The sequence below is a fragment of the Dama dama genome, chromosome 2 (genome assembly GCF_033118175.1).
Source record: "Dama dama isolate Ldn47 chromosome 2, ASM3311817v1, whole genome shotgun sequence".
Lineage (NCBI taxonomy): Eukaryota > Metazoa > Chordata > Mammalia > Artiodactyla > Cervidae > Dama > Dama dama.
The window spans coordinates 28384003-28528181 of record NC_083682.1 but is presented as its reverse complement, the minus strand read 5'-3'; the positions used below and the strand labels follow the sequence as shown (position 1 = coordinate 28528181).

General features: G+C 39.0%; 1 protein-coding gene across 1 annotated transcript; it reads right to left on the bottom strand.

The window, feature by feature from the left end:
• Positions 1 to 82165: 82165 nt before the first annotated feature.
• On the bottom strand, positions 82166 to 120000 carry SLC17A6 (solute carrier family 17 member 6). Its single transcript, XM_061158445.1, has 12 exons — positions 119915 to 120000; positions 117034 to 117286; positions 115301 to 115419; positions 97205 to 97319; positions 96041 to 96128; positions 95449 to 95535; positions 91955 to 92097; positions 87944 to 88093; positions 84564 to 84696; positions 84054 to 84164; positions 83279 to 83406; positions 82166 to 82501 (listed from the first exon to the last, which is right to left on the bottom strand). Exons 1-12 carry the CDS (start codon positions 119998 to 120000, stop codon positions 82166 to 82168), a joined length of 1749 nt encoding a protein of 582 aa, XP_061014428.1.
• Between the last annotated feature and the right edge of the window lie 24179 nt (positions 120001 to 144179).

Here is a 144179-nt window from a genome sequence, read left to right as displayed (position 1 = left end):
CATTGACCTCCTTCGTCTTTGTGATGGTGGCCCAACACCTAATCAATCTTAGAATGGGAGTATGATGCTTTACACAGAAGAGGCTGGCGCAATCCAGCTGAGTGGGTGGGTTGATGGAAAGTGACTCTGGCATCGCTGAGTTCAAATGGAATTAAGGATTCATGAGAGTGCTGCGCTGGCAGGCAGGCAGAGAGCTCGGGTGAATATAGAATGAGTCACAAGGGAGACCCAGCTGGGCTCCACGTCCCAAATAAGCAAGGAATTGCTTTTTGATGATGCCAAACTATTAATATCCTCACCTCAGAAAACCAGGTTCTCCTTTTACAACATCAGGAATGTGCAAAGAAAACTACAAGGCCAAGTATGTATGTTATAGACAGCCATAACGCTTTCCATAAATAATGTTGCCACTTCGAAGCTATTCTTGAAAAAAATTTGAACGTATTTTTCCTAAGCTGTTATTTTAATGATATTTTAATCATACTAAAAGTCATGGATAGAATTCATACAAACCCCATTTCTGTGGGTCACTTACCAGGTGGTGAAATTAAATGAATTTTCTCTGGTCCTACTCTGAGTTTGGCTATGGGATTTCTGACACTTTAGTCTCACGTGTCATAAAAATGACAGTGTGATTCAGGATTTCCCGTAGTGCTTGTCCCTCTAGCCCCTTACATTCTTGAATTTCATTCTTTCCTCAACTGAGGACAGAAAGCAGGGAGATAGTAATTGTATTTTTGCCAGAATTTTCTTTTTTTTTTTTTTTTTTTTTCAGAATTTTCTTGAAAGCACTGAAAAGAATGTGCTCAGAATCCTAGGGTTTTGAATCTTTGACACTGTTGAGCTGGTCAAGTGTAGCTCTCACAAAATCCTCACTGGAGGACTTCACAAATTCATGCAGATCTTGCTCACAACCTAGGAAGGTGTTAAGTGTAGGATCTTCAAGATCCATCCAATTCTGCTAAGGGCAGATAAGCCCCATTTTCACAAACACAGTGCCCAAATTATTTGCCAAAATAGAGGAATCTGAAATCCTGCTTATAATCCAATCCTGTTCTGCATCCATCATGTGCCAGGAGGAAGTGGCAGGCTTTAACATGAGCGATGTGTGTAAATGCTCTAATTACATACAGGGACACATACACCCATAAATCTGTTGCAATACTGTAGTCTCACCATTGCAGCTTTCAATATAATGTGTCAGACAAAGGGAAATAAACAAGATCTAATTTAGGGGAAATAAATTATGCATGGAGGGGCCTGGATCAACATGGCTGTACTCGAATATTTGGAAGCTGATTAAACCAAAGCAGGTCTGAGCTTTGGACTACGTGACCAGAATTTTATTAAAGTTGACTGTGCATTCTCAGGGCAGAACCCATTTGCTTTCTCGGATCTCTTCCAGTTTCTGACTGTTCTCTCTGTGGTTGTTTGCGGACTCAAGGGAAGGAGGCAGTGCTGCTGGCTACTTCATGTTCCTATCTTTACAAACATCTACTAAAAAAAATTCCAGCACCCTACCAGACAAATGCAAATAAGGTATTATCTATTTGATTAATCACAGCAATATCATGGAACATTCATCTTCTATGAAAAAGAATCATTGGTTTTCCAGAATTTTCTAGGCACTGTCATTGTTTTCCTCATTTTCATGGTAATGCAAAGGAAAACTATGTTTTATGAATCTAATACTTCTCTTTTCCTTAGAAGCAATTTACACCATGTAAACTTAACTCTCCTTCAATACTTTAAAATTGCACTGTAGTCTCCTCACCTGGGATTTTTATTACATAAATAAAACACTCTCAGAGTGTAAATGTAAGTATGTATATTTTCTCTTCTCTGAAAAGAATTACAACTTGGAATGTGTAATAGTATACATTTTTTTTTCAATCTTTTCTCACAATGTGTCTATACATTAGAATTGGGTTTTGGCCTTACTGAAGTCTGTCTGTGAATGTCACATGTATTAATGAAAAAATTGTTAATTTTTTTCCCTTAGAATAAAAGAACCTGAAAATGGCTTGGATCTAGGCATGAAAATAACAGAAATGTTAATTTCTAAGAAAGTGAATCTGGCAGAAAGTGAAGAAGAACTAAAGAGCCTCTTGATGAAAATGGAAGAGGAGAGTGAAAAAGTTGGCTTAACTAAGATCACGACTCCAGTCCCATCACTTCATGGCAAATAGATGGGGAAACAGTGGAAACAGTGGCTGACTTTATTTTTCTGGGCTCCAAAGTCACTGCAGATGGTGATTGCAGCCATGAAATTAAAAGATGCTTACTCCTTGGAAGAAAAGTTATGACCAACCTAGACAGTATATTAAAAAGCAGAGACATTACTTTGTCAACAAAGGTCCATCTATTCAAGGCTATGGTTTTTCCAGTAGTCATGTATGGATGTGAGAGTTGGACTGTGAAGAAAGCTGAGTGCCGAAGAATTGATGCTTTTTAACTGTGGCATTGGAGAAGACTCTTGAGAGTCCCTTGGAGACTGCAAGGAGATCCAACCAGTCCATCCTAAAGGAGATCAGTCCTAGGTGTTCATTGGAAGGACTGATGATGAAGCTGAAACTCCAGTACTTTGGCCACCTTATGCGAAGAACTGACTTGTTTGAAAAGACCCTGATGTTGGGAAAGATTGAGGGCAGGATGAGAGGGGACAACAGAGGATGAGATGGTTGGATGGCATCACCAACTCAATGGACATGGGTCTGGGTAGACTCTAGCAGTTGGTGATGAACAGGGAGGCCTGGCGTGCTGCGGTTCATGGGATTGCAAAGAGGCAGACACGACTGAACTGAATTGAACTGAAGAAAGTGAATGGAATACCAAAGTAGCACTAAAGGCCTTGAGATTTAGCAAAAGGGAAAAAAAGCCTCTCCTTCAGTATGGTTATAGATTCAAGCTTATTTGACCACCGTGTGGCCTCAGTCTGTCTTCTCAGCTCTCCCTCCCCTCTCTGTTCCTTGCACCAACCTACCATTCTATACCTATCCTGCAAGTCTCAGTGTTTTGGAAGTTCTAGACATGGCAACGAGAGAAGAAAAAGAAGCAAAAGGAATCCAAATTGGAAAAGAAGTGTCGCTGTTTGCAAATGACATGATACTCTGCATAAAAATACTAAAGATGCTATCAGAAAACTACTAGAGCTCATCAATGAATTCAGAAAAGTTGCAGGATGCAAAATTATTACACAGAAACCTATTACATTTCTATTAATAGACAGTAGCAATGGAAGACCAGAAAGAGAAATTTAGAAAACAATCCCATGTACCATTGCATCAAAAAGAATAAAATACCTAGGAATAAACCTACCTAAGAAGGCAAAGGACATGTACTCTGAAAACTATAAGACACCAATGAAAGAAATAAAAAATGACACAAATGGAAAGATCATATTCTTGGGTTGGAAGAATCCATATGGTCAAAATGATTATACTACCCAAGGCAATCTACAGAGTCAGTGCTATTTCTACCAAATTACCAAAGGCATTTTTCACATAACTAGGATAATCTTTTTAATTTGTATGGAAACACAAAAAGCCCCAAATAGCCAAAACAATCAAAAGAAAGAAAAACTACAGTACATGGGGTCTCAAAGAGTTGGATATGACTTAGCAACTAAACACCAACAAATATTCATATATATGTATAAGGCTATGTATATGTGTATCTCTATCAAATCAGGCACTGGTAACTGCTGTGGAATGAAGAATTTAAAACAGATTAATGTGTTCCTCTGTTGATGGACATTGAGTTTGCTTCATGGCTATTGTAGATACTGCTGCAATGAAGTCGAAGAGGTTGGAGTAGGAGAAATGAATTACTAGGGCCTTGCTGACTTGACTACTATACGTGCTTGACTTAGAGTGTGATGAGGAGCTGTTGGAGGAACTAAAGAGAAAGAGTGACAAGATCTGATTCAACATTTTGGAATGAGCACTGAAACAGCTTGATTGAGAACACACAGGAGTGGTCGGTGGAATCTGTAGATAGAAGGCTATTACAATAATCTACAAATAAACTGTAGATGACCTGGACTTGGGCAGAAGCAGTGGAGGTGGTGAGAAGTTGTTTGATTCATTTTTATCTTGAAGGTAGAACTGTTAGCATTTCTTCATAGATTAATCATGTGCAGACTGGCACAAAAGGGAGTTATAGACTTGTTCGTAGCCTCAGAAAGGAGAAAGAGTTGGCACTCGGAGAAAATTGTAGCAGGAACAGAAGAAGCAGGTTCAGGCTGGCAGGAATATTCAGAAGTTTAGATTTGGGTTTCCTAGGTGGTGCTAGTGGTAAGGAACCCGCCTGCCAATGCAGGAGATGTAAGAGATGTAGGTTAGATCCCTGGGTCAGGAAGGTCCCCTGGAGGAGGGCATGTCAACACACTCCGGTATTCATGTCTGGAGAATCCCTGGTGGACTACAGTCCACATCGTCACACACAGTCAGACACAACTGAAACAACTTGTCATGATGGCAATTTTGCAAGTGGCTTTTAAACATCCAAGTGGATATATGAAGTGGGCACTTGAGTAAGAACTTGGAATTCATAAATGAGTTCTGGGTTAGATATACATTTTGGAATGATCAGGATAGAGAATGGATTTAATTATATGGGAATGGGTCAGAACATCAAAGAAATGAATGTAAATAGAAAAGTGACCCAAAAACTGAGCCTTGGGGAAGTCTGAGAATCTGACATTAAAATAATGAAGGGGAACCAGGTAGAGATGAAGGAGTGATTAGTGAGAGGGGAAGAAAGCCAAGAGATAACATGTCCCAGAAGTCAAATTGAAACAGTGTTTCAAGAAGCAGTGCATGATAGACTATGCCAAATATAGCTGAGAAACTAAATGTCGTAGAACTTACTCAATTCTCATTGAATGACTGGGAGTCTGTTTCTAACTGTGGTCATTCAAGAGTATCAACCAGGGACACCATATTCTCATCATGGTCAGTGTGAGCTCATGGACCCCGGAGTCATGCAATGCACATGCAGATACATGTGGCAGCCTGAGCCAATTATAAGGGGCCAGCAGAGCCTTTCCGCAAAGCCTCTTAATTCAGCATGGGCAGGTGACTGGACGGTAGTCAGAGGATGTGTTTAAAATGTCTACAAGCACTTCCTCTTTCCTTCACCACACACACACACACAGACGTTTGTCATTCTAAATATAAAGAATGGCATATTCACCTTGCCCATCTTCTGAAAAGCCTGAAATGGGCTTTTTATGGAAAATGGCACTAGTTGTTGATATAACAGTTGTGTCATCATTTATTAACCGCTCATGCATATTGAGTGATGAACAAGTACTAGGTTTTATTTTAATCATTTTACATATACTTTTGCTAAATCCTTATAACATGCCCTGAGGTTGGTATCAGTATCACCATGATTCTCAGAAGAGGTATTAAGCCTTAGAGAGAGAGTGGCTTATCTCTGGTCATACGGCGTTAATGGCAGGCTCTGTTTCCACACCCCCAAATTGAGGGCCTCCCCACTGGCTCTGTAGGTAAAGAATTTGCCTGCAATGCAGGATACACAGGAGATGTGGGTTCAATCCCTGGGTTGAGATCTCCTGGAGGAGGAAATGGCAACCCACTCCAGTATTCTTCCTTGAAAATACCCATGGACAGAGGAGCCTGGCCGGCTACAGTCCAAAGAGTCACAAAGAGTCGGACACAACTGAGCGACTAAGCATACACATGGGCGTCTCAGCCAAGACATAAGACTAGAAATGCTCAGTTCTCCTAAATTCCCTGTTCCTTGGATAATACATGTACTTTGAACTATCTATTACCAACTGTTCCTTTTCATGATTCCCAAAAAGGTTGAGTTATCTGGAACCAACCCCAGTATTTTCCTGATGCTTGAGATCCAGGCAACAGCTGACTTTGACATCTCCTTAGACTGTTACTTATTGCTCAAACAAGCTATCTCATGGTCAGATTGACCAAGGAGTAGCTAAAAGTCACTTGAGCAGTAGTCCTCTATTCCTTCAGGACTGTAAAATTAACCCAAACAAAGTTCTTAGCTTGCATTTCTGGAATCAAATCACCACATGATCACTAGCCTCTGAGTTCCCTTTTTTGTCACATGCTAAAGGTTAGACACCAGACCTCCAATAACTGGACAGCAGTTGGAACTTAATTATCATCTTTATTATAACAACTATCAATTTGCCAAGAAATAATATAATTAGTTTTGTGTAAGTGACCGGTGGCTGAGATGGCTGCTTTATTAAGGAAAAAAATCCATACATTTGAGATCTCAAGTCATTTGCTAGAGAGGGAAAAGAATCATTCAAAGTCCTGAGTAAACAGAAAAAAATTTAAAATGTCTATGATACTGAAAACAACTGGTTTAGAGCCCCTTCCCTTCCTGCAAAACAGACATACATAGAAGTTTAGTTTATATGTTTGCCTCCTTACCCACTGAAGTGATATTTTTTTGGAAAATCTTATTTCATGGAGGATATGGTGAAATGACATTAAATCCATACATTTAATGGATACCAGAATACTTTTCTTGGACACTTTCCCTTATTCTTTACGCTTTTTCATTCCCTGTGACAACCTCTATTACTTCAGGTAAATCTGTGAAGTGTTAGGGAAGAGAAGGAAAAACTGACTCATTCTCAGCAAGGCAGGTTGTAGAATTAGATTTCCTACCTGTCTAACCATCATGATAGTCCATGCTGAGTCACCCATAACCTCATCTGGCCTCTCCTATTCCTCACCCAGAACCTCCCATATCTTTGGAAAGAATTTCACTGGGATCAAGCATGCTGTTTCTAGCTGTAATTTAATATTCGTGTGCATGAGTGTGTGTGTGTGTGTGTGTGTGTGTGTGTGTGTGTGTGTTCTCCACTGGGAACAAGCCTATGTTCCCCACTTCATCAGCAAAATAGTCTCCATCAAAGAGAATCGCGTGATGCAGTTTGAACCTGGGCTCTGATCCCATCTTTGCTTGCTCAAGGACATCAGGTAACAAAACTACTGGGTTTGAAGTCAGGTACAATCAGGGCCAAGTTCATATGCTACGGTCTCATTCCTTAGCCATTTTAGGAAATAATCTACACCCTGAGCTTTGGTTTTCTCACCTGATCTAGGGAAATAAATAGACCTACAACACGTGAGATGTGTTATATATAACAAGTGAACACATGGTCACAACTTTAATTTAGACATCAGTGAGCTTGAACAGTGGTATCTTCAGTCACTTTCTTTAAAATTATCATCCCGTTCTAGAAAATAAAGCTACCAAGCTGCTTTTATATAAAGTGAGATAATTTAACTCATAGCTGGTTCTGAATTTAGAAACCACCTCAGAACCAGGTTAAAGCAGTAACATGAAATGTTTTTTCTACTATTGCCAACTGGGGAGCCTTATGGACTCCAATTCTGAGATGGAAATGCTCAGGTACCTCAAAGGGACTGACTGCCACAACCACTGAAGGTGAATAAATATAACAAGAGCTAACATTTCTTGAGTGCTTATTGTATTAATCTACTGCTGCATAACAAACTACCTCAACACTTAATGCAGCAAGTATTTATTATCTCCCACATTAAAAACATTTATTAGAATATAGCTGATTTACAAGGTTGTGTTAGTTTTCTGATGTACAACAAAGTGGATTAGTTATACATATATCCACTCCTTTTTAGGTTGTTTTCCCATATAGGTCATCACAGGAATTGAGGAGAGTTCCTTGTGCTATACAGTAGGTCCATATTAGTTATATGTGCATTTGTTTGAGGGTCAAAAATCCAGAAGCTGTGATCTGGGTAGTTCTGGCCCAAGGTCTCAGTCAAGAGATGGCCTGGAGGATATGCCTATCAGGTCTTTCCCTTGGTTGCTGACAGAAGAATTCAGGGTCTTGTTTGCTTTTTGCTGAAAGCCTTAGTTACTCACCACATGTACTTCACCATTGGCAGTTTACATGTCCTAGCAACGTGGCAGTTGGCTTCTGCCAGAAGCCAGAGATCCAGGTCAGCAACTGACACAGTGCCAAGTATCAGGGAAACGGCCCATCACTTCCTCTGCAATCTACTCATTGAAAGTAAATCACTAAGTCCAGTCTGCTATTCAAAGGATGGGAATTGAGCTCTACCTGTTGAAAAGAGGAAATCAAAAGATGTGTGGATGTATTTTAACACCATCTTCCTTAATATGCTGAAAATTATTCTGAGTATGCAGTGTAAATTATTCCTATGTAGTTTGTACCATAATCCTCTTCAATTAGGAATTATTATATCTTCCATTTCACAGAGGCTTGGAAAATTTAAGATACTCACTTAGGGATGGGGTAATTCTGGGATTTTAAGCCAGCCAGTGTGAATTGAGAACCAAAACATTTTGAATTATGGGAAAAAAAAAAAAGATGAATTCCCTTTGGTGAAAGTCTTAACAATTTTATTTTAAATTAATACTCTGTATACAGAGTATTTGACAATGCCTTAGTAAATAAAGCATCTTAGATTAAGCAGAATATATCAACCTCTGACAATGTCAAAAAGTTAGTCACGTAGTCATGTCCGACTCATTGCAACCCCATGGACTGTAGACCGCCAGGCTCCTCTGTCCGTGGGAATCTCCAGGCAAGAATACTGCATGGGTAGCCACTCCCTCCTCCAGGGGATCTTCCTGACAAGGGATTAAGCCTTGGTCTCCTGCTTGGCAGGCAGACTCTTTACCGTCTGAGCCACCAGGGAAGCCCTAATTAAGAATTTACTGCTCATGAATTAGAATCCATTGTGACAGGAAAATATAAGTCTACAATATTTTGCTGTATCGGTTGTCGTTCCTTCTCCAACATCAATTCCAGAGGAATAATTTTTAAAATATAAAAATATTTAAGTAATTTGACCATTTGTTCAGTTTATTCAGCCAGGACCATTAAAAGTTCTGAGTCCAAGAGTCTACACAGTCTGGTGTGAAATGATCTTCGTATCTGTTTCACCCTCTCTGTTTTTCATAGTCTCAGATTTATTTCCAATTATCTCATAAATGTGAGCAGTGGGGTGGGGGGACAGCCCCATCGAGAAATGACTTACACTGTCATTTAAGAGCTGCTTTTCTGCCAACTACGGTTTAAGTTTAATTTACTAGGGGATAAAATTGCAGTTGGTGAGCAAGTCAAAGCAGAAGGGGCAAGAGGCAGTGATCCGGATCACAGCTCCAGTAACAGGCGAGGAAAAAATGTCAGCAAGATATTAATCAAATAAATAATAGATGAGAAGGGGCAGGGGAAGGGAGAGGGAAGGAGAGAGGGAAGAAGGAGGGAGGGAGGAAGGGAAAAGGATGACGAAGAAAGGAAAGAATGAATAAATGAATGAGGAAATGTGGGGCTGAACATTAAAGAGGGCAAAGAGTGGTGTGGGCAAAGGTCGCTGCCGCCGAGGCAGAGAGAATAATGGCCTCACAGTTTTGTGCAAAGCCTTTCAGGGCTCTGCACTCTCCGGAGCAAGGATGGGAAAAGGACTGTGTATTGCCCAGCTCCTGCTGCCTGACCCCCCAGACAGCAAACAGCTAAGGCTGACAGCCAGAGCCTCCCAAGCTCAGTAAGTTCCCCATTTCTAAAGAAAGATCTTGGGCACAGGGCACAGAATCCTCTCCCCTCTCTAATCATCCTTTGCTGCTTTGGACAGTACAGATTTTATGCTGCTGCATCAATAAAGGGAGATGTTCTAATTCAAGGATACTGAATCCAAAGCTTATCTGATAGCTAAAAATATGTAGGTTCACCGAAATTATTATAATGAGGATTAAATGAGATAAAGCAAGTAAAGCATTTAGCATAGTATCAGAGTGTCACAGCTGCAAACATTGTTATTAATATTTTTATTGTTAACCACGTTTCAGGCTTTAGACATTCATATTTCCAGCAAATGTTCCAAAGTTAAAAATGAATGTGTAGTTTAAAAGATACAGGGACTTCTCTGATGGTCCAGTGGTTAAGCATCTGCTGTCCAGTGCAGGGGACATGGGCTTCAGTCCCTAGTCGGGAAACTAAGATCCCACATGCCGTGGGGCCACTACTGAGCCCGCACGCCACAACTAGAGAAGCCTGTGTCCTGTAACGAAGATCCAGCACAGCCAAATAAATAAATAAATACAATTTTTAAAAAGATATAAAAGTTCAGGCTACTGAGATTATTAGGTATGCTCAGTAAAATGGCACATCTGTAATCAACCCAGGAGCTGAACAAGCAAACAAAAAAATTAATAAATAAGGCCAAGAACTGGAAGAGGGATGACCAATTATCACATTCTGACAGACAAAAGTTACACCAAGTCAGTTAGCATGTGTACCAGGGAACTAGGCAGATGCCCCCCACCCCCAGTCACAGCCACACCGAATTGGGGTGAGCCTCCCACTCTACCCTTCAAGGGGCAGAACCCACAGCTCATGAGCAGAGCAGAAAGACTCTGTCCAAAAAATAGAAGGCAGTGGCTGAGCAGAGTACCCTTATGTCCCACTCACGCCTCTCAAGTGTATGGATCAGGTGAGTCACTTTCTCCTCTGGGTCAGAGTAAGGAAGAGGCAGGCCAGAGGAGCTCCTGTCACCCAGAAGGAAACAGCTAGACCTGGAGAGAAGTATTTCCCCATTAGAGCGACTTCACAGAGAAATTCTGTTCCAACTCCAGGCGGAAACATAAGGTCTGGAAATAGAGACACAAAAGATCAATTTGAAAGTTCTTAAACTCCCCTAGGTTACAATATGGTATAGACTCCGTAACATGTTCTGTTTTTTTTTTGGTGATGTAGCTTCATTTTTTTACATTTTTACTGGGGAGTTTATCACCTTCTGAAAGCCTAAGAATTACTGTATGAACAAGTAATATCTATATATTTACCAACCAGGGAAATAATTGTGTGATCAATGATCACAATCAGTTTTATACCTGAAGATCTGACTTTCAGTCCAAACTCAACCCTTTTCTAGCTAAATATTCTTGACCAGTCATTTAAACTAAACCTCAGTTATCACATCTTTAGAAGGCAGAAGTTACCAGGTTGCCTAAGGAGGTTCATATGATGCTGGCCAGATCACTAAAGGATATATGTAAACACACTTTGAAGGTACTCTGTGTGTGAGTATGACATCTCTAAGGGCTTCAAATATATTTTAACAGAAAAATAAAAGGATCCTGTACTTCGGAAACAGGCAAAGGGAAAGAAAGTATCATTGTTTTAGCAGTAAGTGACAGAAAAGCAAAGAGAGGAGAAAAGAGAGATTTGTTTTCTTCCACTCATAAATCCATTAATTTTTCATGATGGGCTCAGCCTTGAAGAGATTTCACATATGAGAGGCATTTTTGGGACTCAATGAATCACCAAACAATTGGATATTTCCTATAGATGAAAAGCCACAATGTTTATTCTTTTTTAAAAAGTCGGGCTGAAATCTACCACATGTATCGTCTTGTAAATGATTTTCATTCAAAAATGAAACAAAAGATGTACTACTGCTAAGAGCTTCAAGGTCTAGAATGCCTATGTGCTTCTTATTATAATTCCTTTCTTCAAAATAGGCATTGTGTGTCCCTGAAGGACAAGCCTTGTATTCTCTCGGCTCTAGGAATTGATTAATGTCTCAGGATGTGATGTATATTTAAGCCAGACTTGTGGCCTATTAGTAATTCACAAACCATGACGATGCATAGTTCTGTGCTTAACTCCATTTTGCATTACAAAATGTTTATAAATCTGCCTTCATTCCCAGAATGGTATATAAACACATCAACAAATCGCATGTGTATTGAGGGGAGAGAGGCAGAGGTTATGAATTTAGCACAGCCTCAGGCTGTTCAGTGACAAATTAAATATATCACCCTGGCTGCCGAGGTCCCTACCAGCAGTTGGTCAGAATGAACTGTAGATAGATTGAACCTCTCTTATTGGAGACAAGTCAGCAGCTCACCCAAATATTATAAACTGAATTCACCACGCTAGAAAAAAAAAATTACGCTATGTGAAAGGCAAGCCTCTTATTTCTGTATAACAGCAGTCTTATGATTTCATTAGAAGACAAAGAGGTTTTATGGCAAAAAGAAAATCAGGAGACAGGTAGATGAGAGATGGGGGGAACACTACCTAATTCCTAGCCCTATCATCTTGGAGGTGAGTTTAGATTAATTACATATATATTAATAGATTAATTTAAAAGTAAATATACATATTCTGCTCTGGGGGCATTCCATGATGGCTCAGCAGATAGGGAATCTGCCTGCAATGCAGGAGACACAGGAGATGTGAGTTCAATCCCTGGGTTGGGAAGACCCCTTGGAGAAGGAAATGGCAAACCACTCCAGTGTTCTTGCCTGAAAAACCCCATGGACAGAGGAGTCTGGTGGGCTACAGTCCAAGAGTCAGACGCAACTGAGCTACTAAGCACGCACACAGCAGATGGTGTTCTGGAAGGTGAATTCTTTCCCTTCTCTTTGGTATCTTAACTGGCAGCAAGAAGGAAATAGAAATAGACTCCCCAAGCAAAGGGCTCATAAACTTGCTCTAAACTGGCCCCCTCTCCCAGAAATTAACTGTCCAGATTCTAGTTTTCAACAGGATTTGGTCACAGGCAAATCTCGTTTTCTCTTTTAATTCAAAGTTATACAGTCGGGCTTCCCTGGTGGTTCAGAGTTTAACGTGTCTGCCTGCAATGCGGGAGACCCGGGTTCGATCCCTGGGTAGGGAAGATCCCCTGGAGAAGGAAATGGCAGCCCACTCCAGTACTCTTGCCTGGAGAATCCCATGGACGGAGGAGCCTGGTGGGCTACAGTCCATGGGGTTGCAAAGAGTCGGACATGAGAGCCCTTGCACTTCAAAGAAAAGTGAGAGACTTCGCTTTCTTCCTTCCTTCCTTTCTTTCTTTCTTATACAGTTGGGCTAAAAAATACACGTGGTCTCTTTTGTCCAATGATTGGTGTGAAAATAAACTTTGATATGAACCAGCTACCCTAACAAGAAATCCTACAGCTAATTAGAAGGTTCATTCCTTAAAGTTTTGGCTCATAAAATAAGGTGTTTTCTGTTACATAAGTTTTACCACAATAAACAAAGAAAAAAATTAAAAGGCATTTTCTTTCAGAGAGTCACACATACTAGTCAGAGACAGGGAAAGTTTTCTGAAACTGGATCATAGAATTACAGACCTTCAGAATTGTAAGGACTCTTAGAAAATTCATCCAGAACAGAGTTTCCCAGAATGTAATTCTACTGGGTGAAGCTTTTGCAGTAAGAAAGGGTTCCAATATCAGAGTGGTCATTAGTTCTGCTCAACACCCCATCCAGTTCTCTCCTATATGCAGTTTCCATTGTAGTTGACTAAGGTCATATGACAAGTTTTGGCTAATGAATTGTGTGTGGAAATTGTGTGCATTATATTTGGGCTGTAACATTCAAATGGCTGGTTTGAGACCCTCCTAAATTTCCTCATTTCTTTCTGGCACAACGACCTGCAGTTTTCATGATGATGTCTATTCCATCAGCTGCATCCCTGAGTGATTATAAGAAAAAGCCCCTCTCCACTGCCATTAAACCATATTGGAAATGTAATGAGAGGAAATCAGAAGAGAAAGAGGGAGAGAGAGAGAGAAACAGATGCACGGAGAGATAGTGAACCTTCCTTATTTTAAGCCTATGAGATTTGAATGTGTTTTTTCTCTCAGCATAACCTACTCTGTCCTACCCAACACAATGATCAGTTAAGTTTGAATAAACAGGTCTTTTTACTACTGAACTGTTAAAGGCTTAAATGCTAATAGGAAATACGAATCTTCACAAGAAGAATATATTGGGAGCATTCCTCATACTCATTCTACCACAGTTTTGTTTGTATGTCGTGCAGAAGACTGGTTACCATGTCAAAGATCGTGGTATTCCGTAGGGCAATTAGGGAGAACATCTTTGCTCCATACTCTGCAGTTTATAAAACAGTCAAACAAAGCTCTAAGGAATGAAGTATTCTCCAAGGTCATCCTCAGGGATGTGGTCAGTTAAGTGGCAGACAGAGGAATTGATGCCTGAAGTCCGCCTCCCGGACCTAGCAAACTGGGGTGGTTTCACAGATGAATCTAATTTTCTCACCTTTAACATGAGTCTCTAAAGAACTAGTCCAGTGGAAGCACCCACACCACCATACCATATAAATTAAAATCAACATCAGGTCACCATGGGTCCACAGAGAGGTAAAACAAAGAAGCACTCATCAGGAAAGCTAAAAAAAAAAAAATTCCCAACCAAGATGAAAGTCAAGACATAACATCTTGTGGGAATATAAGGACAAACCCTCTCTGCTGGTTTTCTGAACCAGGATCCTACAGTCCTCTGTGAACACTAAGTTCTCTGGCTGAAAACTTGGCAGTGATGACCTCACGACACACTGCTTTTCCTTAGGGAAAAGGCTTTGGCCAAAAGTGATATTTCAACCTGAAATGAGGGGAAAGACATCTGACTCCCTGAGCTTGTTGTTAAGCCACTGATGATACCTCTCTGCTTTGAAACAATTTATTTTGACTGGTGCTGGAGGTCCTAACAAAACCTCAGTAGTCAGAGTGATAGCTTTGAAATTGTAGGAGTACAGGTCTAATGCAGCACCCTTTGGATTTAATCTGAGCTGGAGGAAAGGAGTAAAAGCTGCTTGAAAGAAATTTGGAAAAACAAACAAACAAAAAAATGTAAGCTACTACATGAATGTTGCCAGAAACTGATTTTAAAAAGCTCAGAGAGCGCAGTCAGATAGAGGAGAAATAGCGTATGACATCCCTAAAAAGAAATGATACAAATGAACTTGCAAAACAGGAAGAGGCTCACAGACTTGGAGAACAATCTTATGGCTGCTGGAGGGGAAGGGATAGTTAGGGAGTTTGGGCTGGTCACGTACATATCACTATATTTAAAATGGATAACCAAGGACCAACTGTATAGCACATGGAACCTTGTTCAATGTTATGTGCCAGCCTGGATGGGAGGGGCGGTTGTGGGAGAGTGGATACTTGTATGTGCATGGCTGAGTCCCTCCACCGTTCACCTAAAACTAGCACAAAATTGTTAATCGGCTATACCCCAATACAAAATGAAAAGTTTAAAGTCTGGAAAAAAATAAATAAAATGTAACTAATTTAGTACAGTCTTAAAAATGCTCACCAATAAAACAACTTTGAATTCTTTAAAAAGAAAAAAAAAGCTCAGTGAATTTCTTAAATAAATATTTATTATTTATTGCTTAATAGCAACTCCAGATTTGATCTCTGAACGTCACTGAAGAACTTTATCCCACAAACTGGCGAAGGTCCCAATGGTGTATCTTTCTTGAAGTATGGCCCCCAAATGCAGATTCTCTGTGGCTGCTTTGAAATCAGCCAAATCATATTAGGTTTGTCACCGGAGTAAAATGAGATCTTTAGTTTAAAAAGTAATGAAGTGTAATTGGAACATAAGTTATTTTCAAACATTTTGGCCTAGGCCTGAACACTGTTAGCATGTGAGTAATTTTGAGTCACGCCCCAGGGAGCATACTGGTAGACACAGGTGGGGAGCACGCATTCCAAATGTTGCCTTGAGGGTTCCAAGCCTAATGATGAGGGCAGACAGACCTCTGCTTTTTCAGTCAAAGGGCCTCTCCAGAAAGCCTTATGCTCTCTTTCTTACCCCCACGGAGAACAGAGGCCCACAGGCTCTCTCTCAGCCACAGAACAGGAGCAGCTCAGCTCATCAAAGTCCTCTCTGCCCCAGCAAACATAAATAATCGTAGAACTCAGCCTGAGAGCCGCTTCCCCACCAAACAGGGGGTGGAACTAGGATAAACAGGACTTGGGAAAATAATGACTTGGAAGCTACTGTATCAGCTTCCTTGGAGGAGTGAAATACAGAGGGAGCCACCAACTCGTACACAGAAGGAAACAGAAAACTGAGCCTGGACGCCACAGGACTCCCTTCACTGCTGACTTTTGGTGTCACCCCGCTCCTCCAGAAACAGGACATCCATACTCACAAAGGTACTATTCGTCAAATAGAAGTGACCGCACAATGAGTGGGCTTCCCTGGTGGCTCAGTGGTAAAGAATCCGCCTGCCAATGCAGAAGACCCGAGTTCGATCCCGGGCTCGGGGAGACCCGCTGGAGAAGGAAATGGCTGCCCACTCCAGTATTCTCGCCTGGGAAACCCTATGGACAGGGGCCTGGTGGGCTCCAGTCCAAGGTGTTGCGAAAGAGTCGGACATGACTTAGCGACTAAACAACAACAACAATGGCTCAACAACTAAGGATCTGCCTACCATATCAAAAATGTGATTTAAGGAAAAATGTGGTTGGAGCCTCTGTCTCGCCTCCTCAGTTGTCTTGTTGTTCAGTAGCTAAGTTCTGTCCAATTCTCTGTGATCCCACGGATTGCAGCACTCCAGACTTCTCTATCTTTCACTGTCTCCTGGAGTTTGCTCAAACTCATGTCCATTGAGTCAGTGATGCCAGGTGACGGATGATGTCAGTTGTCTAAATCTTACAAAGAGGTTCATCCCTAAGTGAAAGACTATATCCTCCTTCCGGCTCCTTTTCCTCCTAGTAGTCCAATTCTTTCATTTCCCCTTGGTCTTTGATTTGATAAATACATTCTCAGGAAAGTGTTTTGGATTTAATGGCTTAAACTTTCCCAAGCTGCAGCTTCTAAAGAGATCATGAGAATCCTGATAATCCAAAATGATGAACCTGGGCTTTCTAGACTCACAGTCATTGATTGATAGAAGGAGTAGGGAGGTCTGCCTGCAAACTATAAACTGAGAGTACCATGTGTTCCCCCAGGTTCATTCATTCATTCACTCGTTCATTCACATAACAAACATGTTATGAACCCCAATAAGCAGACCACTGTGTTCACTATTGACCCCATCTATCCATGTCCATATAACATGGGAGACCAAAAAGGCACAGACCCCGATTTTAAAGAAACTTGGAGTCTGGTAAAACAGATAAGCATGTAAACAAAGCACAAAGATATAAAATATATGATAGCAGTAAAAGCAACATACAGTGTTTAGAAACCAGAGAGCAGGGAATTCTGATAAGGAGATGTGGGATTTATCCAAGTCTTGTGCTAAGAGTATCAGTGGGGCAGTGTCGGGGGCAGACCTACTGCGGTGAATAAACAGCATGAGGGATGCACAAATGGTCTGAACATGGGAGGAGAATCTGGTCAGAGCACAAGAAGTCAGATCCCTGGGTGCCATGCTAAAGAGTTTGGAAAAGTCCGTTAGTAACTGTGTTCAATAAGGCTGCTATAGCAAATTAACATAAATTTATCGACTATAAACAATAGGAATTTATACTCCCACAGTTCTAAAGTCCAAAATTAAGGTGTCAGGATTGCAATCTCTCTGAAGCTCCAGGAAAGAATTCTTCGTTGCCTCTCCCTAGCCAGCAAGTCTGGACATTCCTTTGCTTATAGCTAAAATGCTCAAATTCTGCCTTTCTTTTCATGGCTGTCTGCTGTGAGCCTATCTCTGTTTTCTCTTCTTATAAGGACACCAGTCATCGGATTAAGGCCCACTGCGATCCAGGAGGACTTCATCTTGACTAGTTATATCTGGAAAACAGTATTTCCAAATAAAATCACATTTTGAGGTTCCAGGTTTACATGAATTTGAGGGGAACACTGTTCAACTCAGTACAGAGATTGATGTCATGTACCACTTTTGAGGTTCATATCCAAAGGGTCAGATAATCTATCACAGCTTCAAGGAGGCAAGATCTGTGTCCAATTAAAATCTTCCTAGTAAAGACAAGTTCACTAACTACTTCAAAAGTAGCGTAGACTAAGCAACCAGTCAAACACAGAAGGATGGAGGAAGAGGGAGGGATCAAAGACAACTCAGATTTCCAACGGAGGTGATAAGAATATGGTAACGAGTGAAGTAAGCCAGAAAGATAAAGACCAATACAGTATACTAACGCATATATATGGAATTTAGAAAGATGGTAACGATAACCTTATATGCAAAACAGAAAAAGAGACACAGATGTATAGAACAGACTTTTGGACTCTGTGGGAGAAGGCGAGGGTGGGATGTTTCGAGAGAACAGCATCGAAACATGTATATTATCTAGGGTGAAACAGATCACCAGCCCAGGCTGGATGCATGAGACAAGTGCTCAGGCCTGGTGCACTGGGAAGACCCAGAGGAATCGGGTGGAGAGGGAGGTGGGAGGGGGGATCGGGACGGGGAATACATGTAAATCCATGGCTGGTTCATGTCAATCTATGACCAAAAACCACTACAATATTGTAAAGTAATTAGCCTCCAACTAATAAGAATAAATGGGGGGAAAAATAAATAAGGTACTGAAAACAAAGCAAAACAAAAAGAATATGGTAACGAGACGACAGCACCCAGCGTTTGATAAGTGCTTCTGTTATGCTAGGCACTTCTCTAACTTCCAGGCAGCAATGGTGGTTCAGACAGTAAAGGATCCACCTGCAAGGCAGGAGACCCAGATTTGATCAGTGGGTTGGGAAGATCCCCTGGAGAAGGGAATGGTTGGTTACCCACTCCAGTGTTCTTGCCAGGAGAATTCCATGGACAGAGGAGCCTGGAATGCTACAGTCCATGGGATCGCAAAGAATTGGACACAACTGAGCAACTAACCCTTCCACTTTCTAACTTCTAGTACTTCATTCATGCTTATAATAAGCCTAGTGACAAGAAATAGTCTACCATTTTACAGGTGATAAGCTGTTCACCCTTTTGCAAAGCAATAAAAGAGGCACAGAGAGGTTAAACACTTTGCCTAACGGGCAATGATCACACAGCTAATCAATGGGCAAGCTAGAGAGGGAAGCTAGACAGTCTAGCTCCAGAGCCTGTGACATTAACCACTACACTAGAACTACTTGGTGGTACTATTTTTAACTAAGAAAATCCAGGCATGTGTGCTTAGTCACTAAGTGGTATTTTACTCCTTGCCTCACCATGGACAGTAGCCTACCAGGTCCCTCTGTCCCTGGAAGAATACTGGGTGGGTTGCCATTTCCTCCCCCATCCTATACAATAGGGTCTTTTTTTAAGTCTCCTCTTCTCACTTCTTGAATTTATTCCTCTATCCACAGTAATCTGTCTCCCACCCCCAAAAATGTACTGCATTTGCCCCTCCTTGATGATCAAGCTAAATCAGAGGTTGGCTTCTAGTGTTGTGTTTGATGATGACCTTCTTGATACTCACTGTCTTGATGGTTTGGAGAACATCACCCCTTTTTGGTTTCCTTTTTACCTCCATAGTTTCTTGTGTCCCAGTTTCTTTTTTGAGTACTGTTTTCTCTGTTTATAATTTAAGTCAGTGACTATCAAATGGAACATTATGAATCCCTAATGAGAGGATGCCACGGGGATAAGGATTTTGATAGGCAGCCTCGAAAATGGCCCTCAGGGATCTCTGCCTAAGAGTAATCATATTCCTTGTGATTTTCCATATACAGATTTTACTTGAACAACTATTTCTACAACTAAACAATAGTTTGAAAGCCACCAAATGCTCTAAATGTTGATGTTACTCAAGGTTCCAACTTTGGCCAGTTTCTCTTTTCACCATACCCATTCTCCTTGGGAAATCATGTCTACATTCATATTGGTAATCACCTTCCCCTACTCTAATAGTTTTTAAATGCACATCCTAGACTTACCACAAAATGTAAATACCCCATGGTATTCATCTTCCTCATATGATCCCTTTCTCTTGAGGCTGGACTGGTGGACTGGACTTACTGACTTACTTCTAAGGAACAGAAGACTGCAGACCTCAGGGCTGAGTAGGCTATAGTCTCAGAGGACTGCGGCTTCCATATTGAAATGGTTCTCTCTTGCCCTCTCTTGGAAGGTTCAACATGGATAAGCCAGTTGTTATAAGGATAGGGCTGTGTGAAGAGGGATAGAGACCTCAAAACCCAGGTGAGTGAACTTGAAAGAAGATACTTGGCCAGACAGACTTTCAGATGAGACCAGGCACGGCCAACCAAACTGGACTGCAACCTGAAAGACTCTGAGCTAGAGGCACCCAGCCAACGCCTCACCCAGATTCCTGACCTACAGCAACTGTGAGATAATAAATGCTTGAAATTGGTGTTTCTCAATGTTCCATCCTTGGCTTGTTTCTCTTTTCACTGTCCCCTTTCTCCCTGGGGAGTGTGCCTATGTCCATACTGATAATTACCTCCACCTATTCTTATAGTTCCAAGGGCACATTCCTAGACTTATCTCAAAATTTAACTGACCATCAGCCATCCCACTTGAATGTCCCATGAGCACCTGAAAGTGACAATGACCCAAGACTAACCTTATAGACATTCTTGCAAAATATATTTTCTGCTTTATTTTCCACTTTAATAAATGGTGCTCCCACGACCCAGTTCATCCTTAATTTCTCCCTCTCACTCCTCACTGTTCTTTCAATAATCTCTTAAAATCCCATAAAATCCGCTTCTTTGCTATGCCATGATCTATTTCCTAAACCTTCACTATCACTCTTAGTTCAGACCACTGCAATTTCTGCCTTGAGTATTTCAATACCCTCATAAACAATCCACATAATACGGAGGTGGAGAGGTCAGGTTCTTATTTCAGACTTAATTCTAAACCTCAGAGCATTTGAATCCCACCTCTGTTACTTACTTGCTGGGTTATATTTGACAAATCATTTAATCTGTCTCCTTATAATTATATCATCTTTAAAATAAGGGTAATAGTAAGTAGAGTGGTAAGTGCATGAATTCTTACTTTGTCATTCAGTATCTGAGTGAAACTGGACAAGTTACTTTGTTGATCTCTTCTTCCATTTCTTTTTGTGTCTTATGGGAATAATAATAGGAATCAATACATAAAACTATTGTAATGATGGAACATACTGACTGCTGGCCAAATGTTTTCTGTTGTTATTCATTGTGCCACTTTTAAATCCATTCATTACCTTGCAAAGTGATATCTCTAAATCTTATGACATTCCCCTGCTTAAAGCTCTTTGATGGTCCACTTATTACCCCTTAGCACAGCATCCTGCAACCTTCACAATTTGGCAAACCTCTCACATTTTATCTCTCCATTCTTCCCCACTGAACCTTAAACGCCAATCTGACTAAGCTACTTGACCTTCTTCAAGGGCCAATACCTTTCTGTCATTGCCAATGTTTTCCCTTCTACCTTAAATACTCTTTCTATCCTACTTACCTGGCTCACCCATCCTTTCTTTGTTTAGCTGATGCCATCAAATTTTTTAGGCAATTTCCCCAACCAGCATACACATACACACACATATACACTAACACATCCATGTACACAAGTAGATCCTCCTATAAGCATCCATGGGTCTCTTTGCACACCTCTATACCTATATCTAACATCTAAGGAATTGTAACTAACTGTGTACATCACTGTCTTTCCCCGCTAGACATGAGCAATGTACTCCAGCAATGGGCGGGAACATATGGAACATTGCAGGCGCTCAATAAATATTTAATCAAGAAATAAATGGCGGTCTAATCTGACATTTCTTTTTTTCTTTGAGAGAGTGTATGAACTTCCTGTATGTTGTTGCTACAGTTGACTTTTATAGTACGGGCTTGTTATGGTACGCCAACAACTAGAGACATTCTTGGTAAAGATCAAACAACGGCATGGTTTCTGGACAATGAAGAACCCTGGGAAGTTCCACAAACTTTGGGCCCACCTATTCCAACCCAAACCAGGTGAATGAAATCACAACGACCTCTGCAAGCCTGCCTATTCCATAGCTTCAGAGAGGTGCACACTTGGCTAGAGTCTCCTATGTTTAACTCTCCACTCCCACAAAATTCCACAATTATCATGAAATAAGCTTCAGATCAACAATGCCAGGGAGGTAGGTTTTTTGTCTCATCTTTCAATGACTCTCTAAGTAGTCAGGTGCCTTAGATTGGCCACTCGCCAGTGCACTGATTTCCAATTGGTGGGAGGAGCAAGGTCTGTATCAAGGTCTGTAAGTGTCAAAGAGACAAGAGACCAAAGAGTTTCCTGCCTTTTTAGATATAATCAACCAGCTGGTAAGTCCCTGGTTCTTAAAAACATGTAAGAATGGAGGAAGTTATGCTTTTTTCCTTCCTATATAATTTTCAGTTTTAATATAACCTGAAGAAGTAAAATGACTGTTGAGAAATGTCATGTACTTCTGGTAGAAATGGGAGAGACTTCTCAAGGTCTCAACAACAACAAGATGAGCATGCCTGTATCCCTAATGAGACCTTTTACTGAACCCACACATTTCATAAAGGTTCTCAATCTTTGAGACCAGCAAAGACAGTTTCTCAAAATAAAAACTTTTTCTGTACCTAGGAAAGAGAAATTAAGGGAAAAGTATACCTGTAAAGCTGATCAATAAAGAAAGATAAAGAAAGAATTCTCTTTATATTTCTAGCATAGAGAACTGGAATTATTTTTCAAGAATATATTTTCATCACTAGAGTAAGGCAACAATAATCAGAGTAAGGCTGAATGAGGTCAGAGTAAGTCTGTAGTGCTTACATATTAGGATCTTTGTCATTTTCTTTGGCACAAATAATTTTTCCAGAGATGCTGGCTGGAAGTTTCTATGCTGCTGCAGAAATAGGAAATAGAAGCAATAAACAGGTGACTGGAATATTTCATGTAAGAAAATACAACTCAGAAAAAGTGAGGGCAAATAACAGGCTGAAGTGTTGACCCCACTGAGAAAAGAGATGTCAATTTCAGTTACTAACTGTGAAATTATGTGTTCTCTGATTGTGGCCCAATAAAGTATATACAGGGTTACACATTGTAATTCAACTCACCTTACACCATAAAACCACTCTAGAATTCAGAGAAAAAGGACATAATGTTTTCAAAAAATGCTTTGCAATCTTATCTTTGAATCTCTGATCTCTCCTTCTTAGAAAGCTCCTTGTAGAAGAGAGTGACTTAATCAGCAACCAAATAATATACTAATGAAAGTTTGTCTTGCCTGAGAGAGGATATTCTCAAGGTACAGGTATGGCAAGGCGCTGATATCAAGGAAGATGCAAAGAACAATGGAGGAGTGGACAGGTGCTTTGAACAGATACATCACAAGGAAGGATATATGAATGGACAATAGGCACAAGAAGGAATTGTTCACTGGGGAATGTAATCTAACCCACAATGTGATACCATTCCCCTCACCCTCAAGAATGGCCAAAATCTACAGGACTGACTACACTAAGTGTTGGTGAGAATGTGAAGCAACTAGGACCCTCATACATTGTGATGGGAACATAAAATGATTTGATAACTTTGGGAAAAATTCTGATCACTTCTTATAAAACTTAACACACATATATTCTATGACCCCTCAATTCTACCCCAAGAATTACCCAAGATAAATAGAAACATATGTTCACAAAATACCTTGCCATAGATCGTTTACAGCAGCTTTATTCATAATTGGCTGAATCCCAGAATCAGTCCAGGAGTCCATCAACAGGAAAAAGAATAAGCCATGATATATTCATACAATAGAATACCACTCAACAATATACATGCAACAATATAAATGAGTCTCAAAAATATTATGGTGAGTGAAAAAAATCTATCAGGCAAGTATCTCCAGAGAAACAGAACAGGACCAATATGTACACACACACATAAAGAGGTTATAAGAACTGGCTTATGTATTTGTTGAGGGAGGCAAGAGCTGGCTGGCAAGCTGGAAGCATAGACTGCAGCCTTCAGGCAGAATTTCTTCTTCTTCAATATACCTCAGTTTTTGCTCCTCAGGCTTGCAACTGATTGGACAAGGCCTTCTGACATTATCAAGGGAAATTTGCTTTACTGAAGGATAATTGTGAATGTTAACCACATTTCCAAAATGCCTTCATAGCAACACACAGATTGGTGTTTCATCACATAACTGGGTACAATAGCCTAGCCAATTTGACACAAAAAATTAACCATCACAGAAGCCTTACCAAACAAAACTGCACTCTCTGATTTTATTTATGTGCAATTCCAGAATAGGGAAAACCAATATAAACAGGTATAAAATCAGAAAGGAGTTTGTCTTTTGGGGTTGGTAGTGAAGAGGCATGAGAGAAATTTCCAGGGTGATGATAATATTCCATGTACTGACAGGGGTTTGAATTACACAGGTGTGTACATTTGCCAACAGTCAGGGAATATATATTTGGGATTTGTGCATTTTACATATGGAAACTATTTGAAAGGAAAAAAAAAATCTGTAAGCAAATAGTGATCTCTATTTAGTAATACGTATGCTGAATATTGAAGGAAGTACATTGATGTACTTTTAAGTGCTTTGAAAAGTAATTGATAGATGGCTAGAAGGGCAGATAGTGATAGATATGTGATAAGGTGAGTTGGGGAGTGTTTATGGCAGAGGGAAGATGTTTTTGTTGCTTAATGGCAAAGTCATATCCAACTTAGTCACGTCGCCCACCAGTCTCCTCAGTCCATGGGATTTCCCAGGCAAGAATATTCAAGTGGGTTGCCATTTCCTTCTCCAGGGGATCTTCCAGACCCAGGAATCAAACCCAGATCTCCTGCATTGGCAGGCGGATTCTTTACCACTGAGCCACCTAGGAAGCCCTAGAATGAAGATGAAGTATACACAGAAGTTCACTGTATAATGCTTTTGACATTGCTGTAGTTTTGAAAATTGTCATAACAAAATGTTGGGGGAAGAAAATCAGTCTCTCAAAATAAATTAACATGTTTGTATCTTTCTTCCATCAACCAGCTGGAGTTAAGTGTCAACTCCAGTGCTATATCAAAGTACTCTCACTAAGACCATCAACCTCCATATTGCTAAATCTCATGGCACTGTTCTAGACCTAGCATATTTTAAATTTCAGAGAAAGTGGCCCTGAGCTTAAGAGTTCATTAAATATGCTCGAAAAAGGAGTGTTGTCTCAGCTTTAACTATTGGCTTGCTTTTCTTCACAGCCACTGATTCCTCTGCCTTTCCCTAAGCAGAAAACTACCAACATAAATCTTTTTGAATTTTCTGTGTCCTAGAACCTTGCTACTCAAAGTGTGAGTCAGCAGCACTGGTATTAGCTGGGAACTTGTTAGAAATGCACTTCCCAACTCTGAGCTACTGAATGAGAACTTGCATTTAAACCAGAAGGTGACTCAGAAACATATTAAAGGATGGGAAGCACTGGCTTCTAGCTTAGCTGTCCAGTTTGTTGGTCTAAGACATCGCCGTTTCCTGATTGGCCATCTGCTGCTCTGGATCCTCCTTCACAGGCTCCTTTCCTTCTCTCCACCCAGTGTAAATTAGAGTTCCATCCAGATATTCTGATGCTCTTCTTCCTTTATCCCAGTTTTGGCCATCTGCCCACCTAAATGTTGAAGACTCCCAAACATCTATCTTTATCCACTTCCTTGAGGTCTGGGCATGTATATCCAATCTGCCTTTTGACAATTTCTCTTTGAATGTCCCACAGAAACTTGAGACTCATTGTATCAGCAACTGAGTTCAACTTTTCTTCTACTACACACACTTCTCCCCCTCCCCAAACTGCAAGGCTCTGTTAATGGCGCCACTGTCTAAGGGGAGTCACGGTCACGCCAGATGTCTTTCTTCTCTACTTTGTACCATAACCAGGTGCCATTCACTCAACTTTCTAAATATCTCTGAGATTTGTCCCCATCGCTCTCTCTCTTCCTAGGCTTTTTTCCCCTCCATACCTAGGCTATTAAAAACCTTCATAATAGATTCCCTGCCTCTGGTGAAGCACTCCTCCATTCAACTGCTTCCAGAATGGTTTACCTAAAACTAAATTTTCATCATTTCTCTATCTTGCTTTTAAAATCTTTCAACAATGGGCCTCACTTTCAGTATAAATTTCAAACACCTTGGGCTATATTTTACATCTCCTACAGTAAGCAAATCCCTTTCCACTATCTCACCCTGGAACTTAAAAACTCTGCTGCTTTTTATTTCAGTGGGGTTGAGTTCAGACTGAATTCTTGCCTCTCTCTTTAATTGTAAAAGCCTTGAGTAAAGTCATCCATGCCTGTTTAACGTTGGTACAATTTTTGCTTCATCATTTGGTAATTGTCATTTATCCTTTGAAGACAGCTTAAACACCACCTTTTTTAGGAAGACTTCCTTAATTATCTCCAGGCTTCCTTCCTCCAGTCCGCAACAAAGACTTGGTTGTCTTTCTTCTAAACTTCCACAGTTGGTAGACACTTAATAAAAAACCGTGTTTCTTTTTATTTATCTGCCTCGTCTACCAGAATGGGAGTTCCTTAATATACAAGTTATGTCTTGCATCTCTATATCTCCCACTTACACAACAACTTTGAGTCTATGATGAACTTCAATTAATGGTGGTTGAATGAATTGATAATCAAATGAACAAAGACATCGGGTCTTGTCACAACATGATACTGAGCAAAGCATGACCAGCAGGCTGCATTCTGCTTATTTAATGTCTGAAAGATCTGAGGCAATCATGAAAAACAAGTTATCTGATAAATGTAACACACACAAAATCTGGGTTGAGCAAGAAAGAGAATGAATATCCCTCATCCTTCAGGAATATATCTCATTTTATGTCCTCTACTAGTTTCTAGCATCTGAGGATCTCAAATGTCTCTATACTTACAAAGCTAAACATTTAGTTTAAGAAACATATATATGTTAAAATTGTTTAAAACTTTGGATAAGAAAAATAGTATTCCTTAGCTCGATTGTTTGGGCTATAGATTTGGTAACTAAATGTTAGAATATTGTGAGTTTCATGTGAGCCTTGACAATGTTTTCCTTAAAAGGAAGACAGTAACCTCAAGTTTATGCCTCAAGACTTGTACAGGTCAGAGAAAACAGACTTAAAGGTTTATAGAGCACATCAACTTTACCACATTCATGAGGAACGCAGCCTACCATATAATGGGTGCTAATTAGAGGAGAGACATTGAGCAAAGCACTTTATAAGCACTAATTCATTTAAATACCAATTCTGTGATTTAGATACTGTAATTATTTTAATTCATCAAGCTCATCTTATTGAAATCTTCCTTTGCTTACTTTGTCCCAGTCATATGACTGTTCCAGTCCTTGAATTTCCCACCTCAGAGCTTCTGGGATGAGCTGTTTCCTCCATCTGCACTCTATTCCTTAAGAGTCTTTCTTTGGCTGATTCCTTCTCATCCTTCAGGCATCAGCTTAAATTTCACCTTCTCAAAGATGCTTTTCCTGATTATCCAAGTTGAAGTGGTTGCCTACTCTTCCAAGCTACTCTCTACCACTTCCTCCGGATGTAACTTCCTTATAGCAGAGGTTCTCAAAATGTCCTCTGCAGTCCAATGGGGAACCTCTGAGACCCCTTTAGGGAGTCCATGAGGAGAACAATATTTGCATAATAACACTAAGATGCTATTTGCCTTTTTCACTATATTGACATTTGTACTAACAGTGCAAAAGCAGCGGCAGATACAATTCTTAGTGCCTTAGTATGAATCAAGTCACTGGCACTAACTACACCATTGGTCATTGTATTCCTTAGTGCCATGCAACCACAGGACACAGAGACAATAATAAATACAAAAAAAATAAGCTTAAGGATATCCTTGATAAAGTAATAAAATGTATTAATTTTATGAAGCCTCTACTCTTGAGTATACACTTTCTCAATGGAATGGGTAGTACGCATAAAACACTTTTGTTGCATACAAAGTGTGATTTTTCTCAAAGAAAAGCACTAGGATGACTGAACTGAGCACAGAATTAGCTTTTTTTTTTCATGGAACAGCATTTCTATTCAAAAGCACAACCTAGAAACTTGGGTATTTGGCAGACATTTTCTAAAAGTAAACCAAATGAATCTGTCACTGCAATAAAAACAACTGACAATATTTGTTGCCAGTACTAAAATTTGAGTTTTCCAGAAAAACTCAGAATTTTAAAAATTTGTATGTGCCACCATGAGCTTGAAAGCTTCCAGATACTTGAAGACCTTTCTCATAATAACTGTGGTGATATTAACAAATGTGATTTTTTATGTTGTCTGTACACATAACTCAGTGAACCAATGTTTTCCAAATGACCAATGCATAATGTTATAAAATCATGTGTAGATAAAAAAAATCCATTGAAAGTAAAAGACAGACCAAGGTTATTGTTGTAACAGAATATGAAAAGTTTATTGATATGACTTTGGATTCTACATCACAATCAACATTTAAGAAGCTGCCACTTGACAATTTTTATGCCTTGTTTACATTCTACTCCATATTTGTAGTTATTGCTATTGTCTGTCTGTCTCCAACCATCAATTATTAACCATAAGAATATGGTCTCCATCCATCTTATTCATTGGTATCTCCTGTGCTTAAGAGAATGCCTGGCACATACTAGGTGGATGATAGATATTTAGTTGCATGAATAAATTCCCATTTTAAAGTTGAGGGAATTTAGTCTTAAAGACATAGTGTTATGTACCCAAGGTCACAGATCTACTAAGTGACTGAGGAGGAATTCATTTCTATCCAACTGCAAAGCTCATGTTCTTAATTAAGTTCCTCCACCAAACTGCCTCTCCAATGAAGATGTGGAGAGGTCTTGTCAGACAGATACTTAGCTTTAATGTCAACAGACTCTGAGCTTTTGTGAACTTTTATAGCCTCTCACACTTGATATGAACTTATTTTAGAACTACAGGAAAACAGTATTTGAATCCAACTTCTCATAGACTGACCCAGAGTTAGTTATTCTGAAAAACAGCCCTGGGCTTCCATCCAGTTCCATGGGTAGGTGTGGAACTGAGGTCATGGAAGTTGCATGAAACAGTTTTCACTTCTCCAGCTTAATCCTTGGCTCTTTCTTTTCTAGAATCCCAGATGATGAGGAAAGGCACAAAAGAAAGGGGGCCTGGAATGCTAAACTGAGGACTTTAACTTTCTAACCACAGTAGATACTTTTCCATAGCTGATAACTAACTCACACATCTTTCACAGGTATGTTTTGATAAATGGTGACCAGCTACACCAACCAAGGCCACTGTTGAGAGGTTGAAGCCACTAAAATAGAAGCACATTCTGGCAATTCCAGTGCTTGGCAGAAGCACAGAGCCCAAGTTTTTAGAGAACAAGGACCTTTAGAAAGGTTCTTGCCAGGTCTCTCTTGCAATGTAATTACTTTCCATTTCTAGATGACACTTAAACCAACAACAAAATATTTTATTGCTAAATTATTTCAGATGCTGCATGGCAGCAACCAAATGAAATGCAACTCAAGTTGTCCCTAAAAAGGATGTGTGTCTTCTCAGGTAACGCAGCTGGGAAGCTGGAGAATAGAATGAAAAACAGCCCCATGCACTCCTACTCTCTGCTCACATGGTGATCAGGGCAGTATCATCAGACACCAATTCTAGTGCTCAGAGAATGCTAGAGTGCTTCATCAATGTTGACCTTAAGCTGTGAATGGCTACTTAGTGTGGTAAGATCACCAGCTCCTAGCCCAGAGCAGATGATCAATAAATGATCATTAAATGACTAATTTTCTACACTGCCAGTATATATTTCACACATTCACCATGAGTAGGCATCCTTTAATCTGGAAACACTATGGTTGTACTGAACACCAAACAATTCCTATTGTCTGTTGCAAAGAAGGTTAAATTCATAAAATCATGGCGGTTCATATACTTCTGCCCGTAAAGATGATAATATTTTACCTTTAGAGAGATCTGATATCCAGATCACGGCTGTCAGATGAAAATATTGACTTAGCCTATAGTCCTACTACAAAATATAAAATAGTAGCATCTACCTCTTCTAGAGGAAATGCAAACATATTATCATTTGGGGTAGGAGTAAGGGAGAATAATAAAGAAACCAGATACATGACTCAGATTAATTGAGGCTTAAAATGATTCCAATTAATATGTTTGCTAATTATTTTCTCTAACTTTGATATTACTTGTTTTATTTCTAGATTTCAATCTATGTTACATCCAGACACAAGCACAAAATAAATGTTTCATAAATGTTTGTTGAATTAATTTGATACCATGGTTCTCTGAGTATGGTCTGAGGACCCCTTGAGATCATGGTGTGCTGGAGAAACTTCTGTCATCTCACAAGCAACAACTATCACATTTGTGAGAATTTTATGAGCCAGCTGTTAAATATGACAGTTATTAAAAATTAAATTGTAAAAATTTGCAATTAACTTATATAAAAATAAAGGTAATAAGTACTCAGAAACCATAATTTCCTAAATATCTTACTGTTTCATTATTTCTAACTTCTTGAGGTTATTAAACCTATTGTATTTCTATGTAGAAACATCTAACAGTGTGCTACTATGCATTTCTTCCCAACTTTTCATTATCATTCATTCTGGGAAGATTTACAGCAGAAATATTGGCAAATGTTACCAATGGGGCTTTTCATTCCTCCCTGATGAGCTGGTTATCATAATATTTACTATCACACTACTTCCTGAGAGTTCATAATACTCTTTCAGGTGGTCTACCAAATCCTCCTCCTTGATGTGAGAGAACAGATTTTCTACATAAATGTTAACCAAAACAAATATTTGAACAGACTGAATGCAGAAACAGATATGCAATTCCAACTATAAGCTAGATATTAAAGCAATTTTTTAAATGTAAAATTACACCTTCTTCTCACTAGATGTTTTTTTCATAAAAAAGTGTTGTCTTATGCTGAAGACAAAATAATAAGCCCAAAATGGAGTTGCTTATGCTAAACTCCACTTCCCCAAGTGAAGACCTAATTACAGTTTCAGTTCCCACAAAAATAAAATCTTAAACCAGTCAATCAGGAACCTCCTGATCAGCATTAATGAGGCAATTTGCCTGATAAACCCCTACAATAATAAAGTAACTTTGCAATAATCAACCTGCTTTTTTGCCCAGTGCAATCCCCTTATTCTTGCTCACTTCGACCTAAAAAAAATCTTTACCTTGTATACCTGGTCAGAATGCCTTTCTATCTGCTAGGTTGAATGTTGGCTGATTCACAAATCGATCACTAAATAAAGCCAGTAAAGATCTTTATAATTTTCTCAGTTGACTTTTTTGTTTTTAATAGTTAATGTAATAATGTATTTTTTCATTTATATACTAAATGGATTCATTTATACTTATTCTAATATGATAAACGAAGGAAATGGCAACCCACTCCAGTATTCTTGCCTGGAAAGTCCTTTGGACAGAGGAGCCTGGTGGGCTACTGTCCATAGGGGTGCAAGAGTCGGACACGACTGAAGAACTAAACCACCAATAAGATAAACATTGACAGATATATCAGAAAAGTAAAAGCTCTTTGGGATCTTCAAGAATATTTTAAGAGTGTGAAGGGACCTGAGACCAAAAGTTTGAGAATCACTGATTTAATAATGCAGTAAATCCCATATAGTGCTATTTGACCTAGTGTAGTCAAACTAGATAAGCAGGTCTATATTCTCAGGCCATTGTGACCTTGGGAAATTAATGATTGACCTTTTCAAATCTGTATTTCTCCATTTGCAAAACGACAGGGCAAGATAGGATGACCTCACTGAACCTTTTTTTAGCTCTCAGATTCTGTAACTAGGAGAATTATAAACGAGCTTTGCCTCTAGTTTGAAGGCAGTGGAAATCTTTTTGCTTTGTCATCTTTTTTATTCCTCCAATCCACATCATCACCGTCTTTTAACAATCTTTATCCGCCTAAGCTTCTGCCTCCCAAAGGATTTAACATTAGATTACATCACCATAATTACAGAAGTCACTGCTTCCAGTGTCAAAAACTCAGACCACTCTTGGACTAAACTATGTCATGTAGCAGACATAAAAACGCTGTGCAGACCAACAAAATGCCACGGTTTACTGTCACTCCATCCATCAGGTGGAAAATGAAATTCCTAAAGCAGGCACTGTGACCGAATTTAATAAAGCAAACTTTCACCCAGGACCTGCTTTGCATCTCCCACAGCGGCGGAATGACACGAGTGTTTTCTCCTTTCTGTGCAAATTAGTATCTGCTTGCCACCCTTTAAAGTGTGTGAATTATCCCTCTTAATTCTAGGCAGGTCCGCGGAGGCTTGCCTTCCGAATTCACTGCAGCAAAATGCAAATGATGTATGTAATAAAAAAGCCCTCGCCAAGTGAAACTGCAGCCTTCACTTTCATATCACATCTGCGTCTCCTTTCCTCTAGCGTACCCACAGCCACAGCGAGATGTGAAATCGCATCCAGTCTGCCGGGAATTCAATTTCCAGATCCCCTCCCGGCACCAAACCAACCAGCAAAAAAGCAAGCCCGCGGGGAGCGAAGCTGCGCGGGAGATGAGAAGGGTCAAGGGCGCGCGGGGGTGAGCCGGCTCTGCGGGGCGCCCGCCTCCCACCGCGGGGCTCGGACGACCTGGGTACCACTGAGCCCTGGCCCGTTAGGGGCCCAGGAATCAGGGCTGCGCTAAAATGGCTGCCGGCGTCGCGGCTGCCGGAGGAGGGATGCTCAAAGCCAAGGACAGGCTGCCCTCCCAGGCTGCCCTGCCGCCAGGGAGCGTCCGCCTCCCAGCGGCAGGTGAGACGCGGCCAAGGCGCCCCGCATTTGGGGCACCTCCCAAGGCCAAGGCGAGGCCACTCGCGCCTTCATTTCCCTCTGCGGAAGGTCACCCCAGCACCGCCCGCCTCCGCGCGGCACGTGCGGCTAGGCATCGCCATGGCAACCTCCTTTTCCGCCCGCCTCTCTCCTTACTGAACCGCTGAGACACAGGGCGTCTCTGAACTTGTTACTTCGCAAGTTAAAGCAGCCCCCCGAGGGCTTAGTTTCCTAACTATTGTTCTTTGCACAACTGATTGCTTCTTGCAGTTAGAAAAACCTACCCGTGCTTTTCAAACGTTCTCCCCTCCACTCCTGGGTCAGACGTGTCGGTGCATCTGACCATTCTCCTCCAAGGAAGTGCAACAGAATTACTGGGGGCAGGAGTCACCTTCAACCCCAGTTTCCTGACACTAGTCTTGGAACCATGTTACTGTTTGGAGGCCTCAGTTTTAAAAGACATAGATCATTAATAATTTAGATATAGTTATTATAATTAGATTATATATTGATAATTATATATTGATAATTATAGAAATATAGAAACCTCTCCCTCTTGCACCTATAAATGTTTGAAGATAACAATATTCTGTCTAGCTTCAGCCTATCAGAATGCCCAGTGAAATGGCATTCTGGAAATTAAATTGATAAGCGAGTATTTCTTTTAATTGTGAGTAATTGAAAATAATGACCCTTTAGGACAAAACTGATCAAAGAAATGCAAATTATAACTATTTAGTAAAATGTGCTATTTAGTAAGGATTCATTTTGGTTTGTCTGTTTTTAATAATAGCCAGTGTTGACAAGGGGTGGCAAAACGCATATACAGGCTTAGTGAATGGTGTAAACTGATACAATCTTCCTGGAGGCAGTTTTTTTCAAGAAATAATTAGAGCTGTGAACAAAATATAGCTACAAGTTGCTCATAGCAAAAATGTTTATGATGTATTTTTTTTAATCCAGCTAAACCTACACCGAGGATTGGATAAAGAAATCAATACAATGCGATATTGTGTATGTTTTAAAAATGAAATAAAAGAATACCTAGTTCCTTGAAAGGTTTTTTTTAATGATTTATTGCTAAATGAAAAGTATATATTAAACAGCAATTAATTTGGTCTAACTTTGTTTTATTTAAATGTATTTAATAAGGAAAATGTTAACAATTGTTATCTCTGGGTGGTGAAATTACAGATGACTTTATCTTGTTCCTTACTCTCTGACAGTGGTGGGCATTTTTTAAACTTTTATATATTTTATATATTTTCATATTATTTTATATTTTTATATATAACAATTTAAAAAACCAAACATGTTTTGTCTGATGTTTTATAAGTAAATAAATATAAATATTTATAATAATATAATTATAACCTACTTACACCTAGGCTATAGTTAAATATATTTTCCTCAAAGGAAAGTAGATTTTAATAGAGAAAAGAGATCTGGATTACTCCAGTCATTTGTTCCCTGCCCCCGCCCCCTCAGATATCTGAGCACTTGCATCTGATTTGGAAAGGAAATATTTCTTCAATTCTTTAGGTTCTACCAAAGGAAGCAAAAATGAGTTTCCACTGAGAGCATAATGACATTAAGGAATACTCAAAAACATTTTAGTGTCATACATCTTCATTAAGGATTAAGACTTTCATTTTGTTCTTGTTCTCTGGCTATAGAATTGCAAATTGAAAAGCAGTTGTGGGTTTAAAGTGGAAATTCATGAGTGATGATGTGAGGCCTGTCTCCAGTGCCAGATTGTACACAAAGCAGAATCTTTCAAAATAGCCTTCTCTGTGGTCGCTGCACCCAGGCTGCAGAACAGCAGGGAACCGCCCATCATCTCATTCACACATGACTACATGATCTTCCAGGGAAACTGCTCTCTTCTTACCCTGGGGAGAGTGCATCTGATGTGAGCAGCCCTGCAGAAGTGCACTCAAACCACCTTGTTTCTAAGGAAGAACCCAGGCCTGACCAGTGGTTGCAATGAAACCAGTTAAAGCTTGTGAACTGTTCCTTGTGAATAATCCTGAGGAAAATAAATCATGGACATGGGCAAAGATATAGCCACAAGAATGTTTGTTGTTATACTAGTTTATAACAGTAAAATCTTAGAATCCACATAAATGTCCAAGAGTTAAAGAAATCACATTGCAGCTGAATGATAAAGCTGTATGTTGCCATTAAGCCTGAAGACAGGAAAGAATATTCAGTGAAGCAGGAACAGCTCAGGGCAGTGTTAAGTGGAAAGAGGCATGTTAAATATAGAATGTACAATGTGACTTCATTTTTATAAAATATTTCATATCACACACTATATTTAATGTTATATACATAATTGGGAGTAGAAGCTCAAATACAAAATTAGGTATTAGCAGTTATTTTTATTTTAACATCTTTAATAAGTCCATTAAAAATATGCTTTTCATGGTTAAGGAATTATTAAGAAGGTATTAATGGGAAAAATGTGATTTTATTAGAGGGAAGGGAAAGGTACTATAGGCTCTGATGTCTTTTAAACATGCATTTGCAGGCACCTGGAAACACTTTCAAAGCATACATTTTATTAGTTCAGCAGGATGATACACTGCCTTCCTCACATTACCCACCTCATGTATCCATTCCTCTGGACTAAAGTACTTGGACCATGACTTTCTCTGCAACCTAATTGTTAGAGCAGATAAGACCCCAGTCAACTGAGCACATCTGTTTACAACATTGAAAAGATGAAGTCAAGTTAAAGGTTGCCTAATAAGCACATTCTATGCATTCTCAGAGTGTACACATACTCTGGATTCTGGTCTGATTTTCCTTAAACCTCTCATTTATAAACGGAGAAACGGTCGACCATATGACTCTCTAATTGGCAGTCCATGAATGTTAGCCCATCAGTCCATAAATGTTAGCCAAGCTTTTCAGACTTGAAAAATCTTTATTGCCTGGTCGCTGCCAACCAGCGGATCACCCGCTCCCAACTCTGCCTTTTCCACCTTCTGAGCTCGGAGGTAGTGAGACAACAGCAGCTAACACAACTTAACAAACTGACTTATTACATTCTTGACTTTGTTCTAGTTCTCTCAGCAAACCTATGGAGGAAGCATGACTCTAAGAGGATTCTTCCCATTTTACAAATGAATAAACTAAGGCACTGAGAAGGTAGCCCATCCAGAGTTAATAAGCATTAGGATATAAACGCAGGAAGCTTGGCTCTGCCTCTTAACTGTTATACCATCACCCAAATAATGTATACTGTTTGCCAAATCAGGGACTAGCTTCACTGACTCTCTGCCTTAGTCTCAGTTCTTCCCTCTCTATAGGAGTCCCTTCCCCTTAGCCAAACTCAAATTCTTCTTTCAAAATACAGATGTAATGTATTGCTTCTGAAAACTCTTCCTCAATCAGACTTGAGGAATTTCCTCTCTGTTCCTATATGTACCTTAGTTATGGTTATTAGTTATGGATTAGTTATAGATTAGTTATGGTTATTATTTATTAGTTAATATGCTATAAGGCATATTTATTTACTACTTCCACCACTGATGTGAGTCCTTCAAAGCCAGGATTCAAATATCTGTTACTCTTTAAATTGCCAATGCCTCCCATAGTATCTGACATACAGAAAGTTCTTAATAATTGATCTATGAATGAATGATTACAAAGAATACCATAGAGTTCTGCTGGCCCGAATATGTGGTCTTCAGTTGGTTTCCCATCATGACAGCCACTCTCTCTCCTTTAGAGTAGGCGTTGTATAGATGAACACCGGACTAGCAGCCAAAAACCAGTGTCATGTCAACTTTGCTCCCAAAGTACAATCTTTGCCTTGCTGGGCTCTTAAGTGTTCAATGTTGGGACTTCCCTGGTGGTCCAGTGGCTAAGACTCCATGCTCCCAGTGCAGAGGGCCCAGGTTCAATCCCTGGTCAAGGAACTGGATCCCACATGCTGCTCTAAGAGTTCTGCTGCTGCAATGAAGATGGATGATCCCACATGCTGCGACTAAGACCCAGAGCAGCCAAATAAATAATAATTTCTCTTTTATGTCCAATGTGGACCTATCCTTAGGGATGGAAGGAAAACTGTTAGGCGAACCTATTAAGATATCATTGGATATTTATTTTGACAATTTTGAGCTATTCCTTTTGGATAAAGGGCCCCAAAAAGGTGGAACAAGAGGATAACTGAGTCATAAAGGGTTTACGGCTCAGCATGTAACCAAAAAGGAGTTTCACTTTGATGAGGCTCTATAGCCAGCAGTCTGAAAATGTCACCAGATATTTCTGCTCCAGGTAGTTCACACTTCTTTTCCTCACAATCTGAGCCAAGATAAGCAGGAAACTCATGGTCTGTTGGTATCAGTGTTCTTCAACAGGCAAAGATTATTTGTTCTGGTTTTAGTGAGGTCACAGGTAGGACTGTGAAGCACTGATACTAACAGACCATGAGTTTCATGAAATTAAAAGATGCTTACTCCTTGAAAGGAAAGTTATGACCAACCTAGACAGCATATTAAAAAGCAGAGACATTACTTTGCCAACAAAGGTCTGTCTGGTCAAGGCTATGGTTTTTCCAGTGGTCATGTATGGATGTGAGAGCTGGACTGTGAAGAAAGCTGAGCGCCAAAAAATTGGTGATTTTTAACTGTGGTGTTGGAGAAGACTCTTGAGAGTCCCTTGGACTGCAAGGAGATCCAACCAGTCCATCCTAAAGGAGATCAGTCCTGGGTGTTCATTGGAAGGACTGATGCTGAAGCTGAAACTCCAATACTTTGGCCCCCTGATGTGAAGAGTTGACTCATTGGAAAAGACCCTGATGCTGGGAGGGATTGGGGGCAGGAGGAGAAGGGGATGACAGAGGATGAGATGGCTGGATGGCATCACCAACTCGACGGACATGAGTTTGTGTAAACTCCGGTAGTTGGTGATGGACAGGGAGGCCTGGCACGCTGCAATTCATGGGGTCACAAAGAGTTGGACATGATTGAGCGACTGAACTGAACTGAATGCTTATACATTAAAATTGAAACATAATGAATGTTTAACACAATGTTTCTGTTTGATCACTACCATTTGCATTATCTTATGGTCCTCCTGCAATGCAGGAAACCTGGGTTCAATCTCTGGGTTGGGAAGATCTCCTGGAGGAGGGCATGGCCCTCCAGTATTCTTGCCTTGAGAATACCCCATGGACAGAGGAGCCTGGTTGGCTGCAGTCCACTGGATCGCAAAGAGTTGGGCACAACTGAATGACTAAGCACAGCACAGCACGGATATTCTTGCATTTTTATTAAGCTATCCCAGTTTGGGGATGAATCTAAAAATAAATAAATACATAAGATGAAAATAAATATACCTTTGATTCACTTTGAGGGTCTGGTTTGAACTTTGTTTTGGACTTCTGGGTTTATTTGTGACCACGTTTCTCAGAGAATGTAGTGTGTCCTCATGGAATGCCAAAAAATGCCTTTAAGAAAGTATCAAAAACCCAGGAGTGAAATAAAATTAATGTCACCTCCAAATATTTCCTACCTTCTGATTATACACATTGAGGCTTGGCTATTTCTAGGCTCATTTGACCACCAAGGAAAACTCTAGCTTTTGTTATAGTGCTATTGCATTTTTAACTAAAGGCTCTTTTCTGAAGTTTTGCAAAGATGTCTAGTGACTCCTTGTGGAGTTTTCTTTCTATCTGTAAAAATTCACTAAAAAGTTGGGAAATTTAAAAAAAAAAAGTTGAAAAATCCTGAGATCTCAAAATTGAAGGGGCCATAAAGTATTTAATGTCACTCACCCAATTGGGAATCTATTTTGCAATAACTGTGAAAGGAGGTTGAAAATATCTGGTGACAGTTAACATCTTGTGGATTACTACCCCTTCTCTTTTTCTCTCATGGTGTAATAGACTCATATGCACAAAAGTAACAATTTCAGCAGGATACAAATTAAAGAAAAAACAAGGAAGAGAAGGAAATTTCACATTTTCAAGATCTATGACAGCCATTGTGATTCTATCAGGGAACTAGATCCTCAAGATATTTTTATCTTAGTTGGTAGCCAAATACTCAATAATCAATGTTCCCAGTACAATGAGCTGTCTCTAAAATCCACTATCCCTAAATCCCCCTAAATTGTCCTTTTACTCCGAAACATCATCTTTAAGATATGCTTTCAGTTTTTTATTAATATCTAACAATCTTGGTTGTAGGCATTTGTCATTTGGGTCCCCGCACCTAGGCCTCTTCCCTAGCGATTTATTTGTCTATTGTGGAACAACTTCCTCTCACATTGGGTATAGGCAATGTGGATGGTAAAATTAGTTGCCACTTCCTACTCTGGTATTCTTGCCTAGAAAATCCCAGGGGTAACAGAGCCTTGTGGGCTACAGTCCATGGGTTGCAGAATGGACACTACTGAGCAACTAACGCACGCAAAACCACACACACGCACTCTTGAAGACTCAGTACAATCAGATGGTTATCATAGCCAATTAGATAGTTTCTCCAGGACACTGAACTTTAGCTAGGTATTTAAGAACCCAAGAAGCCCATTTGAGATTGTCATTGCTGCAGTGGTACCCTACTAGACTCTTCTAGTTATGAAACCATGTCCACACCACACAGAGCTATCTTGAATCTAGACTAATTCCAAGCCTGATCTCATCATTTTGTGGCATTCTCAATATTTTTCTAATATGGTTTCCTTTTTATTTACTTTTATTTATTTTTTCCATTTATTTTTATTAGTTGGAGGCTAATTACTTTACAATATTGTAGTGGTTTTTGCCATACATTGACATGAATCAGCCATGGATTTACATGTGTTCCCCATCCCGATCCCCCCTCCCACCTCCCTCTCCATCCCATCCCTCTGGGTCTTCCCAGTGCACCAGCGCTGAGCACTTGTCTCATGCATCCAACCTGGGCTGGTGATCTGTTTCACCCTTGATAGTATACTTGTTTCAATGCTGTTCTCTCAAAACATCCCACCCTCACCTTCTCCCACAGAGTCCAAAAGTCTGTTCTGTACATCTGTGTCTCTTTTTTTATTTTGCATACAGGGTTATCGTTACCATCTTTCTAAATTCTATATATATACGTTAGTATACTGTATTGGTCTTTATCTTTCTGGCTTACTTCACTCTGTATAATGGGCTCCAGTTTCATCAATCTCATTAGAACTGATTCAGATTAATTTCTTTTTAATGGCTGAGTAATATTCCACAGTGTATATGTACCACAGCTTCCTTATCTATTGTCTGCTGATGGGCATCTAGGTTGCTTCCATGTCCTGGCTATTATAAACAGTGCTGTGATGAACATTGGGGTGCACGTGTCTCTTTCAGATCTGGTTTCCTCGGTGTGTATGCCCAGGAGCGGGATTGCTGGGTCATATGGCAGTTCTATTTCAAGCAAGCCAAATTCTAAAATTGATTATGGTGATGGTTTGGTTGAACAAATCTGTGAATATATCAAAAACATTTAACCATGCACTGTGAATTGGTAGGTTATTTTGTACATGACTTGCATTCCAATAAAGGCCCTTCTCTAAAAAAAGAAAGAAAGAAAGAAAAGTCAGCCAAAGTTGGTTTCTACTGCTTGATCCATAACAAGATCTAATTGATATTTTCCTGTCAGGATGAAAATATTTAAGCTGTGAAGGACTGCACATTCTCAAGTTTCTTTAACAGTGAGTTCACCAAGAAAAATTAATGGGGTACTAGCTCTTAATGAGGGTTGAATAATCCTGGAAAATACAGTCTTATTCTGAGGGGGCAGGAAACCAGGAGGTATCACATAGGAGAGATTTTAGATGTCCAGATTTGCCCAAGGACACTGAATGATGGAGACGATGAAGTCAGAGGGTATGGATATATGTTGGGGTAGTCTGTGAGGGGAGGTAAGTTTTATTGTCATTGGACCTAAATCCATTTTTATTTGAAGTTAGATACTGAGTGCCAAGTTGATTACTCCTCTCCTATTTTAATCCACATTATTATTTCTAATAAGTGTAGTAAGGAAGATAAAGAGCACACCTGTGGAAAACACATAATTAACTATTGTTGCATATTGCAAACCCTAGGATAAAATCCTTCTGTGTTTTATTTTATTCAAAATTCACAGCAACCTTGCATCTCTACTGACAACTTAGTGGCTTTTCTCAAGGTTACAGAGTCAAGAGGTTAAAAAAGTCAAAATTCAAACTCAGATCCATCTGATTCCAAACATCAAGGTTTTTCTTCTTTTTTTTCACCCTATAATGCTCTGTCAGCTTTCTGAAATGAAATCTTTCAGTCTTAACTGGGGGCAAGAAGTAGGTAATTATATATATACATAAATTCTGACTAATAAATATTATTTTTCAATTAAATGAACATGGTGAGGGGTATTCTGAACTTTTTCACAAACATAAACACACACACAAACACACCCTAAAATTCCCATTTTTCTAAGGATACAAGATTCATCCAGTCTACCCCCGCTTACTTCTTAGCCTCCTTTTTTTCTTCCCTGCACCTTGTTCCTTCAATACACCATGAATTATTTATATGTTATGTTTACTGAAGTTTACAAAGATTTTTTTTCTCTGCTCAAAATACTCTTCCTCACAGCTTCTATTTTTGCTTAATCATTTCAAGGAAAATGACTAGTTAAATCTTTCCTTAGCTAGCCCTTCACCATGGATCAACTAAACACTCCCTACCTTCTGCAGATTTCCAAAGTATTCTGTGTCTGCCTCTAACACAGGACATTTCAGTATGTATTATGTTGGTGGCTCAGTTCTTCCTGCCACTAAAGGGCAGATTCTTGAGTCTAGACACTGAATTTATTTGTCTTTAAATTTCAGTCCCTGGCCAGTGCCTGGAATACATTAAGTACCCAATAAATGCCTGATGATGAATTAAACAATCAATCACTTGGTAGTCTGGAAAACTAAAACTTATTTTCTTAAGTGTAATAAAAGTTTACTGTATGATAGAATGTTCTGTTTAAGCAATCTGTTTAAGAGATTATCTACACCATAAATGTTAGCAAAGAACTATCATATCACAAATGCAGGAAAATTCACTAAACATAGCGTAATTTTTCTTGATGAAATAGTTTTGGATATTATGATGGTTGGGGATATAGTGGGTCCCCATTGGTTGTCATCAGTAGGATGCTTCAACATCTTTTAATACTTTACTTCAACATCTTTTAATGTGTTTCAAATACTAGGGAACTTATTACATAGTGTTGTCACTGTTGTGATCCCAAGTACTGATCTGACCTAGGGGAGGGCAATGCTTATTTTAGAAGAAATTATAGAGATTATACTCAATGATTTTCTAGTTATCTTAATCTTTGATACTGTCACCCTGATGCATTGAATTTAACAAGTATGTCAGCAATAGGTTTCTCTTGCTCAGCTGGTAAAGAATCGGCCTGCAATGTGGGAGACCTGGGTTGGATCTCTGGGTTGGGAAGATCCCCTGGAGAAGGGAAAAGCTACCCACTCCAGTATTCTGGCCTGGAGAATTCCACGGACGATATAGTCCATGGGGTCGCAAAGAGTCGGACATGACTGAGCCACTTTCACGTTCAGCAATATTTAGGTTGACTTAGGCCAAAGATCATGTTTGAAGGCTAAGCCAATGATCTCATGCTTATATTTTCCCAATTCACTTCTACTATTTTTATCAACCAAATCCCAACTCTTGTTTTGAGATCCTGACTTGATATCATATTTTGTCCCCTCCCATTTTACAACCTTTCAGACTCTTGTCCCTGACATTGAGGACTTCAGTAATCAGGAAGGGTTTTGGCTGAAGTCCCTCCTTAACTTTAACATCCCCTGTTGCCTATGGAGGAGACTCTACTTCAATTGGGAGAGTCTTTCTTTGCCTGAAACAACCCCTCCCACACAGACACAAAAACACATACCAGCTTCTTCCAGGGAGAATGGAAGCACAGAGAGATTAGACAGGCAAAATTTTGACAAGTTTGTTATTCCTTTTTACCTTCATAAATATGGGATCAGTCTTTTATCATAGGATCCCAGTTGACTCTTAGCTAACATTGAATGACAGGCAATTAACAGTGAACTTTTCATGGGGAAAATTTGTGTTCTCAGCATTTCCTGAATTCTAATCCTTACATTGAATACTTGCCTATGTGCAAAAGCAAGATGGTTATCTTTTGTGTCTTCATGTCACTATCTATAAAACTGATTATAAGAACAGCTATCTCCTAAAAGAGAAAAAGAAGAAAAATCCCTAGATTAACTTGTTCACGGAACATTAAAACAGAATTTAAAAGAACTCTATATACTAAAATGATGGCTCACTCCTATTTCATTTGGGGGAACACCAAGGAGTCTTGCTGGGACTTTAGTAAGTCATGCACATATGTGCGTAATGCTATGAAATATTTATATAGTAAGTTATGTCATATGAGCTAGACATAATTTTTAGCAAAAATTATGACTCTATTATGTGTGTGCCATATAGTCACAACCATGGGTGTCCTAGGGTGGGGAGGGGGGAAGACAAGAAGTCATAGCAATGAATTTCCATTTCTCAGTTTCTCTTCATGCTTGTTCCTCAATCACTCCTGTTTTTAAAGACAAACTAAAGAAAATATAAAATATTTAGAAATATATATGGGAGAATTTTAACAACTTGAGCCAATCCTTGTCTCAGAAAATCATTGCTCATTTTGGAAGCAGAATGTTCCAGTTTAGTTCACTGAGCTCCCAAGGGCCAGACCAGCATAATTTCAGAACCAACTGTGCTCACAGCCCAAAACCAGCCTCTACAGCAACCGTTCTTCCTACTTTTTTCCTTTAAATGATCTGCAAGTTAAAATAAGATGGTTTTACCCAGGTGGGGATTGAGATGCTAATGTTTCCAAAGAGAATAAATCCAGAGTTTAACATAAATACATACAATGTACATTTCTCATTTTTGATAGTCTTTTAAATGTTGACATAGAACATTCAAACTGCACTCATTCATGGAATCGGTGCCTAATTTGAACCATATTTTCCATTGGGGAGATGATTTTATATGGAAAAGGAAATAACTCTCTCGGTCCCTGTGTGTATATTGAAAGAGAAATCTGGGGCCTTTATACAGTCTATGCTCAGGTTTTGATTAAAAGATACCATGGAAATCCCACGAGAGCTCAGCCCAAGGTAGAGGATTTGATTTGAGCATATTGAGAAAAGATTGGGTGCCCAAATACCAGTCTTAAGTATCTTTTCTTACCGAAATATATAATAAACAATCCACATAAATGTAAAAACCAGCAACTTCCTGAATAATAGTCACATCTGTTTTCCAGTCAAACTTAAATCCCCTATCTGTAAATTTGGGGAATAATTCATTTTAGAGCTAGAAGAGAATTCAGTCCAATTCCTTCATATCACAGATGAGGAAATTGAGGCACAGAGAGACTTCGTAATAACATTACTAATCCTTCCAGTCTCAACTAAGAGTAGTAACTCCCTGGGGAAACCTCTGATTCCTGCCACCCCAAAAAACTTAGGTCCCCTATTTTATTTATACTCACAAATTACTCTGCATTTTTCTTCATAGCTCTTAATGTAACTTGTAATTACGCAAATTTTTGGCATTATATTTTGGTTTAGGGTTACAATTTTCACTTGCCACAAGTGAAAATTCCATGAGGCTCCATGACTGTTCACTTACTGACATATGCCAGGACCATAGAGGGTGCCCAATAAATGTTTAATAAATCAACATTCAAGGAACATGAAATGACATAAATATATATACTACTTCATTTATAAATGAAAGAGTATACTAGAACATCTCTAAAATTTGTACCAACTAAGAAAACTTTATGAACGCTCAGTTAATTCAGCTATTCCCAGAAAAAATGGAGAAATGAAGGAATGTACAAATTCATCTACCTCTCAAGCCCCGTAAGCTCAATGTATAGTAAACACATCCCATTCAAAGAGTGGAAAGTACATTGAGAGGTTGAGGGGGCAAGTTTGCCTTAGTTTCAGTCTCTAGTGAGACTTCACACACCAGAGTCCTTGGGGTGAGCCAGTGTCTGATCTGTGTAAATTACAAGTTCCATACACAAATCACTCACAAAATGGGGGCAGATGTAATTGGTATCTTGTCTGATAACACTGAGGGAACAAATGTAATTGGCATTTTGATAAAAATACATATGTTCTCAGGAAGAACCATTTTGAAGCATGCTACTGAGTAGAGATTTAAACTGAGATGCAAATAAACACCTCTTTCACCTTTGACCTCCAGGGAAGCCTGATTTATTAAGGGTGTAGGGAAATGGAATGATTTGATTCCTGATGTTCGCATGGGTGTTGAAGTAGAATCACAGGACAGGAAAGTGGATTGGTTTTAATCCATTAACCTCATCTCTCTATGGCAAGCCTACAGGCTTCCCCAGCACAAGAGAGAAGTGTTTACTGAATTTTAGAACATAATTCTTCTGCTGCCTCCCCTTCTGTGACTCTCTTTTGAAGAAAGAACACCTTTTGAATTAAGAAACAGGCAAGAGTGAGAAAGAGGTGAAAACTGGACTGACATTTTGAACATGGAAAAAAGAAAGAATAATATAAGGATTATGACTGAATGCTGCCTTGTATTATGGATAGTTCAGATTAGAAGGAAAATATTTATGATCTTTAAATCCAGCTGTAATCCAGGGAATAGTAATTAAGAAGGCATAGATGTTGGATATGTTAAGTCTATTTTTGGCCTGAGTAAGTAAAATAGTTATACAAAAATTCTAATATTTAGCATAACCATGTGTTCGGACCCGAGCCTGTGAACTAGGACAAAAATACAGGATATATACCAGCCTCCATTTGTCATTATTTGTTGTGCCATCCAGCCAAATTTTTTGGACCTGACTATGCTGGCCATTTTGAAGGGTCTGTATATCAGCTGTTTGCTCTCAATGACCTTTTTATTCCTTCATTACTTCTTGCATTTCTTGACATACTCATCTCCTCAAAAAGTTTTTTGAGAACATTTCAAATTCCAGGTACTGTTCTAGAAAACTAGACTATCAGAAGGCAAAGAAGAAGGAGGAGAAAAAAGAAGAAAGAGAAGAAGAAAAAGAAGGAGGAGAAGCAGAAAAGAGGAAGAGGAGGGGAAGGAGAAAGCAAAGAAGAGGAGGAAAAATTAATTAGAACCTTTTGGACACTTTGATTCGTTGAACACTCACTCTGTGTAGTAGTTAAATTTATGCGTTAACTTGATGAATGTATGGTGCCTGGTCACTTGGCCAAACACTAGTCTGGATGTTGCTAGGAAGGTTTGCGGTAGCTATAATTTAATATTTAAAATTAGTTGACTTTAAGATTACCCTTGATTATGCAAGTGGGCCTCATTCAGTTAGCTGGAGGCCTTAAAAGCAAAAACTGGGGTTCGCCAGGAGAGAAGGAATTCTGCATCCAGACCATAACATGGAATCCCTGCCTGAATTTCCTGCGTACCAGTCAGATTTCAGACTGAAGATTATAGCATCAATTTGTCCTCGAATTTCTAGTTTGCTGTTCTACCCTGCAAATCTTGGATTGGACAGCTTCCAGTCATGTAAGCTAGTTCTTTAAAGCCTCTGTCTCTCTCTTTCATAGAAGATACATTCCTATAATGTTTTCTATTTACTTAAATATTTCTTTTGGCAATACAAAATTACAAATACGAAATCAGGTACTCAATTTGGAGAAAATCTGCACAAATGATGACGTGAAACTTATCTTTTACTTGTGTCATGGTAAAGCCAGTTCTTCTTATAACAAACTATGAGAATAGTACTATTATTTTTTTCCCAACTAATATATGAAGGAAATGACATTTAGGAGAATGACTTGCCTCATGTCTTGGAGCTTAGGATGGAGCATTGCAAAAATCTTGGCTAAATTATACCTCATGTTTAATGCTCTTTATGCTAAGTACACCAGGAAACATTTCAAATAGGAAGTTTCTATTTTGGGTTGAAGAAAGGCATTTCTGAGAGGTCTGTACCATCCTCACCATCCTCATAAAAAGTTTGATGTGCCTTTTTAATTTGTAATGCCAAATTGTACCATCACGACTCTTGACCAAACACAGAACACAAAGAAGCAATGTACTGTGTGATGTACCTGAAGGCTTGAAACTCACATGGTGCTGGCACATTAGTATTTATGGGCATGAAGTGATAATTGAACACTAAAAAAAAATTGAAGCAAAGTGGAGTGATTTCAGTACTTATGGGAACGAAAACACATTTCTTTTTCTCTTAGTCCTCATTCCCAACCAAATATTATATGTTAAAATTAAGATACTTGGCTTTAAAACAAATGTGCATGTACCTACAACAAGCTTTGAACAAATTTTAATATTTTGCCAATTTTTTTCAATTTTTTAAAATAAAATACTACTAGATAAAAGTTAAGCCACCATGGTATACCCTTCTCAGGCACATTTCTTTTCACCTCAATAAATATTTGTTGAATAAATGAACAGATACAATTCCAATAATATCTTCGCCCCCTTTCCTTCTCAGTCGCTCAGTCGTGTCCAACTCTTTGTGACTCCATGGACTGTAGCCCTCCAGGCTCCTCTGTCTTCATGGGATTTTCTCAGCAAGAATACCAGAGTGGGTTGCCATTCCCTTTTCCAGGGAATCTTCCCGACCCAGGGATCAAACCTGGGTCTCCTGAATTGCAGGTGGATTCTTTACCATTTGAGCCAACAGGGAAGGTGTGTAATACAAAAAATTATAGCCCAAAGGTCAAGCAAAGCAGAATTTAAGGAATATTGAGAAGAATCAAACAGTTAATAATAGAAAATTCTAGCTAGCATCTACTTTTGTGTAAGTATAAGATTATCATACAGAAAACTTATTCTATTAAAAGTATCTCCTAGAGAGAGAAGAAAATATAAAGAAACAGACTATGTTAGAGATCTAGTTAAGGGCCCTCTTTTTACAAATTAGAGACTGAGACTCAGTCTTAATGAGTAATGTGTCCAAGACACATCTCAACGGTAGAATCAGGACTGATTCCTAAACCTGACTTCTATTCTGGGCTCTTGTTTACCTTATCTGTGTCCTTGCATTTTATGACCTAATCATATTATTTATTCACTATCATTTTACTTTAAATTTGGAAAATTAACAAGTAATGAAATGTCATCTACCCAACAACTCTCTAGTTTCCATCCTCTGCTTTACTAAAACACCAATAAATGAACACACCCTGCAGATTTAAGTGAAGAAACTTAAGGCGGATGTTCGGATCTATCAAGAATGTCAAAGAACTTTATTGGGGTATACATTCGGTTATTTTAAAACCCTACCGGGAAACCTTGAATCAACTCAAGCTTGGTCTGCTCCTTAATCTATGACCAGCTTGCAGGTGCTGAATGCCTCTGTCTTTTTAAAACTGTAATCAGTTGAATCTCCCCACATCCATTTTTAGAATCATAGAATCACATCTCTTTAATTTCTAGTGAGATCTATAGGTTTAGCTGATGACTAAACCACCAAAGTTTATGAAAAGTCAGCATCCATGTGTGAAAGTCACTTTTAGCATGAAAGGTGTGATATTTTATACTCTGTTGGAAAGAAGAAGATGATATAGACCTTGGTAACAAAATCACATCAAAGCTGTGTGACCTACAACATCTAAAGAACTCTGGTCTTTGAGTTCTGCTCTGGTTTTCATGTTCATGGAAGAATTGCTTGCAACCTCTGGCTGGCCTTGAACACTGAAGAGATAGAGAAATGAGCTGTTTCCCACCTCACCAGAGTTCAGAATTCTTCAGTGAAGGGAAGTAGAAGTCTGGTCTGTAACTGAAAAGAGACTTTTATTAAATTAAATCTCCATAATAGGCAGTGGCTCAAACCCTGAGCTGGGAATTCTTGGTTTGGAATCCTGACTTTCATATACCTTGCTAACTGTATGAAGCCTGGGCAAGTTGCCCCTTCAGTGTAACTTAATTTCTCCCTCTATGAAGATAATAATACTAACTACCTCATTAGGTTAAGAGTTAATTAGATATTTCATCTAAAGTTTGTTGCATTGTGCACGTCTCCTAGTCAATGTGCACCAAAGGTGGTTTATTATTGAGTACTCTATAATTAGTATTTTTAAGAATCAGTAACTTAATGGCCTCTCTAACTCCCATTCCTTTCTGGAAACTTTTCCACCATCAGAGTCACTTCAGAAGCCATCATGTGAATACATTATGACCTCACTCCCTGGCCACTGTTGACGATATAGGGGTGGGCAACTGATCAGTACTTTTCTGAGAATTTTGGAACTAAAACTGAGAGAAGCTAACTCTCTTTGAGTCACATCTGCCAAAGATAAAAAAAAACTCAGAAGCTGGCTTCTTAGAAAGTCATGATCATCTCTATGCTGAATAAAAAGCTGGTGTTCAGCTGTAGGGGGATATAAAATCCACTTCCAAATGGAAATAGATATGAGAAGCAATAACGTCCTAATGGCATTTGAATTTCTGACTGTGGTTGGTTCTGAGATGCATCATATCCATGTACTTCATAAGGTCTTCATGGTCAATGGCATATCCCAATAATGTGCCCTTTCTACTTAAACTGGCTAAAGCTGAGTTTCTATCTTTGCTAATAATGGCAGCACTTTATATATGTATTATCTTGTTTTTCAGTAACGCTGAGATAAGTGCTATTATCCACATTTTACAGATAAGAAAACTGAGGCTCAGAGAAGATAAGTGGTTGTCCAAGGTCAAACCACTAATAAATGGTGGAACCAGAATGGGATGTGCCTCCAGACTTTTTATTCCTGCTTCTCCCTTCCATCCGTCACGTTCCTGCCTATTCATTTTGTTCACCTCTTTTCCTTCATCTAACTTCTCTTGGTCCATCAGGTGCCAGTCATTTTTTCAGGAAAGCCCTTGATTCCAAGGACTGAGTGAATGTTTCCACTTGATGCTCCAGAGCCTCTGTTCTTCCCATGATCATGATATATATCTCCTTGTATTCTGAATGTCTATCTTCCTCTCTGTATGTTCCTCTATATTATAAGCTATCTAAAAGTAGGAGAGGTCTCTTTTCCATCTTTGTATCTCATACCAGGAACAGCCCCTGACAAAAAGTATACATGCCTTTTTTAAAATTAATTAAGTAATTGATGGAGGAGAGCATGGCAATCCACAACAGTATTCTTGCCTGGAGAATCCCATGGACAGAGGAGCTGGGACTCCTCTGGTGGGTTACAGTCCAGGGGGTTTCAAAGAGTCGGACATGACTGAAATGACTGAGCAATGCAGTATTTATTTTTTTATGGTTGAGCTAGGTCTTCATTGCTGAGCACAGGATTCTCTTTGCGGTAGCTTCTCTTGTTGCAGAGCAGGGGCTCTAGGTGAGTGAGTCTCAGTAGCTGGGGCACACTGGCTTAGTTACATGAAGCACGTGGGATCTTCGTGAACTGCGGATCAAACCTGTGTCCCCTGCATTGGCAGATGGACTCTTAACCACTAGACCACCAGGGAAGCTCCTGTATTTTTAATTGAATGAATACAATATATACATAGAGGAGGAAGAAGGGGAGACTTCCATGTCACCAAAGTGATGCAACTGGGGGAGTCAATCACTTTCTCGTAGAAGATCAGCCCAATGGTCAGAACCTTGTTTTCTTGGTCTGGATGCTCCCAGCTAATGAGGAACACTTAGCTCCTAGCTAAGTGTTATGTGCTCAAGCGTGTCCCACTCTTTGTGATCCCAGGGACTGTAGCCTACCAGGCTCCTCTGTCCATGGAATTTTCCAGGCACAAATACTGGATTGGGTTGCCATTTCCTATTCCAGGGGATCTTCCCAACCCAGGAATCGAATCCGAGTCTCTTGTGTTTCCTGCAGTGGCAGGTGGATTCTTTACCACTGCACCACCTGGGAAGACCTCCTAGCTAATAAAATAATACAGATCATCTTGCTTACATCCCCCTCTCCCACTCCCCGCCCAATTCCCTGAAGCTTTGCAGTTCTGCTCTCATTGGAAGGTGAGCATGAAAGGGACAAATAAAGATAATTTGAAACATTCTGAGTCACCTCACAGCAGTTCTGCAGCATGGAAAAATGTATTTGGGGCTAATGATTGTCACATAATTTCTGGCTTTAAATTCAGTCCTGTTGTCCTTGTAATTTTCAAGGATAGAGCTATTGTTTTTCATTTTTATTTTAGAATATCAAAAATACCTGGTTTGAATATCTTTCTTAACATCCAAGGAAATGTATGCATAAACATAGCATGCACATACACACGTACACACACACACACTGAAAAAGAATGTATATTTTAAATAAAATAACTAAAACCTAAAATATTTACAATATTATCAAAGGTTTCTCAAAATTAAATCAAGCACTATATGGAAAGGTTAAAGAATAATACTCAAGAAGATACATGTTTAAGGAGCATGGTCTGCACCTAATTAAACTTTTCTCCTCAGAAATGTTCTCAAGCAAAAAAAGAAAAGAAAAAAAAACATTGAAATGGAAGCTAAAATGAGCTTTCAGATATGAAGCTTTTTAATTTTTTTTGTATTCAACTTGGCAAGTCTCACACGTCAGCTTGATGAGAAGAGAGTACCTTTTTGTAAGAGACCATACTGAAAATGGTGTTTGAATCATTAGAACTTCTGCTGAAATTGCCTATTTTGGATAGGTGAACCGTTCAGAAGCTCTGAGTCTGCCAGGATCCTCATTAAATAAAATCCTGAAAGATCAAACCCTCATGCAAGCTGGGACCAGTAGCTTTCAAACAGCTGCTGAGCGGTGAGGAGCAGACTTTGTGGCCAATCGCCATCCAAATTGTGCTTTGAAAGCATTGTCTCCCCAGCAAAATAGAAAGAAGGGGACAAGAGCTCTTGAGCACTCCAGAGGCCGGAGCAAACAAAGAGACAGGTAGGTGAGTGCTCTCAGGGTGGGGTAGCTTAGCTCCACACCGCGTGGGATGCTGTCTTTCTTCCTGCGGAATCGGGGGATGCGGGAAAGAAAGAAGTCAAAGACGCACAGAGGGTTTACGTAATTAGACCAAAGCTCTTATAACCTGGAGACTCGAGTTTTAGTCAAGAAACATATTCACCAATCGCTGTCAAAACTCTTTTACACAGGAAGCTTTTTGTTTCTCAAGTCCAGAAGACTTACTGTGTTTAAAAACTTCCACTAGCTGTTTACCCTCCATTCATCCTTCTTTTCACTGAAAGGTACCATTTCTAAGTTTTGGTGTGAAGGACAAATCTGTTAAATGTAGCTCTTCGTTTGATGATTATAATAAGGAAAGGGTGAGTTGGTTTACAAATACAATTTATCATGAAAGGTGCTAACTCCAAGAGATAAATGGAATGGATGTTTGTATTTATCGCCATGAAGATGAAAAGTTACTTGGAAATGAGCGGCAGAACTGCTCCAATCAGAATGCAAGTGAAAATCAATAATTCATTCTCATACATCTTCCCGCACTTTGCTGGCAATTGCAGACAAAATTAACGGCAACCCTGACAGCCAGAAGGAATGACTCTCCCATGTTTCCCCAGGAGGGCTGCACCGTTTCAGTCTCAGTGACATAGTCTCTACATTTTTCACACTCTTGGTTCCAGGAACTTATGAGTCAGATATTTCCTGTGACTTAGCTTTATCTATAGTCTGGGCAATTATTATTTTTACCTAGCCAAAAATAATACGTTTCTGTCTGCAAAAAAAAAAAACCAAAAACTAGTCATTCCTTGAGTTTACCAGAAGCCAAATTCAGTAAAAATCAAATCAGTCAAGACCACTTAGGAGCTGTAGGAAGGGGCATCAATATTTTACAAGGTTTGTGGGTTATGGTGAAGGAGGGGTCATCAGGTGTCATAAGCAGAGATCACTTGCTTGCCAAGAACAGAAACCCATTAAAGCAAATCTAGGTAGAACAGAGTTCAGAACAAAGAAAGAAGAAGCAGTCTCATGAGCACCTAAGGATAAGAAAATGTCCTAGAGTAACTAAAATGTTGTCAGAAACTGCTTTTTCTTTTGAGGTCATTTCATGGAAGGAGAGTGGACCCACATTTACAATTAAGTTTTAATGCTGAGAATGATAATACTGCACACACACACATCAAGAGACTATGAAAAGATTTGTTTTTCACATAATAATGCTATCTGGGGAGAGCAGGGCAGAGTTTCAGGAAGTTCCAAAAATGACTTGAGAAAGCAGGGTGAGCAAAGAACTGTGGAGTTTATTATAGCAGGAGGGTGGGACTGGAGCCAGGGTTCTCAAACTGGACCTTGCATGTTTTGGACTTCCTACCAATGCTAAAGGAGGGGGTACCTGGTCTTCCTTACCAGCTTGCTTAGGTGTACAGCAGAATAAAAAGGAGGCGGATGCTTAAAAACATTAAAAACGATGCATATACGTGGAATCTAGAAGAATGGTACAGATGATCTTATTTGCAAAGCAGAGACAGAGACATAGATATAGAAATCCAATATACAGATACCAAGGGGGAAAGAAAGGGGGTGGGATGAATTGGGCAATTGGAGTTGACGTGCATATACTATTGATACTGTGTGTAAAATAGATAGGTCTTCCCAGGTGGCTCTAGGGGTAAAGAACCTACCTGCCAATGCAGGTGATGTAAGAGACAAGGGTTCAATCCCTGAGTCAAGAAGATCCCCTGGAGGAAAATGTGAAAACCCACTCCAGTATCCTGGCCTGGAGAACCCCACAGACAGAGGAGCCTGGTGGGCTACAGTCCATGGGGTCACAAAGAGTCGGACATGGCTGAAGCGACTTAGCACACACACATGCATAAAATAGACAATTAATGAGAACCTACATATAGGTCAAGGAACTCTGCTCATTTCTCTGGGTGACCCCAATGGGAGGAAAACCCAAAAAGAGAGGAGATATGTGTGCACATAAAGCTGAATCATTTTGCTCAAAGTGGAAACTAACAGAATGTAAAGCAACTATACTCCAATAAAAATTAATTAAAAAAAATTAAAAGCAAAACTGTGGGCCCAGTCTTGATTATGCTGTCCCTCTCCCATTGAGAGGCTGGGACCTCAGCTTCTCTCTGAACATCTGTTCCTTTATCTTCTTTGAGGATCTGCTCCTCCTGTAAGTCTCTTGTTTTCCATGTCTCTGGAGGCTGTTGTTAGCGATGGAAAAACTAGTCCTACCTCTCAATGACCTGTTAATGTTAGTGCCTATCACATGGTAAGTGGCTAAACCTCTGTTTCTAAATTCAGGAATGACAGAAAGAATGGGAGACAGGAAAATAAAGAGACAGAGGTATAGAGAATGAATCCCATGTTTGGATTTCCCCTGGGTAAGGTTTCCACCCTGACACATTCAATTCTGTCCAAAGAGGTCAAGTCATGTAGTCCAACTATGGCCACTCAAATGCCCTCTTTGTAAAGGTCTTATAGTTCAAGTCAATTTTAATAAAAGGATTGCTGACAAGGAAAATATTATGGTATCTTGGATTCATTAAGTCAACACCACAAATTGCATTGCAAGATAAAAGTGGGAGGCCATAGTTTTAACATTGATTGCAAAAGATAAGAGAGGACAAAAAGAGATATGGTCGACTAAGGACATTATAATTCAGTACACAGTGTGGCATGCTATACAAATTAGGCATGGAAGTAACCGATTGATTACTGACTGAAAGAGGTCAGAAATAAATAAAAGGTCAGTCATATTAGTAAAGAGAGACAGACAGATCCATCATTCAATAAATGCTTAATGAGAAATCTAAGTATTGTTTTAAGCACTAGGGATGTATCAGTAAACTAAACAGAACATGAAACTTTGGTCAGAAAAGGGAGATAGTTAAATAAATAATTCGTAATATAATGTGATACATATATAGTGAAAATAATATTTTTATGAGATATAAACAGTAGAGTTCTATGTAAGTGAATTGGTTGGCTTAAGTCAGTAACCTTCAAAGCCAAATGGTATAATCCCACCTGGGAACCAAACTGTATCACTCAGAGCTCCTTTTTTTTTTTTTCATTCTTTCTTGAGGGAGACCCTTAAAATTATTCAACCTGTGTAAATGATTTGTGGTTAAATTTGGAAAAGATGAACTCTTTGGAGTTTCCCAGATTTCTTTGGGATTTGGGAGAACTGATTTATAAACATATGACTTCTTATATAGGACTCTAAACAAATTTGTAGGGTTGACCATCATCACATGGATGCCCTCAACAAACACACACACACTAACATCCAGAACTTCACTGTCTGCTCCATAGAAATTGTCCTGTCCCATAATTTATCTTTACAGACTAACTCCTCTCCTGATGAGCTGCCAATGTTTAGAGGAAAAGACAGAGAGTATTTCCATTTCTGTCTTTTTTTCCTACACAGACCAATTAAATAAAATACAAAAACGCCTTTGACTGAAGGCAAGAGTTGAGCTGCTGGGGCAGCTAGAACTTGAAGTACCAAAGTCTTGGAAAGATTTGAACTTCACTGAGGTGAGTCTAATATCATTTCTCCAGTTAAAATATGATCTGCAGTTCTTTCTAAATTCAGGTCTGTGGCTCACATTAAGGAAGATGAAGTATTATTAAGATTAAATGCAAGTGGGTATTGATGTGTACCCTTGGGTATCTCAGCATCTGGTGATGTTTGTTTTCTTTCCTGAGCCCTCCATAAGCTGTGATATCCAGGCCCAAGAAAGTCATTTGAGGTCCTAATTTGTACTTGGAGTTTTGGGATGCTTCAGCCCCAGGGATACAGCTGTGTTTTGGGTATACTCCATAATACCTACCTAAAATACATGAAGTTTCAAAGAGCAAGTGTCAAAGAGATTTTTTTAAATCCCCCTGCTGTGTATTTATGGCAATCTAATTAAACAGGAGACTAAAGCAAGGAAGACAAGATATCAGAGGACAGCACTTATCTTCCCATCAAATCAGCTATTCTGCAGGGTTCCCATCTCAGTTAATGAACCCTCTATCTGACTTATGCCAGAAACTTGAAAGTAATCTTTGATATCTCCCCAACACTTAGCTCTATTGTTATTAACCCTTGGCAACTCTACAACAAAAACATCCAATTTTAATAAAATCCAGTTAACAATGTTTTCTCTTATAATGGAGCTTCCCTGCTGACTCAGATGGTAAAGAATCCACCTGCAATGCAGGAGACCTGGGTTTGATCCCTGGGTTGGGAAGATCTCCTAGAGAAGGGGAAGGCTACTCAATACAGTATTCTAACCTGGAGAATTCCATGGACAGAGGAGCCTTGTGGGCTATAGTCCATAGGATCCCAAAGAGTCAGACACAACTGAGTGACTTTCACTTTCATTTTCTTTTATAGAGTGTTTTTTGTATCCCTTTTAGAAGCATTTGCTTAATTCTCCTGTACTTTTTCTAGAAACTTAAATATTTAAACTTTGGCATTTTCCATTCCAATAGTCAATTTGCCCATTTTGTTTATTGAAAAAAAAATCCTTTCTCTATTAATTTGAAAGTGGTAAATTTGTATATGTGTGCCTAGGTTTCTAGGCAATATGCCCTATTTCACTCATCAATTTGTCTATTTGGATCTGGCTTATTTATGAGATATTTATTTATCCACATTAGTGAATATAGTAATATTTATTCTTTTGTTGCTGTACATTATCCCATTATATGGATATACTTTATTTATTTAACTTATTCAGTCTACTATTTGCACTCTTTCATTGCTTCCACTTTTAGCTATTATGACTGATACTGCTATGCATGTTCTTGTACATATCTTTAGGTACACATGAACACTCTTTTCTGTTGGATATATACTCTGGAGTAGAATTGATAGGTCTTACAATATCTTTGATTAACTTTAGCAGGTATTATTAACTGATTTTCTAAAGTGATTATACAGATTCATATTCAAATCATCAAAGATATAGGTCCAGTTGCCTCACATACTCACCAGTATTTGGCATTATTATGCATTTTACTTTTAGCTGTCCTGGTGCAAAGCAGTGATATCTCACTGTAGTTTCAATTTGCATTTCCCTGATGACTAATGATGACCATAAGCTGACATCCTCTCAGGAACACACCAAAGTCATGACTATCGCCAGAAAAGCTAGCAATGAAAATGGATGAAACCTTGCAGGAAAGATCTACAACTAAAGACATAAAGATGTAACCACAATAAGACTCACAACATACTCAAATTCCATACCTCCTGGGTAGGTGACCCATAGACTGGAGAATAATTATATCACAGAGACTCTCGCACGGGAGTGGGAGTTCTGAGCCTGACATCAAGCTCCCAACCCCGGTCCAGTACCAGATCCTCCAGAGCATTTGGCTTTGAAGGCCAGTGGGAGGAGCCCCACAGAACTGGGAGAAATACAGCCTTCATTCTTAAAGGGCACACACAAAAACTCACACACACCCAGACTAACAGCAAAAGGAGTTATCTGATAGGAGCCTGGGCCAGACCTACCTGCTGGACTTGCAGAGTCTCCCGGAGAGGCAAAAGGGTAGCTGTGGCTCAGCCTGGCCATGTAGTCATGAGTAATAGACACACTGGGGCATATTCAGCCGTGTGAAGACAGCGGCTGCCATCTTGGCTCATTAGTACGGAAACTTGGCCCCACCCAACAGCCTGTAGACTCCCCACTGGGACACCTCAGGACTAACTGGTTGGGGACATAGCTTTACCCATCAGCAGACCAGCTGCCTAAAGACTAAAGAGCCCGCAGTTGCCTCTAGATACAACCCTGGACATGGCCCAGCCCACCAGAAGGCCAAGACATGGCTCCACCCGCGAGTAGCAAGGTACCAGCCTCTCGCACCAGGAAGCCTGCACAAGCCTCTAGACCAGCCTCACCCACCAGGGGTCAGACACCAGTAGTAAGAAAACCTCAATCTCTCGTCATAGATCAGACCTGACCCTGGAACCAGGTGGGCCCTGGCCCTGCCCTCTAGCAAGCCAACAGAACCTTCAGGGTATCCTGGACCCCACACCTAATACCCAACTGTGTCAAGAATGAGTGTCCACCCACCAACAACCCGAAATAAGTTCTGGGATCCCCGGGCCCAGAAACCAGATTCCAAGAGCCAGCTCTGCCTGCCAGTAGTCCAGTGCTAACACCAAGGCCTGGCTTCACCTGCTAGGGAGTAAGCAACAGCCTGAGAGTCTCTTCGACCCTGACTCAGTCCTCTAGTGAGCAAGCGCTAGCCTTGGGGTCCCCTAGGATTCTGCAGCCACCTCGTGACAGGTGCCACTAAACAGCCAGCAGCATCCACACAAGTCAGGGCCTGGCAACCAACCCAACTAGGAGCCAGCCAAGCCTACCAGACCACACACATAGCCAGCCCATCACAACAGAAGGACCTAAGCAACCCTCTTAGGGAGAACCCTAGAGCAGGTAGCTTAGGCAATGAAAGGGGAGTGCCCTGCTGGGACATAGATGACACCTCCTACATAGGGCCACTTCTCCAAGATCCAGAAATGTAACTAACCTACAAAAATACAAATAGCAAAGTGATCCGGTTATACATATACATGTATCTATTTTTTTTCCAGCACTTTGCTGTCCACCTGAAACTAACAGGACATTGTTAATCAACTACACTGCAATATAAAATAAAAAGTTTAAAAAATGCGAATAGCAGCTTAGACCAAATAAGGCAATGGAGGAAGATGTTCCAGATGAAGGAAGAAGACAAAGCCCCAAAAGAAGAACTAAGTGAAGTGGAAATGGGCAGTCTACCTGAGAAAGAGTTCAGAGATGAACAGAGTTCATCTCTTTGTAAAGATTATCAAAGAATTTTCAGGAGAAAAATGGATGCACAGAGGGAGAAGTTAGATGTTTCTAACAAAAAGTTAGAAAATATAAAGGATGTCCAAACAGAGAAGAAGAACACAGTAACTGAAGTGAAAAGCACATTAGAAGAAACCAATAGTGGACTAAATGATCCAGAAAAAGATATTCAAACAATTGTAACCTCCACTATGGAACATCCATAAAGTCATTTCAACACTGCAGCTACTCTATAATAATTCATTCCTGTCCCTCCCTACCTCCAATGCAGTTCAGTTCAGTTCAGTTCAGTCACTCAGTCATGTCCAACTCTTTGCGACCCCATGGACTGCAGCACGCCAGGCCTCCCGGTCCATCACCAACTCCCGGAGTTTACTCAAACTCATGTCCATTGAGTCAGTGATGCCATCCAACCATCTCATCCTCTCCTTCTCTTCATTTCCCTTCTCCTCCTGCATTCAATCTTTCCCAGCATCAGAGTCTTTTCAAATGAGTCAATTCTTCACATCACGTGGCCAAAGGATTGGAGTTTCAGCTTCAGTATCAGTCCTTCCAATGAATATTCAGGACTGATTTCCTTTAGGATGGACTGATTGTATCTCCTTGAAGTCCACAGGACTCTCAAGAGTCTTCTCCAACACCACAGTTCAAAAGCATCAATTCTTCTACTCTCAGCTTTCTTTATAGTCCAACTCTCACATCCACACATGACTACTGGAAAAACCATAGCTTTGACTAGACAGATCTTTGTTGGCAAAGTAATGTCTCTGGTTTTTAATATTTTTTCTAGGTTGCTCATAACTTTTCTTCCAAAGAGCAAGTATCTTTTGATTTCATGGCTGCAGTCACCATATGCAGTGATTTTGGAGCCCAAGACAAAAAAGTCAGTCACTGTTTCCATTGTTTCCCCATCTATTTGCCATGAAATGATGGGACCAGATGCCATGATCTTAAGTTTTCTGAATGTTGAGTTTTAAGCCAACTTTTTCACTCTCCTCTTTCACTTTCATCGAGAGGCTCTTTAGTCCTTCTTTGCTTTCTGCCATAAGGGTGGTGTCATCTGCATATCTGAGGTTATTGATATTTCTCCAGGCAATCCTGGCTCCAGCTTGTGCTTCATCCAGCCCAGCATTTCTCATGATGTACTCTGCATATAAGTTAAATAAGCAGGGTGACAATATACAGCCTTGACGTACTCCTTTTCCTATTTGGAACGAGTCTGTTGTTCCATGTCCAGTTCTAACTGTTGCTTCCTGACCTGCATACAGATTTCTCAAGAGGCAGGTCAGGTGGTCTGGTATTCCCATCTCCTTCAGAATTTTCCACAGCTTGTGGTGATCCACACAGTCAAAGGCTTTGGCATAGTCAATAAAGCAGAAATAGATGTTTTTCTGGAACTCTCTTGCTTTTTCAATGGTCCAGCAGATGTTGGCAGTTTGATCTCTGATTCCTCCGCCTTTTCTAAATCCAGCTTGAATATCTGGAAGTTCACAGTTCACATACTATTGAAGCCTGACTTGAAGAATGTTGGGCATTACTTTGCTACTGTGTGAGATGAGTGCAATTGTGTGGTAGTTTGAACATTCTTTGGCATTGCCTTTCTTTGGGATTGGAATAAAAACTGACCTTTTCCAGTCCTGTGGCCACTGCTGGGTTTTCAAAATTTGCTGGCAGTTTGAGTGCAGCACTTTCTTTTTTTTATTTTATTTTATTTTATTTATTTATTTATTTATTTTTTATTATTAGTTGGAGGTCAATCACTTCACAACATTTCAGTGGGTTTTGTCATACATTGATATGAATCAGCCATGGATTTACACGTATTCCCCATCCCGATCCCCGCTCCCACCTCCCTCTCCACCCGATTCCTCTGGGTCTTCCCAGTGCACCAGGCCCGAGCACTTGTCTCATGCATCCCACCTGGGCTGGTGATCTGTTTCACCATAGATAGTATACATGCTGTTCTTTTGAAACATCCCACCCTCACATTCTCCCACAGAGTCCAAAAGTCTGTTCTGTATTTCTGTGTCTCTTTTTCTGTTTTGCATATAGGGTTATCGTTACCATCTTTCTAAATTCCATATATATGTGTTAGAATGCTGTAATGTTCTTTATCTTTCTGGCTTACTTCAGTCTGTATAAGGGGCTCGAGCTTCATCCATCTCATTAGGACTGGTTCAAATGAATTCTTTTTAATGGCTGAGTAATATTCCATGGTGTATATGTACCACAGCTTCCTTATCCATTCATCTGCTGATGGGCATCTAGGTTGCTTCCATGTCCTGGCTATTATAAACAGTGCTGCGATGAACATTGGGGTGCACGTGTCTCTTTCAGATCTGGTTTCCTCAGTGTGTATGCCCAGAAGTGGGATTGCTGGGTCATATGGCAGTTCTATTTCCAGTTTTTTTAAGAAATCTCCACACTGTTTTCCATAGTGGCTGTACTAGTTTGCATTCCCACCAACAGTGTAAGAGGGTTCCCTTTTCTCCACACCCTCTCCAGCATTTATTGCTTGTAGACTTTTGGATAGCAGCCATCCTGACTGGCGTGTAATGGTACCTCATTGTGGTTTTGATTTGCATTTCTCTAATAACGAGTGATGTTGAGCATCTTTTCATGTGTTTGTTAGCCATCTGTATGTCTTCTTTGGAGAAATGTCTGCTTAGTTCTTTGGCCCATTTTTTGATTGGGTCATTTATTTTTCTGGAATTGAGCTGCAGGAGTTGCTTGTATATTTTTGAGATTAGTCCTTTGTCTGTTTCTTCATTTGCTATTATTTTCTCCCAATCTGAGGGCTGTCTTTTCACCTTACTTATAGTTTCCTTTGTAGTGCAAAAGCTTTTAAGTTTCATTAGGTCCCATTTGTTTAGTTTTGCTTTTATTTCCAATATTCTGGGAGGTGGGTCATAGAGGATCCTGCTGTGATTTATGTCGGAGAGTGTTTTGCCTATGTTCTCCTCTAGGAGTTTTATAGTTTCTGGTCTTACATTTAGATCTTTAATCCATTTTGAGCTTATTTTTGTGTATGGTGTTAGAAAGTGTTCTAGTTTCATTCTTTTACAAGTGGTTGACAAGCTTTCCCAGCACCACTTGTTAAAGAGGTTGTCTTTTTTCCATTGTATATCCTTGCCTCCTTTGTCAAAGATAAGGTGTCCATAGGTTCGTGGATTTATCTCTGGGCTTTCTATTCTGTTCCATTGATCTATATTTCTGTCTTTGTGCCAGTACCATACTGTCTTGATGACTGTGGCTTTGTAGTAGAGTCTGAAGTCAGGCAGGTTGATTCCTCCAGTTCCATTCTTGTTTCTCAAGATTACTTTGGCTATTCGAGGTTTTTTGTATTTCCATACAAATTGTGAAATTCTTTGGTCTAGTTCTGTGAAAAATACCGTTGGTAGCTTGATAGGGATTGCATTGAATCTATAGACTGCTTTGGGTAGAATAGCCATTTTGACAATATTGATTCTTCCAATCCATGAACACGGTATGTTTCTCCATCTGTTTGTGTCCTCTTTGATTTCTTTCATCAGTGTTTTATAGTTTTCTATGTATAGGTCTTTTGTTTCTTTAGGTAGATATACTCCTAAGTATTTTATTCTTTTTGTTGCAATGGTGAATGGTATTGTTTCCTTAATTTCTCTTTCTGTTTTTTCATTGTTAGTATATAGGAATGCAAGGGATTTCTGTGTGTTAATTTTATATCCTGCAACTTTACTATATTCATTGATTAGCTCTAGTAATTTTCTGGTAGAGTCTTTAGGGTTTTCTATGTAGAGGATCATGTCATCTGCAAACAGCGAGAGTTTCACTTCTTCTTTTCCTATCTGGATTCCTTTTACTTCTTTTTCTGCTCTGATTGCTGTGGCCAAAACTTCCAACACTATGTTGAATAGTAGTGGTGAGAGTGGGCACCCTTGTCTTGTTTCCGATTTCAGGGGAAATGCTTTCAATTTTTCACCATTGAGGATAATGTTTGCTGTGGGTTTGTCATATATAGCTTTTATTATGTTGAGGTATGTTCCTTCTATTCCTGCTTTTTGGAGAGTTTTAATCATAAATGAGTGTTGAATTTTGTCAAAGGCTTTCTCTGCATCTATTGAGATAATCATATGGTTTTTATCTTTCAATTTGTTAATGTGGTGTATTACATTGATTGATTTGCGGATATTAAAGAATCCTTGCATTCCTGGGATAAAGCCCACTTGGTCATGGTGTATGATTTTTTTAATATGTTGTTGGATTCTGTTTGCTAGAATTTTGTTAAGGATTTTTGCATCTATGTTCATCAGTGATACTGGCCTGTAGTTTTCTTTTTTTGTGGCATCTTTGTCTGGTTTTGGAATTAGGGTGATGGTGGCCTCATAGAATGAGTTTGGAAGCTTACCTTCATCTGCAATTTTCTGGAAGAGTTTGAGTAAGATAGGTGTTAGCTCTTCTCTAAATTTTTGGTAGAATTCAGCTGTGAAGCCATCTGGTCCTGGGCTTTTGTTTGCTGGAAGATTTTTGATTACAGTTTCGATTTCCTTGCTTGTGATGCGTCTGTTAAGATCTTCTATTTCTTCCTGGCCTTTTGCCTTTTTGCATTTCTTTTTCTTGGGGATGGTCTTGATCACTGCCTCCTGTACAATGTCACGAACCTCCATCCATGGTTCATCAGGCACTCTGTCTATCATATCTAATCCTTTGAATCTATTTGTCACTTCCACTGTATAATCATAAGAGATTTGATTTAGGTCACACCTGAATGGTCTAGTGGTTTCCTCTACTTTCTTCAATTTAATACTGAATTTGGTAATAGGAGTTAATGATCTGAGCCACTTTCAGCTCCCAGTCTTATTTTTGCTGACTATATAGAGCTTCTCCATTTTTCTGTAAAGAATATAATCAATCTGTATTGATCGTTCAATCAGTATTGATCATCTGGTGATGTTCATGTGTAGAGTCTTCTCTTGTGTTGGAAGAGGGTGTTTGCTATGACCAGTGCGTTCTCTTAACAAAACTCTGTTAGCCTTTGCCCTGCTTCATTTTGTACTCCAAGGCCAAATTTACCTGTTACTCCAGGTATTTCTTGACTTCCTACTTTTGCATTCCAGTCCCCTATAATGAAAAGGACATATTTTTTGGATGTTAGTTCTTTTCAACTCCAGAAAGAATGAAGATATGGAACCAAAGCAAAAATACCGCCCAGTTGTCGATGTGACTGGTGATGGAGGTAGAGTCTGATGCTGTAAAGAGCAATATTACAGAGGAACCTGGAATGTTAGGTCCATGAATCAAGGCAAATTGGAAGTGGTCAGATAGTAGACAGCAACAGTGAACATCGATATTTTAGGAATCAGCGAAATAAAATGAATTGGAATGGTTGAATTTAACTCAGATGACCATTATATCTACTACTATGGGCAAGAATCCTTTAGAAGAAATGGAGTAGCCATCATAGTCAAAAAAAGAGTCTGAAATGCAGTACTTGGGTGCAATCTCAAAAACGACAGAATGATCTCTCTTCATTTCCAGGCAAACCATTCAATATCACAGTAACCCAAGTCTATGCCCTGACCAATAATGCTGAAGAAGCTGAAGTTGAATAGTTCTATGAAGACCTACAAGACCTTCTAGAACTAAGACTGAAACAAATGTCCAATGCAGCAGCCACATTGATCATTTCAAAACATGAATCTTACTTAAAATCCTTCAATGGTTCCTGTTGAATTCAGCATAAAATCCAACATTTTAACTTGAACCATAGAGTTTACCTAATTTTTCACCTGGCCCATAGTAACTCAAAATTCTATGTAAAATGGGCTTTCATGTAAGGTTCACAATTTGTTTTGATCTGCTTATATAAGATTTACATAGATTTGGTAAAATGTCAAGAAAAAAATATTACTGATGAAGATTGTAAAATGTAGTAGATTGACTTATTGGCTGTCGTTCTTCCCCTTGTCCTGTATTTGTCTTTTGCTATGTAACTTTGGAGTTCCTCCCACAAATGTTGAAGTAACCATCCTCCTTATCTTTGGCAACAGCTAAAGATTCATTTTAGCCTATGAACTGTTAGCAGATCTGATAGGGTTTAAATGGGCAGCCTGGCTTGCCCTCTGGCACTTTTTACCAGCACTGTGAGCTTGCTGTTTCCAGAGGAAGCATAAAAGACACCAGGAGAAGGTCAGCCTCAGTTCATTTATAGACTTGTGAAAGTGAAGTCATGACTGACTCTTTGCGACCCCATGGACTGTAGCCTACCAGGCTCTTTCATCCATGGGATATTTCCAGGCAAAAGTACAGAAGTGAGTTGCCATTTCCTTCTCCAGGGCATCTTCAGTGAGCCAGATATAAGTGTCTATTGTTGTATCGCACTGAGAATATATAGTTGTTTGTTAAGCAGAACTACTGTTGTGAAATTGACTTGACTTTGTTTTATTATTCTCAGCAGATTTTTTTTTTTTTTTTTTTTTTACAAATTGAAGGTCCGCGGCAACCCTACATCAAGCGAGCATATCAGCACCATTTCCCCAACAGCATTTGCTCACTGTGCGTCTCTGTTCCTAGTTCTTGTCATGTTTCACACCCCCATCAGCAAAAAGATAACAACTCACTGAAGGCTCAGATGATGGCCAGCAATTTTTAGCAATGAAGTATTCTTAATTAAGATATGAACTTTTTTTTTAGACAATGCTATTGCACACTTAACAGACTACAGAATATTGTAAACACAACTTTCATATGCACTGGGAAACCAAAAAAAAAAAAAAAAATGTTACTCCATTGTGATAGTCACTTTGTTGCTGTGGTGTGGAACCAAACTGAAAATATATCTGAGGTATACACATGTGGGACGTGAGAGGGGGACTTCCCAGGTGGCTCAGTGGTAAAGAATCTGCCTGCCAAGCAGGAGATGCAGGTTCCTTGGGCCAGGAAGATCTCCTGGAGAAGGAAATGGCAACCCACTCCAGTATTCTTGCCTGGGAAATCCCGTGGACGGAGAAGCCTAGTGGGCTACAGTTGATGGGGTTGCAGAGTCGGACATGACTTAGCAACTAAACTATAGCAACATGCATGTATATATATATTTAAAGCAATAAATAGAATCATCTAGAAATTATTGCTTAAATAAATGCAGATATTAGTTTGACTTTCCACATTGTAAGGGATAAGCTCAAAATTTTAAACTGATTATTCAACTATCAAGAAATACTTTCCATCTGTAATGAAGTCAAATAGTAAGCCAATCTGTAGTTAGTCCTGACATATTAAGAGATTAAGCATTAGGTTATAATGTATACATCATCTTGTTAATCAGAAGGACTGTTCAGAAGAGTAAAACTTCTCACATGCTTAAATATTTTATCTAACTATATTGCTATGTATAGAATATCTGATTTATAAAACCACTGTTTTTGTAAATTAAGTATTTTCCCCATAAATTATGGGGAAAGAGAGAGAGAGAGAGTTGAATTTCATTATTTCTGCCACTACACACCTAGAATTTTAAAGAACAGGGAAAGGAAAAGACAAGAAAATCTGTTGTATTCAAGCTAGGTATGTCCCTCAGAAACACTGTGAGTTTGTTCTCAACTCAAACTTAACCACCTTTCCATCACATGCCTAACATCCTGCTTTCTTCTCAAAATCTTCTCTCAGTTCTTTGCTTCTCATTCACATTTCATTAACTGATAAAACTTGAAATTCCATCTTGAACAATTTATTTCAATGGCGTGCTACATCACTTCAGTCGTGTCTGAATCTTTGCGACCCTACAGACTGTAACCCACCAGGCTCCTCTGTTCATGGGATTCTCCAAGCAGGAATACTGGAGTGGGTTGCCATGCCCTCCTCCAGGGGATCTTCCCAACCCAGGGATCAACAAGTCGCTCACATCTCCTGCACTGGCAGATAGGTTCTTTACCACTAGCGCCACCTGGGAAGCCCTGTTTATTTCAATATTCTTCCCTATCTCTTTGAATCCTCTTAACAGTGGCCCATCAAAGACTCCCGAAGCCAAGAATCTTGACACTTATCATTAAATTGCCAATCTTAGCACCATTTTATACCAATAACCTTCATTTATTGAGTACCTACTGTATGTCAGGATCTGCCCTAAATTTTTTATGCATTCTCTCACATTTAATCTTCACAACTGCTATCATGTAGATACTATCATTAGTATGTAGATACTATCTCTACTTCTGTGACTATCTCTGCTTCATAGATAAGGTTTGAAAGTGTGTTAGTCACTCTGTCATGCCCATCTCTTTGCAACCTCATGGACTGTGTAACCTGCCAGGCTCCTCTGTCCATGGGGTTCTCCAGGCTAGAATACTGGAGTGGGCAACCCTTCCCTTCTCCAAAGGATCTTCCTGACCCAGGGATCAAACCTAAGTCTCCTCTATTGCAGGTGGATTCTTTACCACCCGAGCCCCCACGGAAGCCCAATATAAGGTCTAGGAGGCAACAAACAGGTTTTCTTCTCAAGCTCACAACTTTTAAGCCACCGCCTCTAGAAAATATTAGTCACAAGCCATACATAGTTATTTTATTTGGCGGGAATGCTAAGGACTATGAGCCCGGGAGGCAGTATCTCAGTAGCTCTGAGAAAATTGCTCCAAGTAGGCAAGAGATGGGCTCAGGCTATACACAAGTTTGTATCAAAGGGGACAGACAGTCTGAACATCAAAGACTATTGTTAAGTAGTAAAGAAAAACCAGATATCAGGCTAAGGAGTTTAGTGTTCTTCTGTGTATGGGAAGATGCAAGCCTCTGGGCTCACTGAATTTGTTCCTTTCATAAGCACCTCAGCTACCTGGGGCCGAAGCCTGTTTCTTGATTGCTCACATCCTTAATTCCTTGTTCATCATGAGGGATGACAGGTGTAGTGAATGACTGCTTCTTCCATCCCCCTTCCCAGCTCCTCAGCAATCACCATTGGGGATGGGGTGGCATTTGCTAGAATGTAGGCATTGTGTTCCCTTTTGGAAGCCCGCATTCACACTTGGAGGCCAGAAATCCCTGATAGTTGTGACATTTCTTGCCAACCAATATGGCAGGAAATATTTCATTTCACACTACTGAGCTAGTAAAGGAGATCTGTTTACTGTAAGAGATAATGCACTTAAATTCTGTGTTGTTTTGTGGTCTTAAAAAGGTGTCCAACACATGTTTGTTTAATACATCTATTCTAATATCAATTCAGTTCATCCTAATGAGAAATCTGTGGAAACTCTTGGCTTGAAAAGAGTCTCTGTTCCATCAGGACCTGTATTTCTCTTCTTTATTCCAGTTGTTTTTGCAAAGAAGAGACAATGTACCGTGTAAGCCAAAGGACTAATTGTGAAATTTCTCTTGATCATGATTTTATAGGCAGTATCATTCTTATCAAGTGGATTTGAAATATGGCTGTACTTTAAACTGTCCGTCTTAATCAAATCTTTCTTTTAAATATATGCTCTTCTCTAGTATTTAAAGAGCACATATTGCTGTGGTTCTTAAGCTTATCAAAAGGTCACACCGAGATAAATTCAAGTAGACGGGTGAAATGGCAAGGGGAAGGAGTGGGGATTTGTTTCAGAAGGAAACAGCAGACCCAGTGGGAAGACATCTGACTCAGTGGGGGAGAGTCAGGGTTGATAAATGTACAGAAGAACGGAATCTAATTCTCATCAATGTCCATATTTGAAGGATGGAAAAGGGCAGGTCCAAAGCACAGGCCCTCCAAAGAAGGTTTTCTTAGGGTCCAGGAAAATATCCTGCCTGAAAAGGGTCTGAATCCTTTGAGTATTATCTGTCACTTACTAGATGAGATCTTGCCTTGAGGGAAAGTATACTTCCAATAAATCACCCAAGAATCCCCATTGCAGGCTTTACTTTAAAAAAAAAACAAAAACAAAAACTGTATTTAAGATTCCTCCTCAGAAGCTTTGGGCTTCCCTGGTGCCTCAGATGGTAAAGAACCTGCCTACAATGCGGGAGACCTGGGTTCCATCCCTGGGTCGGGAAGATCCCCTGGAGAAGGAAATGGCTATCCACTCCAGTATTCTTGCCTGGAGATACAGGAGAGCCTGGCAGACTAGAGTCCAGAGGGTCGCAAAGAGTCGGACACGACTGAACGTCTTTCACTCACACACTCAGATTTTCTTGACAGCCAGACACCTTCCCACCATTCTCCATCTCCTTACCCTCCTTAATTTTTGCCCTAACACATACCATTCTTAAAGTATCTTTTTTTATTCACTTACTTAGAAAAATCTGGTCACCTAGACATGTAATAAACTCCATGACATACCTACCTATGTTTGGAGCAATACCTGCTAGTGTGTGGCCACATAGTCAATATTTGTTGGATAAATGGAATTCAGGCTTTTAGACTTAGATGAGGAGGGAAATGCTTTCTCTTTCTGGACTTTGATCTCTCAAACCTGGATTCTGAGATGGGTAGATGCTTTTAAGTAGTTGAAGGAAAAAGGTAATCTTTGCACAGGGACATCAGCTAAGAGGAAGCCAGGGAGTTATTCTTAGCTATTGCCAGCAAATCAGGTTTATAATGAGTGTGGGGCACCCTAGAAGACGCCTGAGGAATTTCTGAGCCTTGTAGCCTCTAATAAAACTATGAGCCCAGAAATTTCCAACTGGGAGCCTGAGGGCCAAATTGATCTGGAGACATTTTGCTGAGCTAACATTGATTGTTAAGCTGCCATTATGATTGCCAACATTAGAAAAAATTATGAGATTTCTGAGAAATGGAACATTTCCAGCCACAGCAGTAAACAAAAGATGGTCACAGTCATCAACAATCACAGCCACCATGGAAGGTGATCTGATGAGCCCCGAGGGAACTCAGGAAGGAAAAGAATACCTGTCCTCTAGGAGCTATCAGACTGCAACTACTCCCCAAGGTCGAACCCTGAGGAAACTCAGAACGTGAAAACACAGGATACTGGCCCCAGAGAGCTGAGGTACATATGAAAGGAATGAATTCAGTTATCCCAGACTCTTGAATCTTCTCATACAGAAAAAAAAGCCCTAAATTCCTTTACTTGATATTTGGCTTAATTTACAGTAACCGTTTAACATTCAGACCACCTGCTCTTTGTTGCAAATCTTCTGCGTATTCTGGCTCCCTCCCTTGCCTCCTAGGAGCAGTTCTGTCAGGTTTATTTGAGGTACCTGCCTTCTGGACTTATGTCCTCCAAGTTTCTGCCAAATAAAACATAACTCTCAACATTTAGGTTGCACTTTTTTGTTTTTCAATTGACATGTCACAAAAATATCTGGATTTTTAGTCTCTTGGAAAAAAAATGGCATCATTCCCATGTGACCACTGTCTATTGCAACTAAGGATCTTCTGCCCACTTTCGTCTGGTCATGAGTCTTCCCTGTCACCATATCCACACCATATCCACACTCGGCTCCCTCTTTCTTTTGCATAATATGCTTGGTCCCTATTTAGTTTCTAATCCCAGTAGTGAGCAGTTGGAAATCTCTGTACTGAAAACTTCATCTATAATCTTGGATCCTTTCTTGGATGAATCTTTGTATAATAAAATCTTTAGTTTGTCTCGTGCTGTGCTGTGAATGACTATATGGAGGATTAGAGTGATAAATAGGAGCTTGTAGAACCATCTCATAACTTTGTACAAGGTGTAGTCTGCACAAAGGCTAGACTCCTGTGTGCCAAGCAATCTACCCTGACATCAATCCACCTAAGATGGTAGGAACAATGTCCCTTTCAAGTCTCATCAGCCTTTTTGTAATCCACTCGCCACGGGCAAGCCATAGACAGAAGCTGTGTGTGAGCCATACTCACTCTGGCCAGCGTGAGGGTAGCACGCTGAACTTCTTCTGCTGAAACTTCCAGAAGAAGCACTGGCAGTGACCCATGGGTGGATCAGCTCCCTGGTACCAAAAACAGTTGAGGTCCTTTCAGTGACTCAGATACATTTAGGGGCCAAAGGGAAGCTCCCCTCAAAAAAGTTGGATGCTGAGTCAGAAGGGAGCTTCAGGTTTAATGGTTATGTGACCTCATTCGACCCCAGAAAGAGAACGACCTATAGTATTCCGGTTTTATTGATTTTAAGGTTCATATATCCTGGATGTCTCACACTGAGATATACACAGATGTTGATTCTTAAATAAATACTTGCACCAAATAATTAGTCTACTTCTGCAGTGACTGCTGTTGCCATTGAGTAGCTTTACTGAATTTTCCGAGCGAGGTTAAGCATAGAGTAAGACACGTACTGCCAAATGGAAGAAATCAGCGTCTCATGATTTGAAACACCAGTCACACAGCCAAGTACACTTGTTTCATGCCCTTGTCTTCAGCGCTCATTTTATTTCTTGCCCTTTCATCTAGGACGTCTGCCATCTGATCCTTGACGGGATCGACAACATGTCTTGTCAGACAGATTCCTTGTCAGCAGAATGGCCATGCTGTGTCTCTGTGATGTTTTCCTCGCTGTCCAGGATGCGTGCTCCCTCTCCCATTTCTGGCCATTTTAGCGGTGGGATCAAATGGTCATAGTCCTGCATGTCTTGGAGAAAATGCTGGGAAATCAATGACCACAAGAAGCCAACGGCAACAATATTTTGCAAGAGACATGTTACCCATAGGAAAGAGAGGATTAAAAATAACTGCTTTGTGATCACTAATTGAACAAGCTCTGAAAAACAGAGAGCCTGGTAGACTCTCTTAAGACCAGACAGAGGTTGTTATAGATTGAATTCATAGGCAAAAGTCCTAACCTCTGGTACTTCAGAATGTGAGTTTGTTGGGAAATAGGACCATTGCTGATGTAACTAGTTGAATAAAGATGACATCATACTGGACTAGGGGGGTCTCCAATCCGATGTGACTGGTATCTTTAGAAAAGGAATTCCCATGAAGAGACAGACAGACACACAGGGAGAAGAATGCCATGTGAAGACTGGAGTTATGCTGCCAATAAGCACAGGAAATACGCCAGACTAGGACAAAAGCCTGGAACAGATCATCCCCTAGCACCTTCGGGAAGCACATGGTCCTGTTGACTTCAAAAACACCTTGATTTCAGATTTCTGATCTCGAAAATTGTGAGCCAATAAACTGCTGCTGTTCTAAGCCACCCAGCTTGTGGTACTTCATTACAAGAGCCCAAAGAAACTAGTGCAGAGGTGTTCTGAGCTCCCTGCATCTCAATTCTGTATCTTAGGTGGGAGGCATAGTTTTGCATAATGTGGGAATATATGAAAAGAAATAAAACATGATTCCTACCCTCAGTGAGTTCACTGAGGAGCACTAATTTAGGCACAGACAATGAGACAATGATAAATAAGGGCTACATGGAAATAAAAGTAACTTGCCGTCAGTGGGCAGAGGAAAGAGTGATGTACCAGCCCACTTCCCTTCCTTCTCAGCGCCCCTTTTCTCCTCGCTCCACATGGGGATCCCATGCAGTCACTTGGCTCCTCCTGTCCACCCCCACTCAAGGGTCTCCCTACTGAATCTGCTTTTCCCGGAAAGCAGCTCTTCCCAATGACCAGCCCTCCTGGAACTTATTTCCCTTGAATCTGTCCTGTCTAAGAATGAGTACTGTGGTGTATCTGAATTAGTACTAGTCCAGGGTTCTAATCCCAGATGGACAAATCAAATACTCTCTGAATCCTAATTTCTCTTTTGAAATTTGGAAAGAAAGTGGGGAAGGGGGATAACGATCCTTCTCCATTCTACCTTACATCACTGGAGTGAGGATCAATAAGAGAGAATGTCTGGAGACACTTTGAACACCAGTAATATACCAAAAAATATTCATAGTTACTAGTGGTCTGATATATTTGCATCCAGTTAAGACTTTCCTTTTACTGGGAGCCTCTGGGTGTTATCATTCAAATGGAGAAACCTTGAAATTCCTGCCTTTGCTTGACACCTTGTAAAAATTTATAAAACATGCAAATCAAACCACCTCACATAACGTTTATTAGAGTTCAGTGAAATATGCACTGTGATCCCCATTTTGCAAATGAGGATACTGAGTTCAGAGAAATGAAGTGGTTTGCTTATATGTGATTAAAGGTGTGATGTGGAGGCAAGTCCAATACTTAACTTGTTGTACTTGGCAACCCCTAGTCGGGGGGTATTTTGGATCACCGAGCCCTTCCTATGCCTTTTTTTTTTTTTAAGTAAATCCCAATACAGGCAATAATAATGTCCACTGTTACTGATGAAGAAATGTGATTTTGACCTTGAAAGCTCTCTAGTGATACATCAAGTTTTCATTTATGTTTCTAGACACATCATAAATAACTGTGCTCTATCAAGAGAAAAAGGAAGAAATACAACAGGGGAAAAAGCACAACAAAATGATGGGGATACTGCCAAAGCTTAAGGTGAACCTACCCTTAAAGCGAGTGAGTCTATCATTCCCTTGGTTGAATGCATCAATTTCCTTGAGGAAAGAGACTAACTTGAGAAACTTCTGGAATAAATATGCCCCTTGACATGAGAGAGAATGTGTATGAACCTTTAGTTTCATACAGAATTCTGAAAAAGAACAAGAGAGTATTTTCTCATAAATATTGTTCATGCTTCTTTCTATCAAAAGTTATGGAAGCCAGGGACAAGTGGATCACCCTGGCCTGGAAACATCATTCAAGGTGCAGAAAGTGTGAATTGCATATTTGTTAATATATTTTCATTATCCACATCTTGCTCTGTGGTTTGAGTTGTGAGTGGATAGATATGGAAATGAATATACCAAGTTTTTGTCTTGATATCTGTAAATACGCCACAGTCCCCAGGTCATGCCATCTCTCCACACCACCTCCCTCCCTCCCATATCTTCTTTGGCACTCTTGTAGGGAACCTGCTTCCAGTCTCTCCCCTCTCCTCTGCAACATCTTACCAGATGGAATCATCACTAATCACTCAGGCCCCACTTAAAATTCCCTCAACTATAAGATAGCATCTGAACACCATATCCCAGCACCTATGGCACTGCAGAGCCAGCTTAATGCCCTATCTATCTTCATATCTCCCACACTTGATAGTCCAATCATACTCATTCCTCCAGATACATGCCATGGTAGATACACCCCCAGCATCTGCTAATGTTGGGGCCTCTGTCTCTATGCCTGTTCTCCATTTATAAGGCTATGTGTGTGTGTGTGTTCAGTCAGTCATGTCCAACTCTTTGTGATGCCACAAACTGTAGCCTGCTAGGCTCCTCTGTCCAAATTACTTACCTGGAATTTCCCAGGCAAGAATACTGGAGTGGGTAGCCATTTCTTACTCCAGGGCATTTTCCTGAATCAGGGATCAAACCCACGTCTCTTGCATCTCCTGCATTGGTGGGCAAATTCTTTACAACTGAACCACCTGGGAAGCCCTTTATAAGGTGGGCAAATAACTATTGTACTTTCAAAGTCTAGTTCTATGTCTTCTCTCTCCAACTTCCTTTCTGGAAAGGAGAATTAATTTAATGAGCACAATATTCTGCCTACCTGTATAATTTTCTGTGCATATCAAATATGATCATTCACTTTTCCATTCATTATTAGTTGAAGTCTTTATTTATGTTAGACCTTGGATATAGTATAGAGAACAAAAGATATGCTTCATAACATTAATGGCTTAGTAGACATACATACTAAAGTTATAAACAAACACACTTCTAAGGGCACATTTTGATAAATCATACATAAAAGTGTTCTGAAAACTTTAAATGATATAAGGAATAATTGTGAATATCTTTTGATATGCAGGATTTGCTGCCCAAATGAAAGATTATATATACATAAGTTCTCTTTCATTAGCTCTGAAGACATTCTATACCTATTTCTATGTGCATCATTCTTTACCTCTAAACCATGAATTTCTCAAGACCAGAGACCATGTTTAATTTATTCTTGAATTCTCACAGTGTAATATAGACCTGCACATAGCTTAATAGATGTTGCATGAGGTAATGAATAGGTAAACACTCTAGCTCTTGAAAAAAACATGTTTTAGCATGCTAGATTTAACTTTTAGTTGATTAGCATTTCTACATATTAGTTAAATTCCAGGTACACTCATTAACTTTTGAGGAGTACTAACACTAAATATTAAAATACTTACCAAGATCTTTCCTTCTTGGAGTCTTTGCACGTACCATTTCCTCTTTTTGAATCTCTCTTCCAATACTGCTCTGCCAGGCTAACTTCATCTCACCTCTGAGGTCTCACATTGTATGCCACATCACTGAAGAAATTTTCCTCAACACATTGACTAGATAGATCAAGTCCCTCATTTGAAATCCTCAGAGCACCTATACTTCTATTTCATAACATCTATCACAATTGTAATAGATTTTTCTGTTCGTTATTTTTACCATCTGCCACCCCATTGTATTAGGGTCTATGAAGGCAGGATTCATTTAGTCATTTCCTCCCCCTATATTCCTAGGACCAGCCATGTAATGCATTATCAATAAATATTTATTACTTGAAATGCTAACTTAATGAAAGAGTGATTTTTTAATCTCAAGAGCCCAGTTGTGAATCCCAAGATATGAGTCCAAGTTACCCTTCTACCACTAACTCGTTAGACAGTTAGAGCCTGTCTCTTCACTTTTCTACTCCCAACTTCCCTAACTATAGAAAGAAGGGATTTGAGCATGCATTTCCATCTTTTCCAGTGCCAGGACTCTATAACATATTCCATTAAACCAGTAAAAGGTGAGTATGACCTGTTATGGGAACTTAAACTCATGTTTTTCATACAAATACTTCAACTCACTGCAGGGCTTTTAGATAATGAGTGGTTTCATGAAACTCTCAAATCTCAGATCAGGATGAAAAGAGAACCACAGAATCAAGGCCACCAGGATGAAGCAAACTTTCAATAGTGTCCCTCCTTTTGGCTATTGAGATGGGTGGCTAATTTTTTTAAAAGTCACTAGAAAGGTAAGCAGAAAATAAACATTTAGTCTTCTATTTAGCAGAATTTTCAGAACAATTATAATATTTCACCAAGTTAACTTGAGGAACTCAGCTATTTGTCAGTAAGAATGAAGTCAGAAAATTTCAGAGCTTCAGAGCTGGGAGGAACTTCAAAAACCATACAAGATAACCTATCCCTTTATCCTCCAGATGAGAAAGCCCAAGCCCGTTGAAGCAACATGACTTGCCTTGGGTTATATAAAGGGGTCAGTTGTAAAGAGTTTGAATCCAAACAATTTTTTTTTTTTTTTGCTGCGATCCCATTGCAACTGGAATTGAAAGGGTCAATGAACCTTTTGAATGGTGATGTACTAATTTCCACCCTGAATTCATGGAGCGAGACATGCTCCTCCACCCACCCACCACACTCCTTTTTTTAATCTTTGAGAAGCAGTCCGGTAGAATATGATGAGATCTGTCAGAATGATGGCTTTCATCTGTGACATTTATTCTCATGCACATTTTTGTTGGCTTTGTGCAAAAGAACTTCATTTGGATTCATAAATCTATTCATAAATGTGTATAATTCTACCTTTACCTTGACTTTATAGAATAAAAACATTCTCCCAAAGCTATTGTATTAAATCCTGTGGCTTCAAAAAATTGTCAAATGCTCTTGAAGATCATGACAATATCTTCATTGGCAGCCCAGATATAGGGAAAAAAAAAATGAAAAACTGGAGAGAAATAAGACTAGTGTTCTCTGGAAATTATATATTATCTGGTTTTCTTGCTTTAGTACTTCAAAATAAAGAAAATTACCATGAAAAATATAACAAAAAGCCACACATGAATTCTGAAAATAGATACTGATATTTTCTCATACATGATTCAGATCTTCTTTGAAATTAAAAAATGACAATTACAAATTTCTTTTATGCTTTTCCCAGATCCATTTTCTTTCTGGCTCTCCAGATACAACCTTAATGAAGACTTTTATATCTTTCCAACCTATGCATTTAACCTTTTACTATACACAGTATATAGTTTCTTAAATTTGCATAAGTATACATTATATTTTACATAATTAGCAATGGAGTTTAGTTTTCTGCACTTGTTTTGTGTCACATAATTGATAAATACAATACAAAAAAATAATTTAGGGAACAAATCTGAGTAATTTAGTTATGGTAAAAAAAAATTTCTCTAGTTTCCAAAATGGTCCATTTTGATGAAGCTTGCATTGAAGTTACAGTTGAAGAGTTAATGTCTAGTATTTATTTAGTATAATGAGAAAGGGGAAAGGATATTTGTTAAACTCTTTATATGTGCAGCTTGCTCTGCTAATAAGCTCTGTTATTTGTTTAGATTGCAAAACAAGCTACTAATAAGGTATTAAATTGTCATTTTACAAATGAAAAAATTGAGCCTCAGAGGAGTCAAGTAACTTCCCAAAGTCACACAACTGTTCAGAGGCAATGAACAGTAGTGATGAAGAGCACAAATCTAGAGCCATATGCCTTGAGTTCACCTCCGACTTCTCTCCATTAGTTGCATGACCACAGATAAGTTACTTAACTTCTCTGTGCCAAAGTTCCCTTGTTTATAAATGGAGCTGATAGTAATATCTACCACAAAAGGGTATTGTGAACATTATGTCATAATGTTCACAGGGTTTTAATACATAAACCCTGAGATTAGTGTCTGGTATTTCATGAACTATAAATAATTCCTATTACAATTATTGGGCTTCCCAGGGGGCCCAGGGGTTAAGAGTCCATCTGCCAATGCAGGAGATGCAAGAGACAGAGTTCAATCCCTGAGTTAGGAAGATCCCCTTGAGTAGGAAATGGCACCCTGCTCTAGTATTCTTGCCTGGAAAATTCCAGGCACAAAAGAGTCGGGCTAACTCTAGTCCGTGGGGTTGCAAAGCTGAGCAGACAGGCATGCATATCATAATTGTTATATCTGACCACTCATTCACCTCCTCCTTCAAAATAAAATCAAAGGTAGTAACACCAAAACAAACCAACAAACAGTAAAAGATGAAAACCAAATGAAAATGGGGAAAGGAGATATAAGCAGCAATTGAGCCAACAAATACGTCTTTAAGTTCCTTGAGAAGCAGACAGAGGCGCCATGGGGGGTGGGGAGAGGGGTCCCAGGTTCTTTCCTAAGTGTTGACAGCGCTCTAATGCATCAGAAAAGGAATCCCTCAAACCCTTAGAAATGCAAGGATCTTTATCTAAAGCATGCTAAGCAGGGTATTAAAACGTGCTCGCAAAAGTGATTTAACAAAACTGGAGAGGTTTCTTCATTTTGTTTGCTAGTGGTGAAAGCCGAGGGTTTCATTCAATAAAAAGCTGCTGAATTTGGCCAAGGGTCAGGGTGACAGTCCAGATGAGGTGGCTTTCAGCTGCCTGCTGCCCTCAGGGGAAAGCTTGAAGAAGCTGGAGCATTTTAAGGGACTGTATAGCATAGACCAACCTTCACAAGGAAAATGCTTTTGACAGCTGCTGAACGAAAATTGAGGTTTGAGGTCTTGCATGAGGATGGAGAAAAAAGCAGGAAAAATGCTAATTATGACACTACAGCAGAATTAAATGTCAATAGCCACTGTGTTCAGTTAGAAATTAGAGAAGCACTATGTTAACGAAGAAGAAAAAAAATGAAAAACGAAAATATATAGGTCCTTAGAAACCCAGGGGAGAAGCACAAACCAAAAGAAATTTGGAGAATAAAAAGGATGAGAAAAATATTTCTTACCAGAAACTTGAAAAAAAAAAAAAAAAAAGACACAGGGAACACATTGAAAGCAGCCCACAGTTTAGGTCTTTGGGAGTTTAAGAAAAAAACCTTTCTGAGGGAGGTTAGTGAGTTTCTAGTATCCAGGAGCTTCTGTGTGGTCAGACTGGGCAACTGGGGTACCACTAATACCTCCAGAAGGGGAACTGGATTTTAGGGTCCAAGAGAGAGGACCAGTTTTCTTCCCATTGTATCCTACCCTGACTGCACAGTGCAGTTGCTTAATAGATACTTGTTGAGTAAATAAGTGAACTAGTAAAGGAACCCCAGAAAAGCTAATTGCCAGAAACAATATCTATCACAGAAAATCACAATATCTATCACAGACACAGAAACAATATCTATCACACTTATAGAAGTTAAAGGTATTAATATAGGTGTATAGTATTTCATGTTTCCCCAAAACACCACCGGAGCAGGGGGACAAAGGGAAAGGGGTGCAAAAATGAAACATTCATAATGAAGAATGTATTGCATAAATAAATAGAGTAAATATAGCCCATGTTACATAATAGAATATTAACTATAGAACTCTAGCATTCAAATAGGAAAATATGCATGCCATACTATTAAATGAAATAAATAGTTGGCAATAGTAGATCAAGTATGACTTCAAATTTGCAAATCACAAAGTATATGGGCATTTTCTATGTATTTTTTACTGAAAATAGCCTAAAATGTTAACAGTGCTTATCTCTGGATAGTAGGACTTTTGATTACTATTTTCACTGTTTTTAATACTGCTCTTTCTTTAATGAAGATACCTTCCCCTTATCTTATATTCATAATCAGAAGAGTAATAAAGTGACTTAAGAGCAAAAAGTAAATTACTCTCCTGCTATAGTCAGATAGTATGTATTCTTGTTCCAATTCTGCCTGGGGACTCTTTAGGAAATTATACTGCTTAGACCCAGTTACTTTACTTAGAGATTAGAAATACTAATACTGATATGTGGCCTTTCAATTTTACAAAGCACATGTGTGGATGGAATGAGTGAATGCATGGAAAACCATTCTGCAAACTGCAAAATACTAGGTGCATAGAACAGTATAGATGGGGAAGGGCATTGGGATGATGTGGAAAATGAAAGGGAAGATGACTTCACACCTTTGAGATCAGAGTAAATGAGTGTAGCCCATGGTAACATTTATAGACATCATTAGAACAATTTTCTTATGGGAACTGAAAAAATTATATAGAGTGTTAGATTATGATATTTTCATTCCTGCCATCAAGTTGTATAAAGATGGCATGTGGGCCTCCTTAAAAATTAAACTAGGTCTCTGCCTGTTGTTTCATTATGCACATGATTACAGGAAGAGAAAATATACTCCCTCACCTCCCACTCAGAGCTTATGGGAGTAGTGAATATAAGGTAGTGGGTGAATCAATAAATATTCTTATTTAATTCCTTAAGTAAAAACCTGCCTAAAAAATAAAAGCAAAAGCATAACTAATCATAACAACTTCTTTCCAAATTCATAATATCCTCTGTGTCCTCTTGATCAAGTCCACTTCCCTTGTTGACCTTCAGGGTCCTCATTTGTTAAATAAGAGGTGCCAGCTAAGGCATCCCATAAGTCCCTTTAAATAGTAAGTTCTATGAGTCTCAGTTACCAGTCTTTTGTAATGATGATCATCCCTTCCTACATATCTGTAAAAATGATGGTCATCCCTTCATATATATCTGTAAAATAGGGAATCGGAGCAAATTATCACCTTTTCAGTGACACAGACATTGCTCTGGCTTTGCTGAGAAATCTTGCTCAATGTTTGCTGATTTGGCTGACACATTATGCTAACATGTCATGACTCAATTTAACTTTGGGAAAGTTATTTAACCTTTTAGAGCTTTGGTTCCTTCATTTGTAATCCGGGAATAAAAAGAGTACCCAATTTGGGGGGGAGTGGTCTTTGTGGCGTTGCATAAAATACTCGACACAAAATGATTAAAGCAGTTCCAGCACCAGGTACGTGTACAATGAAAATTCAGTAGCGTCACTGACCTGACAAGTTTCAAGTTTTTTCCCTAATTTTCAGAACATAGCACTAGTTGTGAGAAACCAGGCATTGAAAGATAGAATTTGACTTAGAGACCTATTTCTTGATATAAAACTCTCTGCAGAATCACATCCCACACAATCTAAAGAATGCCATATTCTTCCATTAAATCTCAAGTGGCTGAAAAGGCTAATCTTCTTGAGCCTACATTTGACTTCACTGGGGTGTACACAAGCTAAACTATACAAAGTTAAGCTACAACAATAAAAAAAATGACCCCAAATTAACGTATTGTTTTTGTGCAAAAGGATAAATAGAGCATTTTATTAACACTTTTGTTTTTGCAGCAACAAAATGATAGTCCATATCTTTTCATTCAACACAGTAAAAGCGATGATCACATTACATCACTTTGAGACACAAAGCAAAAGATATTTTTATTATCTTAAGGTCAAGAATGGTTTGCGTTTTTAAAACAAACTTTATGTTTTATATTTGCAGTAGCAGGGCCTCCAGTCACTAGCACAATACAATGAACAGATCAAATATCCAGAATAGACAATTAAACACATCAATAATATTTTAAGTTGAATTGGGAAATGTATTATTGTCATTTTCAAACATTATAAAGAGGTCTGATGTTAACTTTTTAAAGGAAGAAAATCATTCCAACCACCCAAACAGCTACCGCAAGCAAAATGAAGAAAATATACAGACAGGAAATTTTATGCATTGCACTTATTGCTCGGTACACAAATGTTGCAATTTCTGTTGAGTTATATTAAGAAATGACAAGCAAAATGCCTCTGCCCCATCTAAAATTCTATGACTCTATGAAAGTAGAAATTGCAGTTCCCTAACCCAACATTAGGTGTATGCTATTTTTGGTTTTTTGTGAAGATCGTTTATTATGTATATGTGTATGGATATGCATAAGATATACAGATATATATAGATATAATTTTATATAATTTATTGTCCTATATATTTAAGACAAATATTTTAGTGGGAATTTAAATAATAAAATCATCTACTTATAATATCTCTATTAATTTACCTTTTCATATTATATATAGCTCTGTGGCACAAGTTTCATATATATTTAATCAGTAAGGAAGAAAGAGATCTCTATCACGTCTATTTCTTTTGCGGTTAATATTGCATTTTAAGGGCTATATCTCCATAGTAAATTTCTTATTAGATTCTTTATGGTGTATGCATCTTTTTTTTTTCCTAATGCAAGTTACAACCAGTACAAAGTTGTAATAAAAAATACATTGAAGTCTATTTAACATTTTTGCAAAAAAGTTACGTGATATGCTACATGAAAAGTCAGATTTTATTGAAGTGTGAAGTGTTTTATACTGTTAGGTAAATGAATGGAAGAACATGAAGCATACCCCTCACTCTACAACTTCTTTTTCACAGATAAAAGTGTTTGTGCCCAAGCGTTTCATATAAAACACTGCAAGATATTCCTCTTGAGAATCAACAAAATAGTCTACATTGTGTAATAACAATAATTATTTAGTACACCTTGCTAGTTGCTAGCCCACAACATTCTTCTCTACATGAGAGATAGCTCAAACTCTATGATTTATACTCAATAAATGTTGCCAACACCTGATGCAACCAACATGACAACTTCACCTTTTTTTAACAGGACTTCTGCACAATATCTTGCAATACAGTGTAACAAATATGTAAGTGCATTTTGCATGATCAAGTAGCTTTGGCTTCCTAACCTTTGTAGGATGGGATGTGCCAACTGTTTTAGTTGTGCTTTATTAAATGGTGATGAGTTTTAACTCATATGAATCTAATGAGTAACTACTTGCTTCTACAATTTTGACCAGCCAACCTTTAAATCACAAATGCAAGAATGGATGACTTGAATGGAAATGATGGAATCTCACAACTTCTATAGATTGCACTTGATGGTAACTTCATGAGTTTGTTTTGATTTCATTTTTACAGCAAGACTTGCCTGGTTGATATGTGTACATGTTTACACCACATCTTGTAAAATTTTTGTGCAATCACAATTAATTTAATCACAAACACTAAAAATAAATCCAGCAATTAGCTTTGTTATGAATAATCATCTCTGTCCTTATAGTTGTATGACTCTTGTACGTCTTCTTGTACAAATTCCTCTTTCTTTTCCCAACCATTAGGCCAACCTCCATTGGCCTGTGTTGTGGCCCCGTAAGACTTGGTGGTACCGTAATTTATATAATTTTGAGTAATGTCCCCTGTTTCTTCATCGAGCTCATCTTCATGGATAAATCCACATTTTTCTTCACTTGTTTCCTCAGGGTCTGCCCAGGGTTGCTTCTCTCCTGAGGCGAATATTGCATAAAATATAACGCCACCATAGTGGACTAGGGCAGCGATCAGGAAGACATACTGCCACTCTTCACGTGACTGCAGTGACAAAAAGTGGCACTGTGAGAACAAACTCCCTGGGTTTGAAAAGCCTAACATCTTCTCTGAATGTTCCACCGTTAAGCGTTTCCTAAAATGCTATCTTCAGGGGAAACCCTTGTTCTGATTATATTAAACAAACACCGTGAGAGAAATGTTCTGTAATACTGTGACTTTCATTATTCAAAACTTTTTAATTTAAAGTTCTGAAATAGAACTTCAAAGATATCTATGGTCAGCTAATTTTGTAAATAGTCATAATCTCTCTTTCAATTCTATTGAGTTACTTAGTTTTTTTTCTCCCACTTCTTTTTATTTCCTTTTGGCAAACCATAATTTAAAAGGTCTACCTACAAAGACAAATACTGATAACAATAGTCTTGCCATCAGAGAAGCCCTAATTTAGAAACTCTACCTATTAAGACAAATACTGATAGCAATATTCGTCCATCAATTACTATAGATAAGTTTAAATTGATGTTGACAAATAAAGCTGAGAAGATTTCCATTTGTCTATTCAAATGAGCTAGGATGTTGTTGTTTCGCCACACCAGGGATACCAGAAATATTAGAAGGTGTTGAAAGTATAACCTTTATTGGTTGGAGAAGCAGGCTTCCTCAGAGTTCAGAAAGAGATTCTCTTCTGAGCCTGTTATCTCCTCTACTCAGAGATGTGGTGACTGGACCACAGGCAGAATGCCAAAGAACACATACAGATGCTTTTCCTAATCATGAGAGAGAATATTCTACAAATAAACATTTCTTGCTCTGTCTTACCTTATTCTTTGTCATTGCACCAACAATAATAGGGCAAACCATTCCTGACAATGTGCCAACACCATTCGAAATGCCCATTAAGATACTGGCATATCTTGGAGCAATATCCAAGTGGTTGACATTGAAACCTGAAATACACACAGAAGATGTGACTCAGAGAATCCCAAACCTTGCAGAAGTAGGTGACTACAGAATATCCTCCACCACCCTCACCAACCTCCTTAAAAGACACCAGGTTCATAGCATGTGCTTAATAACTATTTTTGATAATTTAGCTCAGGGATATAATGAGAATAGAAAGAGGTATGATTTGTTATCCAATACTTAACACGTGATATTTACTCCATAGAGAAGAGAAGATGCTCATTAAAAAAAAAAAAAAAAAAAAGATAAGCAGGGAGTAAGTAAGTAGTGAATAGTAACAAATCCCAGTGTGTTAGTTGCTCTGTCATGTCTGACCCTTTGCGACACTATAGACGATAGCACACTAGGCTCCTCTGTCCATGGAATTCTCCAGGCAAGAATACTGAAGTGGGCTGCCATTTCCTTCTCCAGGGGATCTTCCCGACCCAGGGATCGAACCCAGGTCTCCTGCATTGCAGGCAGATGCTTTACTGTCTGAGCTACTTTCATTGTTGTTATTTTCCAGTGGAAATATATTGAGTAAACTTTCTCAACCATCAAAATGTTAAAGAGGAAAGTAGAATATAAATTTCTTTTTATCACTAGCAAAAATTGGAATGTTACAAGCATATTTTTTTAAAAAGTATCTTACCAGAAATAGCAAATCCACTGAATCCCACTGCAAGTACCAAGAATGAGATTGCTACCCCTCTAGTGTGAGAATAACCAACAACCAGAAGCAGCGTTGCCTCCATGCCAAAGCCTTCAGAAACAGACATATGAAAATACTTCAGAAATTTATGTAAAAGTTTCCACTGAGTCAAAACTATTAAAAATGAACACGCTTATTTGACCTAGCAAAACACTGCAGGGATTCTATCTTCAAAATAATAATAACAGTAATTTATTCACAGAAGTTACTGAAGCCTTCTTTGTGTTTTAAGAAAAACAACAAAAACAACCTTCAGTTTCAATAGTGGGAAGGATCAAGTTAGTTATGCAATTATCTAAAACTAGAAGTTATGAATATTTGAAGATGGGAGACTGATTCTGAATGAACATTGAAGGTTCAAATTTAATAGCATAGGTGATATGCATAGAAAAAGTTGATTCATGTCGATTCGAACTTTGTGAAGTAAAAACATGTCCTTAACATACTTACCACCACAATTCATGATCTTCCTTACTGTAGTAGTTGAAAGAATTTGCTTGCTTCTTAGAAAATCTGCAATCTGCCCTCCAATAGGTACAATAATTGTCATTACTAAGTGTGGAACAGCAGATAGCATGCCAACCTTGATGAAAAACAAGAAGGAGAGAAATACCAAAGTAGAAAAACAAAAAGGAGAGAAATAAGTAATGTGGGCGATTTAATGGTCTTGTAAGCTCTTTATGGACAAAGGAAGGAAAAACTACTGTCTGTAAATGACCACTTACTCATTCTCAGAGTAAGCAATAACTTCCACAGAATAAATGAGAAAAGCTAAGTAAATTTACTTTGATTCTTTTTTCTCTTCTAGAAGATAACACTTCTCTTCTGCTATGAGTCAGTAAATCTTGAGTTTCTGAGTAAACTATCCTGAATTTTATCACAGAATGATTCACATTTATGTGTTTATTTTATAGTCTTAAATATGTTTGTAGAAATTCATCATTAGCAACAGAGGAAAAGAGAGAGAGAGACAGAATCAGAGAGAAGATAAATACATTTGACAAACCTTGAAGAGACTATTTTAAAATTTGTTTTTAATTCATAATAAAGATAAAACCTTATTTGCATGTTAAATATATATTTCTTATGAGTTTTATATTTAGTTTCTATAGATTAAGAGCTCAAAAGATACAGATCAATTCTCAGTTTTAGGCATTTTCCATGTCAAATACCAATATTTGGTTACACTGTCACATAGCATACTTAGTTTCTGAACTAATTTCATACTAAATGGCCCAATCTAAAACCTAACCTGCCAGCATCAATTCAACAAACATTTTTTTGATCAACAATTATGTGTAAAACACTGTCCTCTGGGCATCATGGGGGCAGAAATTGTGAATAAAATGTATTTTTATTGTGTATTACCACACATATGGACTTAGTAAATTTCATATACATCAATATATAAGGAAGATTTTTACTAAGCATACTTTGAAGAACAATTCCTAGAAGATAGTAAATACTAGATAAATGTTCATTATTTGTATAAATGTGTCCTTTCAAACTAGATTACTGAAGGATTAAGAAAAGATTCTGTTTTATTTTACAATGCTGTATACTGTGGTGTCACGATCATGGACTTGGGATGATTAATAACTAACTGAGATATTAAATAACTCTAAATAGCTTAAATATCCAAGCAATTTTATTCTTTCTTTCACTCCAAACAGAAACTTTTAATATTATTATCTTCATTGCAGTGATGAAGAAACTATGACTTAAAAGGATTATGCCATTCTCAAGAGGTTGAGAAGTTTCATATATGAGTATAGGCTGAGACTCTATATGTGTGTGTCTGTGTGTATATCTATACACACATATGAAAAAGTCATTGCATTTGTGATTTTACCTGTAGGATACTCAGTTTAATTAAGGTTTATTAAAACAATCCTCTGTATAAATAGTATACTTTAGTTGACTTAAAATTCCCTGCGTTTCTGAAGCATGGTCTTTTTTTAAAATTAATTTTTATTGGGGTATAGTTGCTTTACAATATTGTGTTACTATATAGCACAGAGAACTCTACTTAATGCACTGTGGTGAAAGACAGTCTTAACACTTATTTACAGGTCAGAAAACTGAGGAGACAATTATTCAAGAACAGAACCAAGGTTATGTATCAATACTCTCTTGTGGAGCTTGGATTTAGGACCATGTCAGCCTGGATCCAAACCTCATGTTTTATTGCCTCCATCATCTCCTTTTCACATACTTTAGATAAGTCAGTCATTTTTTTAAACCAGTATAATCAAAATCTTCAGGCCAATGTGTATGTGTAGAATTTATCAAAATTGTAATTAAAATATAATAAGTGAATTAGATCAACATAGATGGTGATTATATTTAGGTTTTGCAAAATATCATTTACTTGGGCATTTTCTGTTAATTGGAGCTAGGGGCCAGAATGATCACACGGTTTCATTAACATCAGTTGGCTCCCTCACTCTCCCCGATGAGACCTGACTTTATTAATAGCCTCTCAGTGTCATACTTGTCCTAGATTGTGAAAATGGACTCACACCTCCAGCAGCCTTTGTTGAGACATATAACACCTCTCAGAGCTCCCAAAGGCTACCCTGCAATGTTTGATCAGCTCCAGAGAGAAGAGCCCTGTCTAAAGCAGTCATTCTTCTCAGGCATGGAGGAAGCAGTTGCTTAGAAACAGGGATTATAAAAGAGCTCTCAGAATAGCTACTCCTAAACTCGGGTATTCTTCAGTTTCAGGCCTCAGATAGTCATTCAAAGAGGCATAGTATGAATAGCGAGCCCAGCTGGACTTATGTAATGACATGAAGAGAAATGGCAAGTCCATGACCAATGCAGACAAATGTATTCAGCAAAGCCCTTGGCACAGAGGTGGCATTGAGCAAATACTTGCTTCATGTTGAAACGAATTATGGTTTTCCTGAATTTGAATGGCATAGTAAAGGGAATTGAAACATAAATCGAAGGATATGGGCTTAAACTTAATTCTGTCGCTTATTGTTAGCTTGGCCTTTGATAATTTAAATACTTTCCCTAGCTTCTGTTTCTCCCTCATTTCAATAGAAATGATGATAGTTATTCAGTTGGTTGACCATACAGGTTATTCATGAATATAAGAAGACCTTGTAAAGTTCAATATATTGTAGTATTTTATGTTCATTTAAGCCTTACAAGAATCTTCAAATGATTATATTTTCATACCTACAAATAAATGCCTGTAGCATTGAGCATGCTGTGCTGTAGTTGGAAATGTTTTATTTTTGTCTACACCACCAAGCTGTGAACACTTGAGGAACCACATTTTTATTTCTCAATATAACACATAAATCTTCACATATCATGTTCAACAAATGCTTGCCAAATGATTAAACTGGATAAATAAGATACAAGAATGTTTTCAGATATTTTTGCTATCCTCAAATCTTTTAGCCAGACAGATTTCTGAGGGTGTTGAAGCAGAGTTAGATTGATAATTATGTAAATACAATTCCATTTAAATGAAATTTTCTTTTGTTCACTGATGTATTGCCTTTGACCTGAAACTTAAAGGGAATTATGCTTGTTTACAAGAAAAAGGCTATGTTGTTGCCCGTCCCGACCAAGAGGTAAATTCTGTGAGGGCAAAGACTAGGTCTGTTTTGTTTATATCCCAGCAGCAGTTTTAGCAGGTATTTAAATGTAGTAGGCACTCAGATGCCTACCTTAGTCTTTGTTTACTAGAATTCATTTGTAATTCTAACTTTCAAGATAAAATTTAGGAGATAAAATATTGGCAAAGGAACTTAATAGTCACTAAAGTACAAAAGTAATGTTCTATTTAAAGAAGAATAACTTTTACATACCTTGCTGATTTCAAATCCAAAAACTTCCTCAAAATATGCTGGCTGACTAATAAGCAATAAATAAAAAGTCCAGCTTCTGCAGAAGTTTGCAACAATTATTGCATAGACTGGCATAGATGTAAAAAATTTTCTCCATGGAGTCTTGAATTTCTGAAATTCCAAAAAAAGAGCCATTGTGATCACTTTAAATATTTCCTAACTTAAATGAGAATCATAGATACTTTTGCATTTTTAGGATGTGTGTGCATAAGCATGAGTAGGAGATAGGCAAGAGGTGGTGAGTTGTTCATTGCCAACAGTCCAGTTAACCTTAGCTGCATAAATAATTGTTGGAAGAAGAAAAGAAGATATGGCTCTCCTTCTGATTAAGTTGTTTCAGTTTTAGAAATATATAAGATTCTATTTTTCTCAAAAAGTAATTCCAAATGCATAGACACTAGTTTCCAAGATTTTTGTTTTATTTTGTTTTGGCAGTGATAGATCAGGCCTCCGCTAAAACTCGCTGCCAAATCAATGACCTCATTGGTATCTGACATATTTTATTTAAAATGCTGAAAATTCAATGCAGTTAGGAGAAGAAAATAAGAAGAATGTGCAGTATTCTAGACCCCATCAAAAGTTAATAATAACATTACCTAACTACAAATTCTCTTGTTAGCCAATGGATATCAGTATAAATTCTGTGACACAAAAGTGCAAGACTCTTTAAAATTCACATCGTATACATCTGGGTTAAGCATTTGGCCATCCAGCACACCATAACTAGCTATTTATGATATGCAAGACATTCAAATTAACTTAAATATGATTGGCTTTGCTTATGACACTCATTAAAAAATTACACCCAGTATATTTAAGGATGCTGTGTATGCCCAAATACAAAGCAATTATCTTCCCTCAAGACTACTATTTCTACACCTTAAAAAATTTCTCATAGTTTCAAACACTTTCTCAATTCTTTATTTTGAACACAGAAATACTCTTTGGTGAAGGAACAATCGTCTAATATAAATGTTTATCACTAGTTTTGGATTTTTTTTTAGTATTATCTATTTATTTTGGCTTTGTTTATTTTAAGGTTATTTGTTTATTTAGGCTGTTCTGGGTCTTCGTTGTTGCGCAGGCTTTCTCTAGTTGTGATGAGTAGGGCCTTCTCTAGCTGTAGTGGACGGGCTTCTCATTGAGACGGCTTCTCTGGGTGAGGACTGTGAGCTTAGCTGCTCCTCAGCACGCAGGATCTTCCCGGATCAGGGATCGAATCCGTGTCTCCTGTATTGGCAGGTGAATTCTTTCCCTCTGAGCCACCAGGGAAGCCCTGTCTTGGATTCTCAACCTGATAAGTTAGTAAAAGAGGTGGCAAACAGTTTTTTTTACAAGATTTAGTCATTATTGCTGGGTGTAGAGCCTCATAATTACTAGCAGTGGTTGTGAATCTAATGAAACTTTTTACAGATCACTTTAAAGCGATATAATGGGAAATACATTGTGGTGATCACAGGGAACAAATTAAAAAACAAAAACCTGTCTTAATAATAAATAGTGAGTATTTTGGCTTTAGCTAAAAGTTTCTAGTGACACCATCATAGAGGGATTCAAAAAGTGCAAGCTCAAAAGAATTTTTTCCTGATAAGTTCTAGAAAAATGGTGCCAAATGAATATAATTATTTCAAAGATAATAAAAATGACCAAATACAGGAACATCTATTATAGCACTGTATTTTAATAAGTAATAACTTCAGAAAATTTTAAGAAGAAAAATAACTTTTTCTTGCTGAGAAGGTGTTGTTTTTAATTTATACAAGGATCATCTTCATTAAGTACTTTTTCTTCAGGCCACAAAGCACTTCTTCAAATGTAAGAGAAAGTGTCTAGTCATCTCTCTTAAAAAATTGTTGATGGCTGGTAGTGGGGCTTATAGTATTTTGATAAAATTCTATTTACTGAACTGGTTGTTTGCTTCATAGGTGTATTTAGTTTGTAAAAATTCAGCAAGTTATTTGCTTATGATTTTTGCACTTTTCTGTTTGCATATTTAATTATTTTGTAGAGAAAAATAATAGATTTAAAAGACATAAGAATCAACTACAATATGTGATCCTTAATCTGATCCAAACTCCACAAACAATGGCTACAAAAGACGTGAATATTGATTAGATATTAGGATTGAACTGGGCATCTGAAATTTCAATATGATCTAGAATTGGATAGAGAATTACTTTTAGTTGAGTTAGGTATGATGAAAGTACTTAGATTATAAAGGAGAATATTATTTTTCTAGAAAAGCATATATTTGTGGGTAAAATATTATGATATCTCATTTACTTTAAAATTGTTCAACAAAAAGAAAAGTGAAATAAATAAGGCAAGATGTTAAAAACTTTTGTTTCTATGCAGTGGATATATGGATATTCCTGTTACTTATTCTTTCTGTTATATGTTGAACTTGATCACAATAAAAGTTAAAAATAACTAAAATACAAGGTCTATTCCCACTTGATCTCATTTTTAAATTTTCTTCAGGAAAGTAAACAGAAAAAACCAGTAAGAAGTAAAACATTGTGTTTAGAAAAACAATAAGATCTAAGAAATGGGGAGTTTGAGCTTGCCTATACTGTTTTCTCAATCTACTGATTACTCTCTTTTGAGTCATTTCCAGAAATTGGTTTTTACTTAGACTAAATTTCTTGCTGTTTTAAAAAAAATATACACCTCACCTCAATACACAATCTCTCAAGAACTGGTAAATAAAAGAAGCATATTTTATCAATGATGATATGGGCTAATCAGAATATTTTGGACTAGAACTTGAAGCTAAGTATGAATCCACCCCCACATCATCACTTGTTTCTTGAGTAGCTACCATCAGAAAAAAAATTGTCAGTCTATTTACAGAAGAAAACAGGAAGGGGAGCATTCTAATGCCAGCATATTTAGCTAATGGAACAACTACAATGTAAGATTTTTTTTTTTTAAGTACTGGCTTAATTTCGAATGTTACCCAATATGGCATTTTCTTATTCATTAAAGGCCAAGATGCCCTCAGCAACAATGGGTGACAGACCTTTTTTCCTAGAATGAGATGTCAGGGACAGGCCTTTCCTAACAAATGCAGTAGAGAATCAGAGCTAAAATCAAATACAACTGAAGTTGGGGGAAGCATAATGCATAAGAGATACTGGTTCCTCAACCAATGCACCATAACTTTCAACTCTTAGCATAAAGAAATTGAGTTGATTAGGTCCTGAATTACCGAAACTGTCTACAATATTTTTGCTTAAGGGTTATATTTTATTTTTATAGCATCAGATGAGTATTCATTGGTTGCTATTTATGATGTATTAATATGTGTACTAAAATATTTGTATTACTCTTATAGAACTGCATTTCTTTCTGTCAGCAAATCCTGCCCAAGAAACTAAATTATAATCAGAAAAAGGCTTTACATTATAACACTTTATCTTCATATGATAATCCTAAAAATGGTAATATTTTATCAATAAAAGGGTTATTATTAAGAATATTTTTCAGATTAGCTACCTATGGTTGGCATGCTAATGTTTTAGTATTTACTAAATTGTGTAGAAATACACATGTATAAAACCTAGATTTAGAATATTCAATGAGTAAAAATATCTCCTTTCATGACTGTGTTAGGTGATTTGACATTTCCTGTAATCTAAATTTAACAAATATTGGTTGAATTTTGTTTCAATTAGCTATGTTGAGCTATTTTTAAAAATTTACTGAGGTTTACAGCTACAGTATTATAGCTATGGTCCAGTTAAAATTTGAAGGTGCTTAAGAAAAGTTAAAGAAAAAAAGAAATCATAGATGGAAGAAGGCGCAATCATTTCTAAGTCAGGGAATATGCATGGAGTTAAAAAAAAAAATCAATCATGACTGATACCAAATTAGTTTTGCTGAATAGGGACACATAAAACAATCTGCTTGGTCGAAGAGAGGTGAGATGGAGAACAAGAATAGGAATATACACCATAATAAAGTTCTTACTTCCATTGCACCTAAAAGATTTGCACTCTCTCCAATGCTTTCTTCTATGTACCTACGTTCTTCATCTGTAATAGTAGGATGTTTTGCAGGACTCTCGTAGGACACCAAAAGCCAAAACATGTACCAGATCATTCCAAAGCTTCCTGAAAGTAAGAGTTCAAAAGGAGGAAGTCAAGTAAAGGCATACTCCCCTAACTATTTCCGTTTAACAGTCAGTAGCTGTGATAAAACTACAGTAATCTTGTGATAGGATGATAAAATGTGAATTTGAGCTTATGCATCTCCAAATGAATCTAGCCATCTCTATTTGTCTTTTGTCACTAGACTTCATGCAATCTGAAGACTGGTGCTGTAATTTAATCTTTGTCATTGTTAAACAATGCTGAAACACAGGAAACTCACAATAAATAATTATTGAATGGTATAGTTTGGAACATGTTTGTACATTCAACAAATATTTACTGAACAGTTCCTTTTCCGGGTACTCTGCTGAATGAGAGAAATATGATAAACAGGAGAAAATTCCTGTCCTCAAAAAATTTTGCTGGGACTAAATCCTTTTATTTGTGTCTGTCTTTAATATGGGTAGTGGTCTGCATTTCCAGGGAAAAGGAATGCTTTTTCCCCTCTCCTGTTAGCACTTTCAGATCTAGCAATGTGTTAGTTGCTCAGTCATGTCCGACTCTTTGCAACCCCATAGATGATAGCCGACTAGGCTCCTCTGTCCATGGAATTCCCAGATCTATTAAACAGACTGTTAAATAAAATCTAGAAGAATATTCCTGGGCTTCTCTCATAGTTCAGTTGGTAAAGAACTGGCCTGCAATGCAGGAGACCCCAGTTTAGTTCCTGGGTTGGGAAGATTCCCTGGAGAAGGGATAGGTTACCCACTCCAGTATTGGTGGGCTTCCCTTGTGATTCAGCTGGTAAAGAATCCGCTGGCAATGAGGCATACTTGAGTTCAATCCTTGGGTTGGGAAGTTCCCCTGGAGAAGGGAAAGGCTACCCACTCCAGTATTCTGGCTTGGACAAGTCCATGAACTAGTCCATAGTGTCGCAAAGAGTTGGACACAACTGAGTGACTTTCACTTTCAATATTCAGAAGAATATTTTAGCCTGAATAGATACTGTACATGAAAAATGGGCTTCTGTAATTAATGTGGTAATATCTAACAGTTTATGTGACTGTATACCACAGCATATACTATTTCCTATTGATCATTGTCTGGACAGATGAAAGTTATAAATTCCAATACAATAAACATGCTACTGCAAGTTCTATTTCATCCCTTTATTTAGCACTTGCACCATTAAAATATGCCCCTACTGTGCAATATAAATCTCAAGCATCAGTAGCAGAAAAAAGTCACATAATGTATCCTGATTCTCATCAACTGGCCATTTCATTTTTTCCTCATCCTGTTCTATTTCTCCCCTGGGTAGCAATCTAATCCCTGATCGCTATAGTACTGTTTTTTTTTTTTTTTTTTTTGGTGGGGGGCTAGTCAGTCTCTAAGTGCTTGTTAATATCATAACTTCTGATGTACTGTGCCCTTTTAATTACTAAATGTGATAGCAAACACAATTTGGAATCAGATGGTGTGTGACAATTTGGTAGAGTGTAGCGGTTGTGGAATATGGTTCTCCCATATTCAAATCGCAGCTGTGTCACTTATTAGCTACATCTTCTAATCAGTAACTAAATCTCTGAAAATCTCTACTGCCAAATGAGGTAATTCATTTTTTAATAAGATTTTTGCAAACAGAAGTTAAAGAAGGCAAAACGTAAAGAAACTAGTATAGTGGATGGCACAAGATAAGCACTCAATAAATGAGAACTCTTGTAATTGAGTCATAATTATAATTTCCACTAACTGAATACATCTGAAGTGCTAGACACTCAGCTAATTGAAGTATATGCATTATCTTTTTAAAACTTAAGCTGCCATATGGGTCTCATCTCGTTAATTTTTAAAAAACGAGTATTGAATGTGTGGCTCAAAGACCAATCTTTTGTCATATACAGCAAGTAAGCAAGTACTATTATTTTTATATTTTCAGATTGTGCATGCGTGTTAAGTCACTTCAGTCATTGTGTACGACTCTGCGACCCTATGGACGGTAGCCCACCAGGCTCCGCTGTCCATGGGATTCTCCAGGCAAGAAAGCTGGAGTGGGTTGCCATGCCCTCCTGCAGAGGATCTTCCTGACTCAGGGATTGAACCCACATCTCTTATGTCTCCTGCATTAACAGGCTGGTTCTTTACCGCGGTGCCACCTGGGAAGCCATTCAATGATAAGTATTAAATGAGATATAACTTGAAATAATGAGGTAGGTTTTCTTGGGTCCTTTATGGAGAATTCATATTCTTAAAGTCACATCACATTGTCAATTAAATAATGGACTAAGGCACAAATCAGAGAATTTAATGGATGGCCATACCAACTTTACTATATACCGCGTACATAAGTGCTTTAAATATCTTTGAATTATGGGCTTTAAAATAAAATTAAACAAAAGCTATGGATTAAAATCTGTTAAAAATATTTCTCTAGAAAACAAAAATATGTTCAACTGCATATATAGCTCACCATTTAGGGTATTCATGAATCCAAAACCCAACCATGGCTTTTGAACCAGGATAAGATCCTCCACTATTTATATTCTACAAATATAAGAATTTGCTTTGATGAGACCATTTCAAAATGAAAATGGATCATAGCACATTTGGAAGCAGCCAAATTCTGTTCTATTCTCCCACATGACTTCATTAATCTTTCAGATTCTCCTGCCCATGTCTGAAACTGGTACTAATCAGTGACATCAGTTGGAATCCAGATGTCTTACCTTTCTTCTTTCCTTTTTATTAAAAAAGTGTATCTTAGCGAGAGACTATGGGATACTTTCAAGAAGTAAGGTTCCATATTCTGGTTAGAAAGTGAATAGAAAGGGAGTTTGGACTTTGGGCTTCCTGTCATTCTTATTTCCACTTGGGGGCTGAATCTTCTTTAATTCTGGAGAAATGTGGACTAAAATGTGCTGCCCCTGCAGTGACTGCTAATATTTCATCACAAGATTGAATGTTTGCATTAACACTAATATGGCCTTTCAGCTTCCTACCCTATTGAGTCTCAAGGAAATTGAATCAGGGAAATGACCAAGAAAGCAAGAATCAAAAAGAGAAGTTGGTACTGCCTAGCTTCTTCCTTTTAATCAGCTTTGAATCAAGAGCTAATTTAAAGTTTTCATAATCAAGGGCGACACATACTGTACATTACAAAGTTTCCATTAGCAATGTGATTGCTTTTAAAAATAATAAATAACTGCAGAGAAAATCACAGAGATAGAATATTCCCCTTGATCTTAGATTATAAAGAAAAGAATCAATGAAATAACAATAATGAGTAAACACAGAAGTATATTCATTGATCTATCACACTGCTTTAGTTTGTGCACATTTCTTTTAACTCTATTGTAAGGAAATGCAACATACCATAGACATAGAATACGGAAGACCAGCCAGTATACTGCACAAGAATGCCAGCTAAAGGCATTGCAATCACAGCTCCAGCATAGGAACCTAAAGTAGAAGAGAAAATGAGAGAAAGGTAAGTGAAGTCAATAGAAATTCTTGACTTCATCTCATTTTCCTTGGCTGGATCTTACAAACACATCCTTGCACACTTGGATGTATATGCACTCTTATCCATATACTTCACATATCCAGCAGTACAAGACTACACAAGTGAATATAACCTACACACCCAAGCCAGAGATATAAAAATAGTACAACACTATAATAAAAAACAAATTCTAAAACTAAAATAAAAATAATTAGTGAATATATTTGAAAATCCAGAATAAATGAATAAACTCCCAGAAAAATACATGTAAGAGGGAGTAAAAGATTTGAGTAGACCAAATATAATTAAAGAAATTGAAATGGTGGGTCAAAAACCTTTCCTCATGTACACATACAAACACACCTCAACTGGTTTTACAGGTGAGTTTTACCAACTTCTAATTCTTACAAAAGTTGTTCCTAAGCGTTTATGCACATAACTGTATCTGCACATAATACGCACCACAAAAGGAGGTGGTTGCCAACCGACTCCTCTCTAAAGGGGGAGCCCATTTGCTCCATATCCCATGACATGCTGGGTAGGTGACACCCTGTGATGGAAAGAGATATATCAGCGCTGTTTAGAATCTTGGAACATAGGAAAATGAGTCCATTCACTTCTCTGATGTGATGCTGTTTTCTTAGAATGGGCACAGGGTCCCCAGTTGCCATGTGAGGCCTTTCTTTGCTGATTCCATAAAATTCCATTTTAAAAACTTTCAGCCCAGACCAGGTAAGACATGACATCTTTTTAGTCACTTGTTCAAATTATCCCCACCCTTCAAAAACTTCCTTTTACCTCAATTTTCTTCTGATTAAGGCCAAAGAAAAGATCCTCTATTATTCAGTTCATCTGCAATTCTGAACAATTTGAGAGACATTTTTGTAAGGGGTTAAACTTAGTGATTCCCAAATAAAAGGAATCCCCTACAGAAGAAGGTGCAGCTTAGATCCTTGAAGGTTGTTATACTTCCTGAAATTAGCGTCTAAAATTTAAAATCTTTAAAATATTCTTTTTTTTTTTTTTATTGGTTTGATCCTATCATTTTTTCTTTCTTTTTGGAAAGACAGGAAACTGTTTTCAGTGCTTTAATACTTTATCTGACTTATCTACTGCCACTGTATTTCACAGAAAGAGAAAGGGTATGTCATTCTCAAGTTTTAAATGATATTCTTTCAAACGCTACAGGTTGATGGAGCAAAATTCAATCACTAGAGTTGATGCCCACAGAGTACATTTGATGAAATTTTTTTTTTTTTTTTTAGTGAAAATTCAGATCATGATGTAAAGCCAACAGGGACTTGTTATAAAACTCTCCAAATGTATTAAATTCGGAGGATGGGCTCAAAATTTTTATCACAGCACATTAACAAAAACACCTGCTCTTTTTTTTTTTAAAGTCAGTCACTAAACACTTCAATATCACTCAGTTCTAAAGAAGTGGGATAAACAGTCACAGTGGTAGTTTTTCATCATTTAAAGATACTTGATTTCTAACTTTTCCAATTTTTTTAGCACCATGTAGACACAACCCAATACAATGTATTTGTAGGTCAAAACAAAGATAATCTTCTGATTCTTATCAGCATGCCAACCTTAAAATGATGTCATCCTGTAGTTCCATACCTCAACAAGTCCCTGCAGTATCCTAACAAAGATGACACACCCATAATGCACTCTGGCTGCTGATGGGATTAACATATTCAGGGTAGAGGTAAGAAGTATGGCAGCTCCGAAAACCCTGAAAAATAAAAGGAGTTAACAGATCTACATTTCTCAGATCAAGTTAATTACAAGCAATTTCAAGATAGACTGTGTTTTGTTTTGGTTTTTGTTTTTTTCTTTCTAAAAGAATAAGAATGTTCTGAACTGGATTGGCTAGCCATTGCAAATAGATATTGGACTATCTTGCACTGCTACATTATTTGAAGCACAAAACTCAAATTTCAAAATATGAAGATCATGGCATCTTGTCCCATCAATTCATGGCAAATAGATGGGGAAACAATGGAAACAGTGAGAGGCTTTATTTTGGGGGGGGCTCCAAAATCACTGCAGATGGTGACTGCAGCCATGAAATTAAAAGACATTTGCTCCTTGGAAGAAAAGCTATGACCAACCTAGATAGCATGTTAAAAAGCAGAGACATTACTTTGGCAACAAAGGTCCATCTAGTCAAAGCTATGGTTTTCCCAGTAGTCATGTATGGATGTGAGAGTTGGGCTATAAAGAAAGTTGAGTGCCGAAGAATTGATGCTTTTGAACTGTGGTGTTGGAGAAGACTCTTGAGAGTCCCTTGGACTGCAAGAAGATCCAACCAGTCCATCCTAAAGGAAATCAGTCCTGAATATTCATTGGAAGGACTGATGCTGAAGCTGAAACTCCAATCCTTTGGCCACCTGATGTGAAGAACTGTCTCCTTGGAAAAGACCCTGATGCTGGGAAAGACTGCAGGCAGGAGGAGAAGGGGACGACAGAGAATGAGGTAGTTAGATGGCATCACCGACTTGGTGGATATGAGTTTGAGCAAGCTCCAGGAGTTGGTGATGGACAGGGAAGCATGGTGTGCTGCAGTCCATGGGGTCTCAGAGTCAGACACAACTGAGCGACTGAACTAAACTAAATAAATCTGTTTATACTTAATTTTAGTCACTTTCTTCATAGATATAACTACAAATTGTAAATAGTTAATCAAGCACTGTATATGGTTTGAGTCTATAAATCTTCTACAATGTAAGCTGCTGAAGGGCAAGAGCTTGCTTTTCAGATACACTGTTGTATCCCTAATGCCTACCACAGTGCCTGATACATAGGAGATACTCACTGGACAGCTGCTGAAGAAATAGTAAGTGCCTAAACAGAGTTGTGTCTAGCGTGATGCCTTGACGTATGGAAATTATAACACCGTTCATAAAATTTTATGAAGGGAATCATATGTAAATGCTCCCCAGATCTCATGAGCAGCTCCCATAGGACATATTTTTAAAATAGAAATAATTAACACTTCATATATCTACCTCAGGTTTTTTTTTTTTTTTCTGTGTAGGTGGTTGAGTGGAGGGGTTTTGAGTACACATCTCTTTGCATACATATAAACAATTCAAAATAGAATTGCTAACACATTTATCCATCTACAAGTAAAAATTATATTCCATTATTAACCAAAAAAATCTTTCGTAAAGACCCTGATGCTGGGAAAGACTGAAGGCAGGAGGAGAAGTGGACGACAGAGGATAAGATGGTTGGATGGCATCACCGACTCAATGGACATGTGTTTGGGTGGACTCTGGGAGTTGGTGATGGACAGGGAGGCCTGGCATGCTGCGGTTCACGGGGTCGCAAAGAGTTGGACATGACTGAGCAACTGAACTGAACTGAAGCAAGAGAAATATCCCCTTAACCAGGTAACTTTAGAAATTTGTCTTGCAGAGAAATTTGAGGACACATTATCTTTAGTGAGCTAAGCTGTGTGTTCTCAGAAATTTTTTTCAAGGCAAACATTGAACCTTGACTTCAGTCAAAATTGGCTGCATCATAGAAGTTCTCATTTTTCTAGGAGCATATTTAAATATAACTGTTAAAGACATGAGTTTCTGAAAGAGCCTTGATCGTTATTAATCTGCTACTGAATTTGAGAAAAGACTTTATGAAGGGCTGAAGTGGATCAGCTTTTTTCTATGAATCATAGACTGGGCCACAAAGTTTTGTTTACTTGCTATAGCTCAATAATCCACCTGTCCTCAATGGCTTCTCTTCACCGAGGTAAACAGTCACTCAAGAGGTGAATATTCTCTTCTGTTCTTCCTCTGTGCTGTTTCCTGAATAGGTATCTTTGGCTCTGAGTCAGAGTAACTTATTTCCTAAATGTGTGGCACAAAATAGAAACTTTTTATTTCTAGAAATGATTATCCCCATTAAAATGCCAGGCGATATTAAACTTCTGCCAACTATGGATTTATTTTCCAGAAATTAAATACAAAAATCCCATATCCTGTCTTTAAAATATAAAAACTCAAAATTGTTATTAAAATTGATCAAAAATGTATTTTTACCCTTCATTGTTTTCAGTTGAATTTTCACCTATCTCAAGACTGAAATCCACATGCTCTTATGTGGAAACTCCAGAACATTTTGGAGGTTTCCTTTAGGATGAGAAGAACTAGATACAAGGGAGTGTATGTAGCAAGTTTCCTGGACCTAGTGGTAAATGGGACCCAATCCCCAAAGCCAATGTCTTTCCCCTGTTCTGCGAGTTTGAATGTTGAACCTGTGTGCCAGAAAGGGTGAAAGCAGAGAGAGAAGATGATACAGGAGGTTTGGGTTTATGGGTAGGTTTCTGTATATTGGAAAACTACTGTTGTTTTTGTAGCTCCATCTTACTTTCCTTATCATGCTCAATAAAAATGAGACTGAGGCTACTTAAGACATCAAGGATAAAGAGAACCAGAGCTACATAATGCTAAAGGAGTTTCAAAAGTGTTTACATGAGTTATACATCCAACTACCCCATTCAGCTCTTTGGAAGAATTCCTTCAAACTGTTGTCCATGAACCAGATGCATTAGAATTCCCTGGAGTGCTTATTAAAAATGCAGACTTCTTACTCCAGACTTTCCAAAACAGAATGTGCTAAGAGTGAAGCCTGGAAATCTGTTGTAATAAGCAGTCCAGGTGATAATTTTGCATGTGCATGCTAAGGTTTGCAAATATATATATATATGTATGTGTGTGTGTGTATATATATATATATGTTTTTTTAACAGGCTTATCTAATATATGTCTTCTTTTCTAATACTTATTTTGAAAGAATGATGCATGGCATTTATTTTATAGCTTTCAATCATCAGTTTCTTTCTGCCTATTTGAAAGAGTTTAAAACACTGCTATCTCTAGATAAACTGGAGAGAGATTAATTTTATCTTTTTTTAGTTTAGGGTTTCTCAACCTCCACACTTGATATTCTGAGATGAGTAAAATTCTTTATTGTGGGATGTATTCCTGTGCATTGTATGATGATGTAAACAGCACCTCGACCTTTATGCACGAGATGCCAGTAGCACATGCCTTCAGACGGTGACAACCAAAAATGTCCCCAGAAATCACAAAATATCCCTTGAGGGACAAAATCATCTGCCAGTAAAGCTGAATCAATCATGAACTATTTGTTACTCAACTCATATTGTAGTCAGAACTAAATTTTATGAGTGGTTATTCAACTGGTGAGACATCATGCTTATACTTCACATACCAAAAATCTAACAACCCAATGACATGGCATTATTAATATACCCATTTTCTAGATGAAGTAAGTAAGTGATATCACTTGCCCAAGTTGTTAAGCAGCTCTAAGTAGAGGGATCTTGCTTCAAATCTAGTCTATATAATTCCAACTGGGTTTTGCTGCTGGGATTTACATCTAATTGTGCACATAATAAACAGTCAGTAATGTGTTTCAGAATTTAATTGCAAATTTAAATACTCATCTTCACAAAGTTACTTGAAATCACACTATTCCTGAGATTAAAAATGTCAGTAGATTACTTTCAATGTTTATTTTCCATCTTACCCTGAATAGTGTTTCTAATTATATAATATGTGACTTTTCTAAATGCTTCCTAGTTTTAATTTTCTTAATTTGTTTAGCCATCCTTTTTATTATTAGTGGCCATTGCATTATAAAAGTGGATTGACTTTTTCTAACTATTTAAGAATATAATTCATAAAACTTTTCAGAATCTGTTTTTTTTCTAATTTTATGAAAATGATATCTAAATCAATATCCAAGTAATTAAAATTATGATTATCAAAATTCTTGACCAATATGGAAAGTCTTTACATTTTTCTTAATGTACTACAGATAGTAAAAATTGAGACAGCCACTTCATTCAACATTGATTTATGCTTTCACACTCCAAACCTCTATGAGACTATATTTAGGGTACTATGTTGAGGAGGAAAAGGGAGCCAAAATTTACAGAGCACTTACTATACTTTCTCCACCTATATTAATTCATTTAATCCTCACAACAACTCTGAGTTATACTTTACTTTCATTTTACAAATCAGAGACTACAGACAGACTTTGTAAGAGAAAAAAGCAAGCAATAGAGCTGATATCTGAATTCCAAACTCTCTGACATGGAGAGTAAGTCTAACCTCTGTAAATCTCTGCTCTTTTATCTACAAGATGCAACTTGTTGTTATTGTTGTTTAGTGGCTAAATCGTGTCTGACTCTTTGGGACCCCATGGCCTGCAGCCCACCTGGCTCTTCTGTCCATGAGATTTCCCAGGCAAGATACTGGAGTGGGTTACCATTTCCTTCTCCAGGGGATCTTCCCAACCCCAGGATCAAATCTGCGTCTCCTGCATTGGCAGGCAGATTCTTTACTGCTGACCCACCAGGAGAGCCCACATGATGCAACTAGGCACCTAGAAAAAGACAAAGATGCTCTATGTGTAGTAGAAGAGCAAAAGAAAGATAACCAGCCAAAAAACAACATACACTAAAGGCCATAACAGGAGTGCACATGGAAAGCAAAGGAGGGAAAAGTCCATTCCAGCTGGCATGACAAGGAAACAAGTCCTTCAGGAGGGAACTTTAAAGTTGTGTTTTGGAAGATTAATATGAAAAAGGATGAAGACATTCCAAAGAGGAAATGAATCAGCAAAGTTTCAAAACATGGAAGAGATTACATTACATATCCAAACAAAGGCAGAATTGAAAATGGCTGAACATAGTGATACACGTGAGTAGAAGAACATTAGGAGTGAGACGATGAACAGGGAAATTGTAACGAGGGTTTAAGTAGGTGTAGAGACAACAGGGAAGGCAAGAGAAGAAATCATAAGTCCATGGCATCTTGGAGATGGTAGAGTTTAGGGTGACCACAGAGGGAATGCAATTATGCCCCTGAAGTTAAGTAAACATGAAAAGCTTACTGAAATTGAGGGGGTAGGAAATGATGAAGTCAGGGAGACAGAAGGTGAGAAGCATGCAAGTAAGTTCAGATAAGAGGAAGGCTTGCAGTAAAGTGGTCAAAGTCACTAAAGTGGGAGAGGAAAAAAAGGTGCCATCAATATTGTACAGAAATTTTTGTAAGATTCTAGCTTTGCTGGTTAATAACTATGTGACTGGAAAGTTACTTAACTTCATTAGGTTTCTGATTTCTTGTCTATATAAAGGAATGTAATGGTCTAGATTATGTGTACTAAGGCCAGGCATCTTAGATTCAAAGTCCATTTCTGTCACTTACTACTTGAGTGATCTTGAACAGTGCACTTTATTCTCTATGCTTCAATCCTCATCTACAAAACAGGGATATTTATAGAACCTATGATTTATTACCAGTTAAAGACCCAGAAGAACGTCTGACATATCCTAAGCATTTAAAAGGTGTTAGGAGAAAAAATAAAATAAAAGGTGTTAGGAGTTGATCAATGATTGTATTAGTCTATCACACTTCATAGGGTTGTTGTGAGGCTAAATGAAACAATATACCTAAAAGGCTTAGACTGGTGCCTGGCACGTAAAAATAAATCCATAAATGTGAGTCAGTCAGGGAGAAATAATCACAGTCAATGGTATCGTGCTAGTTGTGTGCCAGGCCCTATTCCAGATTCTCATTTTAAACTAACAACTATATTAGAGGACTACCAGTACCATTCTCATTTCATGGATAAAATAACCAAGTCCCGGTGAGTTACATAAGTTGCTGAAGTCACATAGGCACTTTAAGTGGAGAACTATGTCTTATAATGACTCAGTCTGGTTGTAGATTCTAAGTACTTAACCCCTAAGCTATATTGTACTTCAATAGTGGCAGAACAGAAACTAGCCCTAATAGTGCCAACAGCAGCAGATAAAATAACAAAAACTCTGAAAGACCAAAATGTTATTGAATGATGAATGATCACTGCAGTGGGGAGTGAGAGAAGAATTCTATTCTGTCCCTCCTATGGTTTGTCTGCTTATTTATTTAGTGCAGTTGACTTACAACATTATACTAGTTTCAGGTGTACAACATAGGGATTAAATATTCTATAGACTAAAATTCATGCCAAGTCATTATAAACTAATGCCTATATTTCCTGCGATGTGTTTTACATCCTTGTAACATTTAATGTATACCTAGTAGTTTGATTTGAAGTAAGTAGTTAAATAGAGAGCTCATTTGGGGAGGGTTTTGTCCTTCTCTGAACAAAATCTAAGCTTCAGAAAAGAAGTCAAAGAAATAGGAAAACTGAGTATGGAAAAAAAGTTCTGGAATGTAACATAGTTTAGCACTATGATTTCCAGAGTTCCTCATGTATGAACATCACTTTAGGGAGCGTGTTCAAACACAGAGGGCTGGGCCAGAGCTTTTGATTTCCTAGCTTGGCGTGGTGCCTGAGAGTTTGTATTTCTAACGTGTACCATGGTGGTGTTGATGTTGCTTTTCTTGATATGAGAATAACTGATTTAGCAGTATTATGCTAGATATTCCCCCCAGCCTTCACAAAATAGACAGATCTGGGGCAAGGGAAAGGCCCAGAGAGAACAGAGCTTGTCACAGCTGAAATAAGAGCCTTACCTTTTACTATAGAGGAGAACAGCAAGGGTGAAGTGAAACCCTGGAGAAGGGAAAGGCTACCTACTCCAGTATTCTGGCCTAGAGAATTCCATGGTCTGTATAGTCCATGGGGTCTCAAAGAGTCGGGCATGACTGATTTTCACTTCACTTCACTTCATTAACCAAACTGATCGAGTGACTGCCATATTTTTCTTCAGAACATATAAAAAGTAGGACATAACATTAGTTAAGAATACACGTTCTATGGTTACACTGTATGAATTTAACTTCCAACTCTAATTTCTTACTAGATCTGATCTTGTGCAGTTGTTACTACCTGAATTCTCTAAGCCTAACCTTCATTTGTTAAGTGGAGATAATGTATCTTCATACTTTAAGGGATTATCATGAAGATTAAATGAATCAATTATGAAAGGAGACAGTATCTGGTTAACAGTAAGTGGTTTATAATATCAGCTATCATGATATAGAAACTCCCTAATATTCAACAGAGTTCTCCAGAGAACTGTTATTGTCTGTCTTTTTCCTCCAGAATGTTTTTGCTCTAATTAATAATGCTATTCCTGTGACCATGGATTCAAAGTTGTCCTGTATCATCCTGAAATTCTAGAAGCTTAAAGTGCCTGAATCTTAGCTCCCATTCTGAGGGCACATAGTGTGGACTGAAATACATCAGCCCGTCAATCTGTGCCTCAACAGCCTATTTTAAATATCTGACAGGAAACAAGCAAACAAAACTGACAGTCTTCTTCAGATCAGTTTTACTTATCTTGGTATCCTCTACACACTTGCCTTCAATACCTACCCACCATACACACACACACGCACACACATACACACTTTTCTTTTCCAACTGTCTCTCTCAGATATTTCTAAAGCACTGTAGATCACTTTCAAAAGACTTAACCCAAGATTCTCCACATTATTTGTGTCTCTTGGACACCACAGTCCACGTCTTTTATTTCTTCAAATTCCTAGATGGTAGCAGAATACTTTGCATGTGGCATGTGCTTAAGAAACAATCACCAGCTCCTTTTGTATAAAGATTTTAAATCCAGGGAAGTGATATCTTCCCTTCCCTCTATGTAGGTGATGACAAGTCTTTCTTCCTTGAGCCTTCTTTATCCCAATAGCCTTTAAGATCAATTGACCATTTATTTGTTCTTGAGTCTTTAATGGGCACAAGCTACTGCTCTGGGGTATTCTAACAATCCTAGAAAGCTGAGTTACTCCCTAGAATAACTGCAGGATAGTAGTTCTGGACTAGTAGAATTGAGAATATTCCTCTGGATAAATCTGCACTTGAAATAGCAAGTGCGTGGCCCAGTCCGGCCTCATCCTTCAGTCTTCCAAACAACACTGTGGGATATACTAAAATCAACGGCCGTTACACTTTCTATTCAGCACATCTTCATTTCAGCTTCTGAAATGACTGTCTTTAAGCTCTGCTTTCAAAATCAAATTAGGTGGTAATGTTTCAGAGGTGATACACTGCCCTCCTAAAGAATTTCTCTATTTATCAGTATTTAATGTAGTTGTGCTTGTTGTATCATGCTTGACAGTCATCATTTTTGTTTGGCTTGATGTCACAAAAACAAACAAGTAAAAGCATTGAACATAAAGAAGCTGAAGAAATAGTAAATAGATTATGTACTAAGAAACGTTTACTATTCTTGTATGTTTTATTTGCCTAGCACTAGTCTCTACTTTGACACACAACTGCATTTGAAAATAATACCCACCATCATCTGTTTTTCAAGTTTATCCTCTGATCAAAAGACTTGTCTTCCTTTTACCAGGTAGTGATCTTTGGGAAAGTTCCTCTGCTATTCTGTTCAGTTCTCTGATCAGTAACACAATGTCTTTCAATACATAAGAATGTCTGCCTGATAGAGTTGCTGTAAGGAAGAATGATGATATATAAAAAGTTTAGTTATATGTATATTTATTAATTTGTTTAATTCTAATTGCAATTGGCATCTGCCTCTTGAAATGGAGAACAAAGGCAATTATGAAGACAATTTATATTTCATATCCCCTTTCTTCCCACCTCCAATACAAATATACTGTTTGTACTATTTAGGGAGAAGAAGAAACTTTACACCTGAATGATCTACCTCACATTGATTGAAAAGCTCTTCTGATAACCATTCACCTCCCACTCCACTTTACATGATTAGAGTGTCTCTTCTGTGTTGCTACTCAGTAGAGCTGGCTTTCTATTTTCCCCCATTTTAATATAAGAGCTAGGTTTCTGGATTCGTTTTAACTATGGGTTAGGAGAAGGTTGTCCTCTACAGTATCATATAAGTTAAACAGCCATGCTACTGCTTGACTTCAGGAGCTCAAAGAAAATATTTATTTTTCAGGTTAATTTTTATAACCCTTTTGTCTTTTGAAATTCCACGGTAGCTTTTTTGCAGGTGGGTTTTCAATGTCTCTCCATAGGTTAAATGTTAAACTGTAAAATGTAAATAGTAATGTATTTTATCTGAGAATATTTTAATGAATTGATGATTGTAGAATAGACATTTAAGATTTTATTCAATATAATTAACCAATTACACATTTGTAAAATTAATCCAGTTTCTGATCTATAGCCTGAGTTTTCCATTTGTTTTGTTTTTTGCTTTATAATCCATTTCAGTTAAGAAACTCATGTAAGATCTGATCACATCTGCTTCCAAATAAAGGTGAATAATGTGAAGAAAAGTAAATATTATATTTTACATAAAAATATATTGCAGAAATATATTTCCCAAATAAATATATTTTCATTTTAAAATAACTTGCTTAATTTTCTGACTTGTAAATGTACATTCTCAATAATATCAAACAATATTTATATCAGTATATGTAATATCAGCTAGTATATTTATGTCAGTATATTTATATCAGTATTATATATAAAAACAAGCAATCAATGCAAATTCTAGCAAATTATACTAATTTTGTAGCAATGAACTAAACTAAAACATTGCTTTATCTAACAATAGTCAAAATATGTCATCATTAATTAGATAAATATTGATGAACTTGAAGTTCAAAGTAATAAGAGGAACCTCAACTAAAATTATATTTGATTCTGTTTAAAGCCCTTCTCCTTATAACTGGCAACTAAAGTGCTACCTAAAAAATATCCACTCCTGGTGTAAATTTTGGTGTTGTGAGGTTGAGGGAAAAAAGCAAAGAAATATGCAAAAGTAAACATAAAAAAATCTTAACTTTTCTATGACTGAAGAACAGGATTAGAAACTAATTCATCCTCTAAATGTATCAAAGAGCATCATTACAATATCTGTGAAATGAAATGACAGCCATTTGCTTATTAAGATTGCTTTTCGAAATGATGAACTGCTTGAAAGCTACTTAAAATTGTTTTCCTCATGATTTCCTTTGCAGTAAATGACATACTAAGATGAATTCGATTTGCTTATTTTCAAGTTAAAACCTCATTTTACTTGTTTCTCCTCTGTTATACACACACACACACCCTTAAAGTGATTATATGTAAGAGAATATAATCATTTCAAACTGTAAGACAAAAAAAGAGGAAAGGTGTGCATGTCTGTATAAGTGTGAATGAGAGAGAGATGTTCTCTATTATAAACAGATAACCAGAACTGAGAAACATACAGTATCCCTGCTACAGAAACATCTGAAAAAGCAAATGCGGTTGGTGAAAACCAGCATCACAACCTGCCTGATGATTAACATTCAGTGTGACCCACAGTGAGTTCGCTGTGAAATTCCCAGTCATCTTCTTTTTCCTATGACCCATAGCCACAAACAACCTCACATATCAAGCCCACCCGACAAGTATTTGCCTGGAAGAGGTGACAGGAACACTGGTGACTTGTCATTTCTACAGATGATATCTATTTTCCTGCAATCAATCAATCAGTTTCCATTTGGGCAGGGGCTTGTCACTTAACAAGGATCTAGAGTTTCTCACCCCAGGTGGGGGCACTAATCCTCTTGGAGAGGATCTGTAGGAATAGACTGAGCCAGGCTGTTTAATGGATTTAATCTAATCAAATCAGGGCTCGGGTGCCTCCCTTTGTCACATCTGATGCTCCCATTCCCAAATTAAAAAAGGAATACACAAGCGCAAGCCAGCCCTCTGGGTCCCTTGGTACCTCATTATGTTGTAAAAATGACTTCATCACTCATGACAGAGAAATTAGACAGCCCCAACTGTGGCATATGGCAGCAGGAGAATCATTCTACCAGCTGCCCACCTGACTCTCCTCCCTCAAAATCATGTCCCTCCCCCAGAGGCTGCTTCTGCACTGCGTAGTAGGATGTGGCAACCGCAGCGGAAGCCAGACCTAGTAAGGGCGGGCGGAGAGCAGACTGGAAGGCCAGAGAAGCCCGTGTCAGCAAACCACGTGCAAACCCTCAGGGACCCCTCCTCCCCGATACATCTATTCATCTCCTGAAAAGGGTATTTCTTTTGTCAGAAGAAAAGAAGGCCTTTTCTGCATTGCCCCAGATACCAAACCTATAGAGCCCACAATGGGGAAATGGCTAGATGTTTGATAGGCAGCCAGATGACTGAAATAGAGATAGTCACCTCTGGTCCTAAAGGACTGGATCACTATGAACCAGTTCCCTCATAGCAAGATGGTGGTATTTTGCAGCAGGCTTTATAGTCACAGTCTGAATTATTTTCTCACCAAAAAGAATTTGTAAATGCTCCTCATTGGAAGAGGTAAGAAACCCCTGCATGCAATCAATGTTGCAATGGCTAAGTAAATGTAGAGGACAAAAGATGATAGGTGAGACAGAGAGAGAGAGAGAGAGTGTGGTGATGAGACTTAAGAATCTATTTCCAGTGCTTATCATAAGAAATATCTTCATTATTTTATTTTTGTGAAAGAAAATGGCAGAATAGTACCAGCAAAATTATTTCTTTCTGGGCTTGAACTATGAAGGCATTGTGTTTAAAGTATCTTTGTTCCTCTTTCTGAAAATCATTCTCACAAGAGGAGTTTTCATAATCAGGCAAGCCGGAATATTTATCTAAAGTATATGCAATTTCACTTTTATAAATGCAAATGCACATTAGTAAGCAGTTCTATAATCCATACATTAGAATTTGCTAATTTTTAAGTATAAATCCTCTCTTCTTTATAGCAGTAGTACACACTGGGCTGTATCAATTAAAGTTGCAAGCAAGAACCTCTTTCTTCTAGACAAAGGGTCTAAACTATCGCAGTCATGCTCAAATCTCTACAATCTTCTAGAAGCTTAAATCGCCAAAGGGCTGGATCAGTAGAAAAAGTTGCAAATACCAGGTTTTTTCCTCCAGAAAAATCACACTATTTGTCTAAGTCATTATCAAGTTTGGATTTTGCCTTTTGCAGGGAAAAGAACAGAATCACTTGTGTTATGGCTAAATCATTTGGGAGCCAGTACACACACAAGCAAATACAGTATGTTTCTCCTGCCACAAAAATCTAAGAATCCCTGGGGACTGCTAAAGGCTTCTCCCTCTAATTCATGGATTTCTGTCCTGGATTTAGGGCATGATAGATTGTAGGCACTCATTCAGAGAGTAGAGGGCTCAACTTGCTACTGAAAGTCAATTTTGTGATAAACCTATAATATGTCAACTTTCAATGTAGAGAGAGGTTGTGGTCATGGACACCTGAGTTTTAGTCACAATCTCTTTGTGACTTTGAACAAGTCACCACCTCCCTGATTTTCTATTTCCTTTCCCAATGGATAAACTGAGAGGATCAAATGAGTTGAACCCTCAGTTCCGTTCAGTTCAGTCGCTCAGTTGTGTCTGACTCTTTGTGACCCCATGAACAGCAGCACACCAGTCTTCCCTGTCCATCACCAACTCCCAGAGCCTACTCAAACTCATATCCATCCCATCGGTGAGGGCATCCAACCACCTCATCCTCTGTCAGCCCCTTCTCCTCCTGCCTTCAGTATTTCCCAGCATCAGGGTCTTTTCCAATGAGTCAGTTATTTGCATCTGGTGGCCAAAGTATTGGAGTTTCAGCTTCAGCATCAGTCCTTCCAATGAATATTCAGGACTGATTTCCTTTAGGATGGACTGGTTGGATCTCCTTGCAGTCCAAAGGACTTTCAAGAGTCTTCTCCAACACCATAATTCAAAAGCATCAATTCTTTGGCACTCAGCTTTCTTTATAGTCCAACTCTCACATCCATACATGACTACTGGAAAAACCATAGCTTTGATTAGAGACGTGTCTCTAAAGTACTGTCTCTGCTTTTTAATATGCTGTCTAGGTTGGTCATAGCTTTTCTTCCAAGGAGCAAATGTCTTTTAGTTTCATGGCTGCAGTCATAATCTGCAGTGATTTTGGAGCCAAAAAAAATAAAGTCTCTCACTGTTTCCATTGTTTCCCCATCTATTTGCCATGAAGTGAAGGGACCAGATGCCATGATCTTAGTTTTCTGAATGTTGAATTTTAAGCCAACTTTTTCACTCTCCTCTTTCATTTTCATCAAGAGGCTCTTTAGTTCTTCTTCACTTTCAGTTCACCAACTGTTATTGGGAGTTAACTATATGCTACAGATACATGTAATGGTCATTTTGTTATCTGAATAAAGAACTGTTTTCTCTTTAGCAAAAGTCAAGTTAGAAACCCAAGAATACCTGAAAAGATAAAATGTTCCACTAGGAACTGAACTCTCTTTGAATAAAGAATAGGGGTGTGGGAAATAATCTTTAATTTTCATCAGAGAAGTCTAACCTCAAACATATGGATTTCTCTAAGCGTACTTATAATGCCTGGCTAGAATTCAAAAATATTCCATATACTGAAATTCTACAATCCCTATACTGGTGGTTAAAAGTATTTTTAAAGACAGCTGTTTACAAGCCTTTACATGAGACTTATGGCACTTTCAGCGAACAATAATTTTAACTATAAATAATGTGTATGGGAAAATAATTTTAAAGGCAGAAATATGAGAAAAGAGCTATTTTTATCACAAGACAAATAATCTTCTTGCATTACTAATTCTTAAGGCAAATTTAAACACAAATGATACTGAATGATCAGGGCTTTTTTCTTTCATTTTTTTCTGAATATAAAATGCTATGAGAAATAAATAACAGTCAACAATTATTGAGTACCAGGCATGCTTAAGAATTTTACACATATTCTCTTATTTAGCTGTCATGATACTCCTACCAGGTAAATAGTTTAACTAGCTCCTTTTACAGAAATACAAACCAAGGCTCAGAGAGGTTAAATAATGTTTCATGCCATTTGGTTATTAAGTAGTACATTCAGGGGTCTGAACATAAACCTATTGGCTTTAGAATCTATAGCTACAGTACAAAACACTTTGTTGAGATGTTTATTTCATTTACTCAACAAGTATCTATCATGAGCCAGGCTCTTTGAGATGCTAGAGATATAGTGGTGTTAATACACGACAAAACTACTTGCACTCACGGAGCTTACATTTTATTGTAGAAAAGCAGCTATTTCTTAGTTATAGGTCACTAAGAAAAATACTGGTAAAGATAGCTGGCAGTAGTGCTACCTAAAAAATTAAAGCAGAGTTGGGAAATCAGGAGGCCAGGAGCAGAATAGGCAATGTTTTTAAATAGAGCTTAAATAATATTTCCACCTAGACAGAGGCAAGAATAGTCTTTGTGACTACAACATCATCCACTAAAAACATAAGGTTGACCAAACTTTCTTTGATAAATCTGACCTTCTTTGGTTATGCCTTTGCAAAAATTTTGTTGTTTCTTCCATTAAGTCATTGACCAGGCTCCTCATCACTCTCTAAATGCAAGATCAAGATAGTTTTTAGTAATTTCACATTTGCATTTGAGTTACCATAAGCCCTACGGTCTTATTGTTTAAAGACAAAATTGATTTCCCCCCAGTACTTTTTAATCACTGTATTAAATATCTTCTCAGCGAAAAATAGTACAGATTTTGTAAGAAATCTTCCTTTGATTCCCCACTTTAAAGCCCTCTGTAGAGGGAGTTGACTAAATTCTCCTGTCCAGGGTGTGCAATAGCCCTTTAAGGAAAGGTAAAGAAAATAATGATTCAGGAGCTTTCCTGGAGACCCAGTTTCCTTTCCCCCACAACTCCCCTATCTCCTCTTCTCATTGAGCAGAAAAACAAGAATACTGAGAATTAGACCAGAAAAAGAACCAAGAAATCTGTATTCTGACCAAGAGTGGGGCTGTTTTTGCTTAATTCATAAAATGGAGAAGCCAAATCATTGCTGTTTGTTTTTCATTGAGAAATCTGCCAGGAGGTGTAACCAGAAGCCCTTCTCTCTAGGGGAGCTGTCTCCACACGAGTCAGTTCCTCTATTCCAGTTCCACCCACAACAGTGATGGCAAACACTTCCAAAGAGAGCTTTTTTTACACCAAGAGGGAAAGGACTCTGTCCCCAGCATCCCACTCAAGGGAAAGCTTGTTCTATTATTAAATGGTCTGTAGGGAAGGCAGAATGGGTGCATAATGCTTGTAGGTGGAAAATTGGTCTTGCTGTGTTGCTTTTGCTGTTTTGAAAATGGAAACATATATCTTTCAAGCCAATTTAAAAAATTTCTAAAACTTTATGTTAAAAAAAAAGTCTTCTAAGATAAAATTCTATGTAGCATGTACAGGACTAATTGGACATTTACCAAACTAGTCAATCAAAGTGTTTCTGGGTGATTAAGTTATGTATGAATTTTATTGTCCTTTCTTTCTAGTATACTTTCTCTATTTGATATGTAACACTTTTATAATCAGAAAAGGAAATGTTATACATTTTTAAACCTGTTTTCACAAGAGGCTTCCAGTGTATATTTCTCATTGTATGCTTTTAATAATATTTTTAAAAATATTAAAAATAAAGCAGATAATAAAAATCTTAAAAAGTGAACAGGTTCACTTTCTTCTCTGTTAACAATATTTTACAATGAATTTTGACTTTGTTTTCTCAGCCTTGGAGGACACAAAGCATTGTATATGAAAATATATATGTTTCTCTCTCCTAAATATCTACTTAAAGATAATGTGGCTTTGGATCGAAATAAAAATTCTAAGCTTCAGGACATTTTCTCTTGAGGAAAATCTTCAAACAAATTAGAACCTGAGTCAGCATCAGTCTTTTCTTTACTAGACATGACACAAGTGATAGCAATAAGCTTGCATTTTTTTTAACCTAGAAAAACCTGTTTACTGACCTCCCAGTGTTAGAAAGAGTGAAAGCTAAAGCATCCCTGATGTTTTTTCCTGGCAGGAAAATGTTAGCATTTTAACATTTGGCAAGCTGAAGGTTTTGACTCTGAAAAAAACTTAAAGGCATAGCCATTATATTTTTATTTCACCTTTTATTGAGTTTCCTTTTTTTTTTTTTTTTTGTCAATTGACGCATGGTTTTCCACTGAAGTGAAAAATATTTTATATATGTATGTTTGGGGTATCTTTCTGGGAAGTTTATTTTGTTTTGGAAAATATTTTTAGGAAAAAATTCTTGGCACTGCATAGGGATAGAAAAGTCAAAATGTAACATATTTATTGCCAGTAATATTTAAGAAAATATTCCTTTAAATTTTCTGCCTTATGTCAATACATCCATCCATAAAATAGGGTTCTCTACACAGTTAATAATTTTCAGTTTAAACTGATACCATTTTTAAAAGTTTTTTTTTTTTTTTTTAATCCTGTTGGGCCTGAGTGTTAGCCATCACAATGTTAGGGTAAAGACAGTATTCAAGAGGCATTATTTCTAGTCTATTGCACTCTCTTCTTAACATTTTGAGGACAAAAATCCTCACCCTAGGGGCATTAAGCCTAAAATAAATTCCCAAGAATCTCTCCCTAGGCCTTGAAGATGACTGAGAAATTTGGGGCAGGAAAACGCCTCTCCTGAATGGGACAGTAGGTAACAAAAGCCAGGGAAGGGGGTTGGGAGATGTCCCTGAGGGATGAGAGACCAGTTTAGGGAAGCAGAGAGGAGATGAAGACCAGAGAGGTGCCCAGTTCTAGATTACTTCCCAGGAAAACTTAACCTTTGGTGGGGAGGGAGAGAGGTGAAGTCCTAGGTATAGGCTCTGAAAGAAGACCCCAAATCTTTATTTGGGGTCTCTATGCAGCAAATGGACTTCCCTGTTGGTTCAGAGGGTAAAGAATCTGCTTGCAATATGAGAGACCCAGGTTCCATCCCTGGGTTGGGAAGATCCCTGGAGAAGGGGATGGCAATCCATTCCAGAATTCTTGCCTGGGAAATGCCGTAGATGGAGAAGCCTAGCGGGCTAACCCCATGGAGTTGCAAGAGTCCGACAAGACTTGGCGACTAAACCACCAACCACTATGCAACAATGCCAGGAAATGCCAGGGCATCTCTTCTTTCTCAGCTTAACACTTAGATCCAAGGAGTACTTAGTTTTGTCTATCATGATGCACACAATGAAGCAAATGAAGCTCTTTCTCACCGTCGGAGGGCCAGGCTATGCTCCTTGACACCCCCACCCCATCAGTCTTGCCTCGCATTTCCGGGTGCCTCTGCAGGTGCCGGCGGGGGCACTCTTGAGGGCTGGCGCTAGGACCCCGGCCGCCGTCACCGCCGCAGCCAGGCTGGAGGCCGCTGGACGCAGCTGAGCGCCTTCCCCACCCCGCCCCTCCTCCGCCGAGCTCTTTAACAGGTGGAATCGCACCCGGGGAGCCTGAAATCCCGCCTGGCTCCATAGAAACAAATCCGGCAGCCCCAGAGCACCATCTGGGCGGGCTTTCCATGCGCCCTGCCGGGAGGTCACCGGGCCGTGGTACCCGAGGGATGCGCGGAGCGGCGCGCAGTGACGCCCCCATCCTTTGTGCACCGGGCGGCGCCGTCTCCGCGGCCCGGCTCCCCGGCCGGCCTCGGCACCTATCAGGCCTCGGGGCACGTCGACCATTTCACCAGAAGCCGGGTACGCCCGCGCTGGGAGGGGGCGGCGGTAACCCGCACCCACATCCTTGAGGGCGCCTTATTCTGGAAGGAGGCACCGTGTTCCAGCCCCGAGCGTGGATTCCAGGGGACTAGGAAACCTCGTCCAGGAGTCCCCCAGTCCCGCGGAGCTGTCGCCCCGGCCCCCAGCTTCCGCTGCCCCTCGGGGGGTGTAAGTCCCACCTCGCTGCGCCCGCGTCGGGCCCCGGAGATTTACCTGTTGGCTGCCAGCCGAGAAGCGATGTAGCCGCCCGGAATCTGGGTGATGATATAGCCCCAAAAGAAAGAACCGTGGATCATTCCTACGGTTTCCGGGTCCCAGTTGAATTTGGCTTTCTATGGGAGTAGGGAAAAAACAAAGAGGTGGAGGAAGATGGTTTAGTCAGGGCTTTGGGCTGGAAATTCACGATCAGTAGTTCTCCGCCGAACGGCCCTCGCCGCCCGAGGTACTCCCTGACTTCTGGTCGTGGGGATGGCTTAATGTTCGTTTCCTAACAAAATTAAATCTATACCTTCTTAAAGAGAGGAAACGCCTCTTTTCACTCAAAACCCGTGCTCGTTTGAAATGGATTCATAGCGAAGCTGGGCGCCTTGACTTTGCTCCCCGACGACTGCCTGGCAGGTCGGATCGCCTCTATGAACGACGAGCCGGCAGGGCTTGAGTTTGGGAAATGAGGACTCTCCGCGAGGAGATGCTGTTCGCTGGCGGGGGACAGAGACACCTGGCCGGGGTCCATGTAGCCGAGGCCGACCTGTTCGGCTGCAGCGGTGGAATCGCTGGGAGAATGGAACCCAACTGGGAAGAGGCTGGGGAAGAGGGTGTGGGGAGCTTGGGATGGAACGCGTGGAAGTCGGAGGAGCTAGTGGGAAGGATGGTGGGGATCCCTGCAAAGTGGGGATGGGCCTGGGCCAGAAAGATTCAGAAAATCCAGGGAAACAGGGGGAGTCAGTGGAGACGGAGGTGGCGCTCAGGGGTAATCTGAAGAGCAGGAGAGGGTTGTGTCTGAAGGTCCGGGCCTAACTCCGCCCTCTCCAGCGTGACTTGCCATCCGAGGTGAACCTTGCAGTAACCTGGGGCTAACTATCCGCACGGAAAGATGAAAGAGGCCTTATTCGGTGTGGGAAACTGGAGACCCCTTTTCTGCCCCTTTGAATAAAATTCTGAAACCAAACGCCCTTCGCAGGATCTCCAAGAATAACCCAGGGCCCATCAGCTCTCACAGTATCCCATCCACGGCCCATCCCGAATTTATCATCCCAACCCCCAGCCCTTGCTCTGCCCCACTTAAATTCGCTCAGGTCTCCTTACAGGAAGTCTCCGGACCCGCGGGCTTCTGTGACCTTGACTTTGACCTCTCCCCACCCTCTCTCTAGGCACCACTCAACGCACAGCGTAAGATTGCGGGCGGGCGGGCGGGCGGGACTGGATTCCCGTTGACCTGAGCCTGTCAAGCTCCTCTTTGTCCGCCAGTCAGGGCGGCTCCTAAAGACCTCTCGGCTAAAACTGTCGATATGTGTGCACAGTTGCTTTGATTTGTTTTTCGGTTTTGTTTCATTGTGAGGATTAAGAATGTTGGGCGAGAATTGCAGGGAGTGGGGGGAAATAATAACTGATCTGCTGCTCTATTCCTCCGGTAAGAGAAAAATAGTTCGATTTAGATTTTGCGGACGGTATTGAGAATCAACTCCTTGTATGAAATCTCTATCCTCAAAAAACTATTGAGCTAGGTACTATTTTCCACATTGCTGGGGAGAAAAAGAAGACCCACAGAACAGAAGCGGCGTGCTCCAACGTGAACAGGGATCGATAACATTGCCTCGGCCCCATCTAGAAGGGCAGGGCTAGAGGGGGCCTTGAAGGGGCAACCACGCCCTCCGCATTCGGCGGGGAGAGCGAGGCTCAAACAGGTGAAGTGGGTCTGCGACCCCCCAGGGCCAGCCGTCGCGTACCTCCTTGATGACCTTGCCCCCGCGGTGGATGGTGCTGTTGTTGACCATGTCCACGATGGCCACGCCCAGGTTGCAGCGGATGCCGAAGGAGATGCAGAAGCCCAGGCCGCTCATGATGGCGATGATGTAGCGACGCGGCAGGCCAAAGCACGTGCAGTCACACAGGGGCGCCTTCTTCTCAGGCACCTCCAGGGGCTTCCCATCCTCCGTCAGCTCGATGGTCTCCCCGGCGTCCTGCTTCTTCTCCAGCACCCTGCGCGGCACAGCGTGGGGAGGCAAGGGCGCGGGGGGTTAGGCACCCCCTGACGCCGGGACCATTCCCAGCTCCCGGAACCCGTCAGATCTGGGGGCGGGGGGCCCTGACCGCCTTCCCCATCCTCAGGAGTTAGGGAGCTGGGGCCACACCAGACTTCCGGGACTCGCGGGCTCCCTCCCCGCGACCACATCTCTTAAACTTTCAATATTTTATCATCTGGCAGCCAATCCCCCTTCCCTCGGGGATTCACCCCACAGTGCCTTGATTCATCCACATCCACCGCCTGGGCCTGACTTTCAGGGTCTGCAGTTTGGAAAGGAAGGGTGACCCGATTGGCGTCTTCTCAGCACCTGTGTGGACGCCTCCCAACCGCAGCGCTCTACCCGAGTCGCTTTCCTAAGGCCTCCAGTCTCCCGAGGGCTGCTGGGCGGCGGCGGGCCCAGGCACACTCCTGCACCCGCGTACCCCTTCCTTTCTGGCTAAGTTAAACCCCCCCGGACGGAAGACGCCGGGATGCCGTCCCCGGCTGAGCCCGGGAGCCCCCGGGGACCAAGGCCTGTCCCGTCCAGCGCCCACGCGGAGGTCTGCGAACGCTCCGGGAGCGTCACGCCCTCTCCCTTCCCGTTCCTCTAACCCCAGGATGCCAGTTCAACGTTTACTCTCCTGTGACACAGCTTACTCTTTTCCCTCTTTTTACTCGAGTTTGAAACAAAGGCCTCCGCCGCATATGGCCGACACCAAAGCTTCCTACTGCCAGAACATGAATAATTAATTATTCACAATCTTGCGTCATTACTATCTCAGTTACAAACACCGAAAAATGTCCTGGGCCCGTTTCTAAAGACAATGCGATTCCCAGATATACGAACGCGCCCCCAAATCAACTCTGGGAAGATGTCCCACATCAAGATAGAAGATACCAGATTTATGTTTCTGTTTGTGTTTTTTTTTTTTTTTTTTAAACTTGTATAGTGTTTCACAAGATTTCACCCCTCTGATCCAATCGCTTTGGGCTTTGTCCTTGGGGGAAGGGGAAAGTAGAGTGATGGAATGGTTTAACTAGAAGCTGGTAGTGCTGTTCTGGTCCACAGTATATCCGTGAAATTTCTATTAAAAAGAAGAGGAATGTGAAGGGTGACACATCGTGAACCTTTGAGATGGATATTTAAACAAAGAACCTCTCCGTTTACAATTTGCGGATGTTTTCCAATCCACCATGTATCTTGCCACACAGAATCATCTTCATACACACAGGGAAAGCAAAAAATAGATCAATTTCAAAAATACCTAGCTTGGGAGAGAGCTGTCAAGCAATTTGAAGCTACCAGGAAAAAAGAAGTCAGACTTGCAAATTCTACAAAATATAAACTGGGGACTAGATCATAAAGCTATCTGCAACTATGTTAGTACTTATTCCTAAAGTCTAATTCCAGCATTAGAGCATATGGCAATGTATTTATTCTAGGAGAGTAAAATTCCATTAATGAGATCTTTTTTTTTTTCACATTGGCTTCATATGCTCATATATGCAAAGTTAAACTCTGCACCTGAACTCCCCACTGATGGCGGTTGGGCTGGGAAAGAATAGCTCTTTCCAGGGCATCCGTGGAACTGCAGGGCCCTTGCAGTATTTACTGCTGCATAGGTGCATGATGGTGCCTACAAGAAGCCCACCAGAGCTGGAAAGATTGGGAAAATTGGGACGTGCATTGGTCATTTTCTTTACATTTCCTGTACATTTCCAAAGGCTTCAATTTACCAAGTTTGAAGATTAGCACTCTCTTAGAATCGTTTCTCCTTTTGTTTCTGCCCTTTCTTCTTGATTTTGCTCCTATTATTAAGAAAAGGTGCATTTGTGTCATAGTCTTGAACAGATTTAAAGTTGTAGAATTTATAGAATAACTAGTACAGTGACTACAGAGAGGATTTAAAATTTTAAATCATTTCTAATACTTCCAAAGTCATTTGGCTGGTTATTATTATGGCTCTTCTTAAAAGCACTGTGATATTTCCCACACAAGAAATAGACATCTAAGAGAGGTCAAATAATTAAAAATACATATACATTGTTTCAGGTTTAAAAAGAGGAACTGCTTCCACTATCAATTATTGATATATTTTGATTCTTCCTTCAGTACAGAAGGAAGATTCCACTGGGGGATTCTCTACTCAAGTGGTTTTGAAACTAATACCCAGCTTTCTTTCTGCCACTACTCTTCAGAATTTTATTAATTTTTTAAGGTGGTTGTGTTCTTTATTCCTTTTTCTGCATTAAAGGAATTTAATTTGGTGTCACTATAAGCAACAAAAGAAAGGCTCTTTGAACAGGTGCAGGTCATTTTTCAATTGTAAAAAGGATAAATCCTCAGTAGGAAAGGATGAGAATCTGCAGGTACCAAAACAAAAATCACACACACATCCACACAAACAGCAGACAAGCTAATTTAGTGCAACATTCCTGAATTAATAAGTAGGTTTCCAGAGCAGCCTCACTTCAGCAATGAGCAAAAAGAAAGATTTTTCGATCATATTACAATCTCTAAGCAACCAGGGTTTAAGGAAATAGCTCTGCAGATTTTTTTTTCATGCTGAGTCCCAGGCAAACATAGGTTTGCTTTCCCTTACCTGTAGATCTGGCCGAGGGATTTTCCAGCAAAATTCTTTAGCCCCTCTTTTCCCGGGGTCAAAATCCTTTGTTTTACCGACTCCATTCTTGCAAAGCTTGGTGTCGGCTCTTGCCAGATTTAAACAGAGATCGCTATGAAAGGCGAGAGTTGCGCATATTGTCTTAATCGCTTAAGGTAGTTGTAGGTTTTTTTTTTTTTTTTTCCTCCTCAGCAGAATGGTATCGGTGTGCCTCTTGCTAGAGTGAGAGTGAGAAAGGGGAGGGAGAGTGAGAACGGTAATACAACAGAATAGCTGCATGCAACCCACGGGTTTCCTAATAGGAGAGTTGGTAGACACAATCAGAAAGTCTCATTGGAAGGGGAGGATCCGGTGGCAAAGGGCGCACGCAGTGCCATGGTATTTGAGCGGGTGCAGATGAGTCCTTGTTCTGGAAGTCAGTCCACTCGAAAACAATGTAAATCCTTGGTTTTAAAAGCCTTGTTGCTGACAAATCCTCTGCCTTTCTAACGCGGGTGGAAATATCACAGAACCCTTGTGTAAGGACGAAGTCAAAAGAATAGTACTTTTTAAAATGGTGCCTTTGCTGTAAGGAGCAGAGCACTTCTGAAACTCATGGGAGCATCTTAGGTCTCAGGTGAGCGATGCTGCTATTAGTTTTTCCTTCTTGCCCATGATCTCCTCCCATCACGCCGGCGCAAACTCTGCTCTGCGGTAGAGTCGAATTAAGATGGAGAAAGCTTACTGCTCTTTGAGGACGTGAGTAAATAACAGATACACTGTTCTGATTTGGGCAGCGTCAGGGAAGATTTTTTTCAGCACCGCTGACAGCGCCCGTCTGGGCGCTTCTTGGCAAAATGGTTCAGCACCACGGACAGAGTAAGTCTCAGGGAAAGGGGCGGTTTCTTTTGGCTGGTCAGGTTGCCAACTTTCTAGGGGAAGGGAACTGGAAGGATGGCCCTGACCAAGGACCCTACTGCAGATTCAGGAATGGATGCTATGGAAACCAAGTGAGAAGATGTCATCATCGCCAGGGTTTGCAGGGAGAATGGTGCATTTAGCTCTGCAAGGGAGAAAGATTTTATTAAAAATTGACAAGTTACTTCTAGTTTGCTACATTTTACCCAGCATGCTGATGCCAACTCAGACTGTTCCAGGGAAGGAAGATTACAACATATTTTACTTATGTTTGTGGAATTTGGGGCACCTGGGCTCCCTTGAATATAAATTATATGCACACAAACTGCATAATTATATTGCTCATGTGTTTTGCTTTAACCCCTGATAGGTAAGAGAAAACAAAAAGGTATAAAGGAAGAAAGAGCAGGAGGAAGCAAGAAAGAGGGATAATAGAGACAGAAGAAGGCAGAGAGGGAGAGAGAGAGAGAGAGTAGAGAAATATTTTTGTTAAAAAAAGAATAGTTGTTCCTCAGTGATCTTGGTTAAATAAAAAACAAGCAGTTTAATATAAAGTCCTTGGAATTGTATGCTTCTTTACTTTTAACTAATTTTCAGCACACACACTACTAAAATATCAATATATGAGGACATTTGTGGCTACACCTTGTGCTTTTTAACAAATTATCGCTGATGATATTTTAAAGATTTAGTTAAAATTACTTACAATCTTTTCAAATATAATTTTTTTTTTTATTTTGTAACATCTTCTTCTAAAGCAGAATTACAGAGACATTCATGAAAGACATTTGCTCTCAGGTATGTAAGTACAGCACCAATGAATCTATTTCATTAAGCCAAGTGAGGAAACTATGCAAGATTAATGTTAATTATTAATGCATTTGACATGAATCACAAACCTCTTAGATGTAATTCAGGCAAATAGTTACAAAACAGATTGTCCTTGAACTACATTCTCAAAGTCAAAATCCTTGAATTTCCTTTAAACCAACAGAGGGAGTAGATTTTTCTTAGGGATTCTGGTACCAAATCTCAGAAATATGGATCTAAATACAGAATCATGTAAGAATATTCCCCAAATAGGCCAAATAATACAATGAACATGCATGTACTAAATGGATAGTGGAAAAATAGCTGAAGTTTCAAAAGTAGCTGAAGCCATCTGCTATTATTAAATTTAACATTTATCAAAATATATTTTATTATGAATTATAATAAAGAAAAGGATACTGGGGGCATCTTTCTCTTATTTTGATGTGTATTTATATATATTATATATATCTCCTATTAGTATACTAAGCAAGATTTTCCTAAAACTCTGGAATGCCTCAAAACAGTATCCATCCCCAAAAGTGATCAACTATAAAAACAAGGGGGGAAACATTAAACTATCTTCTTCCAAATAAACTACCTTCTTCCAGCTCATCAGGACTTGACTCATCTAGTGCTTTTCAAAGTATCTATGTTTTCCAAATCTTTCATGACCAAATTCATTAAATTTAATTCATTTAGGGATTTCAGTAATCTTGAAATTCCAGAAAATTATATACAAAACAGAAGTCCTATAAATATCTGTGAAGTTAAGATGGTGATATAAAAAATGATTTTTCTAAGAATTCCTGCCTAAGTTTCAGCCCAAATGACTAGAGATCTAAATCACTGGCAAACCTGATTGCTGAGTCTTATATATATGAGTCTCATATATATGAGACAAATCCAACACAAAAGCCTTGTTTGTAGTGTAAAATAATTACATTCACCTCATTGAAATCTCTGTCATTTGGCTCTCTTCTCCATTCTCTTGATGAAAGGGTAAGTGTTTAATCAGAATTACTTCTAATATTAATTTATTCATTTTAAAGATAATTATTTATTGCTCAAAATTTCACTAGGTTCTGGGACTGTTCCCTGAAAGATCTCACAAATTGTATGGGAAATAGACACATAAATACAATTTCAGCTACTTATGGGTGAAACTGGACAAGTTAAGTAACCCAGCCTGGAAGTGAAAGTGTACAGAAAATATTTCAGGATGTGATGTTTCCTTGTCTGTTTTAATACTTGAAGAGAAATTTAGTCCTATAAAAATGATGACAGGCCAGGAAATTGGGTGGGGAAAGATGGTGGCACTTAGAGAGATTCTAGAGAGAGATGGTGGCACTTAGAGAGATTCTAGAGATCTTGAGTAAATTCATAAACAAGGGGAAAATGTTGTATGTGAAAATTACAAGAATTGTTACTAGACTACCATTTAGGCTATTCTTAGGTTAATAGCTAAACCCAATATAAGAGACATATATTCAGATATTAGTTACTAATCTGACATATTTTCTTCATGCATGCTCCCCAAATCCAAACATTAAATATGTACCTTTGTGACCTTAATATCACTAGTTTTCAGTTCATGCAAGGAAATATTCATAGTTATACAAATGGTATCAATTTAGGAACACTGAAAAAGTCTTTCATTCTCTGGACACCTTCCCTTAATATCTTCCATCCAATTTTAGCCTTAAATTGCATTATTAGACAATTCTTCTAAGAGAATTGTCCCCTTTTTCCAGGCACTGTTATCAATAAACAGAGGTTTCATTGACTACAACCAATGTGTATAGTGTTGTAATTTATGAAAGACTTTCATTTACATGATCTCATTTATTCTTTATAATGATTCTTCAAACTAATTTCATTCCCAGTTTTTTGTTTTTTAATTTATTTCCAGTTTATTGAGGAGGGAAATGAGAGTTAATGATTTGCCTGAAGTCATGAAACCAGTGATGAAGAAGCAGCATGGATTAGAGTAGTTTTTCACCATTTAAGATCTTCTTAAAAATACATGTTCTAACTCAATAGTTCTGCAGTGGAGACTGAGGTGCAGCAATTCTAACAAGTTTCCAGGGCTGCACCCCTGAATCACAATTTGAATATCAATGGTGTAGAGTAAGAAATGTGAAATCAGCTGACTGTGTTTGGATCCTGGTTCTGCTGATTATCATCCCTGCAATTTTGAATCAGTTACTTAGTTTTAATAAACTGATTTTCTTATTTGTAAAAAATGAAGACTTGCACATAATCTCTGTCATCCCTTCCACATGTAAAATTCTATGACTTTTTCATTAATTTATTCATTGATGTTGAACAGTATTTTTCTCATTTCTTCTACCCTAAATTTTTTTTATTATATTTGAGTTACAAGGCTAATAATGAACTGAAAAAAAAGTCCAATGACATAGAGCAATATATTCCTTTCTGAAAGTTCTATCTTCTTATATTTTAAAGAAGTCAATTTATTACTTGTGTTTTACTAAGTATTATTGTTTTATAAGCAACTGTTTGAATAATTATCATCATCATCCAATTTTGTATTCTTCAAAATTTACATAAGATAGTACCCAATAGCAGTGTTATAAGTTTGCATTTGTTTATATTTTTGTGTTAGGAAATGCTTTTGAGAGATCATTTAAATGTCTTGCAAATGTTGCCCTCTGGTGGAAGGATATGTTATCATTTTAGAAGCAATTGTCTTTATGTATTAATAATTAAAACTGCTTTCTTTCTTTCCTTCCTTCCCTTTTTCTCTCCTCCTTCTTTCTTTAAAAAAAAAAAAAAAGTTTATTTATTTGGTCGCACCAGGTCTTAGTTAGAGCATGTGGGATCTAATTCCCTGAAAGAAAAGTGAAAGTGAAGTCTCTCAGTCCTGTCGGATTCTTTGCGACCCCATGGATTATAGCCTACCAGGCTCCTCCGTCCATGGGATTTTCCAAGCAAGAGTAGTGGAGTGGGTTGCCATTTCCTTCTCCAGGAGATCTTCCCTACCCAGGGATCGAACCCAGGCCTCCTGCATGGCAGGTAGATGCTTTACTGTCTGAGCCACCAGGAAAACCCTGACCAGGGATCAAACCCCGGCTCCCTGCATTGGGAGCACAAAATCTTAATCACCAGGGAAGTCCCTTCTTTTCTTCTCTACTCTTCCTTTCCCATGTCCTCCTTCTTCTTTTTTGGTACTTGTTAAGATCTACACCTAAAAATATGAAGTATCCTTTGTGGGCAATATGTTTGCAATTGTCTGACCAAGTACTAAATGTCCTTAGAAATAATTTGTTTGTCTGGGAATTCCTAAGTTAATGAAAGAGTCATTATACTTCACTCTGTTAAGATTTAGAAATGACATGGCAATCATGGGGGTAAAAATGGGCTAATGGTTTTACTCACAATAGAATAAGTTGTGATAACTATAAGTTTTTTTGAAATAGTAATGTTTGATAAGTTTCCTTTTTATCATAATTAATGTTATCTATCAATCACTGGTAAGGTGTTTTTAAAGCAAATTTATTTTGAAAAATATTTCAAGGAGACTAATTCTGAGGCTGTTCTGAATGCAATATTTTCTACTTACTATCAACAAATATTCACTCAACAGAGATTGCACCCACTGTGGGCAAGGTGCTTTCCTGGGGTTAGGAAACTAGAGGACTTAGTACAGTCTATAGCTTTCTATGCAGGTTATACAGCTTGCATATTCTTAAAGAGAAAACTGCTTTGAGAAGCTTTTTTATAGTATGACTTTATTTGACTTTGCATTCTTTAATCAATGTTCATTCTAATTACATACTTCTTTCAAGCTGAGACAATGCAAATAAGCCCAAGGATTCATCTGTGACTTTTTTCTTACTAAGGGTTTTTAAGTGGACAGTTTTTAGTTCAGCTTTATTTGCCTTTACTTTGCAGTGTTAGCTTTAGAGACATTACCAATAAATTATGGTGCAATTTCTTGAGAGCCAGAGATAGAAGAAATAATTTAGTTTGTCTTACTCACATCTGTGTACATAACTCAGTACTCTGCACTTCTATATTTAATGGCCTAATATGAATTATTTTTTGATTTACCTGTGGTCTGTCCAATTAAAAATTTGGAAGTAGGAAGTTTTAAATAAATGTAAACTGTAATCAAGTATATATATATATTAACTACCAAAATACATATTAGTCTTTTCTATGTGCATCTTACTCTCTATAAATAACTTACCATTAGAAAGATATATACATTTTATGCCATTTCTTTCTTTGTGTACCCAAGGGAAAAAAATCCTTATTCACTTTCACAGCATTGTACCTTGGAAAAATCCAAGTGTTAAAGTGAATGAAGACCAACTATTGCTTTTCTAATTCCAGAAACATATCCCTTGTTTTGAATCCCATACTATATACATAGAGCAATGGGATATAATACAAAAGGATTTTGAAAACACTAGCTTCTTTAAACTCTCAAAAGTTTTTTCTTAAAGTAAAAGGTATGATTGAGTAAGAAAATATTGGGAAAAAATTAATAAGAGGTGCCACTTGTAAAGAGAATAAAAGAAATACTTCAATATGAAGCAGCCTAAATAGAGAACACCCTGCCTTAATGTATTTTACAGACTAATAAATAGACTAAGTGACAAGTATTATAATATGGAATATTTTTATGATCTGATGAAATATTACCTAATTGAAATCTCTCTCTCCTATAGGGATGCTATTTTGCTTTCATTATCATTCCAGATTATGGGATATTATATTCCTTGGAGGAAAGCATGTAACATTATTGAAATCTCCCACTTGGCTGCACACACCCAGAGATTGTCAGTTTGACTTCTTCACTCTGCTTTCTGAGTTAAGTTATGAGAGACAGAAGATGAAAAGCTTTCACTTTTAGAATATTTAGAGTGACACTTTCTAAAGTAAATATATGAATACACAGTTTGCTAATAGTATAGAATATTTAAAATATACAATATTTAACTGCTGTAAGCATACTCTGGTTATAATTTTGGAGAAGAAACAACAAAAATGTAGTGAAATGCAGTGGCGGCTATTAATGTTTTCTAACTGCTGCCCTCTAGTGGTCAAATAGATAATTTTCTTTGCGCTAAAAGGGCTAGCCTAACAGCAGGTCGGAGAAGGAAATGGCAACCTACTCTGTTGCAGCCACGCATTCCCGGGAACAAACTCACTCAGAAGGACAATGCAGATAGTGGAGTGCAGTTTATTACACCGGCGGGCCGAGGCAGAGTCACCTCTTAGCCAAGGACCCCGACCGGTTTTTGTGAAAATCTAATATACCCTAATTGCACGTGCCCAAACCCACCTCCTCAAATTTCCTGAAACTAGTCTGAACAAAGAAAAAGATACAATCAAAGTTAACCCGTGATTCATATGCTTTAAGCTTGGGTAGTTAACAGTGGACAATTATCAATAGGCCTGTGGTCATACCCCAATAAGCATAATAGAATGCATGATTCTTTTCGGTTACACAGATAATCAGTGTATTCTTTTAGGCGGCTGAGTGTCTAGGTAGGAGCCCTGGGGCTCTTCCTTCTGGGGGCCTGGTTTTCCAATTGCTGTGTGGTTTCCATAGATACTGGGCTTATAGCTCAAAGTCCACAGTCCCGCCCAAGATGCAGTCCTGCTTTCAAGATAGAGCCTGTTCTGTCTGTTTCCTCCTTCAACTCCAGTATTCTTGCCTGGAACATCCCGTGGACAGAGGACCTTGGCAGGCTGAAGCCTATGGGGTCTCAGAAAGTCGGACATGACTGAGCAATGAACACACACCAGGAGGTTAATTTTAATTCTTTGAAAGTCAATAGGGAGACATGTTTCAAATAATATTTATATGTGTGGTTTTTCTCTTAGTACGAAGAATAGCAGGGCACTGATAAATCATAATTGAATAATCCTGTGCCATCTACACAATTTTTTGTGCCTGCTAGTGGGATTATAATAATAGTAAAAATACCTTTGGTGGCTCAGTGGTAAAGAATCTGCCTGGCAATGAAGGAGACATAAGAGGCACAGGTTCAATCCCTAGGTCAGGAAGATCCCTAGAGAAGGAAATGACAACCCACTCCAGTCTTCTTGCCTGGGAAATCCCATGGACAGAAGAGCCTGGCAGGCTGCAGTCCGTGGGGTTGCAAGGAGTTGGACACGACTTAGAAACTGGATGTGACTTAGTGACTGGACATGACTTAACTACTGAGCACTAGCAGGAGATTGACCATCACAGCCTGCTGAGAAGCATAATGGGTAGGTTTTGCTGTGTGAATTGAAGAGACTGTGAGCATTCACTGAGACCCTGAGTGTCAATACCTTCGGTCATTCACTGTGCTCTGACTGACTAGAGTGATTTTCCAAATTTTTGAGTCAGTGAATCCTGTAACCGGGAAGGGTTCATTTTGAATTTATGCTGGACCTGCTTCCGGTGACTTTACCCTCATCCTGCTGTTTGTTTTTTTTTTTGTCGTTGTTGTTTTTACTGTAGGCATACATAATGGCCTGCCCAGGGAGATAACCTGAGCCTCCCACCAGTGAAGGACTGTAAGGAAGTGAAACTAACATCTTTCCCTGTCTGAGGCTTACCCTTGAATAGTCTTTTGTTTCCTCAACCTCTCCCTATCTCTGACCCATAAAGTGAAAGAAAGTGAACAGTCGTGTCCGACTCCTTGTGACCCCATGGGCTGTAGCCTATCAGGCTCCTCCGTCCATGGGATTTTCCAGGCAAGAGTACTGGAGTGGGTTGCCATTCCCTTCTCCAGGGGTTCTTCCCAACCCAGGGATTGAACCCAGGTCTTCCGCATTGTAGGCAGAGGCTTTTACCGTCTGAGCCACCAGGGAAGTCTGACCCATAAAATAACCTGGCAACCCAACCCCTACAAAATGGTTATTGTGAGGTGCTAGCCTGCCATCTTCTGGGTCAGCCAGATCCCTTAATGAACCCAACACTTCATCTGAGATTCATTGACTTATCTTGTGGTGAGCAGAGGGAGCTTGGACTCGGTACCAATGCCACTTAATTAATACTAAAGACAATTGGAGTTAGATTTTCCATTACTTGCAACTTAGAGTATTTTGATTTATCATCTTTGAAAATATCTATGAGTGGATAAACAGATGAATGAAAAAAGGATGGATACACAAATCTGAAGTTTAAAATACAAATTAAAACACTAGAAAGAGGGAAGAGTCATATAAGAGTAATTATAGAACAAAATATTAGAAAAGCAGAATGGGGCAAGACAAAAGAAAGCCTTAAATTTCAAGTTAATTCAATGAAATCTTTGTTAATATTGCTGTCTTAATTACATGGTCCATCTTTTGCTGGATACTACAGAAGAAGAAATAAATAAGACACATACTCTCTTACTCTCAGAGACCTCAGATTTTAATTAAGAAATTTAGATTTTTTTTTCTTATGAATAATTGGAAAAAAGTTATGATTTTATCAAGCACAGAAATGTTCTTAGAAGTTTATCAGGCAACAGTATGATGAATTGTATATGGAGAGAGGATAGAACAAAAGGATCAGAAAGTAACTGCTGTAATAGTTGTGTGTGAGCCAATAAAATATTTTTAAAAAATAATCTCCTTTCCCCTTTCATCATCAGACTTTTAACTCACTCAGGGATTGAGGAAAAATTACCCATAGACACATAGATATAGTACACAGCAGCCATCATTAGAACACTTGCTTAGATCAGTTTGAAAATTGTGGACTCAAATGGCATTGGGAGATTGCTTCTGTAAGATAACTTAATTTCTAAAAAGTATATTTTATTTCTCCCTAGCCCACTCTCCTGTTTCAACCCTGGCATGATCCCAGACATTAAAAAGAAAAATTAGCACTTTCATTTAGTGAATGGAGAAAAGGAAAATGCCATTCATTAACAACTCTTACTTTTCTACCCTTGTCAGTTCAGTTCAGTTGCTTAGTCGTGTCTGACTCATTGTGACCCCATGGACTGCAGCACACCAGGCTTCCCTGTCCATCACCAACTCCCGGAACTTGCTCAAACTCATGCCCATCGAGTAGGTGATGCCATCCAACCATCTCATCCTCTGTCATCCACTTTTCCCACCTTCAATCTTTCCCAGCATCGGGGACGTTTCCAGTGAGTCAGTTCTTCACATCAGGTGGCCAAAGGATTGGAGTTTCAGCCTCAGCATCAGTCCTTCCAATTAACATTCAGGACTGATGTCCTTTGGGATAGACTGGTTGGATTTCCTTGCAGTCCAAGGGACTCTCAAGAGTCTTCTCCAACACCATAATTCAAAAGCATCAATTCTTAGGCCCTCAGCTTTTTTTATAGTCCAACTCTCACATCCATACATGACTGCTGGAAAAACCATAGCTTTGACTAGACAGACCTTTGTCGGCAAACTAATGTCTCTGCTTTTTAATATACTGTAGAGGTTGATCATAGCCTTGCTTCCAAGAAGCAAACATCTTTTAATTTCACAGCTGCAGTCACCATCTGCAGTGATTTTGGATCCCAAGAAAATTAAGTCTGTCACTGTTTCCATTGTTTCCCCATCTAGTTGTCATGAAGTGACGGGACCGGATGCCATGATCTTAGTTTTTTGAATGTTGAGTTTTAAGCCAACTTTTTCACTCTCCTCTTTCACTTTCATCAAGAGGTTCTTTAGTTCTTCTTCACTTTCTGCCATAAGGGTGGTGTCATCTGCATATCTGAAGTTATTGATATTTCTCCAGGCAATCTTGGGTCCAGCTTGGGCTTTATCCAGCCCGGCATTTCTCATGATGTACTCTGCATATAAGTTAAATAAGCAGGGTGACAATATACAGAATTCATCCTCAGGACAGAAGTAGCTAACAGTGGATCTGAAGTGGCTGATTCCTTTCAGACTGAGATGACTTGGGAGCAAATGAACCCCCATTCATTGGCCCCTTGTTCTTTTTCCTTTGGGGAAGGTCCTCAGGGTTGAAATGAGTCTTGAAATAGCAGCAGAACATGCAAGTTGTGTGTAAAAGAAGTTTCCCCCATTTGAGTGGAACTCAGCTTTGTTACAGCACTTCCTGCCTCAGAGTCTATAGATCAGAAGAGGGTAGGTGGAGAGAGGAGAGCAATTTTCAACTGCTCATTATTTCCTATCCTTGTGTTCAGTTGCTCAGTCGTGTCTGATTCTGCGACCCCATGGGAAGCAAAATTTTGGTAATAACAGAAATTAAAGCACTTTTCTATCATAGCAAGTAAGACAAGATAAAAACATCTCTAATGCGTTATACATTTTATATTTAGTCTAGCTTTCATTAAAGAATCTGCCTATAATGCAGGAGACCTGGGTTTGATCCCTGTATTGGAAAGATGCCCTGGAGAAGGAAATGGCAACCCAATCCAGTATTCTTGCTTGGGAAATCCCATGGACACAGAGTCCATGGGGTCGCAATAAGTCGACAAGATTGTGTAATGGAGTATTTCCTGCCAAAATCAGTAAACAAAGATGTCACAGTTATTAGGGATTGCAGCCCTCTGGTGTGAGGCGGTAAGCCCTAAAGGAATTCAGGAAGGAAAATCCCTGCCATCTAATAGCCATCAGACTACAGCCACTCCCTATAGTTGGGGGATGTGAAAAAGCAGGATGCTGGCCCCAGGGAGCTGAGATGCCTATAAAGGAAATGATTTCAGTGAGCCCAGAAACTTGGATCTTTCCATACACAAAAGAGTGCTAAATTCCTTGAGATATCTGATTTTCCTTAATTAACAATAATCTTTTATATTCTTTGATACTGCTTCCCTGGTAGCTCAGATGGTAAAGAATCTGTCTTCAATGCAGGAGACCTCGATTCAATCCCTGAGTCAGGAAGATACCCCGGAGAAGGCAATGGCAATCCATTCCAGTATTCTTGCTGAGAGAATTCCATGGACAGGCCAGGGGGTGGCAAAGAGGCGGACACGACTTAGCGACTAACATTTTCTTCTTTTGATATTGACTATCGGCCCCTTTGAAGAAGCTGAAGTTGAACGGTTCTATGAAGACCTACAAGACCTTTTAGAACTAACACCCAAAAAAGATGTCCTTTTCATTATAGGGGACTGGAATGCAAAAGTAGGAAGTCAAGAAACACCTGGAGTAACAGGCAAATTTGGCCTTGGAGTACGGAATGAAGCAGGGCAAAGGCTAACAGAGTTTTGCCAAGAGAACACACTGGTCATAGCAAACACCATCTTCCAACAACACAAGAGAAGACTCTACACAGGGACATCACCAGATGGTCAACACCAAAATCAGATTGATTATATTCTTTGCAGCCAAAGATGGAGAAGCTCTATACAGTCAGCAAAAACAAGACCAGGAGCTGACTGTGGCTCAGATGATGAACTCCTTATTGCCAAATTCAGACTTAAACTGAAGAAAGTAGGGAAAACCACTAGACCATTGAGGTATGACCTAAATCAAAACCCTTATGACTATACAGTGGAAGTGAGAAATAGATTTAAGGGACTAGATCTGATAGACGGAGAGCCTGATGAACTCTGGACAGAGGTTCATGACATTGTACAGGAGACAAGGATCAAGACCATCCCCATGGAAAAGAAATGCAAAAAGGCAAAATGGTTGTCTGAGGAGGCCTTACAAATAGCTGTGAAAAAAAAGAAAAGCAAAAAGCAAGGGAGAAAAGGAAAGATATTCCCATTTGAATGCAGAGTTCCAAAGAATAGCAAGGAGAGATAAGAAAGCCTTCCTCAGCGATCAATGCAAAGAAATAGAGGAAAATAATAGAATGGGAAAGACTAGAGATCTCTTCAAGAAAATTAGAGATATTAAGGGAATATTTCAGGCAAAGATGGGTTCGATAAAGGACTGAAATGGTATGGACCTAAAAGAAGCAGAAGATATTAAGAAGAGGTGGCAAGAATACACAGAAGAATTGTACAAAAAAGATCTTCACGAGCCAGATAATCACAATGCTGTGATCTCTCACCTAGAGCCAGACATCCTGGAATGTGAAGTCAAGTGGGCCTTAGAAAGCATCACTATGAACAAAGCTAATGGATGTGATGGAATTCCAGTTGAGCTATTTCAAATCCTGAAAGATGATGCTGTGAAAGTGCTGCACTCAATATGCCAGCAAATTTGGAAAACTCAGCAGTGGCCACAGGACTGGAAAAGGTCAGTTTTCATTCCAATCCCTAAGAAAGGCAATCCCAAAGAATGTTCAAACTACTGCACAATTGCACGCATCTTACATGCTAGTAAAGCAATGCTCAAAATTCTCCAAGCCAGGCTTCAGCAATACATGAACTGAGAACTTCCAGATGTTCAAGCTGGTTTTAGAAAAGGCAGAGGAACCAGAAATCAAATTGCCAATATCCGCTGGATCATCTAAAAAGCAAGAGAGTTCCAGAAAAACATCTATTCCTGCATTATTGACTACGCCAAAGCCTTCGACTGTGTGGGTCACAATAAACTGTGGAAAATTCTGAAAGAGATGGGAATATCAGACCACCTGACCTTCCTCTTGAGAAACCTGCATACAGGTCAGGAAGCATCAGTTAGAACTGGACATGGAACAACAGACTGGTTCCAAACAGGAAAAGGAGTATGTCAAGGCTGTATATTGTTACCCTGCTGATTTAACTTATATGCAGAGTACATCATGAGAAACGCTGGGCTGGAAGAAGCACAAGCTGGAATCAAGATTGCCGGGGGAAATATCAATAACCTCAGATATGCAAATGACACCACCCTTATGGCAGAGAGTGAAGAGGAACTGAAAATTCTCTTGATGAAAGTGAAAGAGGAGAGTGAAAAAGTTGGCTTAAAGCTTAACATTCAGAAAACTAGGATCATGGCATCTGGTCCCATCACCTCGTGGGAAATAGATGGGGAGACAGTAAAAAAAGTGTCAGACTTTATTTTTTGGGGCTCCAAAATCACCGCAGATGTTGACTGCAGCCATGAAATTAAAAGACACTCCTTGGAAGGAAAGTTATGACCAACCTAGACAGCATATTAAAAGCCAGAGACACTACTTTGCCAACAAAGGTCTGTCTGATCAAGGCTATGATTTTTCCAGTGGTCATGTACGGATGTGAGAGTTGGACTGTGAAGAAAGCTGAGCACCGAAAAAATGATGCTTTTGAACTGTGGTGTTGGAGAAGAGTCTCTTGGACTGCAAGGAGATCCAACCAGTCCATCCTAAAGGAGATCAGCCCTGGGTGTTCATTGGAAGGACTGATGCTGAAGCTAAAACTCCAACACTTTGGCCACCTCATGCAAAGAGTTGACTCATTGGAAAAGACCCTGATGCTGGGAGGGATTGGGAGCAGGAGGAGAAGGGGACGACAGAGGATGAGATGGCGGGATGGCATCACTGGCTCAATGGGCATGAGTTTGAGTCAACTCTGGGAGTTGGTGATGGACAGGGAGGCCTGGTGTGCTGTGATTCATGGGGTCGCAAAGAGTCGGACACGATTGAGCAACTGAACTGAACTGAACTGAACTGATCGGCCCCTTTGTTGCAAACTTCTATATAACCTGACTCCTTCACCTATCTTCTCAGAGCAGTGTCTCAGGGCTACTTGAGATGCTATCTCCCAGGCTTGAAGTCCTAAACATTCCTATTGAATGAAACAACTGTCTAACTTTCAGGTTGTGACTTTATTTTTTAAGTTGGTACAACTTAGTGACTAAACCATCACCATCATCTTTGACCCATTTCACCTACTGACAATTCTTGCTACTAGCCGACACCACTTTTATGGAGAAGATTAAATGAGTGATTGTGTGTGTGTGCATGTGTGTTAAAGGATAATCCTCATACAGAATAAGTAAGCACTGTATGTGTCAGCTATTAAAATCATTACACTGCTGTTGGCTGATTTTCAACTTTTGACTTGTCCTTTGACATTCTCGTTTGAAAGATGAGGAATTAAATTTAATTCTGCTTCACATCTCTCCCTCTCTTTCTCCCTCTTACTTGCATACACTTGCTATCCCCCATCCTCTCACTGATATTATTTAAATCAAAATTTAATGTTAACATAACAATCAAAATAATAATAGCAAGCAACACTCATATGATCACACAATTCAATGGCAAAGTTAGAATTTCAACTCAAGCCCCTCCAGCCAAGCCACAGGGCTACTTTGCTTTCATTTCCTTTCTCTTAAACACTAGTTCCTTTTCCCTAGTGTTCAAAACTGTACCCTTTTTGTGTTGACATTGTTTTATTATGTTTCTATATTCCTGTCATTAATCTATCTCAAAACATGCCAAGAGAATGAATTTCTCTTGATATATTCAAGCTCATGAGGTAACCTATCAATTCTGCTTTTCCATGGATACATTTCTCCTAGAGCTCTCATCGCTTCTACTTCAATCTACACTAGATGCTCTCCAGATTTTTTATATAGATGCCAACCTGGAGTCCTTGGTCACCATCATTCTGAAAGGTCTTTCCAACTCTTTTCTGTGCCACCTTCTTGCTTTCTGGATCCTGCATCCTTCCTCGATTACATACTCCCATGGTTTCCTGAAATAGGAGTCTGTTTATATATAAATAGGGGCCTGCTATTTATTTAATACAAGACTTGTTATTTGAAACCCTGCAAATATGAAAGTTGACTTTTTCTACCTCCACACTTAATTGATAGTTTTGTTTAAGTTTTAAGTATAACATTTTTCCTCTGATAATTTTGATCATATTGTCTCATTGACTTCCATCTTATAGTGTTTCCACTGGGAAGATTAATTCCATTCTGATTCCTGAAGAAGTATGTGTGCATGTTTTTTTTTTTTTTTTTTTTTTAATCTTTCTATGGAAACATTATGATACTCTATTGTTTGGAAAATTTAATAAAGAACATTTTGTATTCTTTGTGCTTGTCACTAAGAGACAGTCTTTCATGTCCTCAAATCAGGAAACATTCTTATTTAGCCTTCCTGATGATTTCCCCTCCTCCTTATCTACATTGGAGTCCTCTAAGATTTTTCCTGGAGAAGTTCACACATCTGGTAACCAGCATTCTGGAAGCTGAATAGAGAAAGGAGCTGGAGGTCGAGTCTTACTATTCAGTACGAAAACTTTCATTTTTCCTTTTGATTTCAGTAAGGCATCTCATCTCACCCTAGGCCTCAGTTATACCTCTCTCCTTGAGGTCTGGAACCATATGATCACCCTGGAGAGATACATTTCCATATCCTTTCATGATAGGTGAGTTCATGTGCCTGTCTGGGTAGGTCTAACTCCTCTTTATATACAACTGCAGCAGAGCACCTGTTTTTAACCCTGAGCCAACCACCCTGCTTTCAGAGTTATCTGTTCATTTCAACTCCCAAGTTTTCCTCACTTTGTGCATGAATCAGATTACTTCTGGTTGGCTTCCACTGGAAGGCATTTGTAGATCACCCTTCCTCACTCTCTAGGTCAATTTCCACTTGTCCATCAGCTTTCCATCTTCTGAAAGCTTGGTAACATCTTCTAAATATTGTTGCCTGGTGTCCCATTCTCTTTTTCCTTGGGGCTTTATTGCTTTTTAAAAAACTTTTTCATTCTCATTTTAGTGAGCCACTAGGAGAAACTGAACACAAATGGTATGTTCAATTATCCCAATTTAATTGGAAGCCTGTGTCCCTTTTATATTTAAAACAAAACTCAGTTGAAAACTTATGTCAACAAAGAAAAACTGCACTTGAACATTTTTAGCAGTTTTATTCATAACTAACAGTTAGAACTGGACATGAAACAACAGACTGGTTGCATATAGGAAAAGGAGTGTGTCAAGGCTGTATATTGTCACCCTGCTTATTTAACTGATATGCAGAGGGCATCATGAGAATCGCTGGGCTGGAGGAAGCACAAGCTGGAATCAAGATTGCCGGGAGAAATATCAATAACCTCAGCTATGCAGATGACACCACCCTTATGGCAGAAAGTGAAGAGGAACTAAAGAACCTTTTGATGAAAGTGAAAGAGGAGAGTGAAAAAGTTGGCTTAAAGCTCAACATTCAGAAAACTAAGATCTTGGCATCCAGTGCCATCACTTCTTGGCAAATAGATGGGGAAACAGTGGCTGACTTATTTTGGGGGGCTCCAAAGTCACTGCAGATGGTGACTGCAGCCATGAAATAAAAAGATGCTTACTCTTTGGAAGGAAAGTTATGACCAAGCAGAGACATTACTTTGCCAACAAATGTCTGTCCAGTCAAGGCTATGGTTTTTCCAGTGGTCATGTATGGATGTGAGAGTTGGACTATAAAGAAAGCTGAGTGCTGAAGAACTGATGCTTTTGAACTGTGGTGTTGGAGAAGACTCTTGAGAGTCCCTTGGACTACAAGGAGATCCAACCAGGCCATCCTAAAGGAGATCAGTCCTGGGTGTTCATTGGAAGGACTGATGTTGAAGCTGAAACTCCAATACTTTGGCCACCAGATGGAAAGAACTGACTCATTGGAAAAGACCCTGATTCTGGGAAATATTGAAGGCAGGAGGAGAAGGGGACAACAGAGGATGAGATGGCTGGATGGCACCACCGACGCAATAGACATGAGTTTGAGTAAACTCTAGCAGTTGGTGATGGACAGGGAGGCCTGGCGTGCTGCAGTCCATGGGGTCGCAGAGTCGGACACGACTGAGCTACTGAACTGAATTGAGCTGATTCATAATTACCAAAACTTGGAAGTTATCAAGATGTCCTTCAGTAGGTAAATGGATAAATAAACTGTGGAATATTATTTCTGTCGATGGAATATTATTTAGTACTAAAAATATATGAGCTATCAAGCCATAAAAAGACATATACATGTGTGTGCATGTTCAGTGGCTAAGTCATGTCCAACTCTTTGCGACTCAGTGAACTGTAGCCCTTTAGGCTCCTCTGTCCATGGAATTTTCCAAGGAAGGACACTGGAGTGGGTTGCTATTGACTACTCCAAGGGATCTTTCTGATGCAGGGATCAAACCCACATCTCTTATGTCTCTTGCAGTGGCAGGTGGAATCTTTACCACTTCAGAGGCATATTAAATGACTATAACTAAGTGAAAGAAGTCAGTCTGAAAAGGCTACTACCGTATGATTCAAATTGTATTAAACTATATGCTGCTGCTGCTGCTAAGTCGCTTCAGTCGTGTCTGACTCTGTGCGACCCCATAGACAGCAGCCCACCAGGCTCCGCCATCCCTGGGATTCTCCAGACAAGAACACTGGAGTGGGTTGCCATTTCCTTCTGCAATTAAACTATATGACATTCTGAAAAAGGCAAAATTATGAAGACAGTAAAAACATCAATGGTTGCCATTGGTTATGAGGGTCAGAGTGGATTTGTGGGGAAGGGGTGAATAGTTGAAGCACAGAGGATTTTTAGGATGGTGACAATATGATACCATATTGATGGATACATGTCATTACACATTTGTCCAAACCTATAGAATATAGGAGACTGAGGACAAACCCTAAAGAAACTACACAGACTGAGTGATTATAATGTGCCAGTGTTGGTTCATCAATTCTAACAAATGTACCACTCTGATGGGGAATGTGGATATGGGGGGAGGCTATGCATATTGGGGGCAGGGAGTATATGGGAAATCTTTATATAATTCTCCTTCATTTTGCCATGAACCTTAAACTTCTCTTACAAAAAGTCTAAATTAAAAAAAAATCCCTTCCTTTACTGTGTAAACCTTTAAGCAGGCCCATGTTTCTCTTTTTCAGGCATAGAAAAAAAAACACAGTATTCATCACAGAAAAAAAATTAGTGTCTGAGCTTATACCAGCTCTAAATGTCCTCATTCAGATCAGGGTTAGATGAGCTCACGAAGAATGTTAGTGTTGCCTCTCTAATGAAGCCCACCTCTTCATCTCCATCTTAACTATTAATCATTCTTTCACTTACATACAAGAACACAGGTCGGGTTTTATAATCTTTTCAGTGGTTCACTGTCATAGTATCTTTCCACAATTTTTCTTCACTCTAGATCCTAATACTACCCAAAAATATCTTGGCTTTTTTTTTTTTTTTCAGTTTACTATCTGTTTTCATTTCCTGTTGCTGTGGTAATAAGTGAACACACCTTAGTGGCTTAAAACAACAGAAATATGTTATCTTAGAGTTCTGTAGAAGTCAGACACAGTCCTTAGGAAGCCAAATTCAAGCTGCCAGCTGGGCTGCATACTTCTAAATGCTCTAGGAGGGAATCTGGTCCTTGTTTTTTCTTTTTATCATTGAATATTTTCAGCCAACCATATTCCATTTTTTGTGTGTGGAGCCCATGGAAGAAGAGCTTAAGACCACTCAGTGGTCATTCCTACCCGTTCAGTCGTCTGAGCAGTGGGAGTTCCAGACCAGCCCCTGTCGGGGGCTCAGCCCTGCTGTCTGCCCCGGACACAGAGAGTGCCCGCGGTTTCAGACTGGTCTGTAACCTCAGGTTGTGCGCACACGCATGCTAAGTTGCTTCAGTTGTGTCCAACTCTGCGACCCCATAGACTGTACCCCGGCAGGTTCTTCTGTCCATGGAACTTCCCAGTCAAGAATCCTGGAGTGGGTTGCCATGTCCTCCTCAAGGGGATCTTCCCAACCCAGGGATCAAGCTCCCGTTTCCTGTGTCTCCTGCATTGGCGGGCAGATTCTTGACCACTAGGCCACCTGGGGAGCCCAACCTCACGATGAACTGTAAGTGCAGTGAACCGAGGTGCTGAAGTGGTACACTCACCCTGAAATTCTTCCTGGGTCACAGCCTTTCCATCAGCAGCTTCTGCTTCCTTTTCAATCTTTTCAGGATTCTGTAGAAGTAGAGATAAGATATGCTCTCTCATGGGTGCTCACATGGTTCCACACATGCACAGAACTTCCTGGGCCAGTGTCCGTCACATCAGACCCACTGTTGTAGAGGATGACATGTTTGCCAAGTGCAGAGTCTGACATAGCATGATGGCAGGGGGGTTAACGTAAGACAGCTTTGTAAGAAGGTAATGGTCAATAACCACTAGACGGCATGGCTCCTGGAAGTCTCCCTGGATCTGACTAGTGAAGTTTCCAGAAGCAAAGTGGCCAGCAATAAAAAGTGGCTCTGGCAGCAGCAGCAAACTTCAGCCCAGCCCCACAGCCAGTTTTCCTAGAGGAGATGATGCTGATGTCAGCCAGGTTTTCAGTGACAATAATCATACAAACCATCAGCAGAAGCTTCTCCCAGGTCTTCAGATTTATGCTGTAAACACTATCACTTATTTCCTTTTGTAGAGGTAACAGTTATTTGAAAGCCGCTTATGAATATTCCTGTTGCAAGAAATTTGAGAAGGAGAATCCTCCTCCTTCATTTGCAGGATAGCAGGCACTCCAGACAAGTTTCCTGTTAAGTTATGATATGACTCTTAGACATTTTCATATGGATCCCTACCTGGGTAGCACAGAAAGTCTCAACAGGTGTTTTTAAATAAAAGAGCAGTTGGGGTTCGGCCTAAGAGTTGCTTTCTGAGGAATGTGAATGCATTTTGTCCCTCTCTCTCAGAACATTTGGCTCCTAAATGGTTCTCTGGTCACCAGTCTGTGCCAGTCGCCAGTCTGTTTTTCACACTCCTGTGGGATTCATTTCCCTGAAGCAGCAATCGGATCATTCTGCTTGGCTTGGCACAATCCTTCTGAACTTCAGTCTCTTCAAAGAATAATTTCCCAGCTTCTCCTGACATTTGCTCATAGGTCAACAACTGGTCTGAATCTACGATTCCAAATCAATTTCCATGTTTCTTTTTCAGTATACCACATATCCCAGCAAATTGGAGCACTCTGTTATTAACAAAAGGCCCATTTTCTGTTTTTCTGCCTTTATGCTCACTGTTAATGCCCACAACATCCTTTTGCTTGCCTTTCATTCATCAACGCCCAACATCACTCATCATTCATGACCCAGGATATAAGTGGTGGCATCTACAGCATAAATCTGAAGACCTGGGAGAAGCTTCTGCTGATGGCTTGTATTCTCTGTAAGTTCCTTATCCTCTCACTGGAAATTGAGATCCCACCCTGACATTGGCAAAAATATACAACCCTGAAGAAGGTAATTAAACTTCATCATGCTTTAGTTTCTTTATCTGCTGAATGCAATTAATTATATATACCTTTTGCATGTTAAATTAAATAATGTATGTAAGTAATCACTCACAGTGCCTGGTACATATATTTAATACATGAGAGTGATTATTACTATTATTATTATTAATCTATACTTTTATATGACACCTATCAGCTCCTGCTTTGCAGTCTTTGAAAGTGAATCCCATATTTGCATCAGGTGCACCTTTCATAATTCATGTCAAAATATCTGACAAACAGTATTAACAGTGAACAAGGCTGAATAAACAAATAAATCCTCCTAAACTTTATTACTAGGCTCCCCTATGGCAGAGTATTGCATTATTTCTCTTGGGCTGCCGTAAATGATTACCACATATTGAGTGGCCTAAAGTAACAGAAATTGACTCTCTCACTGTTTAGGAGTCTCGAAGTCCAAATTCAAAGTGTCAGCATCGATTGCCTGTGAGGGGAAAATGGCCTCATATCTTGGCTAGTTCCTAGTGTTTACGGGGGTGGCAGAGGATAAGATGGTTGGATCGCATCACTGACTCAATGCACATGAGTTGTGAAAATTCTGGGAGGTAGTGAAGGACAGGGAAACCATGAGTGCTGCAGTCCGTGGGGTCACAAAGAATTGAAACGACTTATGACTAAACAACAACGAAAAGGATAGATGTGTTCCTCAAATCTGTGCTCTCTCTTTCCTTTCCCTTCTCTGTGTCTCTGTGTCCTCTCTTATTACAAAAACATCAGTCATTGGATTTAGTGTTCAGCCCAAATCCAGAATGATTTCATCTTAAGATCCAAATAAGGTCACCTTCCAAAGTTTGAGTAGTGAGTTTTGTGGAAACACTGTTCAACCCATGACAAGTTTCAGCTTCTGTGTGAAATAAGGATAAATAATATCTACCTTAAAATGTTTTTATGTGGATTAAAACAGATAAGTCTTGTAAAGGACTTAGTATAGGCTAGTTGTTTTGAATCAGTCAATAAATGTTGGCTTCTTCCTTTACTTATTTATTTTTACTTTTACAGGATGGATCCCTTCATCTGGAAAGCTCACCAACCTTCATGCTTTTTACTTAACTAACTCCTTCTAAATAGTTGTGCCTCATCTTAAGTGTCACTTCAGGGGTGTTCTCTGACATTTCCATAGACTCTAATAGTCCTCAATCCCCTTTCTCATTCTTGATCACAATGGTGTAATGGCTGGTTAATTATTATGATCAAATAGTAATTGAATGTACTTTAGCCAATTAAACTTTAGTATCTGGCTCCCCATGGAGGTATATGCTCTGTGGGAATGAGAACTCTGGTTTGATACGGACTCAGATTACCTGGGATGACCTCTTCTTCCTTGAGTAAATCCCTTAATCTGCTTAAGCCTCGGTTTCCTCATGTGAAATGGCTCTAATAGCATTACTTGCATGAAGCAATTGTATGGATCAAATGAAATCCTGTATGTAAATCACGGCTCATTGTACCTGGTACATTCAAGTGCCTAAACACTGCTGCTTAGTATTAATATTATTTTCAGTTCCTGGCATCTAGTTGAGGAAGTGAATGAATGAACACTGAATGAATGAGACAGGTTATTGGTCAAATCTAGGAATTCAACCTGTGCCACAGAACAGCGTGGCAATTTAATATGTTCCAGTGACCTTGTCCTTATTAGAGATTTTCTCTAACCAAATGAGGTAGAAAGCTCAAGGGAAGAGGTGCCTAACACCACTGCCCCAAATAATTTCCTCCATTATAACCTTTACAATCCCATTAAAACAAGAATTCAAAACAAACAAAAAAAAAAGGTTCATAGAATCCAATTTGTTTCTAGCCCCAGGGTGGTCTTTTGGAGATGGACAAGGACAGGAGGGCAGTGAAAAAAGATCAGCTAAGTCCAGGTCTGTAACAGGTGAAGTGTGTCTGGAGGCGACAATGCTGTTGTGTGAGAAGGGAGAGAAAGTCATCAGGAATTCGCAGCTTTTACTGTGCTTCTGTACAGTTTAGGGGAGGAAAACCAATATTGTATGGACATAAAAAGCAGCTTCAGTATTAAAAAGAAAATTATTCACTATCCTAAGAATATATCACTCTTCATAGAATAACCATGCCCGTTGAAGAGCAAGTAGTATTTATGTCCATCTTGCCTATACAGCAGAAGAGATAATTTCGTAGTACACCTTTGCCATCAGACTGACCTGGTTTGAAACGCTGGTGGAATTGCCACTTTCTTTTTAAAATGAATCAGGAATCATACAGGTTTTCAGTTTTCTCTGGAGGTTAGAGGGGCTGACAGTTTGTTTCCTGAAGTCATTTTATATTTCCTTAAATAGAGGAAACTGAAAAAATGACTTTTTTGGGGTGGGTGGGGCACATACTTTTAGAAATTAAAGATTGTTTAGCTCAAATATCTGAATTCACAAATGATGAAGCTGGGGAGAAGAGAGATTAGGTGATTTGACAAGGGTCACGCTGCAATTTGGTATTTTGGATTCAGAATTCAAAGCTAGATCTATGCCAAAGGTATCAGATCTCTTTCCCTTGTGCTTGGCTCACCTACTATTTCACTGAAGGATAAGATGCAGCATCAGGCAAATCTGGGACTAAAAGGGCATTGAAAGACTTCCCTGGTGGCTCAGAGGATGAGAATCCGCCTGTCTATGCAGGAGACACGGGTTCAATCCCTGGTCTGGGAAGATGCCACATGCCGAGGATCGACTAAGCCTATGTGCCAAAACTACTGAGGCCCATGTGCCTAGAGTCTGTGCTCTGCAACAAGAGAATCCACTGCAGTGAGGGGCCTCCACACAGCAGCTTGAGGGTGGGCCCTGCTTGCTGCAACTAGAGAAAGTCTATGCAAAGCAACAAAGACCAAGCCCAGGCAAAAAATACATAAATAAATAAAGCGAGAAAGAAAAATTTTTTTACAAAAGAAGGGCATTGAAGATTTATCTTTTCTGCTGAGTTTCAACTCCACAGTTCTATTATCCTCCACAGGTAAGAGTGCAATGCTGGCTTTTGTTTGTATGATGACTCAGGAAACATGGATTCTCTCTCTCTTTTAGTAAAAAACAGGGCTTAATAACTGGGAATGATATCTGAATATAGACAAAAATGGTTTCATTTATAAACATACACTTCTTTTAGATGTATTTGTTGAAGCTGAAACTCCAATACTTTGGCCGCCTCATGCGAAGAGTTGACTCATCAGAAAAGACCCTGATGCTGGGACGGATTGGGGGCAGGAGGAGAAGGAGACGACAGAGGATGAGATGGCTGGATGGCATCACCAACTTGATGCACATGGCTATGGGTGGACTCCGGGAGTTGGTGATGGACAGGGAGGCCTGGCGTGCTGCAGTTCATGGGGTCGCAAAGAGTCGGACACAACAGAGTGACTGAACTGAACTGAACTGATTTTTAAAGGAGAATCTGGCCTCCTTTGCTCCACCTCCCTTCTTGCTCCTCCCTCAAAAGAGACTTGATTCCCCATGTGAA

Bases quoted from the DNA above. Each gene is read 5' to 3' on its own strand.
- SLC17A6 (XM_061158445.1), bottom strand. From the start codon at position 120,000: ATGGAGTCGGTAAAACAAAGGATTTTGACCCCGGGAAAAGAGGGGCTA. The intron at 115,420-117,033 runs GTACGCGACGGC...CTACTCCCATAG, and splicing joins GGGGCAAGGTCATCAAGGAG to AAAGCCAAATTCAACTGGGA. The intron at 83,407-84,053 runs GTAAGATACTTT...TGTGTATTTCAG, and splicing joins CAGTGGATTTGCTATTTCTG to GTTTCAATGTCAACCACTTG.